A 136,034-nucleotide genomic window follows, 5' to 3' on the forward strand; every position below is an offset into this window, starting at 1 on the left:
CAAAAGTGAATGAAAATAAACAAAAAGAAAACACCAAACCCACGTGAACCTTGTCAAAAGGAGGCCCCACTTGAATCATTTAAATGAAATTTCAGCCCATAATTTCCTGCACGGTTACCGACTCAGTGGACCACTACCAAATATATATATATATAATAAAACAACTATTTATATATATATATATATATATAAATTGACAACCTATAACCCAGTGTCCCAAACACGCTACCAAAACAGTGGGCTGATAAACAACCCACGTGTATTACCCTGCCCCATGTACCAAGCCATCAAACCAGCTAGCATAGGTGGGAATAAAGACCCACGCTGCACACCAACCACTTTCAGGCATCACAGAATAAACCACACGCCAAGTAGAGTGTGTAACTCACCTCAACATGCAGCTCCCATCTCACAAACGCTGGTGACGGAAAGGCCAAACACAAAACAACCGGATAAAATAGCACCGACGTCGTGCTGGAACAAACATCAACAGCATAGTTAGACCACAACCATGGCTGGCAAGACTACCAACCAGACCCAATGTAACCCTCTCCATGTATACCAGCTTGGAACAAAACATTTCTCACTCTAGACCTAGAGAGAGACGAAAACAAAACCCTTTTAAAGGTCAACACAACGCCGGAGAAGAAAAGGCAACCCACGGCAGCAAGATGCAGTAAACGGCGTCGTACCAACTGTGAGTTAAATGGTCAAGTTTAACTAAAACTAACCTCGCATAGCCTCTAAGAAAGAGAATTTGTTTTAGTAATTGTATCATAACGATATTAGTTGAACTTAAGCACCTCATTTAAGGTTTTCAAAATCACCTAAGTGTTTAATTGTTAGGTCTAAAATGATGAATTTGAATTCCCCATGATTTTCTTCCTATTTCTCTTTTTTTTTTTTGGGTAAGTATCCTATTTCTCTTTCTTTTCTCTAACTTCCTCTTTTAGCTCTCAAGAAGAATATTCTTCACAAACTTCCTCTGTCCTTCTCTATTTTGTTGTAGGAACTAATTAGCTTAGGGCACTAATTGCGTCATTAGCTGAAGTGGCCAAGTTTAACTCAAACTAACTTTACTTAGCCTCTAAGAAAGAGAATTTTTTAAGTAATTGTAGCATAACGATATTAGTTTAAAACTTAAGCAAGTCATTTAAGGTTTTCCAAATCACCTAAGCGTTCAATTCTCAAGTCCAAAATGATGAATTTGAATTCCTTTTGATTTTCTTCCTATTTCTCTTTCTTTTCTCAAACTTTCTCTTCTAGATCTTAGAAGAAATGTTCTTCTCTAACTTTATCCGTCATTCTCCTTCCTTCTCTATTCTAGGTTTAACTCAAACTAACCTTGCTTAGCCTCTAAGAAAGAGAATTTTTTGCGTAACTGTAGCTTAATGATATTAGTTTAACTTAAGCACCTCATTTAAGGTTTTCTAAATCACTTAAGTGTTCAATTCATAAATCCAAAAGGATGAATTTGAATTCCCATTGCTTTATTTCCTATTATTGTTTCTTTTCTCTAACTTTTTCTTCTACCTCACAAGAAGAATGTTTCTCTCTACCTTTCTCAGCCCTTCTCCATCCTTGTCAATTTTGCTCAACGAACTAATTGGCTTAGGCCACTAATTGTTTCATTTGCTTAAGTGGCCAAGTTTAACTCAAACTAACCTTGCTTAGCCTCTAAGAAATAGAATTTTCTGAGTAATTGTAGCTTAAGGAAATTAGTTCAACTTAAGCACCTCATTTAAGGTTTCTAAATTACCTAAGTGCTCAATTCTCAAATCCAAAATGATAAACTTGAATTCCTTTTAATTTTCTTCCTATTTCTCTTTCTTTTTTTCAAACTTTCTCTTCTACATCTCAAGAAGGAATGTTCCTCCCTAACTTTCTCCTCCTTCTCCTTCCTTCCCTACTCTGTTCTAGGAACTAGATAGCTTAGGCCGTTAATTGTTTTATTAGCTTAAGTGGCCAAGTTTAACTCAAACTAACCTTGTTTAGCCTCTAAGAAAGAGAATTTTCTGAGTAATTGTAGCATAATGATATTAGTTTAACTTAAGTACCTCATTTAAGTTTTTCTAAATCAGCTAAGTGTTTAATTCTCAAGTCCAAAAGGATGAATTTGAATTCCCTTTGATTTTCTTCCTGTTTCTCTTTCTTTTCTCTAACTTTCTCTTCTACCTCTCAAGAAAAATGTTTCTAACTTTCTCCGTTCTTCTCTATACTTCTCTATTTTGTTCTAGGAACTAAATTGCCTAGACCGCTAATTGTTTGATTAGCTTAACTGGCCAAGTTTAACTCAAACTAACATTGCTTAGCCTCTAAGAAAGAGAATTTTCTAAGCAACTGCAACTTAACGATATTAGTTTAACTTAAGTACATCATTTAAGGTTTTCTAAATCACCTAAGTGTTCAATTCTCAAGTCCAAAATGATGAAGTCGGATTCCCTTTGATTTTCTTCCAATTTCTCTTTCTTTTCTCTAACTTTCTTTTCTAGCTCTCAAGAAGAATGTTTTTTCTCTAACTTTCTCCGTCCTTCTCCATCCTTCTCTAGTTTGTTCTAGAAATAGCTTAGGCCACTAATTGTTTCATTAGCTTAAGTGGCCTAGTTTAACTCAAACTAACCTTGCTTAGCCTCTAAGAAAAAGAATTTACTGACTAATTGTAGTTTAACGATACTAGTTTAACATAAGCACCTCATTTAAGGTTTTCCAAATCACCTAAGTGTTCAATTCTTAAGTCCAGAAAGATGAATTTGAATCCCCTTGATTTCCTTCCTATTACTCTTTCTTTTCACTAACTTTCTCTTCTACCTCTCAGGATGAATGTTTCTCTCTAACTTTCTTTGTCCTTTTCCATTCTTCTCTATTTTGTTGCAGGAACTAATTATTAGCTTAGGCCACTAATTGTTTCCTTAACTTAAGTGGTCAAGTTTAACTCAGACTAACGTTGCTTAGCCTCTAAGAAAGAGAATTTTTTGAGTAATTTTTGCATAACGATATTAGTTTAAAACTTAATCAACTCGTTTAGAAGTTTTTTTTTTTTTTTACGAGAGTACATTTAAGGTTTTCTAAATCACCTAAGTGTTCAATTCCCAAGTCCAAAACGATGAATTTGAATTCCCTTTGAATTCCCTTTGAATTCCCTTTGATTTCCTTTCTATTACTATTTCTTTTATCTAACTTTCTATTCTACCTCTCAACAAGAATGTTTCTCTCTAACTTTCCCCGTCCTTCTCCATTCTTCTCTATTTTGTTCCAGAAGCTATTTAGCTTAGGCCACTAATTGTTTCATTAGCTTAAGTAACCAAGTTTAACTCAAACTAACCTTGCTTAGGCTAAACTTAAAGTTACTGACTGTGATCAACTTGTGGAGAGAATAACAAAGAGAATTAAAAGCTGGACAAATAAGTGTCTCACTTATGCTGGTAGAGCCTAGATGATCCAATCTGTTCTTTTCTCTATGCAAGTGTTCTGGACCTCTTTGTTTATTCTTCTAAAGAAGGTCATTCATTCCATAGAGAGTCTGTTTAGAGCCTTCTTCTGGTCTGGATGCGAGCTGAAAAAGTATGGGGCTAAGGTGTCTTGGGATAGAATGTGTTCTCCTAAAAATGAAGGGAGCTTGGGGTTTAAGTCTCTCATTATGTGGAACAAGGCTGCTGTTGCTAAGCATGTCTGGTTCCTCTTCTCTGGGGGTGAGCAATCTATGTGGTGCCTTTGGATTAAATCTTATATCTTCAAAGGTAGAAGTTTTTGGAGAGTTAGGGTGTCAAATGGCCCCTCCTGGGTTTGGAGGAAAATTCTTTCTCTTAGACCTATCATTTACCCTTTAATCAAACATAGGGTGGGAAATGGTTCTAGGATATTTCTTTTGTTTGATAACTGGCACCCTATGGGATCTGTGTGGTATAGATTTGGGGTCAGAATTGTTTATGATTCTGCTTTGGGTTTAGATGCTAAGTTAGTGAGATTGTGGAGGGGACTACTTGGAGATGGCCTTTCCCTTCTTCATGGGAGCTTATGGACCTCATTTCTAGTACTCCTTATACCTTTCTCCCTACTGGTGGGTCTGATGATGTTAGTTGGAGTCCTGCTGCTAATGGTAAATTTACTATCCAGTCCACATGGCATTCCTTAAGGCAGCATTTTGATCATGTGAACTGGTCTAAGGTTATTTGGGGGCCTCATAATATTCCAAAAGTGAGTTTTGTGGTGTGGATGGCTATCCTTGGTAGATTGAACACTGGAGAAAGATTAAAAATCTTTGGTGTGACTCAATCTACTGAATGTGTTTTCTGCCAGCATCCATGTGAAGACCACAACCACCTTTTCTTTGAGTGTCCTTTCTCTGAAAGAGTTTAGTCCTGCATAAAAGGTAAAATGAATGTTGACTGGCCATCAACAATTCCTTGGAATGATTTGGTCCAGCTTATTGCTAACTTTGTGAGAGGGAAGTCTTTAGGGACTATTATTACCAAGCTTGCCTTTACTTGTACTGTGTACCAGCTATGGATTGCTAGGAATAATAGAGTCTTTGGTAAGGATATGGTTAGATTCAAGGTAATGCATATTACCAATTTGAATTCACACCATACTGATAGATGGTACTTGAGCTCATGGAGACTACCTTATACTTTGCTGAAGCATGCTGTATCTGATGTGAGGGATGTGAGTTCACAAACTGTGGGTTGAGTGAAGGTAAGCATATACACTGTGGGGGTTCCTAATGTTTGTTATTGTTATAGGTATGCAGACCATAAGGAAGGAGAAGCTTGAGTGTATGCCATATTCTATGAAGGTTGAGTATAGTGTGAGGAATAAACTAGCTCCTAACCCAATATCACTAGCCATATTGAGAGGGACTAACATGTTTTTATATATTTCCTGTATTTTTTTTATTTTGCAGGTATATGGAGTAACGTTTCTCGAGTGATGTGAGCATATATATTTGTGGGTTGAGTGTAGTGAGCATCTATATGTGTGGTGTAAAATGCGACTTGTCACTGTTTCTTAATTATTATTGGTTTGTTAATCGGCTAATCTTGTCTCGGTATCTATTGCTGACAGGGTATACTATAATGTTTAAACTCTGTTTGGGATGCATGGGGTGGTAGAACAGTACCTCCCTTGATGGTGCTGTCTGGTTCGGTATTCAGTTTTGGTTCCTTCGTATAGCGACCCCGGTCTTTTCCCATTCGGTTGTTGTATCCGGACTTATGTTCCGTAGACCCCGTTGTTATAGAATAGTTGTTGTTGTCCTTTAATTTCTTATTTTTGAGTTATAGGATATGTTGGGCAGGTTTGAAACAGATTGGTTGTGTTTGGAAACCAAGGGTTGATGTCCATTTAATTCCAACTAGTGTCTATTAAATTTTCATGATGGTTCATTCAATTCCAATTAGTGATCCATTCATATTCCATTAGTGGGATTTTATGACAAACTTGTCCATTCATATTTCTAACTAGTGTTCATTTAATGCTAGTTAGTGTTCATTTAATTTCAATTAGTGTTCATTTAATTTTAACTTGTCTTTTCATTTTCCAATTAATGGGCTTTAATAACAACCTTTCAATATCACTTTTTCATCTCCCTTTTGATTTCAAAACCCTAGAACCATCTTCTCTCTCTCCCTACACACCTTCTCTCTAGGTTTTCATCTCCCTCTAGTGTAAATCTATACTAAGTCCTTTGTAAGAAAGGTAGAGTGGGTTGAGGGCTTCATTTTAATCTGAAAGTTTGGCGATTTGGAGCACTTTGGTTTTTGGCCTTCATCTTCTCCATTCGGGTTATTTACTTCGAGGTAGGGATTTCCTACTCCATATTATAGGTTTTGTCCTAAGTTTTGGTATTTTGATATGTTGGGGGTTGTTTGGTAATTTTGGGAAAAACTCTAATTGTTGTAATAAATTAATTTGTATAATTAATTTAGGGAAAATTGGGGAATTTAGTTGAGTTCATGACATTGAGGAATTTATTAATTAAATGGTGTAGTTGATTTGTTTAATCACTCACCTATGAAAATGTTGGAATTATATTAGTTGATTCATTTATTTCCTGTTTAGAAATAACTGTTTTGGGCTATCGGTGGAGGATAGTCGTGATTGTTGTAGACATTGCATGTGGATTAGGAAAAACTGAAACTAATCACATTGGTTAAGTCGTTGATTTTGACTGTTGAATTAATACAGAAAATACATGTATTGATTGTGTGTTGTATATGCCAAGTGTTTAATACATTGTATATGCATTTTGTTTGGGAGGAGATAGTGGATGTACTCCACGGTTTAGGGGAAGATAGGGGATTAAACCGGATTTTGTTTGGGAGGAGATAGGGGATGGACTCCATTAGCACCACTATATGTGTGCTTATTGATTTATGGAAGTGTTTTTGCATGTTGTTGATACAGCACTAAAATGTGTATCAATCGGGAAGTATGGAAGTGTTTTGGTATGAGCCTTAGTCTCATTTGCTTTGTTGATATTGGAAGAAATGTTAATGTGATATTTAGTTCACTGTTATAGTTTGGCCAGGTTCTGAGCCATATTGATATAAATGGAAAGTTGAACAAATAATGGAAAATGAAACGTGTCATCGACATTAATGTCATGAAACTGTATGTTGGGAAAGTGAATAGTTGTGTTAACCATCTATTGAATACTATTGCTTTATTCAATGCTTATATTTGGTTTAGTATGTTTCTACTGGGCTGTGGCTCACCCTATACGGGAACATCATTTTCAGGTTCAGGTGATATGCTACCTCCAAGGACTTAGCTTGGAAGGAGTTGAAGTTGAAGACTCTGTTTAGTTTAGTTGTTATTTATTTTATTTGATATTACATGTAAACAATCAAGCCAAGGGCTTAATTTGTAGTTGAGTTAGTACTCATATTTTGTGTCCAAGTGTTGGCGTGGAAAGATGTAAGCCGTAGGGCATTTACTTTTGATGTTGCATGTAATGCTTTTCAATAAGAATACTCTGATGAATGGTATAATGGTTGGTTTTCTTTTATTAATGCATGTCAATGTTATATATTATGGGTTTATTTTGAGGGCGTTACAACTTGGTATCAGAGCGTACCGGGTTCGAATACTTTGGGTACGTGGGAAGTGATTAGTATCACAATGGGTTCGTCTCGCTTGATAGAGACTTAGATGTACTGTTATGTGCTTATATGATAACATGTTTATGTGACTATCTGGGTATGGAATGTAGTTTCTAGGATATTGGTTGGACCCTTGAGTTTCTGATAGTCTTGTTGGAAAGGTACTTGATCAATGCTGCTTCCAACCGGAACTATAGTGACGCCTCGAGACTGTTGTTATCCAGGAATGAAATTCATAGGTGCTTATGTGATTATGTGCTTACGTGGAATGAATTATTGTTGTCCAGCATTAGGACGCGAGTGTTATAGCTTCGGCACATTTATTAATGTGCTAACGTCTTTGTTATTTTTTTTTAGGATGTCAGGACGAGGACGAGGACGTGGTAGGCGTGGTAGGCAGGAGGTGCCTATACCGGAGGAGATTCCGGAGTAGCAGGAGGGTGTTGGCCAGGCCAATGTGGCTGAGCCAGTAGGCCAGCAGGCTATGGGCGCTTTGGCCCGAGAGATAGCAGGGGCATTCAGGGAGTCAGTTAGCATTCTTAGGGCTGAGAATCAAGCCCAGGTTGTTGTTGCGGATGCAGGACCTTCTTTTCTGAAGAGGGAGTTCTTCCGGTCTAACCTGGACGAATTTGTGGGTGATCCCAAAGAGCCACTTAAGGCAGATGAATGGCTCGAACAGACAACGAAGACGTTTGAGATGCTTGGCATCGAAGACGAGGGGTTGAAAGTGACCTTGGCATCGTTCCAGCTGAAGGGGGATGCGGGTCAGTGGTGGAAGTTCACAAAGGGTCGTATAGGAGGTACATGGGAGGCTTTTGTAAATGCTTTCCAGGAGAGGTTTTTATCTCCGGCTGTCAGGGAAAAGCTGAGAGACCAGTTTTGTCAACTTAAGCAGTCGAGTTCTTCAATGGCCGAGTTTGAGGCTACATTTACTAGTTTATCCAGGTTTGCACCTGAGTTGGTGGCGTCTGAGGAACGCCATTGTATTGAGTTTGAGAAGAAGTTGAGGCGTGGCCTCAAGCTGAGAGTTGGAGGAACTATGATTCGGGATTATGGGCGTATGGTTGATGCTGCAGCCCATATAGAGATCATGATGCAGGAGGAGGAGGAAGGGCAGAAAGGCTCCAAGAGGAGTCAGGATGGCTAGAGTGATGGCAGGAGACAGAGAGGTTTCACTCCTCAACAGTCTTAGAGTAGCTTTTCTAGATCAACTTTTCCAGTGCCGAGTGCAGGTTCGGGGAAAGGCAGTCAGGGAGACATTACCTGTTTCAAGTGTGGTCAGCTGGGCCACAAGTCTCTGGTTTGCCCGCAGAGGGGAGGAGTACAGAGAGCAGCATCTTCTTCGGCTCGATCTCAGAGCCAGAGTCAAGGTAGAGGCCAGCCACTCTCGTGTTATCAGTGTAGTCAGCCAGGGCACATGAAGAGGTATTGCCCGCAGTTGAGTGGCACATCTGGTGCATCTTGTTTGAGGCAGACTCAGAGTCATCAGCCAGCTCAGTCGGTTCAGGCCTCGAGGGCCAATCAGGGGGCTTCATCGTCCCAGTCTGTGCAGCAGTCTTATGCTCCTAGGGGTGAGCAGGTTGATCAGAGACCATCTGGGCGCGTGTACGCTGTTACCACGCAGGATATTGTACCGGGTCCATCGGTTGTGAGAGGTACCTTCTTGTTTTGCAATTCGGTTGCTAGTGTTTTGATTGATACGGGTGCATCTCATTCCTTTGTGTCTGCTGCATTTGCATCTGTTTTGGAGTTGGAGTTAGCATAGTTAGCATCTCCTATTTGTGTAGTGTCACCTCTTGGGGGTGAATTGATCTTGAAACAAGGTGTTAGAGGTTGTGATATAGAGGTCGCCGATCATAGACTTCCGTTTCCTTTTGTAGTTATGCCCATGAAGGGCTTTGATGTTATTTTGGGTATGGACTGCTTATCGTCATACCGGGCAGTTATCGATTGCTACCGCCAGAGGGTCACACTATGTACCTTGGGCGGGGAGTGTTTTCATTTTCCGGGGGACCAAATTGGTAGTGTTTTGTCATCGGGTTATGATCCGCGAGGGCGGGGTGAGCTTAGTGGTCTACTTGTCAGCTTTGAGAGTGGTGAGTGTGATGAGACCCAGATAGTGTTGCCAAGGGTGGTTTGTGAGTACTCGGACGTCTTTCCCAAGGATCTTGTTAGTTTGCCACCGCATCGAGAGATTGAGTTCTCTATTGATCTAGTGCCCGGCACGGCGCCGATTTCTATGGCACCTTATCATTTTGCCCCAGCCGAGTTAGTTGAGTTGAAGATTCAGCTTCAGGAGTTACTAGATAAAGGTTATATACGTCCTAGTGTTTCACCGTGGGGAGCACCAGCCCTCTTTGCTAAAAAGAAAGGTGGTGCTTTGAGACTTTGTATAGATTACCGGAAGTTGAATCAGGCTACGGTTAAGAATAAGTACCCTATGCCTCGTATAGATGATCTATTCGATCAGTTGAAGGGTTCCCGTTGTTTCTCTAAGATAGACTTAAGATCGGGTTACCACCAGTTGAGAGTCAGGGAGGAGGACATTCCGAAGACGGCATTCCGTACGCGGTATGGCCATTATGAGTTCCTGGTGATGCCTTTTGGGCTCACCAATGCACCGGCAGTCTTTATGGACTTGATGAACCGGATCTTCCGGGAATTCTTGGATCGTTTTGTGGTCGTTTTCGTAGACGACATTCTCATTTATTCACCTTCAGAGGAGGAGCACGAGGAACACTTGAGAGTGGTGCTTGAGTTACTTAGAGCCCATAAGCTTTACGCTAAGTTTGGGAAGTGTGAGTCCTGGCTAGAAGAGGTGAAGTTCTTAGGCCATCTGGTTTCTGGGGAAGGGGTGTCTGTTGATACATCCAAGACGGAGGCAGTGCAAGATTGGGCACAGCCTAAGAGTGTGTTTGAGATCCGCAGTTTTCTGGGATTAGCTGGGTATTATCGTCGGTTTGTGAAGGATTTCTCCAGGTTAGCTTCCCCTTTGACTAGATTGACTCGGAAGGGAGTCAAATTTGTATGGAGTGAGACTTGTGAAACGTCGTTCCAGGAGTTGAAAGTTAGACTGACCACCGCTCCAGTCTTGATTATTCCGGAGAGAGGGTTGGGTTATGCAGTCTATTGTGACGCCTCACGAGAGGGTCTAGGTTGTGTGTTGATGCAAGAGGGGAAAGTGGTTGCCTATGGCTCACGTCAGTTGAAAATACACGAGAAGAATTACCCTATGCATGATCTAGAGTTAGCAGTTGTGATCTTTACCTTGAAGATTTGGAGGCATTATCTTTACGGTGAGAGGTTTGAGGTATTCTCAGATCATAAGAGTCTGAAATATCTATTTACACAGAAAGACTTGAATTTGAGGTAGAGGAGGTGGATGGAGTTCATTGAGGATTATGACTTCGAATTGCACTATTATCCGGGGAAGGCCAATGTAGTAGCCGATGCCCTTAGCAGGAAATCTGTTGGTGACATAGCTAGTATAGCCATCCGAGAGTGGAAGATGTTAGGTGCACTTGGGGAGTTTGATTTGCTTCTGAGCGAATCCGTTGAGGCTGCGGCCTTGTTTTCTGTTGTTGAGCAGCCTACACTTGTGACTCGAGTGTTAGAGGCTCAGAGAGGTGACCTTAAGGTAGAATCTCTCCGAGAGAAGATTTCCAGTGGGAAGAGGGTTTGACGGTGTATCCTGACCTGAGTGTGAGATACCGAGACCGTCTGTTTGTGCCGGAGTCTTGCCGAGAGGAGGTACTCCGAGAGTTCCATCATTCACGCCTTGCGGTGCATCCGGGAGGTACTAAGATGTATCAGGATTTGGGTCGCCAGTTTTGGTGGCGGGGTATGAAGAGAGATGTGGCAGCTTTCGTGTCTAAGTGCCTTACTTGTCAGCAAGTGAAGGCCGAGCATCAGAGGCCAGCGGGTTTGTTGCAACCCTTGCCTATTGCCGTGTGGAAGTGGGAACATGTCACTATGGACTTCGTTGTAGGTCTTCCGAGAACTCAGCGGGGTAGTGATGCTATTTGGGTGGTTGTAGACCGGTTGACTAAGTCGGCGCACTTCATTCCTATGCGCGTGAAAGATTCGGTAGATCATCTTGCCGACTTATATATTCGGGACATAGTGAGGTTGCACGGGGTCCCAGTGACGATCGTCTCAGATAGAGATCCTCGTTTCACTACCAGGTTGTGGCAGAGTTTGCAGAGTGCCTTAGGCACTAAGTTGACTTTTAGCACGGCTTATCATCCTCAGACTGACGGGCAGTCCGAGCGTACTATTCAGATCCTTGAGGATATGCTTCGGGGTTGTGTTCTTGACTTTAGTGGGTCGTGGGAGAGGCACTTGCCTTTGGTGGAGTTTGCCTACAATAATAGTTTCCAGTCTAGTATCGGTATGGCACCGTTTGAGGCCTTGTACGGCCGACCGTGTAGGTCTCCAGTTTCTTGGGCCGAGATGGGTGATGCACCTTTGTTGGGTCCAGAGTTGGTGAGGGAAACGACGAAGAAAGTTAAGCTTATCCGTAGGAGGCTTGTTACAGTCCAGAGTCGTCAGAAATCTTATGCCGACCGTAGGAGGAGACCTTTGGTGTTTGAAGTGGGTGATCATGTCTTTCTGAAAATATCACCTAGGCGGGGATTGATGAGGTTAGGGAAGAGCGGGAAGTTATCCCCTCGGTTTATTGGCCCTTTCGAGATCCTTGAGAGGATTGGTGAGGCTGCCTATCGTTTAGCTTTGCCACCGCAATTATCCGGAGTTCATGACGTGTTTCATGTAAGTATGCTTCGAAAGTATGAGCCGGATCCATCACATGTGTTGGATTGGACCGATTTAGTGGTTGACGAGGATGTCTCATATGAGGAGAGACCGGTTCGGGTCTTGGATAGGCGGGATCAAGTTTTGCGAGGCAAGACCATTCCCTTAGTGAAGGTTCTGTGGAAACATCACGGAGTGGAGGAAGCCACTTGGGAACGTGAGTTGGAAGTCCACGAGAAATATCCGGACATGTTTGTCGATATGTAATCTTGTATTTGGATTTCGTAATATTGTTGAACTTAAGAGCTTTATAGAAATATTTTGAAACTTGCCTCATAATGGAAGTTTAGTGTAACATTGAATATGTTGAATATATTGTGGAATTGGAGTTATATCATGAAATTGAATATGATATGGAAATGGGAATCATGTATATTGAAAACTGTTGAAATTGAAAGGAAATTGCATATTGATAGTGCAGGTTGATATATATATATATATATATTGTGAGATGCCTCTTGATAAGAGATGAAATGATCGGTATTGGGTCAAGTTATTTATTATTGTAATATAATATTGTTGGAAATTGAGAAAAACCTGTTTTTGAAAACTTATGCATAATTTTGGGGACGAAATTCTTTAAGGGGGGGAGGTTATAGCGACCCCTGTCTTTTCCCATTCGGTTGTTGTATCCGGACTTATGTTCCGTAGTCCCCGTTGTTATATAATTGTTGTTGTTGTCGTCCTTTAATTTCTTATTTTTGAGTTATAGGATATGTTGGACAGGTTTGAAACAGGTTGGTTGTGTTTGGAAACCAAGGGTTGATGTCCATTTAATTCCAACTAGTGTCTATTAAATTTTCATGATGGTTTATTCAATTCCAATTAGTGATCCATTCATATTCCATTAGTGGGATTTTATGACAAACTTGTCCATTCATATTTCTAACTAGTGTTCATTTAATGCTAGTTAGTGTTCATTTAATTTCAATTAGTGTTCATTTAATTTTAACTTGTCTTTTCATTTTCCAATTGATGGGCTTTAATAACAACATTTCAATATCACTTTTTCATCTCCCTTTTGATTTCAAAACCCTAGAACCATCTTCTCTCTCTCCCTACACACCTTCTCTCTAGGTTTTCATCTCCCTCTAGTGTAAATCTATACTAAGTCCTTTGTAAGAAAGGTAGAGTGGGTTGAGGGCTTCATTTTAATCTGAAAGTTTGGCGATTTGAAGCACTTTGGTTTTTGGCCTTCATCTTCTCCATTCGGGTTATTTACTTCGAGGTAGGGATTTCCTACTCCATATTATAGGTTTTGTCCTAAGTTTTGGTATTTTGATATGTTAGGGGTTGTTTGGTAATTTTGGGAAAAACTCTAATTGTTGTAATAAATTAATTTGTATAATTAATTTAGGGAAAATTGGGGAATTTAGTTGAGTTCATGACATTGAGGAATTTATTAATTAAATGGTGTAGTTGATTTGCTTAATCACTAACCTATGAAAATGTTAGAATTATATTAGTTGATTCATTTATTTCCTGTTTAGAAATAACTGTTTTGGGCTATCGGTGGAGGATAGTCGTGATTGTTGTAGACATTGCATGTGGATTAGGAAAAACTGAAACTAATCACATTGGTTAAGTCGTTGATTTTGACTGTTGAATTAATACAGAAAATACGTGTATTGATTGTGTGTTGTATATGCCAAGTGTTTAATACATTGTATATGCATTTTGTTTGGGAGGAGATAGGGGATGTACTCCACGGTTTAGGGGAAGATAGGGGATGGACCTCTAAACCGGATTTTGTTTGGGAGGAGATAGGGGATGGACTCCATTAGCACCACTATATGTGTGCTTATTGATTTATGGAAGTGTTTTTGCATGTTGTTGATACAGCACTAAAATGTGTATCAATCGGGAAGTATGGAAGTGTTTTGGTATGAGCCTTAGTCTCATTTGTTTTGTTGATATTGGAAGAAATGTTAATGTGATATTTAGTTCACTGTTATAGTTTGGCCAGGTTCTGAGCCATATTGATATAAATGGAAAGTTGAACAAATAATGGAAAATGAAACGTGTCATCGACATTAATGTCATGAAACTGTATGTTGGGAAAGTGAATAGTTGTGTTAACCATCTATTGAATACTATTGCTTTATTCAATGCTTATATTTGGTTTAGTATGTTTCTACTGGGCTGTGGCTCACCCTATACGGGAACATCATTTTCAGGTTCAGGTGATATGCTACCTCCAAGGACTTAGCTTGGAAGGAGTTGGAGTTGAAGACTCTGTTTAGTTTAGTTGTTATTTATTTTATTTGATATTACATGTAAACAATCAAGCCAAGGGCTTAATTTGTAGTTGAGTTAGTACTCACATTTTGTGTCCAAGTGTTGGCTTGGAAAGATGTAAGCCCGTAGCATTTACTTTTGATGTTGCATGTAATGCTTTTCAATAAGAATACTCTGATGAATGGTATAATGGTTGGTTTTCTTTTATACGCCGTTAATGGGCGCCAATGCTGGCCGTGGCTGTTTTGGCCGTTTTTTGGTTAGAATCAACGGTGAGATCAGCGGCATTGATGTTTTTTTTCTGGTTATATCACCGGTGGGTCTACAAGCTTCAGTGTATGACTTTCTGAGTCTCGTCGGCGATGGGGTTATTTCTTTTCTTGGTCGGACTTTTTTTGAGATGAAGATGACGGTTTTGGTCGAATGGTTTTGAAGCTGCTGTTTACTAAGCAAAATGGCGTGTGTAGTGTGCACTGTGAGTTCACCGTGTTGGGTGGAGAAGATGGTCTGTTGTCCACGCGCAGGGCCTTCACTGTGGTGAGTCACATTGTATGGTAGTATTTTCCATTGTACTTCTTTTGGTTGATATATGTGAGATGATGATGGAAAGTGTGCGTTGGTTAATGGGATCACGTGGGAAACTTTTTAAAAAAGCTTTTATTGGTTTCACAAACCAGAAAGTGTGGCCCACGGTTTTGGTTTTGGTATATATATTATTTATATAATATATTTGTAACTCAGTAGGTGTTTGGTTTGATGTGGACCCGACAAAACCTTACTTCATGGATATTTGATTTGTTTTGTTTTGGTCCACGGCAAATTTGGTTTTGTGAAGAAATTGATGGGGCCCAATTGGATTATATTTTGTTTGGCCACGTGTGGGCTTCTATTTTATGTAGCAGGTTCCAGCTTTAGTGATGGGCCCGCCACAACGTGAAGTTTTGAAGGATATGTGGATTATATGGGTGTGCATATTATATTATATGCGTTGAGCTGCAAAGTGGGGTTTTCTGACCCACGGGTATTTGTTTGGGCCCACTATACTATATAATTTTGGGTTCACTTTCAGTGGGCGGTGGGCTTGGTTTTCCCACTGTGGGCAGTCCGTGGGCCTCCTTTTATGGTGCTCGTGGTCTTGTTGTCATATTGGGTTATTTTGGAAATTTTGTTTAACCTCTTTGCAGCGGATCTTTTATAGTTGATTATTTTATGGTGATTGATCATGTGATCCTCATGTGACTCGATATGAGGGTGGTTTTGAGCCATCTCCGCCAAGAGTGATTGGGGAGTCACTGCTATGGGGAATAGTGGTTCAATAACCAGCCGAGTTAGAGACTGCGAGATGAGCGGGAGGATAGCTACCGATTTTTTGGTCGCTTCTTGTCTTCAGGTGACCTGTCCTAATTGATCGTATTGCCACGCCTGACATGGAGTGCTGGTCACACTGCCGTGGGGTTTGAGGCTTGTGATCTACCAAAGAAGGGACTGGGGGATGTGATGATTGATTTCATGATTTTGTTGGCTGTGGATTGGTTCGTTGCTGAGGGGTTATTGTCTTTTACTTCAACTCTCTAGTCCGTGGCATATGGTTTTTGATCGTGCTAGCTTCATGTGACTTTGTTGGGATTTCTCTTGGGGTATATCTTTTCCTCCGTCTTGGCTTTGGTTAAGTGGCTTGGATGTCACGGCTGTGAGGAGTGGGACGCTTATTGGATTCCATGTTTTTATCCACATGAGAGACTGGGGGCTTGTGGGGTTGATCATCATCTTTGTTTCGGCTTGAGGGTTGTTGTTTTGTCAGTGTGTGTGTTTTGTTTCTTAAACTTTGTGATGTTTTTGTATTTCTTTGCCCATATATCCACCTCAAGTTCCTTTCTATTATCTCTGATGGTAGGGATTACTTGAGGACAAAAAGAATATATGGGCAAAGTTGGGTTATTGTGTTTTTTAGTTTTTAGTTTCTTGTTTACCCCCTTTCTTAGAGGTGTAGTGGTAGTTTTGTTGGTTATATATGTTTTTATTTGTTGTTTGGGCGTGCCTGGGGTATGCCCCTTGTAAACTTGTAAATTTCATTGTTTTTATTTTATGACTTACTTACCCAAAAAAAAAAGGCTTGGGTTGTGTATTAATGCAAAACGGAAGGGTGATTGCCTATGCTTCTAGACAACTTCGACCTCATGAAAAGAATTACCCAACACATGATCTTAAGCTGGCAGTCGTGGTGTTTGCTTTGAAAATCTGGCGTCATTACTTGTATGGGATAACTTGCGAGGTGTACACAGACCATAAGAGCTTGAAATACTTCTTCACCCAAAAGGAATTCAATATGAGACAGAGGCGATGGTTAGAGTTAATCAAGGATTATGATCTACAAATCTTGTATCATCCAGGAAAGCCTAATTCTGTAGCAGATGCCTTGAGCCGAAAATCCGGTGCAAGTTTGTCATGTTTGTTGTCCAACCGAAAAGAATTGCCAAATGACCTAGAACAAGATGGGTTGTTATCTGCTATTTTTGCTCAACCTGCTATTCTTGATGAGATCAAACAAAAACAATGTGAAGATGAACACTTGAAAAAGATTATAGAGGAATTTAATTCGAAGCCAAGGCCAGGATTTGTGTTTGAGAATGGTGTGCTGAAATTTCAAAATCGTCTTTGTGTGCCCGATTGTTGTGATTTGAGGAAACGGGTTATGACCGAAGCTCATATTAGTAAATTTGCTATGCATCCAGGGAACACGAAGATGTATCATAATTTGAAACAGAATTTTTGGTGGCCTGGAATGAAAAAGAGTATTACAGACTTTGTGGCTAGATGTCTACATTGCCAACAGGTTAAAGCTGAGCATCAACGACCTGCTGGTTTGCTACAACCGCTCCCAATACCGGAGTGGAAATGGGAGCACATTACTATGGACTTCATTATGGGATTGCCTCGTTCTTCCCGAGGTATGGACTCTATCTAGGTTATAGTTGACCGTTTAACTAAGTCTGCCCATTTTCTGCCTGTCAAAACTATTTATAATGCTGATAAATTGGCCAATATCTATATGACTGAAATTGTGAGATTGCATGGAGTGCCAGTGTCTATTGTGTCTGACAGGGACTCAAAGTTTGTATCGAGATTTTGGCAGAGTTTGCAACAGGCTTTGGGGACTGAATTGAGACTGAGCAGTGCCTATCACCCACAGACAGATGGCCAAACTGAACGAACAAACCAAACTCTAGAGGATATGCTCAGAATGTGTGTGTTAGACTTCCAAGGGAATTGGGAGACCTACTTGCCATTAGCCGAATTTGTGTACAACAACGGTTACCATTCAAGCATTGGAATGGCACCTTACGAAGCTTTGTATGGAAGACAATGTCGATCTCCGCTATGTTGGGCTGAAGTAGGTGATAGAACTTTGTTGGGACCGAAACTTGTGCAAGAAACAATCAAAAAAGTGAAACTGATCCAGCAACGCCTGAAAACTGCACAGAGCGGCAGAAAAGCTATGCCGATGTCCGAAGAAGAGATAGGGAATATGAAGTTGGGGACCACGTGTTCATAAAGGTGACCCCGATGAAGGGTCAAACTCGGTTTGGTGTTAAGGGAAAATTGGCACCAAGATATGTTGGACCTTATGAAGTCCTCGAAAAGATCAATCCAGTATCATACCGGGTAGCCTTACCTCCAGTAATGGAACATATGCATAACATCTTTCATGTATCGATGCTTCGAGAATGTTTGAGAGATCCACTCCACGTCATTGAGCCAACACATGTGCTTTTGAAAAATGATTTCACCTACGAGGAAAGACCTATCCAGATTGTGAATCGCCGGATCAAAAGACTGAGAAATAAAGGAATACCACTGGTAAAAGTTCATTGGCAAAACCACGGAGAAACCTATGCAACTTGGGAAACCGAGGAAGACATGATGAAGAGATATCCGGAATTGTTTCCATTGGACCCAATGTTGATTCAGAATGAAGGTAATTCGAGTTTGGAGGACCAAACTCTTTTAAGGGGGGAAGACTGTAATGACCCCGACCTCTGATTAATGCTAATTCATGATTAATTATGCTTAATAGTAATTTAGGAAGGATTTGGGATTTATTTGCATATGTATTGCATTATTTATGTGTTTCTATCTGTTTGCGATAAAATAATCTGTTCATGTCTTTGACTTTAAATTGCGAATTGAAAGCCTTATCGGCATCCGAATCAAAAATCGATTTGATTTATATGCTAGTTAGGATTTATAGAATTTTATGGTAGATTTAATTAAAATTTGGTTCGGAGCGATTAAATTAGATTAAATAACGTTAAATTACATTAGCTCAATTATTTACGACATTGCCATTAGTGGGCCACTTAGGTACCATTGCTTGGAACTCAATTGTATACACTCCATAACATTTCCCTCAGCCATTTTGTGACCAAGAAACGTAGGAGAGTGAGAGAGGTGAAAACTTAGCTTCAACAAGAAATTTGGCTTAGAGACTTGAGGAATTGGTAGAAGATTTGCAAAAATTGAGCTTCCTCACCTATAATTCAAGACTTAAGGTAGGAGACTCATCCTCTCACTTATGTATTTGAGTTGTTCTAGCATAGTCCATGGTGATATTAGTGATAGAAGTCTAGTTTGTGGCTTAAAATGTTGAATTTAGAGCTAAATCATGCATACATGTGCATATCTTGAAGTTTAAAGTTGTTTTCATGGAAATTCTTGCATGCATGTTTACATTTTGGTTGAAGTCCATGATTTCATCTTGTTTTTGAAAGAATTGGCTCTTAGGAGCATGAATTGGAAGCCTTGAGGTTGATTAAATTCATACATGTTACATATTCTTCATGTTCTTGAAGGTTATTTGAAAATTGTGTTTAATTGAACTACCTTTGGGCTTTGATTTCTCAAATTGATCTTTGAAACATGTCATATTATGAGTTTACAAGTGTTTTTTTTTTTTGGGTGAATAAGAAATAATATAAAACAGAAAATTTACAAAAATACAAGGGGCATACCCCAGGCCCTAACAACAGAAAACAACACGAGCCTCAGCACACAAAACACCGAAGCCCGAAAATATAACAAAGATCTAGACCAAACCTAGGAACTACATCCGAAGATGGAGAGAGCCAAAAGAAGCTTAGCCAATCAAATTGTACAAAGGCCATATCCTATGATGAATAGGGACCTTGTACAAAAGACAAAACCAGCAACCAACAAGCACCATTACACAGATAGAAAACTCCCTACACAACCCGTAGGGAAGGGCATCATCACACCCACAAAACCTCCCTACACAGCCCGTAGGGATGGGCACCTGTAACAAAACAAAATAATACAAAGAATAGGAGTCCAAACAAAACCGCAGAAAGGAACCAAGAGGGGCCCATCTACCGAATTGCTCAGAAAACCTGTAACCCGAGACACCAAGGTACACATGAAGCCTCCTACACAACCCGTAGGAGTAGGTAAACTGCACACTCCACCTGTGAACAAATAAAATAAAAATAAAAAGAACAACCACTGATTATCTCCCACTTGTAGCATAGCAAGGCGCTTGGAGCAGCCATCACCATGGTACATACACACACTGCCAACTGCCACCCAAATCTGAACAGCAATCAGCCACCACTTCTCCACAGCAAGAGAGAAATAAGCTGTTAACAGCCTCAGGTAACTACGGAGTAAGGAGCTACCATACCGCCGAACCACGCCATAAACCACAACCTGCCATGAATAGGAATTACCACCTCCGTAATGAAGATCATAAAGCAGCAGAAATAACAAACACACAGTATAAGACCTCCCCACACTCGGCCCACAGTAACCAACATTCTTACACTCCATATAGAACCTCACATCACTTGGCCCACATCTCACCAGATTTCTCAATAGAACAAGATAGGTAGTATACTTGAAAGCTCCATAAACCTGCAAAAAACATATATAATATATAATAAATGTTAGAGCAAAACAAGTATACTGTCTCTCTTCACTCAACCCACAGTGGCATAGAGTACTTTGCTTGCTCACATCACTCAACCCTCCAATCAGCCACTTCAATGATATAGAGTTCATCATAACCTGATAAGAAAGAAGAGAACCTACAAAATAACATCCAATTAGTAAAACCCCACAATATATGCTCACCATCACTCAACCCTAATTGTAGGTGAACTCACATCACTCATTCTCCTACCAACTGCAGTAGCATTGGTCGGCTGCATAATCTTGTAGGGAAGGTTCCATTTCTCCAAAAACCAGTGATCACCTGCAGAAAATTTAATGTTATCCAAAGAAAGGAGTCTACCCCTAACCATTTGGATAATAGAGTTAGTAACAACCTCTTCAGGTTTGTGGACCTTACTAAAGATTCTACTATTCCTCTCCATCCAAATGTGGTAGACAGTGCATAGAAAAGACAACCTCAGAACCAGCATTTTCAAAGAATTACCCCTAGTAGATTTAGTAGCAAACTCAACAGTGCCCAGCCAAGACAAAGAAGGCCAGTTAGCATTACATTTGGCCATCATGCCACCCCAAACCCTAGAGGAAAAAATACACCTGAAAAAGAGATGGGAATGATCCTCCTCAGGAGCTTGACAGAAAGGGCAGCAAGGATTAGAGACAAGGCCAAAAGATTGAAGCCTATCACCAGTATTAAGTCTCTCATTAATGGCCAGCCAAACAATAAAACTAACCCTAGGAATAAGAGGGGGGCCCCAGATAAGTTTAGACCAAGGGACTTTAGGCCCTTTTTCCCTCCACCAATCCCAAACAGATTGGATAGAAAACGTACCATCAGCAGTCAAGCTCCAAACCGGAGTGTCAGAAGAGCCCGGAGAAGGTAAGAGAGATGAAGGAGTGGAGGAAATCCACTCTTTAATCTCCCAAGAATTAGAAACAGGCCACTTCCAAGAACAATTAGAGACAATAGAACTAACCTTGGAACTGTCAGGAAGGTTAGTATCATAAAGGATCCTAGGCCCAAACCTCTGCCAAAGAGAACCTAGAGGGTGCCAGTTGTCATGCCAAAGAAACACATTGTCACCATTACCAATCCTAAATTTTATGAGAGGATAAATTAAGTTCCTGAGAGACAAAATTTTCCTCCAAACCCAAGACGGATCACTAGGGGTCTTAACGGACCAGAAACTCCTACCTTTGAGCAAGTAGGACTTGACCCATTGGCACCACATAGAACAATCCCCGCCCGAAAACAGATACCAAACATGTTTGGCAATAGCAGCCTTGTTCCAGACTTCCAGATCCTTAAAGCCAAGGCCACCTTCACTCTTATTTCTGCAGATACACTTCCAAGCAATCTTAGCACTATGCTTTTTCATCTCAACCCCAGACCAAAAAAAGGATCTAAGAATACTCTCAATGTCGCTAACTATCTTCTTAGGAAGGATAAAAAGAGAGGACCAATAAACCTGCATAGAAAACAGGATAGACTTTATGAGTTGGGCTCTACCAGCATAAGAGAGCAATTTATTGGTCCAACTTTTGATCCTCATGGTAATTCTCTCCACCAGAATATGGCAGTCAGACACTTTAAGCTTAGTAGTGATTAAAGGCACACCAAGATATCTGACCGGAAGGGAACCCTCAGTAAATTTTGCAATCTGAAGGATTTCCTCTCTAAGCTGTATGCTACAACCCGAGAAGAAAATGTTACTCTTACTAGGATTAGGAGTGAGGCCCAACAGATCTCTAAATTCCTCCAAACCCTGCATGATAAGATTAACAGTACCAGGGTCCCCTTTGCTAAAGATCATCAGATCATCAGCAAAACATAAATTGACAATTTTGGTTTTTTCACATCTCCAGTGGAATTTGAACAGGGGATTCCTAGACTTTTCAGCCAAAATCCTAGCAAGGACCTCCATAGCCACCACAAATAGATACGGGGACATAGGGTCCCCTTGTCTTAACCCCCGAGCCCCTTTAAAATACCCCTGAAGGCTCCCATTAATACATATCGAAAAAGAAGGGCTCGTGATACAAGCCTTTATCCAAGTAATCATGCAAAGAGGGAAAGCCATAGCTGTAAGAGTATCAATAATAAAATCCCACCTCACAGTATCATATGCCTTCATAATGTCCACTTTCATGGCACACTTAGGCGTAAGGGACTTCCTATGGTAACCTCTCATAAGCTCTTGGGACAGGAAAATATTGTCCGAGATCCTTCTACCTTGGACAAAGGCAGATTGCACAGGATCAATCAGATCAGGAAGAGCCAATTTAAGTCTATTAGCAATGATCTTAGCAATGCATTTGTAGATGGTGTTACAACAAGAAATGGGTCTATAGTCACCAACATGCATAGGGTTGGGAACTTTAGGAATGAGAGCAATGATGGTACTATTGACCTCAGAAAGAAGTTTACCAGTATCAAAAAATGACTTGATGGCTAATGTGACATCCTTACCAACAATATCCCAAGAATTTTTGAAGAACCCAGCGGAATACCCATCAGGACCGGGGGCTTTGTTGGCTTTTAAGGACCAAAAAACCTCCTTGATTTCAGTCTCAGAGACAGGTTTAGACATCAAATCATATTGAGAAGGAGAGACTTTTTTATTCACCAAAGATTGAATTCTCTCGAAGCCATTATACTGGTCCACACAGGGAGTGCCAAATAACTTGGTATAGAAATTGACAAAAGAGGTGTGGATATCAGAACTGTTAGTGGACCTAGTACCATCACCCATGTCAACACTCAAAATTTTCCCTCTGTTGATATTGCTCTTCACAGACCTAAAAAAGAATTTGCTATTTCTGTCCCCAAGCCCAAGCCATTGCACCCTGGATTTTTGAAGGGCAAGACTCTCTTCTAACTTGCTAAGCTCAATGTATTTTTTCAACTCCTCTCTCTCCTGAATTTGCAGCCCATTGTTCACAGGATCTTTATCCAGCTTGTACTGGGTCAGCTCCAAATTAGCCTTAGCATTCTGAACACGGGTAGATATTTCACTAAAATCCTTTTTGTTCAAAAGCTTAAGGCTGATTTTAAGATGCCTAAGTTTTTGACAGACTCTAAACATAGGAACGCCCCGGATATACTGCCCCCAAGTGTTAGAAACCGTACTCAGAAAATCTGGGTGTTGAGACCAGAAATCAAAGTATTTAAAAGGTTTCTTGAAGGAGCTCATAGAAGCATTAATATTGACCACAGCAGGGGAATGGTCAGATATGCCAGACGGAAGAAAGTTGGCAGTAGCCTCAGGAAACTTATCCAGCCAAGCCTCATTAACCAGGACTCTATCAATTTTAGTAGCAATATAAGCCCCTTCACTTCTTTTGTTAGCCCATGTGAATTGGCAACCACCATAAGATAGGTCAGCCAACTCAGATGCAATCACATAAGAATTAAATTCCTCATTTTCGTTTGTCCAGTTAGAAGTCCCCCCAATTTTTTCCTGCTGGTATCTAATAGCATTAAAGTCACCCAGAAAAACACAAGGATTTTTGGATTTAACACGAGAGATATCATACATAGATTCAAAAAAAACCTTTCTCAGAGTGTGCTTATTTTCAGCATAGACAAAAGTTGCATAAAATATTTCATTTGAAGCCAATTCAACAACTTTACACAAAATATGCTGATCAGACATGGAAATCATTTGAACATCACAAAAAACATTGTTCCAGCACACCCAGACTCTACCAGTTTTAGTTGGTTGTGAATTAGAAATCATGGACCATTGACCAAAACATTTAACACAAATACTGCTCTCATTTAACTGTTTTATTTTTGTTTCCAAAACCCCCATGACATGAATATTTTCTTTAAGCACAAAGTTTTTAACTTCTTTATGTTTAGAAGGATCATTCAATCCTCTAACATTCCAGGAAGCAATTTTGACATGCATAGGGACACAAAAAAGAGAGTGACATAACCCACAACCAACTAAAACTGAATTACCTCTTCTTCCTCCTCTGGCTGCTACTACCTTTGCCAGAGGATTTATTCACCTGCTGGGATGGGGTAGCAGAGCTAGCATGCACCTTTCCAGCCTTAGTTTCCTTTATCACTGTGTCCACCACTTCAGCAGGAATTGGAGCCACTATTTTTGCAATCTCAAAAATCCTCTTTTGAAACATATCCACATCACTGCTTTCGGAACTATTCTCTTCCCCGGACAAACTCTTATCACCCGAAGTCTCCTGAGTATCAAGGGATTGATCAGATGAGTCCACCCTTATAGTTATAGGTTCAGTAATTGGAATTTCTTGATTTTCCACCACTGCAGACAAAGGTACAGAAACTGGGTCTGGGATTGCCTCCACTTCTGGAATAGTTTCCAAGTCAGGTTCACCCACCTTTCTCTTCCCCTTAGCTTGAACAGTGGTCCAGCCTTCTTCCTGAACATTGATGTTTTCCTCAGATGTCTTCTGGAGGGATATCAAATGAGCCACTTGTTTAGACACGCACTTTTCAGTGCTATGTCCAAATATTTGACAGTGTTGACACCTGGAAGGCAGTCCCTGATATTCAGCTCGGATTAGAACAGCCTCATCAGCATGCCTAATTTGGAAGTAGGTTGGCAATTTTGAGGTGGCCTCAATTTCCACGCAAACTCTAGCAAATGCCATCCTACTACCCCTTGCCGTAAGCTGGTCCATGAAAAGGGGGTTACCAATAGCACTGGCAATCCTACTCAAACCATCAGGATCCCAATATTCCAGAGGAATATTAAAAAATTTCACCCAGACTGGGATTTTGGTTGATTTATCTTTTGTAAGTTTCATCATCCTTTTCCACTGTTTCAGAATAAGGAGATAACCACCTATATACCACGGGCCTCCTTCAAGAACTTCTCTGCAACAATCAGGAGTGTCAAAAATAAAAAACATAAATCCATCCCCATTAGTTAAAACCTCCTTAAGGCCCTTAGTTTTCCACAGTCCAAATGCACTATTACGCAGATAGTTGTAACCCACCCCCTTGTCAACAAAATAACCCACAAGGCAGGAGTCCCATTTCTCTAGCGGATCTGTACGCGAAGGCATATTCACAACAACACTATCCTCAACAGTAGTAGGAGGGATATACCTGAGCTTAATATTTGAACGGGTTGATGCAGCCGTGATATTTGCCCAAGAGCGTTGTTCTGGGCCCACATGCTCGATGGTCCTGTTCCCAGCGGCACCACCACGACCTCCTCGCCCCCCACGATAACTTCCTCCCCCCCTAACAGCTCCTCCTTGGGAAGAAGAGGAGTCCCTAATCGGAACTTGCACATCAGCAGCGAAAGCCATATCTGGATCTACTGATTCAACACAGATCTTGTTTTCCCCACGATTACGCGCTACAATCACACTATCTGGAAGATTTAGGAAGCTATTATACTCTTCCTCCACAATATCAGACCAATTTGTGCTGATAGCATTTCCAATCGGCGTCGAAGGCTCACAGCTTGTTGCAAGAGGCATCGGCTCTTTCAATTTCTCCACGGTCTCAGGAATACGCACATCCTCTGCTACCAAATCAACCCCCAAACCAGGCCGATCTACTGCAGAAACAACAACCTGCGTTTGGATCTCCACATCGGACGGATTAGCCGTCGGAATCCCCACATCTGCACCATCACTAGGGTTTGATGGAACTTCCATCGCTATTTCGCTCAAAATCGCAAATCTATTCTCGGCTAGATGTGGATCGACAACTCTAGGGATATTACCTCCCACGCCCTCACCAGTAACACCCTTGTTAATCTCACCCAGGTTAGCATTAACTGCAGACATCGGTAATCAATGAGGTATTGAACCCTAGAAAACCAGGTTTTCTAGAGAGATGTCAGAGCTTCTCTCACTAACCCATGATTTTTTCTCGATTGAGTTTACAAGTGTTTTCCAGAAAATTAGCCCAAAAGGATCGAATTTGATGCATTGTAGTTGAGTTTTGAGCTTGAGATTCGAATCTGGAAATTTCAGATTTTGGACTCACGCTCGAGCGGAAAAACTCCACGCTCGAGCGTACATACTAGGTTCATGCAGTACGCTCGAGCGGGTAAAAGGACGCTCGAGCGGGAATTTCGTGTATCTAGTACTTTGCCTGTGTTTACAGTCTGCTCGAGCGGGGTAATGCACGCTCGAGCGAGGACTTGTGTCTCACGCTCGAGTAGATATCGAGCGCCCATCGAGCGTGAATTGCATCCAGCACTTTTACTGTAGCTTGCAGTCCGCTCGAGCGGAGTAATCCACGCTCGAGCGGATTCCTTTTGTCTGCATGTCCGCTCGAGCGTAGAAGGCCACGCTCGAGCGGGACCCCTATTTCAGCAAAATTTTGAAAAGTGTTTTAAAGCTCATCTTTGCATCCTCATTCCATCCTAGGCATTCCTAGGCCATGTTTTAGACTCTATAATGAGGATAAGAGATTAGAAACACACTAAGAGCCAACAAAATAAGTTTTGTACAATTAGAATGTGCGTTTCTAAGTGTGTATCTGTTATGTGTCGTATAGGTCACGTGCCACGTCCTGTCTGATCGATCTGCTCTATCTGTCTGTCTCCAAGCCCACTATGAGTAATAACTCTGTAAAGTTATGCTTAACCTAAGTATCTTCTAACTGGTATGTTATAATCTGTTTTCTGAAATGCTATCTTACTAATGATGAATGAATGTCCAATTTTCTGAAAGTAATTGTGGCACTCTTAGTTCACGTGGCCCTCGCCCGGGGGTAACAATACCGCAGCCAATCTGCATGTGGCCCTCGCCCAGGGGTAACAATACCGCGACCAATCTGCACGTGGCCCTTGCCTGGGGGTAACAATACCATGGCTACTTGCACGCAAGTTATGGACCTTTGTGGTCGTTGGTACCAACTATGTACGTGGGTCTATGGACCAATCTGTTCTGATAGCTAATGGGTGTACCACGTATGATCTTATGCAAAATCTGAATATAAAAGTGTATATGAATCTGTTTCTATTTTGAAGTCAGATTATGCTCTGATTTAAATGCTGAATTCTAACTTGTGTTGGACATCATTCATATAACCGATTTCCTCTGTTATTATTCACTGGGCTTTCGCTCACAGTTTATATTATGTATGTAGGTGAGCCGGCACACGACCAGGGCCAGAGCTGACGCCCTTTTGTACTGTTTTTGGTCAGCCAACCGTTGGGCCTCTCGAGGAGGTTCCGTCCGAAGTCTAACGCTAGGGCTATTTTTATTTTCATGCTAGTCTTTGTGTAAGCACTGTATAGTCAGATCTTGGGATATATATATATATATATATAAGTAAGTTTTGAAATGTTCTGCCCTATGTACGTTATCACAGCTCATTGGACCTTGTCTATTTTGTATTATTGCTTCCGCAACCCCTTATTATTTGTTAATCTGTTCAAAGGCCTTTGGTAGTCCACGGATTACTGGCCGGTTACGGTGCTAAACCCATAGGGGCGGGTTTGGGTCGTGACAAATGACTTGTGCCAAGGCCACTGTTCCTCGTAACCAAAGATGCTTCACTCAGAACCTTAGGTATGAGAGGGGAAGGTTATTAATTAAGCACCCCCGCTCACCTAATTAAAGATCAGCCTCTACTAAACCATTATATGAGTTTTATTAACTTTATATGCTCATATTCTGATTATTAAATAAATCCTAAAAGTTATTATGTGAAGCATACAAGTATAGACTATGCCATTTATTTTGGAACAATATGATTTCATATGTTTTGAAAGAGTTTTGAAGATGTACAACTAAAAAAAATTGAGTTTACAATCATGAAAATCAACATCATTCCAAATTAAGCGACATAATCTCATCCACCGGCATTCATACAATTATATCAAGTAAGAAAGTAGCCATATGGTAAGATGCTTAAACATAGTAAACAAAGCACATACAAATGGGATGTTAAAGCATGAAAAACTTACATATTTACCGACGTCCCGCAAACAGCTACAAAACAACGTTAGAAAACTATGCATGATCTTATATACACAATTCTAATGCAATTCACTCATGAAATGCAACTAAAGATTTGACTTCTAAGATGTGACGTGTGAATCATCTCAAGAATATGAGGTAGCGCACATAATCACATAGGAATTGATTAAAACCAAAAATACAAACTTAGCCGAATCAAGGTGTATAAAAGATGGATGCAAAGCATGAATATGATTAAAAACAAAATATGATGCTTATGCTAAGGAAAGCAAGTAAAAGAATAGGATAGAAAGAAGCGAAGCGAGGAATTATTACAACACTTGAAAAAATAATTACAAACCAAATTAGAGAGGGAGGAGGAAAATATTACAACAAAATAAAAACCTCACAAAACACTTAAATAAAAAAAATAAAATAAAAATAAAAATAACAAAATTGAAGCTTCATGCGCCTTGGAAACCACCGAAAATTGGTCAACATCGGAAGATTATGCCGTTTTACCAAAAAGAAGCTAACCATCCAGCCTAAGCCTAGCAAAACCTGTCTTGTTACAATACCGAGAAAAGAACAAACAAGAAATATGTAGGCGGCTAAACTAACCACTTTCGGTTAGCTTACAACAAAACTAATATACAACTTAAAACAAGAAAATGACTATAAGATTGAAAGTGCAAGAAAATGAAAGAATTGAAAACTAACTGCTTCTAGTTAGATTACAACAAAACAATATGAAACAAGAGCAAGAAAATAAATATGAACTAAACTAACCACTTGGATTACAACAAAACACTATGAAATAAAAAACAAGAAAATAAATATGAGCTAAACTAACCAATTATTTGGATTACAACAAAACACTATAAAATATGAAGTAAGAAAATAAATATGAACTAAACTAACCACTTCCAATTAGATTACAACAAAACACTATGAAATAAAAAATAAGAAAATAATTATGAAATAGAAAATATAAGAAAATGAAAGACTTTTTTTTGGGGGGGGTGAATAAGAAAATGAAAGACTTGAAATTCACCTTCCAAAGAAATATTGGGCTTCTCGATTTCCAAACTTCATCTTGATCACCCTCAATGTTGTGAATTTTGATCTCAATCCTCAATTCAAGAGCTTCGAATTTGAGCTTAGAATAATGTTTTGGACAAGTGTATGATCACAATTTAATCTTCTTCAACTTAGCAAGACTACTCTCACTTTGATCAAAGCTTTAGGACTTGGTTCTTAAGTGGTGTTTGCAAAGAAATATGAGATGTATAAAGACTTTATAACTTCACTAATTTGGAAAGACAATTCTCTTGCTTTCAAGGCTTCTTCTTTTTTCCTCTCAAATTCTAACTCAAATTTAGTATTCTCTCTACACTTCTCTTCTAATTCATCTCTTCAAACTCAAGACTAGAGCTCTCATTATATAGGCAATGCTAGTGGAGCAATAGTGGAATACAAAGTGGATCATTTAGGGAAGATAATGGAGCTAATGAGGCACTAAAATGGAGCATTATCCTCATTGGCTCAAGCACTAGTCAATGGAGGATGCGTAAGCATGCATTTGGTGCAAAAATAGGTAAGAAATAATATCACAAAGTGCCCCCACACAGTAAAAAAAATCTCGCCCAATGTGAATAGGTCGCGATCGCGGTAAGGCAAGTTGCCCCTGCAGTCACACTCTTTGTGCCCGCGATGGTGCTACCGATCTACCGACTAGGGTGGATTTTGTCCGTTTTTGCTCCAGTTCGGTCTTGTTTCGCTCTGGTTTGGTCCCACTTCACTCCGGGGAACGGGGCTTAAACACTTGGCTGATATAAGCTTAGGGTTAGGAATAAAGCTCAAATTCCAAGCTCTCTTAATGATAATTTTGTGAGAAACATATTATGATTGTCATCATCGGATAATCAAAAGTGCCCAAGTATAGCGATCCCGATTTTTCCCTTTCTTTTTTTTTTATTATTCCGGACTCGGTTCCATGGTTGATGGTTGTTGTCTGTGTTGCATTTCCATCCTTTAACTCTTAGTAAGTGAGTTTAGAAATGTTTTGGGCGTGTTTTGAACAGGTTGGTTGAGCTTTGTTCTCAAGTGTTGTTGCCCAGGTTTTAGGTGATCTGCTCGAGCGGGTCCCTTTGCGCTCGAGCGAGGTCCGCACACTTGCAGTATCTTGTGCGCCTGCAAAACTTCTGTAGATGTGTTTTTCACGCTCGAGCGGATTTTCTAACGCTCGAGCAGGTCACGCTCAAGCGGGCCTCTTTGCGCTCGAGTGGGTGTTCTGTGTCTGTGAAAGTATTGGAGGTGGTGAATCTACGCTCGAGCGGACCTTCTTTCGAGCTCAAGCGGGTGTGTTTTGCAGTTGTGTCTTGGAGCTCGAGCGGGTATTCTTGCGCTCGAGCGGGTCCAGTTTTTTTGTGCTTAACGCTCGAGCGTCCTATTTTCCGCTCGAGCGGACCTGTTTGTACATCACTTCGGGACTTCACCTTTTGGATCACTTTTTGATTTCCTTCTCTCTCTTACTTTTTCAGAACTCCATTAGAGAGTTTCTCTCTCTATAATACCAACTTCTCTCTAGGGTTTGATCTAGTATGAGTGAACCCCTATCCTTGGGCCTTTGTAGAAAGTGTTGATCTCGTTATGGGCTACGTTTTGATCCGAAAATCTTGAAGTTTGGAGCATTTCGAAATTCTTCATCTTCTCCATTTGAGCTGCGAGTTTGAGGTAGGGATTTCCTTGTTCTTTTACAATGCTTCTTCTATAGATAGACATGTGGTATTTTTGTATTGCATGAAAATCATATCCATGTTGGGTTTGTTTGAAAATCATGAGGGTGAACCTAGGGTTGGTTGATTAAAAGTAGGTTTGTTGTCATGTATGGTGATTTGGACTAATTGGGGTGTAAATTAGTATATTATTGTTGAAAGGAGAAAAAGCTCTAATTTATATTTGATTTGATAAATTAAAAGAGGGGTTTTGTACTTGGGCCAATACGCATGTATTTTGGGTCTCTATGAAATTATTATTGTTGTTTGTTGTTGGTATTTGAGCCCTTTTGGGTCAATGTTGGGAAAGAGGGAGAAAGCCCTAATTTACCATTATGAATTAATTTGCATAATTGATTTGGAAATTTATGAGAAGAACAGTATTGGTTTTTATGAAATGAAAATGGGGTTTTGGAAATTGGAAAATCCTGGAAGTCGATCTTGGAAATGGGAAGTGAAGTGTCAACTCTATGTGAGTTTTAGAAAATGAATATGAGAATTGAATTTACGCACATTTGGGGAAAATTGTTGTTGGATTAAGATCTTATGAGAAGTTGAGTCTTTATAATAGATGTACTAAAATCATGCATCTAGAGGTTTTGTCCTTGGTCATCGGTGGAGGGTGACATGGTTGTGTTGAATTGTCATGTATGCATTACACCTGTGTTGATTGATCATTGTATGTAATGAAGTGCTTTTGTACATTATATATATATAAATTGTCAATGAGGGAAAAGGTGATGTACTTTTTTTTGGGTGAATAAGAGAAAGGTGATGTACTCCAGTGTGTGGGAGGAGATAGGGGATGTACTCCACACACCTATGTGTTCATATATTTTTAACACATTGATTATGTATCTTGATAGTTCACGTGCATGTATTGCACTCATTGGTTATACCTTAATATGTTGAGTTGGTTAATGTTATATACCACACTTATAATGAGGGGTACCATTACCTTTCAACTAGCGCCTGGAGAATGTGGACGGGGTACCATTACCTTCCAGCTTGTGCCTGGAGAATGTGGCTAGTCATTTGTTGGGAGACGTATCCTTGGCTTACTGTGCTTATAGCCGGTAGAGCAGAGTTTTATTGTTAATACCTCAGTGTATCTGAGTAGTTTCGGTTGTGATGGTTACAGTTTTGAAAGGCCGAGTTGCCTCATTTGATAATTATATACATGTTGATGATTTGTTGTCTCCTTTTATTAAAGGCATGCATGTATAGATATGAATGTTTCGGGAATAAACCAAAATGCCATTTTGAGATTTTGGAAAGTGTGAAGGAAACCAAGTATTTTGAAGATATGTGTTGAGAAAAAGCACATCTGTTGTGAAATTGTTTTTCCTAAGAAGTTGTTATTGTTATGAAAATTTGGGAACCGAGGGTAATGAAAAGAAAAGAAAGATGTATCGCTTATAGCGTCGAATGAAATGGCTGTTTTCGAGAAAAGCTCATACTTATGTATATTTTGTATAAATTGTCACATTACTATTGTAGTATGATATCGAGCATTCATGATCATAGCTATCTGTAAGTTGTTATTGTTGAGGATCATGTTGAGATCCCTACTGGGCTATATGTTTATCCCACGTTGTTGAATCTTTTTCAGGTAATAAGCAGGATGTGCTACAAGATTTCGAATCTTCTTAATTGTTGGCCACGGAGCCTCTTTCTTGTTGGCGGAATGCCACATATGAAAAAGGGTTACACCCTTCTTTTGATTCTTTAATGATGTAAGCCCTCGGGCATTTTATTCAGTATGCTCATGTTGTATTTACTGTGCATTCGGACGAGAGAATTGTTATTTATTTCTACCCATGGGACTAAAGAGTTTATTTCTGCACATTATCTCTGAACTTGAAATTAAACTAATGAATTTGGTAATGACTTTGAGTAATAAAAAGTGGGGCGTGGCAACTTGGTATCAGAGCGAGCCGGGTTTGAATACTTTGGGCTCGTGGGAAGTGATTTTTACCACAGTGGGTGTACTATGTATGGTGAGGACGTTGCATATAGTTAACATGAATGTTAGGACTTTTATGTCGTATTTATGTGAGCATGGGATTGAGTTTCCTGGATAGTATTCATGGCCGGTGAACTTGCTTTGAGGTCCTCTTGGAAACACGCCTGATCAACGTGGTTTCTGATAGGAATTCCTTGAGAGTTCCGGGATAAGTGGCTATCCTTGTGGACTTAATTCGGTTATGTATTTAAATGTTTAGATGTTTATATGCAATCGTAACTTATGTTTTGAGACTAAGTGTGTCTTGTGACTTGAGTGTAGTAAGTGTGTGCCTTGGGGAAGGCTATTGTGTTGAGCACTAAGTGTGGTTTTTTTTTTGGGTTTTATAGGATGTCTACACGAGGGAGTAGAGGACAGATGAGTAGTAGGAGTGTCGGTAGAGGCACAGCAGTTCCTTTAGCACCTGTCGTTGTAGCGTCGGCTGTTGGCGAGGACGTTGCACGTGAGATTGTAAGAGCAGTGCAGGATGCTTTAGCTCGCATTGAGGGTGGCAAAGGGTGTGCCCTCAAGCTTACTAATGAGTTTTTCCGCTCCGGTCTACCAGAATTTGAAGGGGAGGCCAAACCGTTGGAGGCAGAGAGTTGGTTAGAGCAGATTACTTAGACTCTTGATATGCTCAGAGTCAAAGATGAGGAGTTGAGGGTTTCTTTGGCGACCTTTCAACTGAAGGGTAACGCGAGTTATTGGTGGAAGTATGCGAAGAATACTGTTGGTAGCACGTGGGTTGCTTTTACCGAGGCCTTTTGGGCCAAGTATTTCCCTCCTTCTGCTCGGGAAAGGTTGAGGGAACAGTTTATTGAGTTGCGTCAAGATGATACTCCTGTGGCACAGTTTGAGATGCGGTTTACTAGTTTGTCGAGGTTCGCTCCAGAGTTGGTGGCAACAGAAGAGCGCCATTGTTATGAGTTTGAAAGCCGGTTGTGATTCGATATCTGGGAGAAAGTAGCTGGATCCTTTTGGAAGGATTATTATACCCTAGTCGAGGCAGCGGCCCATATGGAGGCCATGGTTGTGAGTGCTGGTTGGGTTAGGGAGGAGGCCATCTCGGTAACTCCTACGGTTTGTAAGTACTCTAGACCCAGTAAGAGGTGGAGGCGAAAGCTTGCTCAATCCCAGGCTATATTTTCTTTTTCGTCAGAAGTTTCGGACTCTTCAATTGGGAGGCCCAGTGAGGTTCAGGTTCTAGGCCAGTCTTAAAGTGGAGGGCCTGCTGGTTGTTTTGGTTGTGGTCAGCTAGGCCATGTTAGGCGTTTATACCCTTTGCGTGCGAATTTTGCAAGTGTTTCAGAACCTAGTCAGACTCAGTCGTACTCGTCCAGTCAGGGACGTTATCGGTACCAGAAACGTGCAGGCCAGGCTTTGAGAGCCTCGCGAGGGGCGACTTATTAGCTAGCCCTATAGTATTACCCTGGAAGGGGACTTTTGTATTGTTGACCGGTAATGTCATATGTAAATCATTTTGTTGTTAACCGGTGTGTTGTTGGATGTTGAGGCACCATGTTTATGTATCGCATATGTATGCATATTGTGTTTGCTTAATCCTTATGTATTGGGGGCATGCATAGAATTTCGAACCCTCTTTTAAATATTGGGAAGTTGTTAATGGGATCGATGAATCCTAGTGTTGTTATATTTTGGTAGTGAATCATGAGGTGGTTATGCGGTGGCCTGTGAGCCTTGTTTAGTTTGTAAGTTGTTTGTTGAGAACGGGGGATCTGCTGGTGAATGTGTTTGGCTTGGAGGTTTCGAGAGTTGTGTGGTCTTGGCACGGTTATGTGAGTTTTGTATCTCGGGTTAACGGGAAATGGTACTAGGGTGTTGTTTGGTGTTTTGAGTTTTTGTTTGTTATTGAATCTGTTGTGATTCCATCAGTTATATATATGGGTAGTGTCCATATTGTGACTTGCTACCGGTTGGTGACCATATAGATAAGACGAGTTCGTGGTGTTATTGGTTATTGGGTGTAGTTTGTGAGGAGAAGGAGAATTTCTTGAGCGGATGCTAGCGGCATTCTTTGAAAGGAAGAACAGCTTATGTTCTCAAGCAACAAGAGTAGCGTTGGTTAAAATTACCCTTCGTATTTGGGGCTGTGTGATTGAGGTCGACCATGTCGGTCTTGAGTTGAGGAGATGGGCAGGCTCGCCATGTAGGCGCGGGCGTGATGATTCCAAAATTTTGGGGTTTGTATAGGGAACTCCGTGTTTGGGGTTAGTGGTTTGAGTGGCACATCAGTGTGTGGTTTACTGAGTATAGAGGTTTGTTGAGTTGATTAGTCAGCTTGTTGGTGTCGGGTCTTGGGTTGACATTGGCCACCTTGAGGATAGCCTTGATCGCTATAGGCATTGTATATTGATTAGGGAAAACTGAAACTAATCATCCGGAATGTGTCATTGAATTTGACGGTTAGAATAATACAGCAAATTTGTGTATTGGTTAGTCATTGTATATGATAAGTATTTGAATACATGGGTGCCGGATCCCGTGGATGAAATTTTCGTAAAATGGCCATAAGAAAATAATTGCACATGGGTGCCGAATCCCGTGGACGCAATTTCCGTAAAATGGTAGTTTGGAGTGTTGTTCGGCCAGGTTCTGAGCCATGTTTATGATTTTAAATTGATTAAGTAAAGGAAGGTGGAATGAAATTGCACAATCATGAATTTCTTATGCCTTATGTGTTGATAGCAAAGTGTTTATTTCTATTAACTATCATCATAGAAATGTTATGCTATGTGTTGGTTGTTGCTAGTGTTATCTTGAAAAGGAGTGGACAATAAATTCGTCCTGGATGTTTTGGCCTTTTAAGGGCATGGTCAAAAGGAAATGTTGAGGATTTGATTTAATTTGAATGTTATGAAAATTTCCAAACGAGTAGTTTTGAGCAAATAAACGGGAGATGTTTTTGGGTAACACTGTGTTTATGAAAAATGTTTATAAAACTTTTGAGTTTCATTTGGAAAATACAAAATTCGATTCGGAATGTTAACGTTGAAAATTTGATTATCTTTGAGAAATGTTTTTTTTTGGGTAAGTAAGAAATAAATAAAACAAGAAAATTTACACGATTACAAGGGGCATACCCCAGGCCCTACCCCAAACTACAACGACAACGACCAAACAAACAACTGGCACCAGAAAGGCAAGCCAACCACAAAAAACAAGGAACTCTAAACAGCCAGAGCAACTAAGCACAAAAGACTTGTTCAAGAACCATATCCCACAGCAGATAGGGAGCTTGCACAAGATCTACACCGTTACAAAGAAGCACCGAACTGAGATAATACAAAGATCATCGTGAATACCAAAAAAAAACAGCCCTTATCTTAGGCTTAAACACATCCAGATCTTTTTTTTTTTTTGGGTGGATAAGTCATAAAATAAAAGACAAAAAACTTACACCACGACAAGGGGCATACCCCAGGCCCTAACCAAGCACTATACAAGAACCAAAAGAACACATCCAGATCTAGTAAACAAAGAACCCAAAAAAAAGGGACAACGTTACAATACACAATAATAAAAGTCCCACCATACAGATATATATACAAGCAGAATTTAAAACAGCTTATGAACCCACTGAAGTGCCAAGGTAAGGCGCACCGTGCTGCCATCACCGAAAAGCATCTCCACACAGCATAAAGCTTCCCCGAGGGGCGCAGGTTGCAGCCACCTCCACACCACCAGTCAACACTAAATTCGATAGCAGGCACATCTTGTTGCCAACGCCCAAGAGCCTTCCCCAACATCATCCAACTTGCAACCGGAGTCCAATAACAGTCCCAATAGCAGTACAAAGCGCCAGTAATAAACCCACCAGACAGTTTTATATTTCACCTGCCCAAAGAGAACTAGCTAGTAAGTGCCAATATTACATGAGACATCATAGAGAAGGAGGAAAATAAATCTGGGAATATGAGACCTCCCATCACTCGGCCCACATCTAATAACAACACTCCACACAGTATATGTCCTCTCTTCACTAGGCCCACATCTCTCAAACTCACTCATTATCTCAACTGATTTGCTGTATAAGGGCGCTTCCTCAACCTGTACATAAAAGTTAGTATACAGAATAACAGTTAGAAATATGATGGTGAGTAGCCTCACATCTCTCAACCCACAAGATAAAATGACATTATTCTGGCTTACTCCACTCGGCCCACATATGACTTTAGCCGAACATGTTAGAGAGTATGAAGACATCATCAAATTGGAACAAGCATCCATGACATAAATCTGCAAAAGAGTAACCAATTAGAAATCCCTCAATATATGCTCCCCTCACTCAACCCTCAATATAGGTAAACTGTCCCCGCTCAGTACACTCCCAGCATTGTTGTCCTGGGGCTGCTTCATAATTGTTGCAGGTAGATTCCATTGAGATAGATACCAATCATCACCTGCAGAGTTAGCCAGATTATACATAGAAAGCATCCTACCTCTAACCATCTGGACAATAAGGTTAGTCACAATTTTTTCAGGTTTAAACTCCTTGCTAAAAATCCTTCTATTCCTTTTAATCCAGATCTGATAGACAGTGCATAGGAAGGAGAGTTTAGTAAGAGAAGACTTCAGGGCTTTGCCTCTGGTGGACTTAGTAGCATAGACCACGTACTCCAGCCAGGTTAATTGGGGCCAACTAATGTTACACTTAACCTGAATGGCACCCCAGATCCTAGAAGAATACACACACCTGAAGAACAGATGGGAGTGATTCTCCTCAAGACCATGACAGAGGGGGCAGATGGAATTAGGGACAAGGCCGAATAGATGCAACCTATCCCCCGTGTTTAATCTCTCGTGAATAGCCATCCAGACTACAAAGCTGACCCTAGGAATGGACGGATGCCCCCAAACAAGATTAGTCCAAGGCACTTTAGTACCCTTTTCCCTCCAACAATTCCACGCGGATTGTATGGTAAAATCCCCATCCACAGTCAAGTTCCAGACAGGACAATCCTGGATATCCTTATTTGGTTTAAGCTCAAGAGGAGTGGAAGAGATCCACTCCTTGATCTCCCAAGAGTTGTCAATAGGCCATCTCCAATCATTATTAGATATGACAGCACTAACTTTAGACTCGACAGAAAGACCCGTGTCGTACATAATCCTATGCCCAAATCTGTCCCATAAAGAACCCAAAGGATGCCAATTGTCAAACCACAGAAACACCTTCTCCCCATTACCAATTTTAAACTTGATAAGAGGGAAGATATTTTTCCTAATAGACAGAATTTTCCTCCAAACCCATGAGGGGTCACTAGGCATCTTAACATGCCAAAAGCTCTTACCCTTAAGTAAGTAAGACTTAACCCATTGGCACCACATAGATCCTTCCCCTCCAGAAAACAAGAACCAAACATGCTTGGTGATAGCCGCCCTATTCCAGACCCCCATCTCCTTAAACCCTAAGCCCCCTTCACCTTTAGGCTTACATACATTATTCCAAGCAATTTTAGCACTATGCATCTTCAAATCAACACCCGACCAAAGAAAAGCTCTCAAAATGCTATCAATCTTTCTAATCACCTTCTTAGGGAGGATAAAAAGTGAGGACCAATAGACTTGCATGGAGAAAAGGATAGTTTGGATAAGTTGAGCTCTACCCGCATAGGAAAGAAGTCTATTGGTCCAGCTCTTAATCCTCTTAATGATTCTCTCAACCAGGATCTTACAATCAGTAGCCTTAAGCTTCGTAGTGATCAAGGGCACACCCAAGTATTTCACCGGAAGAGTGCCCTCAGTAAACTTAGAAATGCGAAGAATGTCATTTTTAAGCTCCCTATTGCACCCCGAGAAGAATATATTACTCTTACTAGGACTAGGGGTGAGACCAGACAATTGTCTAAACTCCTCAAGGCCTTGCTGATAAGGTTGACAGTGGCAGTATCACCTTTACTGAAAATCATAAGATCATCAGCAAAGCAAAGATTGACGATTTTGGTCTTATCACACCTCCAATGGAACTTGAAGAGGGGATCACAAGCTTTTTCAGCCAAAATTCTAGCTAAGATTTCCATAGCCAAAACAAACAAGTAGGGTGACATTGGATCACCTTGTCTAAGCCCCCTAGCCCCTTTGAAATACCCATGGAGACTCCCATTAATGCAGATTGAGAAAGAAGGACTCGTCATGCAAGCCTTGATCCACATAATCATACAAGGGGGAAAGTTCATAGCTGACAAGATGTCAAGAATGAACTCCCACCTGACATTATCATAGGCTTTCATAATGTCCACTTTCATAGCACACTTGGGAATTTTAGAATTTCTATGATAACCCCTCATTATCTCCTGAGACAAGAAGATGTTATCCGAGATCCGTCTACCCTGGACAAAAGCTGATTGCACAGGATCTACCAGATCCGGAAGAACAATCTTAACTCTAATGGCAATGATCTTGGCTATGCACTTATAGATTGTGTTGCAACAGAAGATAGGCCTATAGTCCCCAACCTTCGTGGGGTTAGGGACTTTAGGAATGAGAGCTATAATCGTACTGTTAACCTCCGAGAGAAGTTTACCAGTTTCAAAAAAGGATCTTATAGCAAGGGTGACCTCCTTGCCCACAATATCCCAAGAGCTCTTGAAAAAACCCGCCGAATACCCATCAGGTCCCGGGGCCTTGTTAGGCTTAAGGGACCAAAAAACATCCTTAATCTCAGCATCAGAGATAGGCATAGCAAGCATAGCATACTGAGACACAGAAACTCTAGTTTTCACCAAAGAATTGATCCTATCAATGCCATTATACTGGTCCGCAAAGGAAGAGCCAAAGAGGTTGGTATAAAACTGAACAAAAGCAGTGTGAATGCCACTGATCTCCGTAATCCTATCACCATTCCCCAACTCAACACTCAAGATTTTACCCCTATTAGTATTACTCCTCACCGACCTAAAGAAGAAGCTGCTATTCCTGTCCCCCAAATTAAGCCATTGAATCCTGGATTTTTGAAGAGCAAGACTCTCCTCCACCTTGCTAAGGCCCAGATACTTCTTATACTCCTCCCTCTCCTGAATCTGGAGGCCACAATTCAGAGGATCTTTATCAAGCTTGATCTGGATTGATTCCAGAATAGCTTTCGAAACTTGAACTCTAACAGAAATGTCACTGTAATCCTTTTTATTCAACAGCTTGAGGGCTGTTTTAAGCTGTTTCAGCTTTTGACAGACCCTAAACATCGGAACACCTCTAATAAATTGATCCCAGGTAGTAGACACACAATTCAGAAAATCAGGATGCTTAGACCAGAAATCAAAAAATTTGAAAGGTTTTTTAAAAGATGTTTTGGTCTCATTTATATTAACAACAGCAGGTGAGTGGTCAGAAATACCAGATGGAAGAAAAGAAGCACTGGATTCAGGGTATTTGACCAGCCAGTCCTCATTAACTAACACCCTATCAATTTTAGTAGCAATATAGTCACCATCAGCTCTTTTATTAGCCCAAGTAAATTGACAACCACCATACGAGAGATCAGTCAAATCAACTGAGTTAATACATGTGTTAAATTCTTCATTGTTATTAGACCAAACCGAAGAGCCCCCTATTTTTTCCTGGCGATATCTTATGGCATTGAAATCACCCAGGAAAATACAAGGGGAATTGGACTTGACATGGGAGATGTGAACCATTCTTTCAAAAAATGTTTTCCTCACAGTATAAACAAATGTTGCAAAAATACTGGCTTTAGTGACACGAAGCAGAACTTCACAAAAGATGTGTTGGTTAGACATCGAGCACAGTTTGACATCACAAGTTTCACTGTTCCAACACACCCACACCCTACCAGATTCAGTTGGTTGGGAGTTAGACAAAAAGGACCAATTTTCAAAACAGTTATTAAAAATCTTATTTTCATTATATTTGCTAATTTTGGTCTCCAAAACACCAATGACTTGGATATCTTCATTAAGCACAAATTTTTTAAGATCTTTATGTTTAGAAGGATCATTCAACCCTCTAACATTCCAAGAAGCAATTTTAAAAGTCATTGGAAACAAAAACAAAAAGTACATCCCACAACCAACTGAAACAGCAGTTACTTCTTCTTTTTCCTCTGACTGCTATTACCTTTGCCAGAGGATTTGCTACCTTGAACATGCTGAGTTTTTGGGACTTGAGTAGCCCCTGATGAACGCACCGTAGCTGGCATGGTATCAGCAATCACTGCCTCCAAGAGTTCTGCAGCCTGTGGGAGCACCGTTTTAGTCAATTCCATAACACTATTATGAAACATTTTAGCTTCCTTCACTGGCGTCTCTAACTCCTCCTCTGATGAACTCACTGCCACTGTTGGGATAGGATTTTCCACTACTGGAATGGTTGTTGTTGGAACATCAGGCACCAGACTGGGAGTATCCACACTTTCAGGATTCGGATCCCCCACTTTCCTCTTCCCTTTGGCTTGGACAGTAGTCCATTCCTCTTCCGGCACCTCAACAGCTTCCTCAGAGTTCTTTTGGAGAGCAATTAGGTGCGCCACCTGTTTAGATACACACTTCTGAGTATCGTGACCAAAAATTTGGCAGTGTTGGCAGATGGAAGGCAAGCCTTGGTATGCAACACGGATCAGGACTGCTTCATCATCACAGCGAATCTGGAAATAGGTAGGAAGTTTGGCGGTAGCCTCTATCTCAATGCACACCCTTGCAAAAGCCACCATGGACCCTCTAGCTGTGAGTTGATCCATACAAAGAGGACTGCCAATAGCACTAGCAATCCTACTAAGCCCATCCGGGTCCCAGTACTCCAGTGGGATGTTAAAAAACTTAACCCAAATCGGAATCTTTGTGGATTTTTCCTTGGCTAACTTCATCATCCTTTTCCATTGTTTTAGAATGAGTAAATAACCACCAATATACCACGGCCCCTCTTCAAGCACCTCCCTGCAACAGTCCGGGGAATCAAAAATAAAGAACATAAAACCATCCCCGTTGGTTAAAACTTCCTTAAGGCCTTTGTTTTTCCATAACCCAAAGGCACTGTTACGAAGGTAGTTGTAACCTACACCCTTATCTATGAAATAGCCTACCAAACATGAGTCCCATTTCTCCAGAGGATCTGATCTCCGAGGCATATTAACCACAACAGCATCATCAATCTGAGTAGGGGGAATATACCTTAGTTTGATATTAGATCGAGTTGGTGCCGCAGCCACGTTGGCTCACGATCTCTGCTGAGGCTGATTAGGCCCCACAACATCAGAGGAGCTCCTGCCTCCATTACCCCCTCTCGCCCCTCTCGCCCCTCGGTAACTTCCTCCGCCCCTTCCTCGACCACCAGACTGGTTGGGAACATTCACAGCAAGATTTTCCGAATCATTACCCACAGGCAAGACATCGAGAGTTGGACGACTCCTCCCTTCTCCTCTGATTCTAGTAACATCAAGGCTATCAGGAAGATTTTGAAATCTGTAGTCTTCGTTGTCAACACTTTCTGACCATCTAGGGTTAGAGGTCTGACCCATCGGAGTCGAAGCTTTCCTGAACAAGAGAATGATTTCCTTTACATTTATACAAAAGGTTTGGCTTTGTTGAAGCTTTTTATGCCTTAGTGTTGTTTTTGGAACGTGTTTCCCTGGAAAACCTTGCTTTGGTGGGAGCTAACTGGAGGCTTGTTGCGAGAGTAGTTTCTTTCCTAGTACTCGAGTGCTGGGTGCTGTGTGATCAGTTGGCCTTGTGTTTTGGCGTTTCCTTAATTTCGGGGACGAAATTGTCTAAGGGGGGGAGGTTATAGCAATCCCGGTTTTCCCCTTTCTTTTTTTTTATTATTCCGGACTCAGTTTCGTGGTTGATGGTTGTTGTCTGTGTTGTATTTCTATCCTTTAACTCTTAGTAAGTGAGTTTAGAAATGTTTTGGGTGTGTTTTGAACAGGTTGGTTGAGCTTTGGTCTCAAGTGTTGTTGCCCAGGTTTTAGGTGATCCGCTCGAGCGAGTCCCTTTGCGCTCGAGCGGGGTCCGCATACTTGCAGTATCTTGTGCGTCTGCAAAACTTCTGCAGATGTGTTTTTCATGCTCGAGCGGATTTTCTTACGCTCGAGCGGATTTTCTTACGCTCGAGCGGGCCTCTTTGCGCTCGAGCGAGTGTTCTGTGTCTGTGAAAGTACTGGAGGTGGTGAATCTACGCTTGAGCTGACCTTCTTTCGCGCTCGAGCGGGTGTGTTTTGCAGTTGTGTCTTGGAGCTCGAGCGGGTATTCTTGCGCTCGAGCGGGTCCAGTTTTTTTGTGCTTGACGCTCGAGCGTCCTATTTTGTCACGCCCCACTTTTTATTACTCGAAGTCGTTACCAAGTTCATTAACTTAATTCAATTTCAGAGATAACATGCGTAAATAAACTCAAGTGTTCAACTAAAAGGAGTGAACAACAACTCTCTCTTTCGAATGCTAATTAAATACAACATGAATACTTTGAATACGTTGCCCTCAGGCTTACAACATTAAATAATCAAATGAAGAGTACAACCCTTTTTCATATATGGCATTCCGCCTACAACAAAGAGGCCCCGTGGCCAACAAATAAGAAAATCCAAATCTTGTAGCACATCCTGCTAAACACCTGAAAAGATTCAACAACGTGGGATGAACATATAGTCCAGTAGGGATCTCAACACGGCCCTCAACAATAACAACATACAGATAGCTATGATCATGAATGCTCAATCTCATACTAGAATAGTAATGTGACAGTTTACACAAAATATACATAATTTTGCACTTTTCTCGAAAACAACCATTTCAATCAATGCCATAGGCGATTCATCTTTCCTTTTTCCTTTCATTAGTCCCTGTTCCCAATCTTTCATAGCATTAACAATTACTTAGGAAATAAATTCACTAAGACCACTACTCTCTCCCATCTCCCAAATATACAACATGTGTACCTTTTTCAAAGCATCTTTTCAAAATGTTCGATTTCCTTCAATTCCCAAAAGACACGAAGACACTTTGGTTTCTTTAAAACACAATCATATCTATACATGCAAGCCCTAAATAAAAAGGGAGATAACAATGTATAAAATCAACAAATGAGGCAACCCGGCCTTCCAAAACCGTAACGAACACACTCCATGATGTTCCTAGATATGCAGAAACAACAACTACAAAACTTCGCTCTACTAGCTATGTGCGTAGTAAGCCGAAGATACACCTTTCACAATAAGAAGCCAGTTTACCAGGCGCTAGCTGGAAAGGTATGGTGCCTCCGATTTTTAGCGCAGCCAATTCTGCAGGCGCTAGCTGGAAGGTAGCGGTACCTTTGATTTTAAGCGCGGGGTATAACACCAACAATCACAGCACAACAGGGCATAACCAACATATATATTGCATACACATAAACTATCAAGATACCAGCAATGTGTTAAAGTAGATGAACACATAGGCATGATGCACACACGACAATTCAACACGACCACGTCATCCTCCACCGATGACCAAGGACAAAACCTCTAGATGCATGTATACTGTACATTTATTAACAAACTCAATTATCATGAGATCACAAACCTATCAACAACCCAAGCATGGTAGTTACAAATTTATTCCCCAAATATGTGCACTCGACATGCATGATACAACGGTCCAATTCCCATATTTATTTTCTATGACTCACATAGAGTTAATGTTTCATTCTTCATTTTCAAAATCAACTTTCATAATTTTCCAAATCAACATGTTCCACCACTTATTCCAAAAACACTTTTCTCATTTTCCCAAAATCAATTCCATTCCTTTCCTAACCTTCCAAATCAATTATGCAACTTAAGTCATAATTATTAAATTAGGGTTTTTCTCCCTCTTTCTCAATATTGACCAAAAGGCTCAATCAACAACAATAAACAACAAAGACCTCATTTGAGACCCACAATACACAAGTATTTGCCTAAAGAACAAAACCCCTCTTTTAATTTATCATGACAAATATGAATTAGGGCTTTTCTATATTTCAACAACAACATGTTATTTTACACCACAAATAGGCCAATGAACAACCAAAGACAATAAATCTTTTTTTTTTTTCAATCAACCAACCCTAGGTTCCCTCATGATTTTCAAACAAACCCAACATAGGTATGGTTTTCATGCAATACAAAATTACCACATGTCTATCTATAGACGAAGTATTGAAAAAGAACAAGGAAATCCCTACCTCAAATGTAGAACCCAAGGAGAAGAAGAGCTAAACTCGGAAGTGCTCCAAACACCAAATTTCTCGGATCAAAACGTAGCCCTCAATGATCAACACACTTTTTGTAAAGGCCAAAGGTGAGGAAAACACTCCTACTAGATCAAACCCTAGAGAGAAGTTAGGTTTTAGAATGAGGAGCTCTCAAAAATTAGTTTTGGGAAAGTAAGAGAGAGAAAGGAAATGTAAAAAGTGATTTAAAATAGCCTAGCTGTCAACTGATATACGACTCTCCCGCTCGAGCGGAGAACACAACGCTCGAGCGTCAAGGACAAAAAGCTAGGTACGCTCAAGCGCAAGAATGCCCGCTCGAGCGCTAAGACACAAGAATAAAGTACATCCGCTCAAGCGCGAAAACCAGTCCGCTCGAGCATAGATTTCCCCCTCCCAGAACTTACACCAAAAAGTACTACCCGCTCGAGCGCTAACAATCCCGCTCGAGCGCGACCCGCTCGAGCACAAGAAACCAGCTCGAGCGTAGAAAACACATCTGCAAAAGTTTTACAGAGACACGAAATACTGGAAATGTGTAAACCCCGCTCGAGCGCAATAAGACCCGCTCGAGCGGACCGTTTAAAAAAAAAAAAACTGAGCAACAACAATGGGAGCTAAAGCTCTACCAACCTGCAACAACCAAGCCCAACACATTCTAAAACTCAAACAAAAGAGTTTAAAGGTTGACAATGCGATAGGTACAACTACCAACTCCACGGGACCGCGTCCGGAAAACAACAGAACAGTAAAAGGATAACCGGGATCGCTATATATTTTTCGCTCGAGCGGACCTGTTTGTATATCACTTCGGGACTTCACTTTTTGGATCACTTTTTGATTTCCCTTCTCTCTCTTACTTTTTCAAAACTTCATTGGAGAGTCTCTCTCTCTCTCTATAATACCAACTTCTCTCTAGGGTTTGATCTAGTAGGAGTGAACCCCTATCCTTGGGCCTTTGTAAAAAGTGTTGATCTCGTTATGGGCTACGTTTTGATCCGAAAATCTTGAGATTTGGAGCATTTCGAAATTCTTCATCTTCTCCATTTGAGCTGCGAGTTTGAGGTAGGGATTTCCTTGTTCTTTTACAATGCTTCGTCTATGGATAGACATGCGGTATTTTTGTATTGCATGAAAATCATATCCATGTTGGGTTTGTTTGAAAATCATGAAGGTGAACCTAGGGTTGGTTGCTTAAAAGTGGGTTTGTTGTCATATATGGTGATTTGGACTAATTGGGGTGTAAATTAGTATATTATTGTTGAAAGGAGAAAAAGCCCTAATTTATATTTGATTTGATAAATTAAAAGAGGGGTTTTGTACTTCGGCCAATACGCATGTATTTTGGGTCTCTATGAAATTAATATTGTTGTTTGTTGTTGGTATTTGAGCCCTTTTGGGTTAATGTTGGGAAAGAGAGAGAAAGCCCTAATTTACCATTATGAATTAATTTGCATAATTGATTTGGAAATTTATGAGAATAACGGTATTGGTTTTTATGAAATGAAAATGGGGTTTTGGAAATTGGAAAATCCTGGAAGTCGATCTTGGAAATGGGAAGTGATGTGTCAACTCTATGTGAGTTTTAGAAAATGAATATGAGAATTGAATTATTGTATCTTGAGTGTTGAATACGCACATTTGGGGAAAATTGTTGTTGGATTAAGATCTCATGAGAAGTTGAGTCTTTATAATAGATGTACTAAAATCATGCGTCTAGAGGTTTTGTCCTTGGTCATCGGTGGAGGATGACATGGTTGTGTTGAATTGTCATATATGCATTACACCTGTGTTGATTGATCATTGTATGTAATGAAGTGCTTTTGTACATTATATATATATATATATATATATATATATTGTCAAGGAGGAGAAAGGTGATGTACTCCAGTGTGTGGGAGGAGATAGGGGATGTAATCCACACACCTATGTGTTCATATATTTTTAACACATTGATTATGTATCTTGATAGTTCATGTGCATATATTGCACTCATTGGTTATACCTTAATATGTTGAGTTGGTTGATGTTATATACCGCGCTTATAATGAGGGGTACCATTACCTTCCAGCTAGTGCTTGGAGAATGTGGACGGGGTACCATTACCTTCCAGCTTGTGCCTGGAGAATGTGGCTAGTCATTTGTCAGGAGACGTATCCTTGGCTTACTGTGCTTATAGCCGGTAGAGCAAAGTTTTATTGTTAATACCTCAGTGTATCTGAGTAGTTTCGGTTGTGATGGTTACAGTTTTGAAAGGCCGAGTTGCCTCATTTGATAATTATATACATGTTGATGATTTGTTGTCTCCTTTTATTAAAGGCATGCATGTATAGATATGAATGTTTTGGGAACAAACCAAAATGCCATTTTGAGATTTAGGAAAATGTGAAGGAAACCGAGTATTTTGAAAATATGTGTTGAGAAAAAGCACATCTGTTGTGAAATTGTTTTTCCTAAGAAGTTGTTATTGTTATGAAAATTTGGGAACCGAGGGTAATGAAAGGAAAAGAAAAATGCATCACTTATAGCGTCGAATGAAATGGTTGTTTTCTAGAAAAGCTCATACTTATGTATATTTTGTATAAACTGTCACATTACTATTGTAGTATGATATCGAGCATTCATGATCATAGCTATCTATAAGTTGTTATTGTTGAGGATCATGTTAAGATCCCTACTGGACTATATGTTCATCCCACATTGTTGAATCTTTTTCAGGTAATAAGTAGGATGGATGAATAAGGGGAGGGGAAGAAAGTAGAGCCTCTCTCTCTAGAATCTAGAGAGAGAAAGCTCCCCCCAGTAGTGGTGTAGATCTGGTGCTGTTTTGGCCAGTTGGTTAGCTCCTATACTCAAATCTGAGTATTCGGGAGCATGATTGTTCAGGTCTGTTTTTCCCAGATGTGAAGTGGTGGTTTTTGCTCTGCATCTTTGTATTTCATGGTGTTTTCAGCGTGTCTAATTTGCCCCATCTGGCTATTTATCATGGCTGGTCTGGGGGGTTTCTCGAGTGACTATGTGGGTGTTCATGCCGGTGTACCGTGCTTCTGGGTTGAGAGATCACCACGAGGGTGGTCGTTGTTTTCTTCGACCTTGGCTTTCAGTGAGTTGGTTCTCAGTTCAACAATGGTGGGTCTTTGGTTGGGCTCTACTTTGTTGTTAACCTCTTCCTAGTTCTAAAGAGAGGTGTTGTGAACGAGTGTGTAATCTAGGTTGATGAACTTTGGTTGTGGGTGGCACCATGGCCATTTTTTGTGCTAGAATTTCCATTCTTGTGTTCAAGTTAGAGGAAAAACAGGGCATAGAGGAAGGATGATAACGGGTTAAAGTGGCCTAAGTGTTTTTGTAACATCCATTGCAGTCTTTTCAGGTCTGTGGCTGCCGGTGGGTTTCAGTGGGTGTTCTGCCATGTTTCTCGATTGGTTTGTACTGGAATTGCTTGGTAACGTTTTGCGACGAGGGAACTGGATTGTTGCTTGCTCTTTGGCAGCATCCGGTGTGTTTTTCTTGGTTTCGTCGGTCGACGTTACAGGTCTCTGGCGTGGTTTCGGGGTGGTTTTAAATTTTTAAGTGTTGTGGATGAAGCTTCTGAAATGGGTCTGGTTTTTGGTGCTGGTCGGAAATTTTGGAGATGGAGCGTGGCTGTACGCGTATTCCGTCGCGTGGCTTAGAACACAGTGATCAGTGCGTAGTTGGTCTGAGTGTATATCACTGATGGATCTCCCACGTTGGGTTGAGTGTATATCACTCATATCTGGTGTAAGCTTTCTGCTTTGACTGTTGTGCACACATGGGTTGGCTTATTGGAGGGAAAACCCAAATTTTTCTACAGGTTGGAGGTAAACTGAATTTGGGAAAAGGTCAGTGCCCATGTGATTGCTTTGTGTTTATTGGTTTCAATATAAATATTTTTATATATATTTGGTGTGCCAAGTTCCTATGGCCGTGGTTTTGAGTTGGTGTGTGTGGGCCCACGGTGGATATTTTTTAATTGATTTTGAGGAAGTGGGTGGGCCCACGATGGAATTTCTTTGTGGGTTTGTTTGGTGGGCCCGTGTTATTAGATTTAGTGGGTCTTTGGGTTTCAAATTAGTGGGCTCTTTGGGGCTTCTGCTGAAATTGGTTAGTAAAGGTTTTGATGCGGGCCCAGATTTATTTTTTAGGCGGGATTTTCTTGGGGGCTTAGTTGGTGAAGATTTGATTATATTAATGGCCTTTTTGAATTTAATGGAGATATTATCAAATGAGCCCACTGTTGTTAGTGGGCTGGTGATTTATTTTTTGGGGTGGCTCAATGTGGGATTACTAAATTTGTTTAGTCCATGGATTCTACTGTCTACTATATTTGGTTTTTCGTTATTTGGTTAATGATCCGTACATATTCATGTGATTCGGCTTGGTGCAGTTCTCTGACCTCTTCTGGTGTGGAGTGAGGGGGACACTGCCATGGGGAATTGAGGTGTGGAATTTGCCATTGCTGGAACTGAGAGATGTGTAGTGAGTTAATTGGATTTTGATTGGCTCTTTTGTGTGGACAACATTTTGCATGGGCTATGCTTCTATGTTGTTGATCAATCCAAGTGGGTACGTGGTCTTTGTTTTGGAAATATGTGGGCCTTTAATTTTTTGATTAGCCACAATGCAGCAGACCTTTTGTAGTTGGTTATTTCATGATGACTGATCGTGTGATCCTCATGTGACTCGATACGAGGGTAGTTTTGAGCCATCTCCACCAAGAGTGATTGGGGAGTCACTGCTTTGGGGAATTGTGGTTCGAAAACTAGCCAAGTTAGAGACTGGGAGATGAGCGGGAGGATAGTTACCGGTTTTCTAGTCGCTTCTTGTCTTCGTGTGACCCATCCTAATTGATTATATTGCCACACCTGACATGGAGTGAATGGGACACTACCGTGGGGTTTGAGGCTTGTGATCACGGTAGGGACAGGGGATGTGATGATTGCTCTCGTGTTTTGTTGGCTATGTATTGGTTTGTTGAAGCGGGGCTATTGTTTTTTTTTCACTAAACTTCTCAAGACCGTTGATTATGGTGATTGACTATGCAGGCTTCATATGACTCAGCCAAGATATTTCACGAGATAGATATTTTCCTTCGTCATAGCTTTGGTTGAATGGCTAGGATGTCACGGCTCTGAGAAGCGAGGTGCTTATTGGATTCTATGCTTTCATCCGAGGTAGAGACTGGGAGCAAAAGGGGGCAGTTATCATTTTCGATTGGTCTTGTTGGGTGTTTAGTTAGTTACATTTGTTTGTGTGTTTGTCTGTTATGTTCTTAAGTTTGTGGTGTGTTTTTGTTTACTTGCCCATATATCTACCCCAAGTTTCCATCTATTATCTCTGATGGTAAGGGTTACTTGGGGACAAAAAGGATATATGGGCAAAGTGGGGTTCTGTTTTTATTCTGTTGTTCTTTCGCTTTTGCGAGTGTGGTTTTATGTTGTATGATGTCCAGTGGTAGTTTTGTGGAGTTTTTTGTTCGTCTATTATTTGTTGTGGGGCACACCTGGGTTATGCCCCTTGTAAACTTGTACATTTTACTGTCTTACTTACCCAAAAAAATAAGCAGGATGTACTACAAGATTTCGGATCTTCTTAATTGTTGGCCAAGGGGCCTCTTTCTTGTTGGTAGAATGCCATATATGAAAAAGGGTTACACCCTTCTTTCGATTCTTTAATGATGTAAGCCTTCGGGCACTTTATTCAGTATGCTCGTGTTGTCTTCACTGTGCATTTGGACGAGAGAATTGTTATTTATTTCTACCCATTGGACTAAAGAGTTTATTTCCGCACGTTATCTCTGAACTTGAAATTAAACTAATGAATTTGGTAATGACTTCGAGTAATAAAAAGTGGGGCGTGACACCAAGTCTAAGGGCCGGTCAAAATGGGGTGTCTACAATATTATGTGAATTCTTTTTTCTTTTTTTCTTTTTTCCTGTGACTAATTTTTACTATTTTTATAACTATTTATAAAATTGAAATATATTGTGCGATTAATTTTTATAAAACTAATTTTTGTAACTATTTTTAAGTTTGAAACATAAACTATTAGGTTGAATTTTTAAATTTTGTCTTTTATTTTTTTAAAAAAAAAAAATTAAAAATAGCTTGATTTTTAAATATCATTTTCATTTTCATATGATTCTATTTTTGTTTTTAAGGAAAATAATATTTGTATGATTGAATATTATTTTTATATTAATTGTATAATTTGATTTAATATTTTTACTAGTCTCTACATTTTTTCTTAACAAATAAAATAATATTTTTGTTTAAAAATTAATTTTAAAAAAATAATATAAAATGTTAGAAATACTTTTGTAATATCTTTTTCATTTATAAATAACTCAGATATATATATTTTTTAAAGTACTTTGTAGGGTGCAAGTCTATTATGTGTGGGGGTACATGTTCATTATGTGTAGGTGCAAGTTTAGTATGTGTGGTGTACAAGTCAAATCTATGTAGTGGTGCAAGTCTAGTCTGTGTTAGCATGCAAGTCGAATCTGTGTGAGGGTGCAAGTTTAGTCTATGTGGTGTGCAAGTCAAATCTTTGTAGTTGTGCAAGTCTAGTCTGTGTTGGCGTGCAAGTCAAATCTGCGTGGGAGTGCAAGTTTAGTTTGTGTGGGGTGCAATTAAATCTATGAAGGGTGCAAGTTGAATTTGTGTAAGGGTGCAAATCTAATCTGTGTGGGATGCATGTTTAGTCTGTGTAGGGGTGCATATTTAGTATGTATAGGGTGTACGTCTATTCTGTATGGTGTGCAAGTCAAATCTGTGTAGTAGTGCAAGTCTAGTCTGTGTTGGCGTGTATGTTGAATTTGTGTGGAGGTGAAAGTTTAGTCAGTGTAGAGTGCAAGTTTAATTTGTGAGGGGTGCAAGTTTAATTTGTGTAGGGATGCAAGTCTAATATATGTGGGACACAAGTTTAATCTGCGTAGGGTGTGGGGTGAAAGTCTAATATGTGTAGCGATACAAGTCTAGTATGTATGAAGTGTAAGTTTAGTTTGTATGGGTGCAAGTCTTACTTTGTGTGTAGGATCAAACATAACCATTATTTTTATTATTATTTTGGTTTGAGTTATTATTTGCATGGTTTGAATTAATATGTTTTTTATTTACATTAGTATTATTCTAAACATTTTCTCCTGTCAATATATCTATATATATATATTAATTAGAAAAGTAATTTTATTATTTATATTAACTTAAATCATACAAATTATTTTAATTCTATAAATTTTTATATATTTTAGATTATTAATTTAAATTTTTATTAAATATGTGAAATATTAGTTGCATTTTAAAATTTTAAATATATTTTTAGAACAATATCAATTCTATAAAAATAGAATTTGTATATTAAATATTAAATATATTTTAATAAAATAAAATAAATTTAAAAATATAAAGATAAATTTTATTTTATTTTTGTTTTTTTTATTAAAAGAATGAGGTGAGTGTGTGATGGATAGAACTAGGAGAAGATTATGAGGGGTCATGACCTCTCTGTCACTGTGAAAATTTTATTTGCCATAGTGCTTCTAAATATATATATATATTTTTTTGATCGGCAAAATATATATATATATTATTTTATAAATAAAATGGTATCTTAGTATAAAAGATATATACCCCATTATTTTCTCATCTTTTATTCTTTGTTATTTTTCTAGAAAAAAATTTATTCATTCTATTAGAGATTATTTATATGATATTTAAATTTTTTTTATGTGTATATATATATAATTTATATATCATACTATACATATATGTGTATTTGTCTATACGGTAAATTTTTTTTTTTATCTTTTAACCCCTGTAGTAATAAAATTTTAATTTCATCTCTGTATGTGAGAGAGAGAGAGAGAGAGAGAGAGAGAGAGAGAGAAGGTGTGAGTATGTGCAAGGTGTATTAGTGAGTGTAAGAGTTAAGGGTAAAATCTGTTTAGTTTAGTTTAATTTTATAATTATGATTTAAATGTGAAATTGTGATTTTAAGTGTGGAGTTATGAGTTGAGTTTTGAAAAAATAAAAATTTGTTTGGTTATGAGTTTTGAAAATATTTTTAAGTTTTTGAATTTTAAATTTTGAAAAGAATTTTGAGTTTTGAAAAGAGTTTTAAATTGTATTTTGAGTTTTAAGTTTTGAATTTTGAGTCGTATTTTGAAATGTTTTGGATTTATTTCTTTTAAATATTTAAAAACGTTTAAGAAAATTTTATTTTTTATTTTAAATATTTTATTTCATTTTTGTAAATATTTTAAATTCAGAACATAACTCCACACTCAAATCAGAAGCAAACACATAATTCAAAAACTATTTTTAAAACTCATAACCAAACACATAATTCAAAATTCAATTAAAAAACTTTTTAATCAAAATATTGTTTTTATTTTTTTATTTTTTTTTTGAAAAATAATTTTTGTTATTTTTTTAAGTATTGGCCAAATAATTTGTTATGGTTTAGATATATATATGGCGAAAAATTATATATTTAAAAAAATAATTTTTAAAATTTTTAAATATTTTAAAAAAATACAGTGCACAATTGTATGAAATACAGTGCACATTAAAAACATACAACTCAAAACTCTTTTCAAAATTCATAATCAAACAAATTTTTCTCTTTTTAAACTCAACTCAAAATTCATAATTAAAAATACAACTTTACACTCAAATCATGATTTTAAAAAATAAAATAAAAAAATATCTTTTAAAATTTTTCTTTAAATAAAATTTTGAAAAGAGTTTGGTTGTGAGTTTTGAAAAGAATTTTGAATTAAAGTTTGATTGTATGTTTGATTACACATTTGGAAAAGAATTTTGAATTTTTTTTTGTTCGGTAGTATTACATGTACCAATTAGTGTACTAACTAGTAAACCAATACTAATTATGATATTATTATTGACCCCCCCCACTCATTAATAACATTACAAATACTAAAAATATCTTAAATTATGTCACATCATCAATTGGTACATTAATTAATACATATAATATTATTCTTATTTATTAGAATCACAATTCCAAAAGTAAACCACATGCAACCGAAATCAATACAAAAAATATCATTTTCTTGTATAATTTTTGAACTATTTACTGTTGCTAAAAAAAAATCATTGACTGTTAATAACTTTTCTCAAAGTCCACGATTAAGTAATTCTCCCTTATTTTATTGGGTTGTAGTCAACATTGTTGCCAGTGAGTACGAACATGTAGGAGGCGCCTAATTGTCTATCAGGATCCTCTAGAGTGGGGTTCTCTGAAGTAAGTGATCCAACGGTTCAAAATAAAACTAATTAAAATGACGTCGTTTAAAAATAATAATAATAACAATAACAACAACAACAACAACAACAACAACAACAAACAGAAATCAATTTTATAGGTTCGCTTTCACTAGTTCGTAGGAGAGTTTGAGAGAGAAAGAGAAGGGACCAGAGCAAGGGAAGGGACAGAGCTTTGATTATGAGTTGAGACTCTACTTCATTTTAGAAATCTTTTTGATTCAAGTGGATAGTGAGTGGTTCTTGTTCTTGATCTATACACTAGTGCTTCATAAATTAGCCCTTGATGATGATGATGAACATCCCTTGTTCAAGTCAGCCATGGAAGACCTTCTGTCACCGATTTCCTTCGCCGATCTCCATGTCCGTTGATCGGATCCGCTGATTTTGTTGCCCACTTTGATTTTGATAATGATGATGATGATGATACAGATCTAAATCAATCTTTGGTACTCGCACTATGGAGTCTGTAAATATACATATATGCATATAGAAATACATATCTGAATCAATCTTTTGATGATGATGATAAAGATCTAAATCAATTTTATTATCAAATCGATTTAATCTTCTTCGCAGAGTCTGTATATGTATATACTCCCTCCGTCCCAAAATAATGATCCATTTTGGGAAATCCAACTTTTTTTGGTAGTACAATTATTGTACTTTAAAAAAAATTGATTTTCCAAAATTACCCTTTGATAGTACATTTTTTAGAAAATATCAATGTCATAATTGTATTTTTTATATTGTTTATGAATTTAAAAGAAGGGCAAAATAGGAAATTTATATTATTTTTGTACTTGATTTTTGAAGAGGGACTAATATTTTGGGACAATGAAAAATGGAATAAGGGACTAATATTTTGGGACGGAGGGAGTATATATATATATATATATATATATGTATATAGAAATACATATCTAGATCAATCTTTTGATGATGATGATGATCTGAAACAATCTTATTATTGAATCGATTTAATCTTCTTTTTTATTTATTTAGATCTCATATATCAAAATCTATGATGATGATACAGTTTGAAGCTTCTTTCTCATTTTGTTCATGGTTTTTCTTTTTTCATTATTGTTTTTTTTTTTTTTATAATTTCTCCTACCAATTAATCTCAACATTTCATTCCATTAGTGGACACGTATCGGAACAACCTCATTCACTCTAAGGTATCACTCTAGAGGATCCCGACCCTAACGCCCAAATTGTTATTCACCCCAAAAAAAAACGCCCTAATTGTTATCGTTTTGTATCCTCCCCACCCAACAACGGCTATGTTCACCCCCGCCCCCGCCCCCGCCCCCGCCCAACGGTACATTTCTCTCACAAAATTGCAACGGAGACAAAATGTTCCTCTTACATCTTTCTATTCTCCTCTCTCATCATTACGATTAAGCTCACATCCGCTTTCTGCCTATCGCTCTCTGAAAAGTTTTGGTTAGGGTTTCTCTATCTCTCGCTAGAATGGACTGTGGGAGTGAAGGCTTCATCAGATGAACTGCTAAGGAAATTTGCGGAAGTGGGTTCGGGATCCAAAGAAGAAAGAGCTTTCGCAGTTGGCAAAACGACGCCGCTACCACCGGAAAAAAATCACCGGAGAAAATGACGATGATGATGAGCAGTACTGTGAGAGCCCCTCCACCTCCTCCTTAAGCCGCCGGGCCAGTTTGGTTGAGAGGAAATCGCTTCTTCCTGCTGTGGCGGCATCCACCCCACCCGGATGTCGTCTGCGCTGATTGGGAGGTCATGGCTCAGGTCGAGGGATTTCAAGAACATGTCCATTTTCGCCACAATTGACAAGGTTAGTAATTTTACATACATAATAGGTGCTATATATTTACATATATACATATTAATTGTGCCAAATTTAGTTGTTTGAATTCTCAACTTATATCTGTAGAATTTGATTCTCTTTGTGTTATATATTCATTTTTGTGTTCAATTTGGCTTCTAAATTAGACTATTCCAAGGATGAGAATGTTCGAGATGGGTTAGTCAGAGGAATGTGAATTCTTAAGTTTTTGCCCTGGAAATTGAATACACGTCCCGAGAGTGCCCTGGAAATTTTTTATTCTTCTGATAAAAATAATATTAACTTCCATCTAAAGAAGATTGATTCTGATGCCATTGTTATTGTTGTTTTGCAAGGTATTAGTATAACTTACTTTCATAAGGCAATTACATCAAATTTGAAACTTATCGAATAAGTAGATGCATGTATGTATGTCTGACAACATAATGTGATTGATCAAAATAATAATAAAAAATAAAAAAAACCCACAAATTAATTAATTTGAAGTTCATTTTATTTTAATATTTGAAACGCGGGAAATGGGCTATACCGCAGGAAATGGTGGCTGAAATGGAGTCATCCTCCTTTGAGTCCAAGGAGGAAGAGACTTTCCCATGCTGTTTCTTCAGCGCACTTTTAACCTCCATGAGAATCTCCATTTGTTTTTTCAATGACTCTCCTCTCTCGAGGAACTCTCTCTCTTGTCTGGTAAAATTGGTTCATTTAGAGGTCCAAACACGAGAAAAATTGGTTCACTTTGACAGGGCTTCAAAGGTCTTCCTAGAGATGCATTACAACCGGCACAAGCGCTTGATAAATGATATTGCTTAGACCAAGCTATTTCACACTCTGGAAATTTTTATCTGACCTGGGGTGTTGGGAAGGAAAGTTTGGCCCTTGTGCACTACTAGCGTCTAACTTATATTTACTTATTATTGTATATGTATTTTATCACCACAGCAAAATAATTTAGTTGTTTGAATTCTCAACTTATATCTGTAGAATTTGATTCTCTTGGATTAGAAAACTTAGGCTGTCATTGATTTACTAGTACTGGAGGGCCAACATCAATCATTATATTCTCCTATGTGTTGGAGGGCTAACAAGAATTTGAATCAAATGGAAATTGATTGGATGGGATTTTGGTCTGCTGAGAAGTTGATGTACAAATGCCTAGGACTAGCTCCAACCTTCAAAATCACAATTGAAGAAATAATACGTATTGGGAGCAAATATCAATCATTTTATTCCTCATTTGTGGCTGCTTAGCAAAATCATAGAAGAAATAATAATACATATTTTTTTTGGGTGAATAGTAATAATAATAATAATACATATTGGGAGCAACTAGAATGGAAAGAACCCTCCTTGTGTGACTGCTTAGCAAATTGGGAGCAACTGTGAGTATCTGTGAGTATCTTCCTTCTTGTTGGTAATGCTTTTCTTGATATTGTTATGGACTGAAAAGTTTATTTTAACCTCTAAAATGATGATGACATCTGTTTGGGTAGTTTGTCGTAAGGGACATCAAATCAAGTTTGGGGAACCTGGAGCGGATGCTTGCCGGAATTGATTGGAACTTTAATAGCTATGGAGGTTAGGCTGTAGAATATGTATTTATAATTTCTACTATGTTAAATTATTTAATATTCCCTTAGAACTTTCTGAAAGTGCCCGACAGTTGGGTCTTTGGTGAGAACTAATGAATCGTATAACTTGTAACTACTCTTTTTTAGCAATCCATTTATTCAGCAATTTATCGAGTGTATGCAAACATGATTCAACCATTGCTTCCTTGCTGGAATATTGATAACTGATGCATATTTGTAAATAATGATGCTTTTGAACAATAATCAATTGTAAGATTCCAAAGCTTTTTCTTGTCCAGTAGTTGGGTTACCCTTGCGCTGGAACCACAAAATACTGCTAATCATTGTCCTGATTAAGTGTTGCTTGATACTTGATATCATCGCCTATACTTTGGTTCAGTTACTAACAAATAGCATCAGTTTCCATCTATTATTGCTGTATAGTTTTTTGCTTTGAGAAAAGTAAAATTCTGTTCTATTGATCTGTCTAAATAAAAGTAATTGCACTTTGATTGGTTTGAAATTTCTAGGCATCAATGAAGGTTGTTACAAAGACTGGAGTCTTGATATTCATGCGGCAAGGAAGGTTGGAAAGTTGTTCGTTTCAATTTTTTACATGTTTTTTTTGTGTGTGTGCCCGCACGCGCGGGCGCGCGTGTGTGTGCATGCGCGCGTGTGTGGAGAGTATACTCCTTTTTATATTCTCTCAAACTTTTTTCTTTTACTGTTAGATCCTAGGTTTCCTCATCTATGATTCTTGAAGGTGGAGCCATTCATGTAGATGGAGAAGGTATCGTGTTTTACATTACCAGGAAATTATACATGGCCATGTTTGGCCTCTTTTAATTGATGCATTTATATTTGAAGAACATTTGGTTGTTTCTCTCGCCAATTCATTCATTCGTACATATATGATAACATGCCCATGTATAGTTGGCGAAGAGATTGCTTAAATTTTTTATACTGGAGGCTAGTACAAAGTTGATCCCCCTTTCTTTATTCAAGATATTCAAGATGTTACAAGTGCATAAAATAGTTTTTAACAAACTCCATTTCTTACCACCTCAGCTGTAATTTGTTAAGTGTTCATAAGCCACTATGAACAAAATGATACGTATGCAGAGAAATAGAAGAAGATAATTACCTGCCTTTTGGTTACTTAGAATTGCACCAGAATTGTGTAATATAGCTTTTAATAGGCCTTGGTCTTAAAATTCATTTCTTATGAATGAAAAGCTAAGAATCTTTTGTAGTAGCATTATTGGACAAACAATTGACGTTGGGCAGGGAGGGATGGAGCAGGAAGGGGTTACATTAGCCGAGTAATGTAGTGCCTTATTCCAGCTGCTTATTAAAATCACTTTCATTGTCCACGAAGAAATGATATCTCTGTCACTACCGTCATAGGTGAATCTGATTTGGAAAAAACACCATGGATAGTTCTTGATACCCTTGGAATTCCTTCAATGTAAGTTGTACTGACACTTCATGTTAGTACAGTCTAGATGTTGGGACTATAGGGCAACATTGAACTAAAAAAAAGGGATTATTTGGTGATTCATAGATCAGGCTTGAACTTTTTTGGAAACCAATTTTGATTACAATTTTTCTCATTATATTTATGTGAAAAAATACATTTTATTTTTTTTTAAAGAAAAAAGTTTAGGAATAAATACATTTTATGGATCACTTTAGATCATTAAATTTTATGTTTTGGAATGAAGTGTGACATATTTCAAAGCACATGTTCCCAATCTCCAAACCGAAATCTCTAGAATAGTAATATATTATAATCTAATAACACAAGGAATATAAAATCTATTAGGGTGATGCTTGATGATAGCTCACTATTTTTATTATTGAAGGGGCCATAGGAGTTCCTTTCCTTTTTCTCTTCCAATAATGAAACCTTCATCAATCCTCTGCTTATTGTTCTTCTTTCTGTAATGATTCTTTAGGTCATATTCTATTTGTGACCATCAACTAATGCATCACTGTATAATTTGTTTGCACAAAACACATTTCAAAACTAGATTTCTAGCTGTACCCTTATGGTTTCGAATATTGCATATTTCAGATTTGTTCATAAATTGTTTCCTTCCTTCAGGGACTTGTCTTACTACCGAGGAGTGCCTCTTGAATAAAAACAGGAACCCTCATTTGACTAAAGAGCAAGTTGAGGATGAACTTAAAGCATATCTTGGAGTCAAGAAGATTATTTGGTTGCCTCATGGATTATTTGGTACCCATTCACCTTGAATATTAAGCACACATGTATAAATATTTTGCATTGAAATTTGAGATGCCGTTCTTGTATATTTCATCCATATTTTTTGGTCTACCTGGCAATCTAGATATTTCTTTAATTTGGTTGGTCTATGTGGCTATTTTTCTCATCAGGATGATGATGAAGCATTCTCATGCTTAAAAATGATGCGTTGGTGTGCAATTATGCATACGAACATGAAATTAATGTTGTATAGAGAGTTTAGGCCGAAACCATAGTTCTAGGATTTGAACTTCAAATAAGAGTTTAACTCTACAATTTTTGGTATCTGTTGCAATTTTTGCATTCTTTAATTTGGTTGGTCTATGTGGCTATTTTTCTCATCAGGATGATGATGAAGCATTCTCATGCTTAAAAATGATGCGTTGGTGTGCAATTTAGCATACAAACATGAAATTAATGTTGTATAGAGAGTTTCTGCTGAAATCGTAGTTCTAGGATCTGAACTTCAAATAAGAGTTTAACTCTGCAATTTTTGGTATCTGCTGCAATTTTTGCATTCTTTGGGTAGGTGTTGTGATGATCAGTAACTTGAATTGCAACCTAGTCGTTTCGAGCAATGGGCTCATGCCAAGTGCTTGACTTTTTGCATATCGAGAGAGATATAAATCATAGGGCTTTATTTTATTGGAAATTTCAAGCCCAGGCTGTTGCTTATGTTATATGGTATGAAAGTTGTGTGTTTTGATGTTGATACCTAGAACTTAGAAGGGATACAAAATTCTGAAGTTAAATATAGACAAACCTGATATTTTCGTTTCCCTTGTATCTTGCGATATATGATACTTGTTGTTCATATCTTGCCATTTAGCAAGTTAATATTTTTGAGGTATGTATAATGAATATGTCAATACCTTAGGCATTTTTCTGGTGTTAACTTGACTTTTGTTTATCTATAAGCTGTCTTCAAATTTCCAAAGGTATATAATGTACATAATTTTGCCTTTAAATATGTTTTAATATATAAATTTTTTTTTTTTCTGTATTTTGTGCATTTATTGTATATAAGATTTATGCTTTGCGTTTAGAAGGAAAAATATTGACAAAAAAATGATGGTTATTTATATATTTTGCAAAGGAAATGCAGTAAGGAACGAGAGGAATTGTTATATGGACACTGCAGTCTTGAGAGATTTTGGACTTGCTGGAAAACTCCTCCATTCTAAAAATCCTTAGAACAAATATAACAAAATCTAGCACTGTTTTAGTGGGAGAATGACTTAACTCCTTTGTGATTTTGGTTTTGAAAGTTTTGAAATTAGTTAGGGGTTGTGGACAACAGTGAGAGGCGAAGGAATAGAGTTGGTAAGACGGGTGTGACTACATATTTAGGATGGACCATCATACCGATACTTTATGAATCCTGCTAATATATGTTTCCTAGTTGCAATTCAGAAATAGATGAAACAAAAAGATGTGATTCTGGTACCCCATTATTTGACCCTTGGTCTATGCAGGATAGCATGCTTTGAGAGTAAAAACTTTATGCAAGGAAATGAAGTTTCCCTATCTATTGCGACTACATATTTATCTTCATCCTGTGCCTTCTGAATCCTCATCATCTTATCTATTTTCCTATGAGGATATGGGATCAATAATCTTGATTTTGACATTAATGTGTACTAATTTGGCATCGTTTTTAATAAAAGTTTGTACATAGAAGTTGCTAGAGTTACTTTCTCCAACATGTTTGTGCTTTTTGCTGCCTCATCGTTGAAGCTTTTCCTATTGATTACTAAGAGGAAAAAATAAAAAAGACCAAAGTTTAAACAGTATATTTTTAGTGAACCAAGGCCCTTAACATGGTGTTTTGTAGGTGATGATGATACTAATGGTCATATCGACAACTTGTGCTGTTTTGTGAAGCCTGGTGCGGTTTTGTTGTCCTGGACTAATGATGAATCAGATCCTCAGTATGAGCGATCTGTGGAAGCCTTTTCTGTTCTCTCTCATGTTACCGACGCTAAAGGTAGAAAATTAGAAATTATTAAACTCCATGTACTTGGGCCACTTTACATGACAGATGAAGAGGCAACAGGACTAATTCAGGTAAACATGATTCTTAGAATTTTACTGTCACAACTCTGTATCCATTCTGACTACTCTTTATCCACTAACTGAAAAGTAAATTTACATTTTTTGAGATGTTATGCTCATGTTTACTGAACAATACTGATGGAGATCAAAATTTACTAGTTTTAGGACTGTCAATTTGCAGAACTTGAGGTCAATTTTCCTCCAACAAGAGGGGAATAACGTAATCTAGTCGATGTGAGACCCACGAGAAGATGATAAATTGATTACTAGTGTTAAGTACTTTGTCTTTGATTTAATATTTTTATATTTTCTTTCTTTTAGGACTTTTAATGGCTTTAGTGCTAAGACTTGAGTCTTTTTAGGTATCTATGTTGGGTAGGAATTAGGATTGGTTTGTAAAAGTTTCCACACATTTTCATGATTATCTACAGACTACACAACCTATAAATAGGCTCTATTGTTGTAAAACGAATTTGGCATCACTTGCATAAATAAAATTAGATTTGATTGATGGATCTCTCTCCCTCTCTGTGTTGCTGTTGCTTTTTCATCCTTAATCTCTCTCTCTTCTCAGGTGGTGGCTCTCCTCTCTCATCTTTACCTCCCTCTCTCTTCTTCACTCTTCATTTTCCCCTTTTCTCTTATATCTCCACTGTAAATATATATTTATATTCTGTCTTATTCATTGTCCTTGACTTTCTTGCTATCTTTTCTCTCTTCATTATATCCTTCTTCTATTTTATCTCATTGTTCTTCTCGTCTCCTGGCTTATCTTATTCTTCTACTCTCTTTCATCTTTCTCATCTCCATCTTGTAATATGAAAAAACAAAAAACATCATATTATTTTGCCAATCACGTGTTCGAAGAAATTCTCATGAAGGCCATGCTACTTTATGTGTGTCTGTATGTATATGTATGTGCACACATACTCATGCAAGTAAATATCAAGAATTAAGGTGTCTGCATGAGTTTTTGTCTCCTTTACAATATATATACTCTTTCACGTAAGCCGATATGTTGACTCCTGACAAAAAAGGAGACATTGTAAATTTTGTAAATTTAGTACCTCTCTGAGAATGCGTGTATGCGATTATCTCCTGTTGTCCTGATGTTTATTTCCTGTTTTATTTTATGTGTTCTATTAATCATGTGAGACGTAAATCAAATACATTCGGGTTCCCGATTTGGGAGTCAAAGCCAGATTTCACTCTAGGCAAACTAGTTCCTTAAAAAACTTGAATTTGAGGTGTTGACGCCCCAAAATCACCAAACGAGGTCGGATTAGCACGAAACTTGGCACACACGACCGCCTAGGCATGAGAGACTTGTGGGAGAAGACAGGGCTCGAATCAGGTTTCCGGTTTGGGAGTTAGAGCTGGAATTTCAATCTAGGCAAACTAGTTCCTTAAGAAATTTGAATTCGAGGTGTTGATGCCCCAAAATCACCAAACGACGTCGGTTTGGAATTGCTGCAAATGCCACAAAAACAAGATGAGGTATTTTATGTTGTTTATACGGGACTCCCAATTTGAAAACTAAGTCCAAAAAGGTACTTTTCTCATACTTAATCTTGAAAATAGGCCATCGGAGGCCAAAATCGTGTAACAGTCACAAGAAGTCCCGGGAAAAACATCAAACACCTCCGGCGGGTCCAATGTAAGTTGTGGAAACTTACGGAACTTGCACAGGACTTCCGGTTTGAAAACTTAGTCGAAAAGGGCACTTTTGTCACACTTAAGTTTGAAAATAGGCCGTTGGGAGCCAAAATCATGTAACAATCACGAGAAAGCCTGGGGAACACCTCAAACATCTCGAGAAGGACTAATTCAAGTTGTGGAAACTTACGGAACTACCACGGGACTCGCGATTTGAAAACTAAATAAAAAAATGTACTTTTTGAATACATAAAATTGAAAATAGGCCATCGGAGGCCAAAGTCGTGTAACAGTCACGAGAAGGCCCGGGGAACACCTCCAACACCTCGGGAGGGACCAATGTAAGTTATGTACACTTATGGAACTAGCAAGGGGCTCCCGATTTGAAAATTATGTCAAAAAAATGCACTTTTTTAACACTTAAGCTTGAAAATAGGCCATTGGGGGCCAAAATCGTGTAACAGTCTCGAGAAGGCCCGGGGAACACCTCCAACATTTCGGGAGAGACTAACGTAAGTTGTGGAAACGTACGGAACTGAGACAGGACTTCCGGTTTGAAAGTTAAGTCGAAAAAGGCACTTCATTCACCCTTAAGCTTGAAAATAGGCCATCGGGGCGCCAAAAATGTCAAACAGTCACAAGAAGGCTGGGGGAACGACTCAAAAACCTCGGGAGGGTCCAATGTATGTTGTGGAAACTTGCGGAACTAGCACGGGACTTCCAGTTTGAAAACTAAGTCAAAAAATGCAATTTTTCTACATTTAAGCTTGAAACTAGGCCATTAGGGGCCAAAATCGTGTAACAGTCACGAGAAGGCCCGGGGAACACCTCAAATCCCTCGGGGGGGACCAATGTAAGTTTTGAAAACTTACGGAACTAGCATGGGACTCCCGGTTTGAAAACTAAGTCCAAAAAGGCACTTTTTCACACTTAAGCTTGAAAATAGGCCATCGGGGGCCAAAATCGTGTAACAGTCACGAGAACTTCCAGGGAACACATCAAACACCTTTGTATGGACCAATGTAAGTTGTGGAAAATTACGAAACTAGCACGGGACTTCCGGTTTGAAAACTAAGTCGAAAAATGCACTTTTTTCACACTTAAACTTGAAAAAAAGCCATCCGAGGCCAGAATCATGTAACAGTAACGAGAAGGACCGGAGAACACCTCAAACACCTCGGGAGGTACCAATGTAAGTTGTGGAAACTTACGAAACTAGTACGGGACTCCCGATTTGAAAACTATGTCAAAAAATGCACTTTTCTAACACTTATGCTTGGAAATATAGGCCTTCGGGGGGGCCAAGATCGTGTAACAATCCCGAGAAGATCCGGGGAACACCTCTTACACCTCCGGAGGGACCAACGTAAGTTTTGGAAACGTACGGAACTAGCATGGGACTTCTGGTTTGAAAACTAAGTCGAAAAAGATACTTTATTCACACTTAAGCTTGAAAATAGGCCATCGGGGGCCAAAAACGTCTAACGGTCACGAGAAGGCCGGGAAAACACCTTGGGGGGGACCAATGTAAGTTGTGGAAACGTACGGAACTATCGTGGGACTTCTGGTTTTAAAACTAAGTCGAAAAAGGCACTTTTTGAACACTTAAACTTGAAAATAGGACATTGCGGGCCAAAATCATGTAACATTTACGAGAATGCCCGAAGAACACCTCCAACACCTCGGTAGGGACCAACGTAAGTTTTCAAAACTTGCGGAATTAGCACGGGACTTCCGGTTTGAATACAAAGTTGAAAAAGGCACTTTTTTCACACTTAAGGTTGAAAATAGGCCATCGGGGGCCAAAGTCGTGTAACAGTCACGAGAAGGCCCGAGGAAAACATCAAACACCTCAGGAAGGAAAAATGTAAGTTGTGGAAACTTACGGAAGTCGCACGGGACTCTCGATTTGAAAACTAAGTCAAAAAATGCACTTTTCAAACATTTAAGCTTAAAAATATGTCATCGGGGGCCAAAATTGTGTAACAGTTACGAGAAGGCCTAGGGAACACGTCCAACACCTCGAGAGGGACCAACGTAAGTTATGGAAACTTATGGAACTAGCACGGGAATTCTGCTATGAAAACTAAGTCGAAAAAGCACTTTTTTCGCGCTTAAGCTTGAAAATAGGCCATTGGGAGACAAAATCGTGTAAAAGTCATGAGAAGGCCCGGGGAATGTCTCAAACACCTTGGGAGGGACCAATGTAAATTGTGAAAACTTACGGAAGTAGCACGGGACTCCCAGTTTGAAAATTAAGTCAAAAAATGCACTTTTTTCAGACTTAAGCTTGAAAATAGGCTATCGGGTGCCAAAATCGTGTAACAGTCATGGGATGGCCCGGGAAACACCTCAAACACCTCAGGAGGGACCAATGTAAGTTTTGGAAACACAGAACTAGCACGAGACTCTCAGTTTGAAAACTAAGTCGAAAAAGGTACTTTTTTCTCACACTTAGGCCTCGTTTGGGGAGTGGCTATTTTAGCCAAAAAGCCAAAAAGCCAACTAAGTTGGCCATCGCGGCCTTAATCTTTTCGTAAAAAGCCAAAAAATTACTAAAATAGCCTGTTCCCAAACGAGGCCTTAATCTTGAAAATAGGCCATCGCGGGCCAAAATCGTTTACAGTCATGAGAAGGCCCGGGGACCACATCAAACACCTCTAGAGGGTCCAATGTAAGTTGTGGAAACTTACGAAGCTTGCACGAGGCTTCCGGTTTGAAAACTTAGTCGAAAAAGGCACTTTTATCATACTTAAGCTTGAAAATAGGCCGTTGGGGGGCCAAAATCGTGTGACAGTCACGAGAAGGCTCGGGGAACACCTCAAACATCTCGGGATGGACCAATTCAAGTTGTGGAAACTTACTGAACTATCACGGGACTCACGGTTTGAAAACTAAGTCAAAAAATGCACTTTTCGAACTAAAAATAGGCCATCGGGGGCCAAAATCGTGTAACAGTCACAAGAAAGCCTGGGGAACACCTCGAACAACTCGGGAGGGACCAACATAATTTATAAAAACTTAAGGAACTAGCACGGAACTCTCGGTTTGAAAATAAAGTTCAAAAAGGCACTTTTCTCACACGTAAGTTTGAAAATCGGCCATCGGGAGCCAAAATCGTAACAGTCACGAGAAGGCCCGGGGAACACATCAAACACCTCAGAAGGGACCAATGTCAGTTATGGGATCTTATGGAACTAGCACAGGACTTCCGGTTTGAAAATTAAGTCGAAAAAGACACTTTCTTCACATTTAACCTTGAAAATAGGCCGTCGGGGGGCCAAAATCGTATAACAGTCACGAGAAGTCCCGGGGAACACCTCAAACATCTCGATAGAGACCAATTTAAGTTGAAGAAACTTACGGAACTAGCACGGGACTCCTGGTTTGAAAACTACGTAAAAAAATGCACTTCTAAAAAACTTAAGCTTGAAAATAGGCCATCGAGGCCCAAAATCGTGTAACAGTCACAAGAAGAGCTGGGAAACACCTTAAACACCTCGGGAGGGAAATGTGTAAGTTGTGGAAACTTATGGAATTAGCACGGGACTTGTAATTTGAAAACTAAGTCGAAAAAGACACTTTTTTCACACTTAAGCTTAAAAATAGGCCATCGGGGGGCCAAAATCGTGTAACAGTCATGAGAAGGACCGGGGAACGCCTTAAATACCTAGGGAGGATCCAATGTAAGTTGTGGAAACTTACGAAACTAGCGCGGGACCCCCGGTTTGAAAACTAAGACAAGAAATGCACTTTTTTCACATTTAAGCTTGAAAATAGGTCATCGGGGGCCAAAATCGTGTAACAGTCACGAACAGGCCCGAGGAACACCTCCAGCACCTCGGGGGGGACCAATGTAAGTTGTGAAAACTTACGGAACGATCACAGGACTTCTAGTTTGAAAACTAAGTCGAAAAATGCACTTTTCGAACACTTAAGCTTGAAAATAGGCCATCGGGGGACAAAATCGTGTAACAGTCACGAGAAGGAGCAGGGAACACATCAAACACCTTGGGAGGGACCAATGTAAGTTTTCAAAACTTAAAGAACTAGCCCGGGACTTCCGGTTTGAATACTAAGTTGAAAAAGGCATTTTTTTCACACTTAAGCTTGAAAATAGGCTATCGGTGGCCAAAATCGTGTAACAGTCACGAGAAGGCCCGAGCAAAACATCAAACACCTCAGGAAGGACAAATTTAAGCTGTGGAAACTTACGGAACTAGCACAGAACTCCCGGTTTGAAAATTAAGTCAAAACATACACTTTTCTAACACTTAAGCTTGAAAATAGGTCATCGGGGGCTAAAATCGTGTAACAGTCACGAGAAGACCCGGGAAAAACCTCCAACACCTCTTGAGGGACCAACATAAGTTGTGGAAACTTACGGAACTAGTACGGGAATTCTGGTATGAAAACTAAGTTGAAAAAGGTACATTTTTCACACTTTCGCTTGAAAATCGGCCATCGGGTGCCAAGTTCGTGTAACAGTCATAAGATGGCCTGGGGAAACTTACGGAACTAGTACGCGACTTCCGGTTTGAAAACTTAGTCGAAAAATGCACTTTTGTCACACTTAAGCTTGAAAATAGACCGTTGGGAGCCAAAATCGTGTAACAATGACGAGAAGGCCCGGGGAACACCTCAAACATCTCGGGAGCGACCAATTCAAGTTGTGGAAACTTACGGAACTAGCACGCGAGTCGCAGTTTGAAAACTAAGTCAAAAAATGCACTTTTCGAACACTTAAGCTTGAAAATAGGTCATCGGGGGCCAAAATCATGTAACAGTCACGAGAAGGCTTGGGCAACACCTCTAACACCTCGGGAGGGACCAACGTAATTTTTGAAAACTTAAGGAACTAGCACGGAACTCCCGGTTTGAAAACTAAGTCAAAAAAGGCACTTTTTTCACACTTAAGTTTGAAAATAGGCCATCGGCGGCCAAAATCATGTAACAGTCACGAGAAGGGCTGGGGAACACCTCAAACACCTTGGGAGGGACCAATGTAAGTTGTGGAAACTTATGGAATGAGCACGGAACTCTCGGTTTGAAAACTTAGTTTAAAAAGGCACTTTTTTCACATATAAGCTTGAAAATAGGCCATTGGGGCCAAAATAGTGTAACAGTCAAGAGAAGGCCCGGGGAAGACCTTAAACACCTCGGGAGAGACCAATGTAAGCTGTAGAAACTTACAGAACTAGCACGGAACTTCTGGTTTGAAAACTAAGTCCAAAAAGGCACTTTTTCCACACTTAAGCTTGAAAATAGGCCATTGGGGGCAAAAATCATGTAACAGTCACGAGAGGGGCTAGGGAACACTTCAAACACCTCGGGAGGAACTGATGTAAGTTGTGGAAACATATGGAACTAACACGGGACTCCCAGTTTGAAAACTAAGTCGAAAATGCACCTTTGTCACACTTTAACTTGAAAATAGGCCATCGGGGGCCAAAATTGTGTAAGAGTCAAGAGAAGGGCCGGGAAACACCTCAAATACCTCGGGAGGGACCAACGTAAGTTGTGAAAACTTATGGAACTAGCATGGGACTCCCGGTTTGAAAACTAAGTCAAAAAATGTACTTTCCAAACACTTAAGTTTGAAAATTGGCCTTTGGGAGCCAAAATCATGTAACAGCCATGTGAAGGCCCGTGGAACACTTCCAACACATCGGGAGGAATCAATGTAAGTTGTGAAAACCTACGAAAATAGCACGGGACTTCCGGTTTCAATACTAAGTCGAAAAATGAAATTTTTTCACACTAAAGCTAGAAAATAGTCAATCGGCGGCCAAAATCGTGTAACCGTCATGAGAATTCCTGGGGAACACCTCAAACACCTCAGGATGGACCAGTGTAGGTTGTGGAAACTTACAGAGCTAGCACGGGACTCCCGGTTTGAAAACTATGTCAAAAAATGAACTTTTCAAGCACTTAAGCTTGAAAATAGGCCATCGGGGGCCAAAATCGTGTAACAATCACGAGAAGGCCCGGGTAACACCTCCAACACCACGGTAGGAACCAACGTAAGTTGTGAAAACATACAGAAGTAGCACGAGACTTTCGGTTTGAAAACTAAAGTGAAAAAGACACTTTTTTCACACTTAAGCTTGTGAATAGGCCATCGGGGTCCAAAATTGTATAACAGTCACGAGAAGGCCCGGGGAACACCTCAGAAACTTCGGGAGGGACCAATTTAAGTTTTGGAAACTTATAGAACTAACACGGGACTCCCGGTTTGAAAACCAAGTCAAAAAATGTACTTTTTTTCACACTTATGCTTGAAAATAGGCCATCGGGGGCCAAAATCGTGTATCCGTCACGAGAAGGCCCAGGGAACAACTGAAACACCTCGAGAGGGACCAGTGTAAATTGTGGAAACTTACAAAACTAGCACGGGACTTCCGGTTTGAAAATTAAGTCAAAAAATGCATTTTTTCACGCATAAACTTGAAAATAGGCCATCGACGGCCAAAATTTTGTAACAGTCACGAGAAGGACTGGGGAACATCTCGGGAGGGACTAATGTAAATTGTGAAAACTTATGGAACTAGCACGAGACTCCTTATTTGAAAACTAAGTCGAAAAAGTTATTTTTTTCACACTTAGGCTTGAAAATAGGCCATCGGGGATCAAAATCGTGTAACAGTCAAGAGAATGCTCGGGGAACACCTCAAAGACCTCGGGAGTGACCAATGTAAGTTGTGGAAACTTACAGAACTAGCACGGAACTTCCAGTTTGAAAACTAAGTCTAAAAAGGCACTTTTTCACACTTAAGCTTGGAAATAGGCCATCGAGGGCCAAAACCGTGTAAAAATCACTAGAAGGGATTGGGAACACCTCCAACACTTCGGGAGGGACCAATGTAAGTTGTGAAAACTTATGGAACTAACACGGGACTCCCGTTTGAAAACTAAGTCGAAAAATGCACTTTTTTCACACTTAAACTTGAAAATAGGCCTTCGGGGGCCAATCGTGTAACAGTCAAGAGAAGACCCAGGGAACAATTTAAACACTTGGGGAGGGACCAACGTAAGTTGTGGAAACTTACGGAACTTGCATGGGAAAAACTAAGTCAAAAAATACACTTTCCAAACACTGAAGCTTGAAAATATCGGGGGCCAAAATTGTGTAAAAGTCAAGAAAAGCCCTGTGGAACACCTCCAACACCTCGGGAGGGACCAACGTAAGTTATGGAAACTTACGGAACTAGCACGGGACTTCCGGTTTGAAAACTAAGTCGAAAACGGCACTTTTTTCACACTTATGCTTGAAAATAGGGTATCGGGGGCCAAAATCATGTAACAGTCACGAGAAGGCCCGGGTAACACCTCCAACACCACGGGAGGGACCAACGTAAGTTGTGAAAACATACAAAAGTAGCACGGGACTTTCGGTTTGAAACCTAAGGCGAAAAAAGCACTTTTTTCAAGCTTGTAAATAGGCCATCGGGGGCCAAAATTGTGTAACAGTCACGACAAGGCCCGGCAACATCTCAACCACCTCGGGAGCGACCAATGTACGTTTTGGAACCTTACGAAACTAACACGAGACTCCCGGTTTGAAAACTAAGTCAAAAAATGTACTTTTTTCACACTTATGCTGGAAAATAGGCCTTCGGGGGCCAAAATCGTGTATCCGTCACGAGAAGGCCCGGCGAATACCTAAAACACCTTGAGAGGGACCAATGTAAGTTGTGGAAACTTACAGAACTAGCACGGGACTTCCGGTTTGAAAACTAAGTCGAAAAAGACATTTTTTTTCACACCTAAGCTTGAAAATAGGCCATCGGCAGCCAAAATCATGTAACAATCACGAGAAGGGTTGGGGAACAGCTCAAACACCTCGGGAGGGACCAATGTAAATTGTGGAAACTTACGGAACTAGCACGGAACTTTCAGTTTGAAAACTAAGTTCAAAAAGGCACTTTTTTCACACTTAAGATTGAAAATAGGCCATCGGGAGTCAAAATCGTGTAACAGTCACGAGAAGGGCTGGGGAACAGCTCCAACACCTCGGGAGGTACCAATGTAAGTTGTGGAAACTTATGGAATTGGCACTGGACTCCCGGTTTGAAAACTAAGTCGAAAAAGATACTTTTTTCACACTTAAGCTTGAAAATAGACCATCAGGGGCCAAAATAGTGTAACAGTCGAGAGAAGGCTTGGGGAACACCTCAAACACTTAGGGAGGGACCAACATAAGTTGTGGAAACTGACGGAACTTGCATGGTACTCCCGGTTTGAAAACTAAGTCAAAAAATACACTTTCCAAACACTTAACTTTGAAAATATGCCATCGGGTGCCAAAATCGTGTAACAGTCACGAGAAGGCCCGGGAAACACCTCAAACACTTAGAGAGGGACCAATGTAAGTTGTGAAAACTTACACAACAGGCACGGGACACCCGGTTTGAAAACTAAGTTAAAAAATACACTTTTCTAACACTTAACCTTGAAAATAGTCCATGGGGGCCCAAATCGTGTAACAGTTACGAGAAGTCCCGGGTAACACCTCTAACTCCTCGGGAGCAAGCAACGTGAGTTGTGAAAACTTATGGAACCAGCGCGGGACTTCCGGTTTCAAAACTAAGTCGAAAAAGTCACTTTTTCACATTTAAGCTTAAAAATAGGCAATCGGGGTCTAAAATCGTGTAATAGTCACGAGAAGGCATGGGGATTGCCTCAAACCCTTGGGAGGGACCAATGTAAGTTGTGGAAATTTACGGAAGTAGCACGGGGACTTCTGGTTTGAAAACTAAATCAAAAAATGCATTTTTTTCACACTTACGCTTGAAAATAGGCCATCGGGCACCAAAATTGTGTAACAGTCACGAGAAGGCCCGGGGAATACGTCAAACACCTCGGGAGGGACCAGTGTAAGTTGTGGAAACTTACGGAACTAGTACGGGACTTCTGGTTTAAAAACTAAGTCAAAAAATGCACTTTTCTAACACTTAAGCTTGAAAATAGACCATCGGAGGCCAAAATTGGGTAACAGTCATGAGAAGGCCTGGGCAACACATCAAACACCTCGGGAGGGTCCAATGTAAGTTTTCTAAGCTTACGGAACTAGGACGGGACTCCCGGTTTGAAAACTAAGTCCAAAAATGCACTTTTTTCACACTTAAGCTTGAATATAGGCCATCGGGGGCAAAATCATGTAACAGTCACGAGAAGGCCTGGGGAACAGCTCAGACACCTCGGGAGGGACCAATGTAAGTTGTGGAAACTTACGGAACAAGAACGGGACTTCCGCTTTGAATACTAAGTCGAAAAAGACACTTTTTTCACAATTAAGCTTGAAAATAGGCCATCGGTGGCCACAATTGTGTAACAGTCACGAGAAGGACCGTGAAATACCTCAAACACCTTGGGAGGGACCAATGTAAGTTGTGGAAACTTCCGGAACAAGCACGGGACTCGCGGTTTGAAAATTATGTCAAAAAATACACTTTTCTAACACTTAACCTTGAAAAGAGGCCATCGGGCACCAAAATCGTGTAACATGTAAGATAAATTGATAGAGAGAGAATAAATTATATGTATTATGATAAATTATATGTATTATGATTGATGTATTGAATGTGTTTTACAACACTCTCATTTATAGAGAGTAAATAGGGTACATTGGATGCTAACCCACCGAAAGCATAAAGATACAACATCATTAGTATAACAGCTATATATTACACTATATTACACTAACACTATAATACAGTAACAGCCCCCCTCAAACTCAAGGAGGATAAGCACAAATCAACTTGAGTTTGGAGAGAGTAACAAAACAGGCAAATAAATTGAAAAATAAAATAGGATAGGAGACACTGTATGGTCGTGTCAGAACCGTTGGTGAAGACACTGTATGGTCGTGTTAGACCGTTGTAGGAGCTAACCGGAATCAATGTCGGGACAGTTTACGGGGTCATGCCAGACCGATGTAGAAGCTAACCGGAATCAATGTCGGGACAGTTTATGGGGTCATGCCGGACCATTGTAGAAGCTAACCGGAATCAATGTTGGGACAGTTTATGGGATCATGTCGGACCATTGTAAAAGTTGACCGGAATCAATGTCAGGACAGTTTACGGGGTCATGCCGGACCGTTGTAGAAGAATTTGGTGGTGCACCAAGGTGACGACTTAAGGAGTGCGCCATGGGGTGGCTTGGGTGGTTCCCATGGTGTATAACCATGCGCACCAGCTTTGGTGGTTCACATGGTGTGTAACCATGTTCACCATGATATATGTAGAATACCCCCCCTCAAACTCAAATAGGTGTGAAGATAAAAACCTATTTGAGGTTGAAACAAAGGGATTGATAAAGTGGAGCAAAACAGCTCAACACAGAGTGAAGATGTTTAAAAAAAAAAAAAAAATGGTAGAAAGGTTGTGTTATTTATTTTTATTTTTTTTGTGTGTGTGTGTGTGTGTATAGTGTTGGGGTAAGAGATGATAATTAAATATATAGATATATATATATATAATAAAAGAAAGGTGAGGCCGTGCTTGACTGAGTGGGGTATGTGAGAACATAGGATAATAAAATATATATATATAGAGAGAGAGAAAAATAAATAAATAAATAAATAAATAAATAAATAAATAATAACGTAATGGAAATAACAAAAAAAAAAAAAAAAAAAGAGCGAGAGAGAGAGTGGAGTGTTGTGTGGGTAGAGAATAAAGAAAAGAAAAGAAAGGTGAGTATTTGGTGGAAGAAAAAGGAGATGTGGGGAACATGGGGTGATTAAAAAAAAAAAAAAGGAAGTGTTGTGTGATCAGACTGTTAGTTTTTTTTAAAGTGGAGCAAAACAGCTCAACACAGAGCGAAGATGTTAAAAAAATAATAAAAATAATAATAATAATAATAGGAGAAAGGTTTTGTTTTGTTTTGTTTTGTTTTTTTTTTTTTAGAATGTGAAACTGAAAAATAAAAAAAAAAGTGATTGGGGGTGCAAAAAACAACACCATAGCAAAGTTTTTTTTTTTTTTTTTTCACATGGGAGAAGAATACCCATGTAGCCCACTATCCAAGGCATGGACAGCATCATTATCTCACACTTATCAGCCAATGACGTGTGGCAAACCCACTTCTCCATTACCAATTTAAAAACCCTCCAATTCTCCACTTGATGACCAAAGAAAAACACAGCTGAAAGCAACACTAACGGCACTGGCTATAGAGAAAGATGTTTTCTCTTTTGTCTGTTTCTGTCCCCACCATCATCATAAAAGAAACCGAGAATAGTGCAGGTCGTAGCTGGTGCGAGCCGTGGCTGGAAGCAGCGGCAGGGCCGCAAGTGGGAGATGCACACACCTAGGGTCGGCGCGAAAGTCCCATTCCGAGGACGTGGAGCTCGGTGACGCGGCCGGAGTCGCAGATGACGCCAGGCCACGAGCATGGGGTGGGCCACGACCCCATCAAAGCAACACCACTCACCCATCTGTCGGTTTGTATGGATGGAGCTATGGTGGATATCTCTCAGCCATGACATTAGCCCGGTCCAGGTAAGTCCAAGGTGGGGTTAAGCCGGAGATATGTCGTCCGAGGTGACGAGGAGTTGCCGGAGTCTGGTGATTGGAGGACCAAAGGTGCTGTTGCTCCGAGTAAAGATCAAGGGGATTGTGGGAGTTGCTGGGCGTTCTCGACGGTGGCGGCGGTGGAAGGCCTGGACAAGATCAAAACTGACAAACCGATCGAGCTCTCTGAGCAAGAACTCGTCGACTCCGATCGAGCATACGACGCTGGTTGCAATGGCGGCCTCATGATCAACCCAGGGGGGTAGCGTGACCAGCTGCAAGCTGTTTGGTGTGTTGCTATCACCCACGGTGGGCAGGGGGTCCAATTGCAAAGCTGTCTGCTGGGTGCAAAATGAATCCTGTGTGCGTGAAACCCATTGTTGGGGACGATGATTGGAGGTGAAGAGTGAGGCAATTGGTGAGTGGGTCTGTTTGTTGTATTGAGAAGACTATCTTTGTTGGAGTGTTGTATTCGAGCTATGAAGTGTTGTTGAAGAATCTGCCACGAAAGAAGAAATTAAGGAAATTTGGGTTTGTCCGGCGGGCGGCCAAGGCGAGATTGCCGCCCGCCGTTGAAACGAAATTACTAGGTTCTTAACCTAGCTCTGATACCATGTAAGATAAATTGATAGAGAGAGAATAAATTATATGTATTATGATTGACGTATTGAATGTGTTTTACAGCACTCTCATTTATAGAGAGTAAATAGGGTACATTGGATGCTAACCCACCGAAAGCATAAAGATACAACATCATTAGTATGATAGCTATATATTACACTATATTACACTAACACTATAATACACTAACATAACAGTCACGAGAAGGCCTTGGGAACACCTCAAACAGCTTGGGCGGGACTAATGTGAGTTGTGAAAACTTACGGTACTAGCACGGGATTTCCAGTTTGAAAACTAAGTCGAAAAAAACATATTTTTCACACTTAAGTTTAAAAATAGTCCATTGGGTGCCAAATCATGTAACAGTCACGAGAAGGATCGGGAATGCCTCAAACACCGCAGGAGTGGCAATGTGCGTTGTGCAAACTTCCGGAACTAGCACGGGACTCACGGTTTGAAAACTAACTCAAAAAATGCATTTTTTACACTTAACCTTGAAAATGGGACATCGGGGACCAAAATCGTGTAACAGTCACGAGAAGGCCCGGGAAACGCCTCAAACACCTCGGGAGGGACCAATATAAGTTGTGAAAACTTACGGAAGTAGCACGGGACTCCTGGTTCGAAAACTAAGTAAAAAATTACATTTTTTTTACACTTAAGCTTCAAAATTAGCCATCGGGTGCCAAGTTCGTGTAACAGTCACGAGATGGCTTGAGGAACCCCTCAAACACCTTAGAAGGGACCAATTTAAATTGTGAAAACTTACAGAACTATCACGGGACTCCCGGTTTGAAAACTAAGTCCAAAAAGACACTTTTCTCACAATTAAGAATGAAAATAGGCTAAAATCGGGTAATAGTCACGAGAAGGCCTGGGCAACACATCAAACACCTCGGGAGGGTCCAATGTAAGTTTTCTAAACCTACGGAACTAGCACGGGACTCTCGGTTTGAAAACTAAGTCCAAAAATGCACTTTTTTCACACTTAAGCTTGAATATAGGCCATCGGGGGCCAAAATCGTGTAACAGTCACGAGAAGGTCCAGGGAACAGCTCAGACACCTCGGGAGGGACCAATGTAAGTTGTGAAAACTTACGGAACTAGAACGGGACTTCCGCTTTGAATACTAAGTCGAAAAGACACTTTTTTAACAATTAACCTTGAAAATAGGCCATCGGTGGCCAAAATTGTGTAACAGTCATGAGAAGAACCGTGGAATACCTCAAACACTTTGGGAAGGACTAATGTAAGTTGTGGAAACTTCCGGAACAAGCACGAGACTCGCGGTTTGAAAACTATGTCAAAAAATACACTTTTCTAACACTTAAGCTTGAAAAGAGGCCATCGGGCACCAAAATCGTGTAATAGTCACGAGAAGGCCCTGGGAACACCTCAAACACCTTAGGCGGGACAAACGTGAGTTGTGAAAACTTACGGTACTAGCACGGGACTTCCGGTTTGAAAACTAAGTTGAAAAAAATACTTTTTTCACACTTAAGTTTAAAAATAGTCCATCGAGTGCCAAAATCATGTAACAGTCACGAGAAGAATCGGGAATGCCTCAAACACCGCAGGAGTGGCCAATGTACGTTGTGCAAACTTCCGGAACTGGCACGGGACTCACGGTTTGAAAACTAACTCAAAAAATGCATTTTTTATACTTAACCTTGAAAATGGGTCATCGGGGATCAAAATTGTGTAACAGTTACGAGAAGGCCCAGGGAACACCTCAAACACTTCAGGAGGGACCAATATAAGTTGTGAAAACTTACGAAAGTAGCACGGGACTCCTGGTTCGAAAACTAAGTAAAAAATTGCACTTTTTTTACACTTAAGCTTGAAAATTAGCCATCGGGTGCCAAGTTCGTGTAACAGTCACGAGATGGGTTGGGGAACCCCTCAAACACCTTAGAAGAGACCAATTTAAGTTGTGGAAACTTACAGAACTATCACGGGACTCCCGGTTTGAAAACTAAGTCCAAAAAGACACTTTTCTCACACTTAAGAATGAAAATAGGCCAAAATTGGGTAATAGTCACGAGAAGGCCTGGGCAACACATCAAACACCTTGGGAGGGTCCAATGTAAGTTTTCTAAACTTACGGAACTAGCACGGGACTCCTGGTTTGAAAACGAAGTCCAAAAGTACACTTTTTTCACACTTAAGCTTGAATATAGGCCATCGGGAGCCAAAATCATGTAACAGTTACGAGAAGGCCTGGGGAACAGCTCAGACACCTCGGGAGGGACCAATGTAAGTTGTGGAAACTTACGGAACTAGAACGAGACTTCCGCTTTGAATACTAAGTCGAAAAGACACTTTTTTCACAATTAAGCTTGAAAATAGGCCATCGGTGGCCAAAATTGTGTAACAGTCACGAGAAGGACCGTGGAATACCTCAAACACCTTGGGAGGGACCAATGTAAGTTGTGGAAACTTACGGAATAAACACGGGACTCACGGTTTGAAAATTATGTCAAAAAATGCACTTTTCTAACACTTAAGCTTGAAAAGAGGCCATCGGGCACCAAAATCATGTAACAGTCACGAGAAGGCCCTGGGAACACCTCAAACAGCTTGGGCGGGACCAACGTGAGTTGTGAAAACTTACGGTACTAGCATGGGACTTCTGGTTTGAAAATTAAGTCGAAAAAAACACTTTTTTCACACTTAAGTTTAAAAATAGTCCATCGGGTGCCAAAATCATGTAACAGTCACGAGAAGGATCGGGAATGCCTCAAACACCGTAGGAGTGGCCAATGTACGTTGTGCAAACTTCCGGAACTGGCACGGGACTCACGGTTTGAAAACTAACTCAAAAAATGCATTTTTTTCACTTAACCTTGAAAATGGGCCATTGGGGACCAAAATCGTATAACAGTCACGAGAAGGCCCGGGGAACGCCTCAAACACCTCGGGAGGGACGAATATAAGTTGTGAAAACTTACGGAAGTAGCACGGGACTCCTGGTTCGAAAACTAAGTAAAAAATTGCACTTTTTTTACACTTAAGATGACTCCCTTTCTTCACTTACTCCCTGCAAGCTTGAAAATTAGCCATTGGGTGCCAAGTTCGTGTAACAGTCACGAGATGGCTTGGGGAACCCCTCAAACACCTTATTTAAGTTGTGAAAACTTACGGAACTATCACGGGACTCCCGGTTTGAAAACTAAGTCCAAAAAGACACTTTTCTCACACTTAAGAATGAAAATAGGCCAAAATCGGGTGACAGTCACGAGAAGGCCTGGGCAACACATCAAACACCTCGGGAGGGTCCAATGTAAGTTTTCTAAACTTACGGAACTAGCACAGGACTCTCGGTTTGAAAACTAAGTCCAAAAGTGCACTTTTTTCACACTTAAGCTTGAATATAGGCCATCGGGAGCCAAAATTGTGTAACAGTCACGAGAAGGCCCGGGGAACAGCTCAGACACCTCGGGAGGGACCAATGCAAGTTATGAAAACTTACGGAACTAGAACGCGACTTCCGCTTTGAATACTAAGTCGAAAAGACACTTTTTTCACAATTAAGCTTGAAAATAGGCCATCGGTGGCCACAATTGTGTAACAGTTACAAGAAGGACTGTGGAATACCTCAAACACCTTGGGAGGGACCAATGTAAGTTGTGAAAACTTCCGAAACAAGCACGGGACTCGCGGTTTGAAAACTAAGTCAAAAAATGCACTTTTCTAACACTTAAGTTTGAAAAGAGGCCATCGGGCACCAAAATCGTGTAACAGTCACGAGAACGCCCTGGGAACACCTCAAACACCGTAGGCGGGACCAACGTGAGTTGTGAAAACTTACGGTACTAGCACGGGACTTCCGGTTTGAAAACTAAGTCGAAAAAGACACCTTTTTCACACTTAAGTTTAAAAATAGTCCGTCGGGTGCCAAAATCGTGTAACAGTCACGAGAAGGATCGGGAATGCCTCAAACACCGCAAGAGTGGCCAGTGTACGTTGTGCAAACTTTTGAAACTAGCATGGGACTCACGGTTTGAAAACTAACTCAAAAAATACACTTTTTCACACTTAAGCTTGAAAATAGGCATTCGCGGACCAAAATTGTATAACAGTCATGAGAAGGCCTGGGGAACGCCTCAAACACCTCGGGAGGGACCAATGTAAGTTGTGGAAACTTACGGAAGTAGCATGGGACTTCTGGTTCGAAAACTAAGTCAAAAATTGCACTTTTTTTACACTTAAGCTTGAAAATTAGCCATTGGGTGCCAAGTTCGTGTAACAGTCACGAGATGGCTAGGGGAACCCCTCAAACACCTTAGAAGGGACCAATTTAAGTTGTGGAAACTTACGGAACTATCACGGGACTCCCGGTTTAAAAACTAAGTTCAAAAAGACACTTTTCTCACACTTAAGAATGAAAATAGGCCAAAATCGGGGGCCAAAATCGGGTAACAGTCACGAGAAGGCCTGGGCAACACATCAAACACCTCGGGAGGGTCCAATGTAAGTTGTTTAAACTTATGGAACTAGCACGGGACTCCCGGTTTGAAAACTAAGTCCAAATAGGCACTTTTCTCACACTTAATCTTGAAAATAAGCCATCGGGGGCCAAAATCATGTAACAGTCACGAGAAGCCTAGGGAAAAACATCAAACACCTCCGGCGGGTCCAATGTAAGTTGTGGAAACTTACGGAACTTGCACAGGACTTCCGGTTTGAAAACTTAGTCGAAAAGGGCACTTTTGTCACACTTAAGCTTGAAAATAGGCTGTTGGGGGCCAAAATCATGTAACAATCACGAGAAAGCCTGGGGAACACCTCAAACATCTCGGGAAGGACCAATTCAAGTTGTGGAAACTTACGGAACTACCACGGGACTCGCGATTTGAAAACTAAGTCAAAAAATGCACTTTTTGAATACATAAAATTGAAAATAGGCCATCGGAGGCCAAAGTCGTGTAACAGTCACGAGAAGGCCCGGGGAACACCTCCAACACCTCAGGAGGGACCAATGTAAGTTGTGTACACTTACAGAACTAGCACGGGACTCCCGGTTTGAAAACTATGTCAAAAATTGCACTTTTCTAACACTTAAGCTTGAAAATAGGCCATCTGGGACCAAAAATCGTGTAACAGTCCCGAGAAGGCCCGGGGAACGCCTCCAGCACCTCGGGAGGACTAACGTAAGTTGTGGAAACATACGAAACTAGGACAGGACTTCCGGTTTGAAAACTAAGTCGAAAATGGCACTTCATTCACTCTTAAGCTTGAAATAGGCCATCGGGGTGCCAAAAATGTCAAATAGTCACGAGAAGGTTGGGAGAACGACTCAAAAACCTCAGGAGGGTCCAATGTATGTTGTGGAAACTTACGGAACTAGCATGGGACTTCCAGTTTGAAAACTAAGTCAAAAAATGCATTTTTGAAGCTTGGGTAACCAGCTTAGGGAATGATAGAATATCACCCCTTATTTATAGATGAAGATTAGGGTTTACAAGGAAGGCAATTTACAAGATGATCCCTGAGTGCTATCCCTGAGTGCAAAAAATGATTACAGACAAACCCTAGTGTACCTTTCGGCTAATATAATATGCTAACACTCCCCCTCAAGCTGGTGCGAAGATATCTCTCATGCCCAGCTTGCCTAATATGTCATGAAATGGTTTATTCCCAATCCCCTTGGTGAGAATGTCAGCAAGTTGTTCACCAGACTGGACAAAGGGAGTACAAATGATACCACTAGTGAGTTTCTCCTTAATGAAGTGGCGATCAATCTCAACATGTTTTGTCCTGTCATGTTGAACTGGATTGTGAGCGATGTTGATGGCGGCCTTATTATCACAGTATAACCGCATGGAGTCTGTCTGAGCAATACCTAGATCATGCAACAATAATTTGATCCATAAAAGTTCACACACACCTTGTGCCATAGCTCTAAACTCAGCTTCTGCGCTTGACTTGGCAACCACATTCTGTTTCTTACTCCTCCAAGTAACTAGGTTGCCGCCAACAAATGTGCAATACCCTGAAGTTGATCTCCTATCAGTTACTGACCCAGCCCAGTCAGCATCTGTATAGGCTTCTACACGAAGATGATCATACTTTGAAAAATACAGACCCTTACCAGGAGCAGACTTCAAATACCTCAAGATTCTCATGACAGCTTCAAGGTGAATCTGATGAGGAGCATGCATAAACTGACTAACTATACTGACAGCAACAGCAATATCAGGACGGGAGTGAGATAGGTAAATGAGCTTACCCACTAATCGTTGATAGCTCCCCTTATCCACAACTTCTCCTCCTTCATCATCTCCTAATTTCTGATTGGGTTCCAGGGGGGTGGCACATGCCTTGCAGCCAAGCATCCCAGTTTCCTTCAATAGGTCAAGCACATATTTTCTCTGTGAGATAAATATCCCATCCTTAGAGCGAGCAACTTCAATTCCCAGAAAATACTTCAAGCTGCCCAAGTCTTTGATTTCAAACTCTTTAGCTAAATATTTCTTCAACAGAGGTATTTCCCCACTATCATTGCCTGTAAGAACTATGTCATCTACATAAACAATAAGTGCTGTAGTTTTACCATGTGAGGAATGTTTCACAAATAATGTGTGATCTGCCTGACTTTGTTTGAAGCCATATTTAAACATAGCCTGAGTGAATCTCTCAAACCAAGCCCTTGGAGACTGTTTGAGACCATATAATGACTTCCGAAGTTTGCATACTTTGCCTTCTGTTTGATGATCCGCAAAACCCGGAGGAATGTCCATATATACTTCTTCTTCGAGGTCACCATGGAGAAAAGCATTCTTGACATCAAACTGATAAAGCGGCCAATCTAGATTAGCTGCTAGAGAGAGAAGTACTCTGACTGAATTCATTTTAGCCACGGGTGCGAAGGTCTCCTGATAATCAATGCCATATGTCTGAGTAAACCCTTTTGCCACAAGTCTTGCCTTGTAACGCTCAATAGACCCATCTGCTTTGTGTTTCACAGTATATACCCATTTACATCCCACAGGTCGTTTGCCCGGAGGTAATGCAGTCAATTCCCAAGTGCCATTCTTCCTAAGTGCTTTCATTTCCTCAATCATGGCTAGTTTCCATTCAGAGGTAGCAAGGGCATCCTGAAAATGGTTAGGAATGCTAACAGAGGAAATATTGGACACAAACGCTCTATATGAGGATGACAAATGAGAGTATGATACAAACTGTGAGATAGGATGTTGAGTACAAGATCTCACACCCTTCCTCTTGGCAATAGGAACATCAAGATCAATGGACTCGAGAGATTCAAAGTTACCTCGACTCTCATCAGAAGCAGGAGATGGCAGTGGGGTAGCAGAAACGGTCCCGTGTATCCAGTTAACTTGTTTTCTGTCTATGTCCCGGACATAAACATGCCCGTCCGTATTCTTGGTGACAGTGGGTTCTATAGTCCCAGTAGAAGAGGGGGGTTCAAGAACAACTGGTTCCACCATAGGAGGCACAGAGGGTGGTGCAAGAATAACTGGTTCCACCATAGGAGGCACAGGACTCACTTCACACCAAGGCTCCCCCGGAAATGAGGACGGTGACACCGGAGAGGACAAGAAAAAAGACTGGGATTCAAAGAAAGTTACATCCATGGACACAAACCACTTACGAGAAGAAGGGTGGTAACATTTATACCCCTTTTGAGTAGGAGAGTAACCAAGGAAAACACACTTAAGGGAGCGAGGGTCCAACTTACCACGAGAGGGGGAGTGATTATGGACAAAACAGACACAACCAAATATTTTGGGAGGAATAGAAAACAAAGACGGAGAACCGAGGAGGACATGAAGCGGAGCCTGTTTGTCCAAGACCTGGGTAGGGAGACGATTAATAAGATGGGCAGCGGTGAGAACAGCGTCGCCCCAATAGGGCCGAGGCACATTCATAAAAAAACACATGCACCGAGCCATGTCAAGAAGGTGCCGATTCTTGCGTTCGGCCACCCCATTTTGTTGAGGGGTATTGGTGCAAGAGGTCTGATGGATAATGCCATGAGTAGAGAAATATTGCCCTAACCCTGAATCGATGTATTCCCCGCCATTATCAGAACGAAATATTTTGATAGTGGCCCCAAACTGAGTACAAATCATCTTATGAAAAGTGCGAAACACAGAGAAAACCTCACTCTTATCTTTCATGAGATACACCCAAGTAGCACGAGAAAAATCATCAATAAATGTAACAAACCAGCGATGACCTTTTACAGACAGAACACGAGAGGGACCCCAAACATCAGAATGTATTAATGAAAAAGGAACGGAGCTTTTATTCAAACTGGGAGCAAAAGAAGCTCTATGTTGTTTTCCAAGTTGACAAGACTCACAAAGAAAGTCAGACACATGATGATTTGCGAAACTAGAAGGAAATAAATGCTTAAGTAAATGAAATGAGGGGTGCCCAAGACGCCGATGCCACAGCCATAAATCAGCGGGGGTAGTAGAAGATGTGGTGGAAGAATAAGCAAGTTTGTCCGGTTGATCTAGGAAGTAGAGACCATTTTCGGCACTACCACTGCCAATCGTCCTCCCCGTGACAAGGTCCTGAAAAAGACAATGATCAGGAAAAAATGTCACACTACAATTCAAATCTTGGGTAAGACGACTTAAGGATAACAGATTAACAGAAAACTTGGGAACATGGAGAACAGAAGATAGATGTATGGTAGGAGTGACTTGGACTAAACCTTTTCCAGAAATGGAAGAAACAGTACCATCGGCAATCCTAACTTTGTCCTGACCTGAAGAGGGCTTATAGACAGAGAAAAGATCAGAGGAGCCAGACATATGATCTGAGGCACCAGAATCAATAATCCAAGGCAAGGATGTATGACACAGGAAAGCACAAGGAGAAGATGCTAAGTTACCTGAGCGGGCAAAGGACGAGGAAGCGGTACTGAGAGCAGTAGAAGATCGGCGTTCCAACAATTGGCGCAATGCATCCTCCAGCTCAGTATCAGAAGTTTGGGTAACAGAAGTAGAAGTAGAATCAAGGGTATCGACGGCACTAGACTGATGAGCCCGGGAATAGGAACCACGTCCTCTAGATTGGCCTGACCGACCTCCTCGAGAACCAGACCGATCACCTCGACCCCCGGATGGAGTCCCATGAAGCTTCCAACACGTCTCACGAGTATGCCGCGGCTTTTTGCAATAATCACAGAATACAGATTCCTTATGAGCAGACGGAGGAGGCAGGCTGAGGCTATCTCGAGGAGTAGACAGTAATGCGGAACGGTCAGTAGAGACAGGGGACATCATGGCAGACCGGCGACTCTCCTCATTTTGTACATAGGCAAATGCCTCCTGAAGTGAAGGAAGAGTATCCATACTCAGAACTCGACCCCTAACTGGATCATACTCCACATTTAGGCCGGCCAAAAATTTAAAGACCCGTTCCCGTGCGATGAACTTTTTGTACCCGATAGAATCAGTAGGGCAAACGGGCTTATAATCTTCCAGGTGGTCAAGGCGTTTCCAGCCGTTGGTGAGGAAAGTGAAGTACTGAAGAACAGTTTGCTCCCCCTGAAGTGAGCTCTCAATAGAGCGGCGCAACTCAAATGCCTGTGAAAAATTTCCTTTGCGGGAATAGGTAACAGCCACAGCCTCCCAAACGTCCTGGGCAGTCTCCATAGACAAGTATCCCTCACCAAGTTCTGGAACCATTGAATGGATAAGCCAACTCATAATCAAAGAGTTGGTAATCTCCCATTGGTCATAACCTGAGTCAGTGGTACTGGGTGCCTGTATCCTGCCATCAACATACCCCATCTTTCCTCTGCTTTTCAAAAACAAAGTCAAACTTTGAGACCATGCTAGGTAGTTTTGACCATTAAATAGAGAGGTGGTGATTTTCAGACTAGGATTGGGGTTCTCAGTCATGGTAGTAGGTAGAATGGGACTCTCACTCTTTGGTGTTTGAGAAGAAGGGGAGACACTGGTGGAATCTGTCATGGATACAATACTACCGAACCCGCAACAAAACTAGTGACAATCACAAACCCGGAAGGTGGTAGTGAGATAACAGGTACAATGACTACTATAAAGACATAACAAAAACTTAAGAAACCATTTTGTTTGTTTTTTTTTTTTTTTTTTTTTTGTTTTTTTGTTTTTTTTTTTTTGTTTTTTTGTTTTTGTTTTTTTTTTTTTTTTTGTTTTTTTTTTTGTTTTTGTTTTTTTTTTTGTTTTTGTTTTTTTGTTTTTGTTTTTTTTTATATATATATATATATATATATTGAGTTATTTATATATACATATATTTATATATATATAAATATATATATCAGGTTATATTTATATATATGTCAGCATATATATCTATATATATTTATATATTAAGTGTGTGAGATACCAGAGTGACGGGCTGAGGCGAAGCAGGGCGATGTCGACAGAGAGAGGCGAAGACGACAAGGGCGATGGCGGCTGGAGGAGATCGACGGGCTGAGGAGATCGACGGGCTGAGGCAGGCAGACGAAGCAGACGAAGCAGACGACCAGACGAAGACGAAGCAGACGAGCTGAGGGACGAAGACGAAGCAGACGAAGACGATCCAGACGAAGATGAAGACGACAGAGGATGGCTGGAGGAGATCGACCTAGCAGATGATCCAACTAGGTACGTTTTGAACCCTAACCCTAGAGGTGTAGCTCTGATACCATGAAGCTTGGGTAACCAGCTTAGGGAATGATAGAATATCACCCCTTATTTATAGATGAAGATTAGGGTTTACAAGGAAGGCAATTTACAAGATGATCCCTGAGTGCTATCCCTGAGTGCAAAAAATGATTACAGACAAACCCTAGTGTACCTTTCGGCTAATATAATATGCTAACAATTTTTTCCACATTTAAGCTTGAAAATAGGCCATTGGGGTCCAAAATCGTGTAACAGTCATGAGAAGGCCTAGGGAACACCTCAAATACCTCAGGGGGGACTAATGTAAGTTTTCAAAACTTACGAAAATAGCATGGGACTAAGTCCAAAAAGGCACTTTCTCACACTTAAGATTGAAAATAGGCCATCGGGGGCTAAAATCGTGTAGCAGTCACAAGAACTCCTGGGGAACACATCAAACACCTCTGGATGGACCAATGTAAGTTGTGGAAAATTACGGAACTAGCACGGGACTTTCGGTTTGAAAACTAAGTGGAAAAAAGCACTTTTAGTCACGAGAAGAACCGGAGAACACCTCAAACACATCGGGGGGGACCAATGTAAGTTGTGGAAACTTACGAAACTAGCACAGGACTCCCGGTTTGAGGTGTTCCCGGCCCTTCTTGCGACTTTTACATGATTTTGACCCCCCGATGGCCTACTTCCAAGCTTAAGTGTTAGAAAAGTGTATTTTCTGACCTAGTTTTCAAATCGGGAGTCCCGCGCCTGTTCGTTAAGTTTTCACAACTCAAATTGGTCTCTCCTGAGATGTTCGAGGTGTTCCCCGGGCCTTCTCGTGATTGTTACACAATTTCGGCCCGCCGAGGCCTATTCTCAAGCTTAAGTGTGAAAAAAGTACCTTTTCCGACCTAGTTTTCAAACCGAAAGTCTCGCGTTAGTTCCGTAAGTTTTCACAACTTGCATTGGTTTCTCCCGAGGTATTAGAGGTGTTCCACGGGCCTTCTCGGAACTGTTACAGGATTTTGGGGGGGGGCCCTGATGGCCTATTTTCAAACTTAAGTGTTTAAGAAGTGCATTTTTTGACTTAGTTTTCAAACGGGGAGTCTCATGCGAGTTTCGTAAGTTTCCACAGCTGACGTTGGTCCCTCCCTAGGTGTTTGAGGTGTTCCCAAACCTTCTCTTGACTGTCACACGATTTTGGCCCCCCGATGGACTATTTTCAAGCTTAGGTGCGAGAAAAGTGTCGTTTCGGACCTAGTTTTCAAACCGGGAGTCCCGTGCTAGTTTCGTAAGTTTTCACAACTTACATTGGTCCCTCCCAGGGTGTTTGACGTGTTCCCCGGGCCTTCTCATGCCTGTTACACGATTTTGGCCCCCGACGGCTTATTTTCGAGCTTAAGTGTGAAAAAAGTGCATTTTTTGATTTAGTTTTCACACCGAGAGTCCCGTGCTAGTTCTGTAAGTCTTCGCAACTTACCTTGGTCCCTCCCGAGGTGTTTGTGGCATTTTCCGGTCCCTCTCGTGACTGTTACACGGTTTTGGCCCCCCCCGGGTGTCCTATTTCCAAGCTTAAGTGTGGAAAAAGTGTCTCTTTCCAACTTAGTTTTCAAACCGGGAGTCTCGTGCTAGTTCCGTAAGTTTTCACAACTTACATTGGTCCCTTCCAGGGTGTTTGACGTGTTCGTCGGGCCTTCTCGTGACTGTTACACGATTTTGGCCCCCGACGGCTTATTTTCGAGCTTAAGTGTGTAAAAAGTGCATTTTTTGATTTAGTTCTCAGACCGAGAGTCCCGTGCTAGTTCCGTAAGTCTCCGCAACTTACCTTGGACCCTGTGTTTGGGGCATTTCCCGATCCTTCTTGTGACTGTTACACGGTTTTGCCCCCCCGGTGTCCTATTTCCAAGCTTAAGTGTGGAAAAAGTGTCTCTTTCCAACTTAGTTTTTAAACCGGGAGTCTCGTGCTAGTTCCGTAAGCTTTCACAGCTCGCGTTGGTCACTCACTAGGTGTTTGAGGTGTTCCCTGCCTTTCTTGCGACTGTTACATGATTTTGGCCCCCCGATGGCCTACTTCCAAGCTTAAGTGTTAGAAAAGTGTATTTTTCGACCTAGTTTTCAAATCGGGAGTCCCGCGCCTGATCGTTTAGTTTTCACAACTCAAATTGGTCGCTCCTTAGATGTTCGAGGTGTTCCCCGGGCCTTCTCGTGATTGTTACACGATTTCGGCCCGCCGAGGCCTATTCTCAAGCTTAAGTATGAATAAAGTAGCTTTTCCGAACTAGTTTTCAAACCGAAAGTCCCGCGCTAGTTCCGTAAGTTTTCACAACTTGCATTGGTTTCTCCCGAGGTGTTGGAGGTGTTCCACGGGCCTTTTCGAGACTATTACAGGATTTTGGAGGGGCCCCGATGGCCTATTTTCAAACTTAAGTGTTTAGGAAGTGCATTTTTTTACTTAGTTTTCAAACCGGGAGTCCCATGCATGTTCCGTAAGTTTTCACAGCTCACATTGGTCCCTCCCTAGGTGTTTGAGGTGTTCCCAAAACCTGCTTATTTCAAGCTTAGGTGCGAGAAAAGTGTCGTTTCGGACTTAGTTTTCAAACCGGGAGTCCCGTGCTAGTTCCGTAAGTTTTCACAACTTACGTTGGTCCCTCCCGGGGTGTTTGACGTGTTCCTCGGGCCTTCTCGTGACTGTTACACGATTTTGGCCCCCGACGGCTTATTTTCGAGCTTAAGTGTGAAAAAAGTGCATTTTTTGATTTAGTTTTCAAACCAAGAGTCCCGTGCTAGTTCCGTAAGTCTCCACAACTTACTTTGCGCCCTCCCGAGGTGTTTGGGGCATTTCCCGGTCCTTCTCGTGACTGTTACACGGTTTTGGCACCCCTGGTGTCCTATTTCCAAGCTTATGTGTGGAAAAAGTATCTCTTTCCAGCTTAGTTTTCAAATCGGGAGTCCTGTGCTAGTTTCGTAAGTTTTCACAGCTCGCGTTGGTCACTCCCGAGGTGTTTGAGGTGTTCCCGGCTCTTCTTGCGACTGTTATATGATTTTGGCCTCCCGATGGCCTACTTCCAAGCTTAAGTGTTAGAAAAGTGTATTTTCCGACCTAGTTTTCAAATCGGGAGTCCCATGCCTGTTCGTTAAGTTTTCACAACTCAAATTGGTCCCTCTTGAGATGTTCGAGGTGTTCTCCCGGCCTTGTCGTGATTGTTACACGATTTCGGCCCATCGAGACCTATCTTTAAGCTTAAGTGTGAAAAAAAGTACGCTTTCCGACCTAGTTTTCAAACCGGAAGTCTCGCGCTAGTTCCATAAGTTTCCACAACTTACATTGGGTTCTCCCGAGGTGTTGGAGGTGTTACACGGGCCTTCTCGGGACTGTTACATGATTTTGGGGGCCCCCGATGGCCTATTATCAAACTGAAGTGTTTAGGAAGTGCATTTTTTGACTTAGTTTTCAAACCGGGAGTCCCATGCGAGTTTCGTAAGTTTCCACGACTCACGTTGGTCCCTTCTTAAGTGTTTAAGGTGTTCCCCGGACCTTCTCTTGATTGTCACACAATTTTGGCCCCCCGATGGACTATTTTCAAGCTTAGGTTCGAGAAAAGTGCCGTTTCAGAGTTAGTTTTCAAACCGGGAGTCCCGTGCTAGATTCGTAAGTTTTCACAACTTACATTGGTCCCCACCGGGGTGTTTGACATGTTCCCCCGGCCTTCTCGTGACTGTTACACGATTTTGGCCAACGACGGCTTATTTTCGAGCTTAAGTGTGGAAAAAGTGCATTTTTTGATTTAGTTCTCAGACCGAGAGTCCTGTGCTAGTTCCGTAAGTCTCCGCAACTTACCTTGGACCCTCCCGAGGTGTTTGTTGAATTTCCCGGTCTTTCTCGTGACTGTTACACGGTTTTGGCCCCTCCGGTGTCCAATTTCCAAGCTTAAGTGTGGAAAAAGTGTCTCTTTCCAACTTAGTTTTCAAACCGGGAGTCCCGTGTTAGTTCCGTAAGTTTTCATAGCCCGCGTTGGTCACTCCCGAGGTGTTTGAGGTGTTCCCGGCCCTTCTTGCGACTGTTACATGATTTTAGCTACCCGATGGCCTACTTCCAAACTTAAGTGTTACAAAAATGTATTTTCCGACCTAGTTTTCAAATCGGGAGTCCCGCGCCTAATCGTTAAGTTTTCACAACTCAAATTGGTCCCTCCTGAGATGTTCGAGGTGTTCCTCGGGCCTTCTCGTAATTGTTACACGATTTCAGCCCGCCGAGACCTATTCTCAAGCTTAAGTGTGAAAAAAGTTGCTTTTCCGACCTAGTTTTCAAACCGGAAGTCCCGCGTTAGTTCCGTAACTTTCCACAACTTACATTGGTTTCTCCCGAGGAGTTGGAGTTGTTACACGGGCCTTCTCGGGACTGTTGCAGGATTTTGGAGGGGCCCTCGATGGCCTATTATCAAACTTAAGTGTTTAGGAAGTGCATTTTTTGACTTCGTTTTCAAACCAGGAGTCCCATGCGAGTTCCGTAAGTTTCCACGACTCACGTTGGTCCCTCCCTAGGTGTTTGAGGTGTTCCCTGGACCTTTTCTTGACTGTCACACGATTTTGGCTCCTGGATGGACTATTTTCAAGCTTAGGTGCGAGAAAAGTGCCGTTTCGGACTTAGTTTTCAAACCGGGAGTCCCGTGCTAGTTCCTTAAGTTTTCACAACTTACATTGGTCTCTCTCGGGGTGTTTGACGTGTTGCCCGGGCCTTCTCGTGACTATTAGATGATTTTGGCCCCCGACGGCTTATTTTCGAGCTTAAGTGTGAAAAAAGTGCATTTTTTGATTTAGTTCTCAGACTGGGAGTCCCGTGCTAGTTCCGTAAGTCTCCCCAACTTACCTTGGACCCACCCGAGGTGTTTGGGGCATTTTCCGATCTTTCTCATGACTGTTACATGGTTTTGCCCCCCCCAGTGTCCTATTTCCAAGCTTAAGTGTGGAAAAGGTGTCTCTTTCCAACTTAGTTTTCAAACCGGGAGTCCTGTGCTAGTTCCGTAAGTTTTCACAGCTCGAGTTGGTCACTCTCGAGGTGTTTGAGGTGTTCCCGGCCCTTCTTGCGACTGTTACATGATTTTGGCCCTCCGGGGGGCCTACTTCCAAGCTTAAATGTTAGAAAAGTGTATTTTTTGACCTAGTTTTCAAATCGGGAGTTCCGCGCCTGTTCGTTAAGTTTTCACAACTCAAATTGGTCCCTTCTAAGATGTTCGAGGTGTTCCCCAGGCCTTCTCGTGATTGTTACACAATTTCGGCCCGCCGAGGCCTATTCTCAAGCTTGAGTCTGAAAAAAGTAGCTTTTTCGACTTAGTTTTCAAACCGGAAGTCCCGCGCTAATTCTGTAAGTTTCCACAACTTGCATTGGTTTCTCCCGAGATGTTGGAGGTGTTCCACGGGCCTTCTTGGGACTGTTACAGGATTTTTTGGCCCCCGGTGGCCTATTTTCAAACTTAAGTGTTTAGGAAGTGCATTTCTTGAGTTAGTTTTCAAACCGGGAGTCCCATGCGAGTTCTGTGAGTTTACACGACTCACGTTGGTCCCTCCGTAGGTGTTTGAGGTGTTCCCTGGACCTTCTCTTGACTGTCACACGATTTTGGCCCCCTGACGGACGATTTTCAAGCTTAGGTGCGAGAAAAGTGCCGTTTCGGGCTTAATTTTCAAACCAGGAGTCCCGTGCTAGTTCCATGAGTTTTCACAACATACATTGGTCCCTCCCGGGGTGTTTGACGTGTTCCCCGGACCTTCTCGTGACTGTTACACGATTTCGGCCCCCGACAGCTTATTTTCGAGCTTAAGTGTGAAAAAAGTGCATTTTTTGATTTAGTTCTCAGACCAAGAGTCCCGTGCTAGTTCCGTAAGTCTCCACAACTTACCTTGCACCCTCTCGAGGTGTTTGGGGCATTTTTCGGTCCTTCTCGTGACTCTTACACGGTTTTGGCCCCCCCCGGTGTCCTATTTCCAAGCTTAAGTGTGGAAAAAGTCTCTTTCCAACTTAGTTTTCAAATCGGGAGTCCTGTGTTAGTTCCGTAAGTTTTCACAGCTCGCGTTGTTTACTCTCGAGGTGTTTGAGGTGTTCCCGGCCCTTCTTGCGACTGTTACATGATTTTGGCCCCCCGATGGCCTACTTCCAAGCTTGAGTGTTAGAAAAGTGTATTTTCCGACCTAGTTTTCAAATTGAGAGTCCCGTGCCTGTTCGTTAAGTTTTCACAACTCAAATTGGTCCCTCCTGAGATGTTCGAGGTGTTCCTCGGGCCTTCTCGTGATTGTTACACGATTTCGGCCCACCGAGGCCTATTCTCAAGCTTAAGTGGGAATAAAGTAACTTTTCCGACCTAGTTTTCAAACCGGAAGTCCCGCGCTACTTCCGTAACTTTCCACAACTTACATTGGGTTCTCCCGAGGTGTTGGAAGTGTTACACGGGCCTTCTCAGGACTGTTACATGATTTTGGGGGCCCCTGATGGCCTATTATTAAACTTAAGTGTTTAGGAAGTGTATTTTTTGACTTAGTTTTCAAACCGGGAGTCCCATGCGAGTTCCGTAAGTTTCCACGACTCACGTTGGTCCCTCCTTAGGTGTTTGAGGTGTTCCCCGAACCTTCTCTTGACAGTCACACAATTTTGGCCCCCCGATGGACTATTTTCAAGCTTAGGTTCGAGAAAAGTGCCGTTTCGGACTTAGTTTTCAAACCGGGAGTCCCGTGCTAGTTTCGTAAGTTTTCACAACTTACATTGGTCCCTACCGGGGTGTTTAACATGTTCCCCTGGCCTTCTCGTGACTGTTACACGATTTTGGCCAACGACGGCTTATTTTCGAGCTTAAGTGTGGAAAAAGTGCATTTTTTGATTTAGTTCTCAGACCGAGAATCCCGTGCTAATTCCGTAAGTCTCCGCAACTTACCTTGGACCCTCCCGAGGTGTTTGTTGAATTTTCCGGTCTTTCTTGTGACTGTTACACGGTTTTGGCCCCCCTGGTGACCAATTTCCATGCTTAAGTGTGGAAAAAGTTTCTCTTTCCAACTTAGTTTTCAAACCGGGAGTCCCGTGCTAGTTCCGTAAGTTTTCATAGCCCGCGTTGGTCCCAAGGTGTTTGAGGTGTTCCCGGCCCTTCTTGCGACTGTTACATGATTTTGGCCACCCGATGGCCTACTTCCAAGCTTAAGTGTTAGAAAAGTGTATTTTCCGACCTAGTTTTCAAATCGGGAGTCCCGCGCCTGATCGTTAAGTTTTCACAACTCAAATTGGTCCCTCCTGAGATGTTCGAGGTGTTCCTCAGGCCTTCTCGTAATTGTTACACGATTTCAGCCCGCCGAGACCTATCCTCAAGCTTAAGTGTGAAAAAAGTTGCTTTTCCGACCTAGTTTTCAAACCGGAAGTCCCGCGCTAGTTCTGTAACTTTCCACAACTTACATTGGTTTCTCCCGAGGAGTTGGAGTTGTTACATGGGCCTTCTCGGAACTGTTGCAGGATTTTGGGAGGCCCCCGATGGCCTATTATCAAACTTAAGTGTTTAGGAAGTGCATTTTTTGACTTCGTTTTCAAATCAGGAGTCCCATGCGAGTTCCGTAAGTTTCCATGACTCACGTTGGTCCCTCCCTAGGTGTTTGAGGTGTTCTCCGGACCTTTTCTTGACTGTCACACGATTTTGGCTCCCGGATGGACTATTTTCAAGCTTAGGTGCGAGAAAAGTGTCGTTTCGGATTTAGTTTTCAAACCGGGAGTCCCGTGCTAGTTCCTTAAGTTTTCACAACTTACATTGGTCTCTTCCGGGGTGTTTGACGTGTTGCCCGGGCCTTCTTGTGGCTGTTAGATGATTTTAGCCCCCGGCGGCTTATTTTCGAGCTTAAGTGTGAAAAAAGTGCATTTTTTGATTTAGTTCTCAGACAGGGAGTCCTTTGCTAGTTCCGTAAGTCTCCCCAACTTACCTTGGACCCTCCCGAGGTGTTTGGGGCATTTTTCGGTCCTTCTCATGACTGCTACATGGTTTTGGCCCCCCTGGTGTCCTATTTCCAAGCATAAGTGTGGAAAAGGTGTCTCTTTCCAACTTAGTTTTCAAACCGGGAGTCCTGTGCTAGTTCCGTAAGTATTCACAGCTCACGTTGGTCACTCCCGAGGTGTTTGAGGTGTTCCCGGCCTTTCTTGCGACTGTTACATGATTTTGGCCCCCCGGGGGGCCTACTTCCAAGCTTAAATGTTAGAAAAATGTATTTTTCGACCTAGTTTTCAAATCGGGAGTCCCGTGCCTATTCGTTAAGTTTTCACAACTCAAATTGGTGCCTCCTAAGATGTTCGAGGTGTTTCCCGGGCCTTCTCGTGATTGTTACACGATTTCGGCTCGCCGAGGCCTATTCTCAATCTTAAGTCTGAAAAAAGTAGCTTTTTCGACCTAGTTTTCAAACCGGAAGTCCCGCGCTAATTCTGTAAGTCTCCACAACTTGTATTGGTTCCTCCCGAGATGTTGGAGGTGTTCCACGGGCCTTCTCGGGACTGTTACAGGATTTTTTGGTCCCCGGTGGCCTATTTTCAAACTTAAGTGTTTAGGAAGTACATTTCTTGAGTTAGTTTTCAAATTGGGAGTCCTGCGCTTGTTCGTTATGTTTTCACAACTCAAATTGGTCCATCCTAAGATGTTCGCGGTGTTCCTCGGGCCTTTTCGTGATTGTTACACGATTTCGGCCCGCCAAGGCCTATTCTAAAGCTTAATTGTGAAAAAAGTAGCTTTTCCGTCCTAGTTTTCAAACCGGAAGTCCCGCGCTAGTTCCGTAAGTTTGCACAACTTGCATTGGTTTCTTCCGAGGTGTTGGAGGTGTTCCAGGGGCCTTGTTGGGACTGTTATAGGATTTTTGGGGCCTCCGATGGCCTATTTTCAAACTTAAGTGTTTAGGAAGTGCATTTTTTGACTTAGTTTTAAAACCGGGAGTCCCATGCGAGTTCCGTAAGTTTCCACACCTCACGTTGGTCCCTCCCTAGGTGTTTGAGGTGTTCCCGGACCTTCTCTTGACTGTCACACGATTTTGGCCCCCCGATGTACTTATTTTCAAGCTTAGGTGCGAGAAAAGTGCAGTTTCGGACATAGTTTTCAAATCGGGAGTCCCGTGCTAGTTCCGTAAGTTTTCACCACTTACATTGGTCCCTCCCGAGGTGTTTGACGTGTTCCCCGGGCCTTCTCGTGACTATTGCACGATTTTGGCCCCCGACGGCTTATTTTCAAGCTTAAGTGTGAAAAAACTGTATTTTTGGATTTAGTTCTCACACCGAGAGTCCCGTGCTAGTTCTGTAAGTCTCCACAACTTACCTTGGCCCTTCTCGAGGTGTTTGGTGCTTTTTCCGGTCCTTCTCGTGACTGTTACACAGTTTTGGCCCCCCCGGGTGTCCTATTTCCAAGCTTAGGTTTGGAAAAAGTGCCTCTTTCCAACTTAGTTTTCAAACCGGGAGTCCCGTGCTATTTTCGTAAGTTTTCACAGCTCGCGTTGGTCACTCCCGTGGTGTTTGAGGTGTTTCCGGCCATTCTTGCGACTGTTACATGATTTTGGCCCCCCGATGGCCTACTTCTAAGCTTAAGTGTTAGAAAAGTGTATTTTCCGACCTAGTTTTCAAATCGGGAGTCCTGCGCCTGTTCGTTAAGTTTTCACAACTCAAATTGGTCCCTCCTGAGATGTTCGAGGGGTTTCCCGGGCCTTCTTGTGATTGTTACACGATTTCGGCCTGCCGAGGCCTATTCTCAAGCTTAAGTGTGAAAAAAGTAGCTTTTTCGACCTAGTTTTCAAACCGGAAGTCTCGCGCTAGTTCCGTAAGTTTTCATAGCTTGCATTGGTTTCTCCCGTGGTGTTGGAGGTGTTCCACGGGCCTTCTTGGGACTGTTATAGGATTTTGAGGGGCCCCTGATGGCTTATTTTCAAACTTAAGTGTTTAGGAAGTGCATTTTTTTACTTAGTTTTCGAATCGGGAGTCTTATGCGAGTTCCGTAAGTTTCCACAGCTCACGTTGGTCCCTCTCTAGGTGTTTAAGGTGTTCCCCGGACCTTCTCTTGACTGTCACACGATTTTGGCCCCCCGATAGACTATTTTCAAGCTTAGATACGAGAAAAGTGCCGTTTCGGACTTAGTTTTCAAACCGGGAGTCCTGTGCTAATTCCGTAAGATTTCACAACTTGCATTGGTCCCTCCTGGGGTGTTTGACGTGTTCCCCGGCCTTCTCGTGACTGTTACACGGTTTTGGCCACCGATGGCTTATTTTTGAGTTTAAGTGTGAAAAAAGTGCATTTTTTGATTTAGTTCTCAGACCGAGAGTCCCATGCTACTTCCTCAAGTCTCCGCAACTTACCTTGGACCCTCCCGAGATGTTTGGGGCATTTCCCGGTACTTCTCGTGACTGTTACACGGTTTTGCCCACCCCGGTGTCCTATTTCCAAGCTTAAGTGTGGAAAAAGTGTCTCTTTCTAACTTAGTTTTCAACCGGGAGTCCCGTGCTAGTTCCGTAAGTTTTCACAGCTGACGATGGTCACTCCCGAGGTGTTTGAGGTGTTCCCGGCCCTTCTTGCGACTGTTACATGATTTTTGCCCCCTAATGGCCTATTTCCAAGCTTTAAGTGTTAGAAAAGTGTATTTTCCGACCTAGTTTTCAAATCAGGAGTCCCACGCCTGTTCGTTAAGTTTTCACAACTCAAATTGGTCCCTCCTGAGATGTTCGAGGTGTTCCTCGGGCCTTCTCGTGATTGTTACACGATTTCGGCCCACCGAGGCCTATTCTCAAGCTTAAAGTGGGAATAAAGTAGCTTTTCCGACCTAGTTTTCAAACCGGAAGTCCCGCGTTAGTTCCGTAAGTTTCCACAACTTACATTGATTTCTCCCAAGGTGTTGGAGGTGTTCCACGGGTCTTCTCGGGACTGTTACAGGATTTTGGCGGCCCCCCGATGGCCTATTTTCAAACTTAAGTGTTAGGGAAGTGCATTTTTTGACTTAGTTTTCAAACTGGGAGTCCCATGCGAGTTTCGTAAGTTTCCACAACTCACGTTGGTCCCTCCCTAGGTGTTTGAGGTATTCCCCGGACCTTCTCTTGATTGTTACACAATTTTGGTGTTCCCGGCCCTTCTTGCGACTTTTACATGATTTTGACCCCCCCGATGGCCTACTTCCAAGCTTAAGTGTTAGAAAAGTGTATTTTCCGACCTAGTTTTCAAATCGGAAGTCCCGCGCCTGTTCATTAAGTTTTCACAACTCAAATTGGTCCCTCCTGAGATGTTCGAGGTGTTCCCCCGGCCTTCTCGTGATTGTTACACGATTTCGGCCTGCCGAGGCCTATTCTCAAGCTTAAGTGTGAAAAAAGTAGCTTTTCCGACCTAGTTTTCAAATCGGAAGTCCCGCGCTCGTTCCGTAAGTTTTCACAACTTGCATTGGTTTCTCCCGAGGGGTTAGAGGTGTTCCACGGGCCTTCTCGGGACTGTTACAGGATTTTGGGCGGCCCCCAATGGCCTATTTTCAAACTTAAGTGTTTAGGAAGTGCATTTTTTGACTTAGTTTTCAAACCGGGAGTCCCATGCGAGTTCCGTAAGTTTCCACAGCTCAACGTCCCTCCCTAGGTGTTTGAGGTGTTCCCCGGACCTTCTCTTGACTGTCACACAATTTTGGCTCCCCGATGGACTATTTTCAAGCTTAGGTGCGAGAAAAGTGCCGTTTCGGACTTAGTTTTCAAACCGGGTGTCCCGTGCTAGTTCCGTAAGTTTTCTAGTGGATCTTAGCGATGAACTGCCATCTTTTGTTCTAAAAAGCCCAATCTCAACTCTGATATCTCAAAACCCACCACGTGTTTTAGATGGGCTCTTGTCTTTAGCCTTAAAGCATCTAAAACTCAAAAGAAAAGGGGCTGAAGACAAGGACCTAGCTCTGCGGCACTCGAAGTGTTAAAGTATTGAAAGACCAAGCCTTCCTATTCAGAGTTCTTCCCAGAGCTTGTTTCTCCCTCCTAGTGCTAGTAGCATGAAGAAGTAAGCAACTCGGGAAAATCCAAGATTGAGAAAAGGAGAATTTCTAGAGAGAGAAGAGCAACCAAGCCGGAACGAGGTCTAGTGGATGTGGAAATTTCAAAGGCTATGGAAATCATTGATGTAGCGTCTTCCTTCCCTGATGAGTGTAAATTCAGTTTGCCTTGATTTTGATGAGAATGTATCTCAAGTTTCTAGTACTTGTCCGAATTTGGAATTAGGTGTTCATGCACGGGCTATGGTGGCTGGCCCTAAAAGCCTCATGAATCATGCTGATTTTGAGTTGGAATTGTCAGGGGTTGGGGCGACCCCTAACATTCCAGATGTTACAAGGGTTATGTATGACCCATCGTCCCTCAATAATTTTCTTTATGGAAACCAAAAATAAGCAATTAGTTCTAATGAGGATTCTCCGAAAAATCCACTTTCTAAATAAAAGCTATGTCGACCCTGTTGGGTTGTCAGGAGGTCTTGCTCTGTGATGGAAGGAAGAGGTGGACATGAATGTGAGCTTCAAGTCCCCAAATATTTTTAAATGCACACTATCCATGGGAATGACGGCTTCTAGTTGGCTTGCCACCTTTGTGTACACTCCTCCCCGCTTGGCTGATAGAAGAGCATTTTGGCAATATCTAAAAAAATTTGGCTTCTTAAAATGTGTATTCTTGGGTCCGTATGGGGGATTTAAATGAGGTGGGCTAGTCATGGGAGTCATGGGAGAAACAGGGTTCTGCAAGATATAATAATGCTAGAATGCAGCAGTTTCAAGACCTACTATCTGAGTGTGAGTTAATGGACCTTGAGTTTAAAAGTGCACCATATACATGGATTAACAACCAATTGAGTGTCAACAACGTGAGGGAAAGACTAGACAAAGCTTTGGCAATAGTAAGTTGGAGACCATTGTACCCCATGCGCAAGTGCATCATGAAGCAATGGTGGGGTCTGATCACTGCCCCTTCTTCTACACTGTCACATACCTCCCAAGAAGATACCACGCCTGTTCAAATTCAAATCCATGTGGACTACTAGCCTGGAATGCTTTGAAGCTCTGTTATCAGAATCTTACGATTTGATTCGCAATTTTTGCAAAATCGATACGAATCTATGGGTGAATCTATTTTGAAAGTGAATCTCTTGTGAATCGCATGATTCACAATCGATTCACGATTCGCATGATTCACAATCGATTTACGATTCGATTCACTTTTTACGATTCATACAATTTTTAAAATTGTTGTGTCTGACATATTTTCAATTTTTTCTCTCTCTATCTTTTTAGTAAAAATGACATAATACAACTTTTAATAGTGTTGAATAACCAACATATATACATGATTTGTTGTTATTTTAGTGATCATAGAGTTTTTAATAGGATCCAATTAGATTCAGTCAGACTCAACATATTTTTAACCTTTCTTCTCATTTTTTTTTCCTTTAAAAAATCATAATATATCTTCTAAAGATGTTTAAGATTAAAGTTACACTATGAATTATCTATTGCTATTTTATTAGATTGAATATTAAATGTGTGAGATAAGTTAGACATTTTAAAATGTTTTAGGCTTTAAAATAAAAGATTATAAATAATTCTTTCTTGTTATTTACTCATTGTTACTTACAAAAGTATGTGTGCTTATTGTCCAAATATCAATATTGTTGTTAATTATTATTACTTTGGAAATTGATAGTTTGTCTATTTGGTTATTATCTTTGTTAAGAATGGTTTATAAGAAATATCTATAAAAAAAAAAAAAGTAAGATGGTTATCTTACCTAGGAACCTTTGTTAACTTCTTACCTATTAGACTACACGATTATCATTCAAAATAACATTTTCATTGATTTAAGTTTAAATATTGCATATTCTTAATATATATTTAACATCTAAATGTGTAGATATATGTTTTTAAGTAATTTAGAAAAAGTGACCGAATCTTTACGATTCACAATTCGATTCGATTTGCAATTCGGTACGAGGCCATTTCGATCCATGATACGAATCTCGATTTGACAACTATGCTCTGAAGTGATCCAATCGTCCTGGCTATAGCTAACGTAGGGTCCCCAATGTATCGCTTCACAAAAAAGCTTAAGAAATGCAGAAGAGAGTAGTCCAGTTGGAGCAAGGAAAAATTTGGGGATAACTGAATAAAAATAGGTGTTTTGAAAAAAGCATTGCTGAAGATTCAAGCTCAACCATACACATATGATAACTTCGTTTAGATTCATAATATTCAAAGTGAGTTAGAAGTGGTGCTGGGAAGGGAAGAGATGTATCAACATCAGTGGTCTAGAGTCAATTGGCTGAGGTATGGAGACAAAAACACAACATTCTTTCATGCCACTGTCATCCAAAGGAGGCAAAGAAATCAGATGGTTAAGCTCAAGACTGAATTTGGGGAATGGTGTGATATGGATGAAGCCATAAACAACCAGCTATTCTCTTACTTCCAAAAGCTTTTTAAGGCTTCGGAAGCTAGAGACATGACAGAAGCTTTATCGGTTGTTGATTGTGAGGTTACTGAAGCCATGAATGCAGACCTTACCAAGCCTCTCACTGATGCTGAGATAAAATTGGCAGCCTTCCAATTGGGCCCCCTTAAAGCCCCATGTCCAGATAGCTTTTCAGGTATTTTCTACCAAAAGCATTGGGAAGTGGTTGGTCCAGAAGTTTGTTTAGCAGTCTGGAGTTTTTTCAATCAAGGGTTTGTGTCAAGAGAATGGAATCACACTAATCTTATCTTCATTCCAAAAGTGGCGGCTCCAGAGACACTTAACCATTATTGCCCTATTAGCTTTTGCAACTTCAATATGAAAATCATCACAAAGGTTTTGGCTAATAGGCACGAGAATTCTCAAACAGCTTGTCACACCTAATCTGTCAGCCTTTGTACCTGGCCGTTTGATTCAGGACAATATTCTGATAGCGCATGAAGCATCCCATTTCTTGAGAAATCAGAATCGGGGGGAGAGGTTGGATTTAGCCTTGAAATTGGACTTCAACAAGGCTTATGATCAAATCCAATGGGATTTTCTTTAAGTGGTTCTCAGTAAGTTGGGGTAATGGGTGAAGTGGGTGATGGAGTGTGTCATGACGGTAAGTTTCTCAATCTTTGCCAGTGGGGAGAAAAGAGCTGTTTTCACTCCTTGTGGACTTAGGCAAGGGGACCCTCTATCCCCTTACCTCTTTCTACTTGTGGCCGATGTCTTGTCCAAATTGATAGCTCGTGGTATTCATTCTAAGGCAAATCTTGGGACTAAAGATGAGAAGAACTTGTCCAATCTTATCTCATTTGTTTTTGGCCGATGTCCTATCCTCTTCTTCAAGGCTAACACTGTTGGATGTCAGAATATGCTCCATATTCTTCAAGTGTACAGCAGGGCTTCGGGCCAGCTTCTCAACCTGGACAAGTCTGAAATTGTCTTTTCGGCCAATGCTTCAGAGGTGCTTAAAGAGGGGATTTGTGGAACAATGGGTATCAACAGGGCCGGACCAAACATCAAATATCTGGGTTTACCTACGATGTGGGGGTGATCGAAAGCAGATGCTTACGGTTTTTTGATTGAAAGAATGGTTTCTAAGATGCAAGGGTGGGAAAACAACTTGCTCTCTCATGCCGGCAGAGAAGTTCTTATTTAAGCAGTGGTGCAAGCTATTCCGTCCTACGATATGGCTTGCTTCTATCTCCCCCAGAGCTTTTGCCACAAGTTGGATGTTGCTATTCAAAATTATTGGTGGAAAGGAGATCCGGGAAACAGAGCCAAGTGGGAATCTATGTGCTTACCAAAATTGGAAGGGGGTATGGGATTCCAGAATTTTTTCACAATTCAATCCAGCTTTGCTTGCAAAGCAAGGTTGAAGGTTAATTAAACACCCCAATTCTTATTGGGCAAGAATCTTTAAAGGGCTGTATTACCTGAATTCAGACTTCTTGCATGCGTCTAGAGGGGCCAGAACATCATGGGCATGGGCAAGTTTGTTGAAAGGCAGAGAACTATTGCTAAAAGGGTCTCAGTGGCAGATTCACAATGGAAACTCAGTAAGGTTTTGGGCTGATTGTTGGATTCCTACAACCAGCAAACTCAGTAAGGTTTTGGGATGATTGTTGGATTCCTACCACCAGTAATTTCAAGATATCTTCCAATAAACCCTCTGATTGTGATATTTTTCTGGTTTCAGATGTTATAGACCAAGTCCACAACCAATGAAAGTTGGAATCAATTCAATCCATCATTTCTGCAACTGATCTAGAGGCCATTAAATCCGTTCAATTATCCTTTGAAGGTTGTGACGATGCTTGTTTTGGCATCCAAACAAATCCAGAGTTTATACAGTGAAATCAGGGTACCAGTTGGCCAAAGTTTTATCATCTAGTCCTCCCCCTGACCAACCTTCTTCCTCCTTTCTCCTCCCCCCTAATTTCTGGAAACACATTTGGACTCTTCAGGTACCACCAAAAATCCTCCATTTTTGGTGGAGATTTTGCAAGAACTTGCTAGCAACTAAGGTAAACCTATCTAAATGTAGATGTACTGCATCTAACATGTGCCCTGTGTGTCTGAAAGAAGAAGAATCAGTAGAACACTTATTGTTTGATTGTGGTTGGACAAAGGCGGTGTGGTTTGGGAGCATGTTAAAATTGGACCAAATTGAAAATTTTGAGAGTGAAATTAACATAATTAAAACTTAAAGGACCAAAGTAACAAGAAATGAATGCTTTAATCACCAAAAATGTCTTTTATCCTAAATCTAATATAAAAATTGAAATGCTATACAAATATAGATCCAACAGGTATTGAGACACAAGTGGAATTATCTATTATACTTCAATTTTATATATAAAATATACATTTCATTTGATGTGATTTTTATTTTTTTATTTTTTCAGTAATGCCTTTTAATTGTCCTATGTAATGACTATTTAAAACAATTAAATTTTTTCATCATTCATCACATTGCTCTCAATCATTAAACCATCTAATAGTGTAAAAACAAAATTGCACCCATCACAAGTAAGTACATGTATCCCAATACTCATAATTTTTTTTCTCAAATTGCCAAAAGATAGATTGTTGAAGATGCCCATTTTATTTCTGACAGTTGCACGATCAATTGCTTCCAACATTAATGGTGTTATCACCTAGAGTCGAGACTTCCCAAGTAGTGGAACATCAAAACAAACAAAAAAAATCAATCAAAGAGAAAGTAGGAGTAGTTACCATAAATCTTGATTGTCACGGATTTAGATGGCGCAGGCATGATAATCTTTGAGGAATTCATTCACTATGATGGATTTGTAGACAACAGTATATGAAGTAGTCTGACATGAAACAAAATTGGTAATGGACTATCAATGTTCCAAACGCAATGATAAATGTTCTGGTTATAAATGATTTGGTTATTTGAATTTTCCTTTTGTTCCAAGCGTTAGGAGGGGCAATTGAGAAAAGACACAATCATTCGAATCGACATATGGAAAATTGGTTATGTAATTCTTTTTCCTTATTATGGGCATTTGTGGAATATGAAAATGTAGAAAACACTCAGATTCCTTCCACTTTTTAAAGTAGTAGATATATATATCTATATCAGATATGTTGTAGATTGTGATTAAGTGGCATTTTTAGCTATAACATATTTAATGGATAACAAAATCCTTTTTCAAGTTCACTGAAAATTAGTGGTTGTCTGCAGCCTATATGGAATGCAATAATAGACTTTGATCCTCAAATTTTTATCTGGCTGGGTGACAACATCTATGGGGACATTGGCGCCCTTTGAAGTTATTTGGAAAGGAAAGGACGATTGGGCCGTGGAAGAATGTTCCAAGATTCATTCCTTCCTCTGAGCATGAAATGCAGGCCAGATATGATAAGGCTAAGAGCAATGATGGATACAGTCGTCTTCGAGAGAATGTGAATCACTCAAACTTATGCTTTACTATATTATTATACCTGCCAATTTTTTGAATGATACCTTTATGGAGAGTCTGGTAAGCATTTATTGATTGTAGCAATCGTACATTCTCTTCACAGTTTTAGTTAAAATCTCCTGACCTAGTTATGTATGAAGGATGTAGGTAATTGGCACATGGGATGACCATGACTATGGATTAAATGATGCAGGAAAAGAATTTGATCGGAAAATTACCAACCAAAGGCTTATGCTGGATTTCTTGGATGAACCTCAAGATAGCCCACGGTGAGGGAAAAATCACAATTCAGAGTTATTGCTGTCTATGCTTTTATATTTTTAATGTTTTATTTTTTATAAACAATCTGCTTAAGGGTATTGCATATTATTTTCAAATTATGCAAGTTTGTAAGCAGGGAGAAACTAATTTTCTTGACCTGCTAACACTAACGGTTGCCGTGCAAAAAGAAGTAGCAAGAGTTGATTTCTTTGCATGGGTGCAGTGCAGCTGCTGAATTTCTCTCATGTCTGTTGTTGCAGGCGCAAGCAGGCTGGTGTTTATGCATCCTACACATTTGGCCCTGCAGGAAGACAAGTCAAGGTTGAATCTGAATAATTTTCAGCAACTTTTGCTGTTACTTCTTCTCATTTGAAGTTGAATTGTTCTAGAGATGCATCCTGTTCATTATAATTGTTGATATGTTTTGTATCCTAATTATAATCAGTGCGTTGCTCTTGGAAAATCCATTTTTGTGTTCCGTGCCCACCTCAATTAGAAAACTGCAGTATGTGCATATAGGTGAGACCTAAAGGCATACCTTGTTCTAATTATGGGTTATAAACTTCTTCAGGTTACTCTCCTGGATACCAGATACCACAGAGACCCTTTGTTTAGTGATGGAAATATTTTGGGGAATTCGCAATGGACATGGGTAGAGAAAGAGTTGAATGGTCCTGCATCAGCCATCACTATTATTGGATCTTCTATTCAGGTATGTAAAATGTTTTGTCCCTAGTTGTTACAAAAGTATTAGGTTACTCTCCAAGGGCTAGAAGACATGCATTTATCACTGTAAAGTCTATTAATTGCTTTAAGGTGTACCTTGGCATATGTAATTAATGTGCATTAGCTTGATCTTACATATATTTATTTTGGCATTTAATGTTATGGCAAATTTATGACTAATTTTTTTGTAGCATTCATGCAGTCCGCTGTTTTGATTTGGATTGAACTTTTCTGTAAGAATTGTATCCATAATAACTTCATTCCCCATCAAGTTTAATGCCTTCTCCCTGTTACACGTTATTGGGTAGAACTCACCCCAAAGCTCTTAAGGTGAGAGTGCCCTCACGCTTATATGCTTAATATTATTTTAGTATTCAGGCGATGTGGGGCTTCACTTCACACCCTCCATCATGTCTAGTGTGCTCACTCGACAGCACATGCAGCGTGCAGGCCAGGGACATGCACTCTACCCATCCCTGAATATTTCGGCTCTGATACCATGTTACATGGTCTTGGGTAGAACGCACCCCAAAAGCTAGCTCTAAGCTCTTAAGATGAGGGTGGCCTCATGCTTATATGCTTAATATTAGGGACTTCGCTTCACACTCCCAACTAATTTCATCATAGCCGGGCCCTTTCCACTTAACCATAAATTCCTTGAATATCCTCATTGTAGAGGTGGTCATTAGATCGGCTAAGATTGCTTCCACACTACTATTTTGTGCTTTGGGCATGACAGTCTCCCATGTTGACACATTGCATGAGGGGTTTTCCATGTTGGGGTGATGGGGTATGTGAAAGGCTAGATGCTTTGTATTCAAGTGGCAACCCTATTGGTGCCTGTCACGGTCCTGTAACCCAAGTCCATGAACTGGAAATAAGGAATGATATAGGTTAAGAGAATGGCTTAAGATGACCCAATAGAAGGACAATAAGGTCAAAGAGGCTATCCAAGTACAAAGGTTGGTCCCAAACAGGAGTGAATAGGCTATCCAATTAAAAATTTCAATTTTATGTTCAATTTAATCAATTTAACCAATTAACACATGAATAATCAATCACACATGAACACAAGATTTAACGTGAAAAACCCAAAAGGGTAAAAAACCATGGTCCCAACACTCATTGAAATTCACTAGAAGATCCAAGAATATAAAGACAAAGTCGAGAGGACTTACAACCTTCACTTAGGTTTACCTAACACAATGACTTGTAATAACTCTATGAGCAGAGTCTGACCCAATCAGGCTTCTTGATCTTCAAGACACCACAAAGCTTTAGCTCCGATTGCCCAACCAGCCTTGAGTGTAGAATGAACAATGCAAAGATATGCAAAGGTTTTGAGGGTTTTTGACAAATTATCTCAAAAAAATTTCTCTCATAAATATAGGAATTGAAGTTCAGAATTATTCTAGAGATCTCACAAGTTTTGGCTATGTGTAAAATATTTGAGATACTGTAAAACAAATTATGGAGGCATTTATATCGAAAAACAGTTATTCAAAACCAATTCAGGATAGGTTTTTGTATTCCTTTTAGAACCAATTTAGGATAGGTTTTTATATACTTGTAAAACTCTTTTTGTGAAAAACTTTTTCCAATGCAACTGAAACATATGTGCAAACCTTACCTGATTGAGTAATGGAGCAAAGCTTGATTCCTTGTGTGATAGGATAGATGAGTACGAGACTTTTACGAAAATATCCTCACACTTAACACTCCAAAACAATTAAATTTGTCACCAAAAATAGCCAACCAAACATATTCTGTTACACAAATATTGTGCATTGTTGTGGCTTCTTGTTGCTTACTTTACTTAGCTAGTTGATTGTTATATTGTGGCACATCTCCAACTTGTCGCTCACCTACTAACTTCTTGTGTTTGCTTGCCTTTGTAAACACCCTTGTGCGAGCTTGGCGGGATAGTTAAAGAGAGTAAACTAGCACCACACACGTCTGCAGCCCTTTGGCAAGGCTTTCGCTTGGCTGGCGTGTAACACTAGGCTAGGGTGATAATTAGAAAAGAGTTTATAATTTCACCAATATGAGTTATATCAGTTAGATTGATCACATATGATTGAGTTGGGGGTTCGACAATTTTTTATATCCTATTGGCTTGTTCAGGACATTATATGAAGGAATTATGAGAGTTAATAGGACCTTACCTTAATTAAAGGTTTAATTGTGATAAAGTTTATTTCTTGTAGGACAAGACAGACTAATTTTATGGAACAATTTTATCTAGTTGTATAAATAAGAGTCTTCATAAGAGCTAGCACTCCTACACTCGTAAACTTGTGAAGTTTGAGAGTACCTTTGTATTCAAGTTTTGCTTTGTGTGGATACTTTTAGAGGCTAGACAATTGAATGGTTTTGGATTCGAGTGGACTTCAAGGATCAAGCGTGGAATTGGATTTTGTGCTTGAGGTATTTATTCTAACTATCTCTATGGATGGTTGAGTTTGAGTGTTGTATACATCACAAACATGATCATGGGTTTTAAGAATCGAAAGAATTTTTTTAAAATTTCGCCATGCATATGCTTCCTTTCACTCTTGATGTGGCTTGCTTCAGCTCGTCAAAGGCTTTGTGGCACTCGTCCATCCAAGCCCAACCCTTATTCTTTTTAAGAAATATGTCAAGTGGGTGGAATCCTTGAGTGGCCCTCCATGGACCATTGATAGCAGTTGGTCAACCCCAAGAGCAATCTCAATTTTAAAACACTAATTGGTGGCTGCCATTCTTGATTGCTTCAATTTTGTCCTATTCCATCCAATCTGAATACTCTCATGCTCAACTATATGCCCTCAGATAGTTGTACAGAAAAGAAGGTGACTTCTTTTCTTTGGTGACCAAAAAGAGTTTGGAATAGGCATTTTAAATTTCACAACAGCATTTGATCTGATATTAACCAATGCTTTCTTTAGAAGAGAGAGAGACACTTGTAACTGGTTCAATAAGAGTCAAATAAATTTTTTAGTAAGAAAAAAGGACCGCCAAACTTGTCAAGGTTGTTCCCAGAGAGACTTCGATTACAAAATAGACTAACAATACTAGATATATACATTACAGGGTGATATCGAACTAGAAAGACCCTGTTTGGTGCAACTTATGGGGCTGCTTATTGCCTTTTTTTTATTTTATTTTATTTTGGAGTGCAACTTATGTGCACAGCTTATGAGGCATAAATAGCATAAAAAGCTTAAATAAGCTGATTATTGAGAAGAAGGGGAAGGGGTGCTTTTAGGTTATGATTATGATTATCAACTTTTAACTTGCAAGAAGCTGCACCAAACAGACTCTAAAACCCACGAACTGTTGGTGGAATCCAAAAGGTGAGAAATTAGAAATGTTTGGATAAAATATTTAAAAAATGTGGAATTTAAAATATGATACTAATAACATATGGAATACAATAATGGAATGCATTATGAAATATTGAAAGAGTTGTCAGGGACAAAGAGTTATGATCCTGCGAGGATGAGCTAACTCATTAAAGGAATCCCTTCTTGTTGTTGGCTGCTTGTCTCCTAAATAGCTGCAACATGATTAAACCAGTTAACAAAAATTGGATTAGTTGGGTTGACCCAAAACAGGTTAAATTTTGGTCGGTTGGTTGGAATTTGGGCCATATAATCTTGTTTCAATCTGGTATGGAACATTCTGTATGGAGCAGGCTGGAAGCAGGATATTTCATTTGGTTTTAATATGGTGTGCAATATGCTTGGATCTAATGACTCATTAGATCCAAGCATATTAATGAGAATACTGATAATTATTTGTCTTGCATTTATTTGTTAGTGTTGAAGCTCTAGCTAAGTACATGACAAGAACCTTAGCTTTGGTTTCTAGCCTAAATTTTTTTGATCCTCCCTGTTAATGCCCTTTTTCATAATGAATTAATAGCATTACTTGCAGCCAAGTTGGCAGCTTTTATGAGTCCTACCAGTACTCATTGCATGTTTTTCTTTTAATGTTTGCCCAAAGGATGGATTGGTCAGTACGTGGCAAACAAACTCTAATTGCAATCATGTGGTAATTTTAAGTGATGAGTAGACATGTCTCATGATGCCAATTTTATATTCATAAGCTTTGTAGTTTTCTGCTTCATTTATTGCTTGAAATTTTGCAGCTTTTTCAGTCAATTTTATTTGCACAATGTGCACATCTATTTCTTCTTTCAGGTTATATCAAATCTCTCTGCAATAACTGGCCCTTTGTTTTATATGGAGTCATGGGGACGTTTCCCAAAGGAGAGGATTTTAAGTTGATTGATGATAGTAAGGTGAATTATCTTCTGCTTATTCTGTAACTTAAATGGACTACTTCAAGTTTAATTTATTTGAACTGAACCGCTTTCACTCATGATCTACTTGCCATATGTTTTTCACACTAGCACTGGGACTCTAGGGAAGATTAAGAAGAAGTACGCCCAGTTTAGTCCCATTTGATGGGGTCTGGGAGGAGTAGATTGGGTACAGACCTACCCTTTGGCATAATCTGCACAAAGTGGCTGCCCAATTTATATTTTCTTCTTTTCTTTTCTTCATTCTGCTCCAAAATAGGATATAAGCTACCTGCTATGCTATACATTTGAATCGCTTTAGTCCAATAACTCATGTGCATTTTTCTTTTCTTGCATAGAGGGATGGAGTCTTCTTCATAAGCGGAGATGTCATTTTGGAGAAATTACACGATATGACTGTGCTAGTGGATATCCCTTGTATGACATAACCTCAAGTGGGCTTACCCAAGCTGTCAAGAAAGCAGTCCTGCCACTGTTACATTTCCTAGTGAGGTTCCTGGCGTGGTTGACACCAAGTACCTTGAGAGTTATGGACAAAAGCTGTAGATCCAGCTCATGCACATATGGTATGCTTTTCCCCACAATTTTTTCAACTTGGACCTTCAAATTTTGACCTTCTAAAATGTAAACATATTTTAAGGCAACCAAATTTTGGAGCGATAGAGATAAATTGGGATGCTACTCCAGTGAGTTTGAAAATTGAAGTTGGGGATGCAAATGGATTCCCAGTTATGAGCGTGAATACCACATTACTAGAACTCCAAGCGAGAAACTCTAAAATCACCGTGGAAGCAGGAGAATATCAGAAATATTGCTCTCTTGAAGTTAATCTACCTTGGATTGTCAGATATCGCTTGGTTATTTTCTTCTTTTGTGCTTTAGCTGGTATGCGATCTTGAGTTTGCAGCATTTTTCAATATCTATAATTGCGTTCTGTTTGATATGATGGCTTGCTGAGATTTATTTGCTCTATATGAAATTTTGGTTGTCCTACAAACCGAGAAAAACTGAGTTTGGACTAACAGACTAATAGCCCAAAACAAAGTCTAAGTGTCCCATGATCATCAAGAAGCCTTTTTGGTCCAAAGAGAAGTGTCCATGGTAGTGTTTAGTAGTTAAGGGTATTATGCTAATTTCAATAATTGTTGGACATGGGTTGTAGGGGTCGCCCATGGTTTTATTTTGGATCAAGTTATTAAATGGGTCATTATATATAGGTTTTATTATATCTAGAATAATCGTAGTGGTCAAAAAGGTCCAAGTTTCTTATTTTGAAGTTGGAGTAGAATTAGAAGTTATCAAAGTTTTCAATTGTAAATTATAATTGAAATGGAATTGGATGTCATAGTCATAGGAATATTTGTACCTAGTTTCCAAATTTGAGTCAATAGTCTTTATAGAAGTAGGAAAGTCTTTAGCCTATAAAAGTATGTGTAATCTCAATGATTCAATAGAAGAGTTGATATTATGAAAATCTGAGATTGTGTTTGTATGTGATTGGCCTAATCATTGCAAGGGTGAAGCTACTCTTTCTCTCTTCTTCTTCTACTTCTTCTCTGTCTTCTTCTTTACGTACATACGCAAGTTATTATTCTTGGGTTACTATTCACAGCTCTAAAAAAGTGCACTTTTTAGCCTCTAAACCACATTCAATTATCCTCAAATCAACCTTAATTCCTTCTCCTACATATTAGCTTTCAATTTAACCATCAAAACCCTAAATTACATATTGTTTGGGTTCTTAAATTGCCTTTGTTTAAAAAATCTAGCAAGCTATCCTACAGCACCATGATTACTCCTCAATTTGTCAAAATAACCCACAATCGTCTTTCTTCTTCTTCCTCTTCTTCTTCTTCTTCTTCTCTCTCTCTCTCTCTCTCTCTCTCTCTCTCACAATTTTACCCCTTGATGTAGTCACCTCGCCACCTATTGATTGGGGAGGAGGATGAGTAAGCAAAGGTGGAAGGTGAATGGGGTATTGAAAGTGTTGGTGGTAGCGTGTTCAACATCAATAGGGTGGCTCAGGTAGGTGATTGATGCTATCATGTCTATGGAATAGGGCTATTCACGGGTTGGATTGGCTCGGTTTTTTGGGCGACCGCCAACTGAACCGATAGCATCGGTTTGAAGAACAAAGCAACCAAACTTGTCTGGTGTGACCATTGCTTCGAAACCGGCGTCTTCGGGTTGTAGAAATACCGGTCGGGCTTCAGTGCAACTCCAGCATCTTCCTCAATTCAACAGCATCGTAGGAAAAGGAGGAGGGGAGTGAGAGTTCTTGGGAAGAAGATCAAAGAGGGTAGAGTAGAGGGAAGGAAATGAGGTTTCAAGTGAGGATGATAAAAAATGGAGGGAGGAGACGGTTTAGGGAGGGGGCGATCAGAGGAGATAAAGGGTTGAGGGGGAGATAGAGGAGAAAGTCAGATACAGAAAATGTACAACCATTTCCGTTGCTGCGATATCTCTACCGCAAGCTCAACCAACCACCACCATCTTTTACAAAATATCTATATATTTTTTTTCCGTATAGAATATACACATAAAGGAGAGATGAGAGAGAGAGTTTCGCTCTTGACTGAAGTAGTGAGAGAGAGAGAGAGAGAGAGAGAGAGCTAATGATAAGAGTGAGAGGAGAGGAAAAGTCGGAAGGAAATAATTAGAGAGAGAGAGAGAGAGAGAGAGTAACGTAAATAATGAGAGAGATGAAAAAGAGGAGTTATTGATAAGAGAAAAAAGAGAGGAAAATCTAACAGAAATAAGAGAAGAGAGAGAGAGATAGGAGATGAAAGGACTCTTGAATGATGGAATGGAGGAATGCTGCTGTATGTTGAAACTTTCTAATCGAAAGAGATGCATTAAATGTGAGAAGAGACATGACCTTGGAAACTTTCAAAGCTATTCAATTTTGTTAATTAAAACATCTTCTCGAGTCGGTAGGGTTTTAATCGGATTAAAGGTTTTAAATCCAATGCCCGAACTGAGACTTGATTTCCTGACTGATTAACACCACTTTCTGACCAAAGCAGGCATTGAAATTGACCGCAGCGTGACGGGTCGGTCTGGGTTGGTCACTTTTATGAACAGCCCAACTATGGAAATGTAGGCAAATTTGGTCTCTGTAGTAGTATATATCTATGTATATATATATATATATATCAATTGCTAGTTGCTATTGGTCTCATTCTTCGGTATACTGTATACAACAACTATATAGTGTACGCAACTATATAGAGGGGAAGAAAGTATAAATATAAGTGTAAACCAAATGTGGTTTATTTTGCTTATGTGTCATCAATTCTTAGTATTTTTTTTTTTAACTTTTAGGGCATGTTTGATTGGGTGGATTAGAGGATGGGATTGGGATTATTAATCCGTGGGCCCAATTATCCTATGTTTGTTTTAACATTTTGGTTTAGGATTATTAATCCAATGGATAATTAATCCAACAAATTTGTAGGATTATTAGTAATGGGGTAGGGGTGGGATTATTTATCCAATGGATATTAATCCAATTGGATAGTGAATACCACACTAATTTAATAGGATTATTAATACTTCACTATTAGTCTTGTGAATCAAACATGACCTTAGTTCACAATTTTTAAGTGACACGTGTCATGGGTAAAATGGATATTTAAACAATTATTACATGATGTCATCCAAACCATTATTCTTACAAACGACAAACGAAGGGGTGGGGGAAGTTGTATATGATTCCTAAAATAGAAAAGAGATCTCTACCATTTCCAAAACCACATGGGGCGCATTGTATTAATGAAAATCTTAAGGGAGGTTAGTCTAATCTACTTTTTTTTCGTCCCCCTCATGTCTATGGATTATTTGCGTACTCATCTTTTGTTTACGAATTTCTATATTGTTGCCCCCTAAGTAGCACATAGATAGAGACCCACGACCAAGGTTCTGAAAAGCGGTTGCGGTCGCTGTAACGGTGGCGGTGGCGCGGTTGCGGTTGCGGGGTGTACAGGCCGTAGCATAACAGTTGTGGTAACCAAAATCGTGAATTTTTTTATTTTTCGCACAATTTGAAAAAAACTTACAAATACGCATATTTTTTTTCTATGATTAAAATAAATATTGATCAATTTTTATATGATCCAATATATTTCATATTTTTAAATCACTATAAATTGAGTTTTTTACATTTTATTTTAATAATTAATGACTTTATATTATACAAAAAATCAATCACTAACTATTATATATAAGATAACCAATGACAAAAGTAAGAAAATAAATAAGAGCCTAAATATATATATATACATATTTTAACCAAGCCAAATAGATAATGACCACAATTATTATTATTATTATTAAACAATATATAGATAGACACACAAACAAAATGGTTGAGTGATAGCAGCTGAATAGAATAGCATAGGTCTTACAGCTTCAACTAATCAATAATATGTTCATCTTCCCTCTTCTCTCTTTATCTCTTGCTCCTTCATCTTCCCTCTTCTCTCTATCCCTCTTACCCCATTTTCAGCCTTTTTTTTTGTGTTTTTTCGAAAGAAGCAGTCCAAAACCGTTATGTAACGGTGCGTAACAGGTCGTTACGGTTGTTACGGCACCGTTATGACCGCTACGGTAGCCGCTACGGCCGACACACCTGTGAATCTCAATCACACTGCAAAAGCGGCCGTAACAGGTGGCCGTAACCACCACAACCGTCACTAACGGCGTTACGTAACGGTTGCAGCCGCTTTTTAAAACGTTGCCCACGACATGACATTGACATTTTGACACATCAATTATAAAAAAATACAGGACATGAGGGGTTCTTGGAACTTTACCTAGATTCTTGGAGAGAAATGTAGAGACTTGTAAATAATTCTACACTTGTAGATAATTGTCTTGTACATTCTAGAATGGTCAATTTGAGGATTTAATTGAAGTATTTGATTGCTCTCTATTCTTAAGATCTAGATTATTCATTTTAAGCTTGTAAAGAGCGCCGGGGGGGGGGGGGGGGGGGGGGTGGTGGTGGGGGCTCATTTGCCCAAGCCACCTAACTTCCAGGGAATACAAGCTCTCTTGGAATCTTCTTCAAAATTCTCTCTAGTGAAAGTTCTTCCTCAAACTCTCTTGGTGTGTTAGCTTCTCTTAAGCTCCCTTCCAAAGTTAGGATAACTTAAGTGCATGCAAGCAGGTGACAAGCATCTAAGGCCGCACTGTAGGCTCGAATATTAAGGTTTTGACAGTCGGTACCCATTTAAATAAGTACCACCTCCTCGACCACACCTTCACTACTACCATCTCCATCTCCACTTCCACTGCCACTGCCACTACCACCACCTCCACCTTTACCTGTATTTTCACCATCACCACTTCCACAACTCCACCACTATCACTCCACCACCCTACCACCATCACCACCACCCCCACCCCCACCACCCTACCACCATCACCATCACCCCCACCACCCCCACCACCACCACCATCTATTGGGAAAAAAAATCAGTGAAGCAAACAAGATGGTTAGGTTCATTTGTCCAACTCAGCTAATTCAACACTCAACCTGCTTAAACCGTTTATTACACGGATGTGTAGGCCTGTGCAAAATACCGCCCAATTCACACCAAGCCGCCCACTAACTGCCTGTTAGTTTGAACCGTAGTTTGAAATTTATAATTCGCCTTCAAAACCGCTCCACTCTGCCATAGTTAATACATATATTTTTTTTTTTACCTCTAATGAAATATCAAAGTAAAAATAAATGTGAGAGAGATTAATATGTGAAATTTGTTGTAAATTCGAGTTACACATATGAAAAATATTATGTAAAATTAGTTAGTGTTATATATATAAAAAAATATTATACAAATTAGTGTTAAATATTATGCAAATGCTTGATAATTGTTTAAGATTATTCTTTAACCAACTAGCAAATTGAAACAACTCAAACCGTCCAAATCGCAGTTTGGTTATTTGCCAATCCGCCATTCATGGGTTGGTTTATAATTTTACCCACAAACCACACCGAACTGCACTGTGCACACCCCTATGTATGGGTTTAGATGGAGTGTTTTTAAATGCATAACCTGTTTTGACTCGTCAAAAACCCACCCAAACCCATCTGTTTGCCACCTCTAGACTAATAGCATAGTTATGGCATTTATGAAAAATTGTGTAGTGTGTATAAATTTCTTTTCGAGTGTCTTTAAATGCACCCCACTCTAAAATTTGAATTTTGTTTTTTTTCTCTTTGAACACTCCAATTAATCCCAACCCTACCACCAACCACCTTCGTTGTTGGGCTTCCCTTCCCCCTTCCCTTCTCTCCTTCCTACTGTCCACCATCCCTTCTTTTCTTTCCTCGTCAACCGCCCCCTCTTACCTTCCCCACTAAACCCTCCCCTTCCCTTCCCTTCCCTTCCCAACGTCCCCTGCTCCCTTTCCTTCCTTGCCTTATGCCCCCCACCTCTCACCTTTCTCCTTTTCAAACCCTAACTCTAACCCACCACCCTGTTGAGAGAGAGAGAGAGTCACAGATGGGTCAAGGGAAGAAGAATGGGGTGGCAAGGGATTGTAGTAGAAGAAGAAGAAGAAAGGGGAGGAGGTGGCGGCAATTGAAACGGGGGTGCTAGCGGAGTTGAGAGCCTGGGAAGCATTGGTCGGAGCTAGGGAGGGCTGGCTGTAGCTAGGGTTTGTGTTTGTTCCTTTTGGTAATTTGATTTAGAGGTAAATGGTATTATTTATTTATTTATTTATTTATTTATTTATTTAGTTTTTGAAAAATAGGGTCTCCAACAATTTTTTTTGCATTTACAGACTCCTTTATTTTCTATTCTTGGGAGATGATGCTTAGTATGCTTTGACTTAGTATTTGCTCATTTTTTATTTTCTATATTAATGCACACTATCTTGTTGTTTGGACATTTTATAAGTTGACATCTTTTGTGTAAATTTTGTGTGGTCTTGTCTTGTTGAAGTCAAGTACTTTTAGATTGCTTAATTCAATGGTAAATAAATAAAAATAATAAAATGATATGCCGAATAGTGGGGAAAAAGGATAAGAAAGACAATTTTATGGTATTGTGAAGATCTTGGCATTCCTTATTTTTGAAGTACAAGATATTCATTAAATAAAATAAGGGATCATGCACTTGAGAAGAGAAAAAGGTACCATATTATACTCGATTTATGTATGACATGGTCACAGGAGGGATTCTGGGGTTATTACAACCTGGGAAAGGGTAAAAACTTGTGAAGTTAAAGGTTTTGTGTTTAATAGAAACATGATGCATGTGGCAGCGAATGTGGTATCTCAGAGTTGAGATTGATTACACAAAAAGAATCTGGACACCCCAGTGCCAAAAGAAAAAAAGAAGAAGAAGAGATTATACAAAAAGAATGAAAACCTAAATTTATATTTGTAACAATGCCAAAGCACAGGGTTACCAACTCAAAATCCCTATGTTTTGTTATAGTTGTTTAGCAATTTCTTAAGTTAAGCAATTAACATCTTCTGAGAAAAGTAAACTTGCTTCAAGTCATCGTCTTCTTCTTTCCTTTTTTCCCATTTGACTTGTGAAGAATGGCTCTGCTCTTATCTTGTGTGCATAAGATCATTTCAAAATAATGAGGCTAAGTGGACACTGTATAGCCTTCTTGCTTTATGACTGATAAAAGACATAGCCTTCTTATCAGCTCAACGAGATGTTTTTAACTGGATGAAGAGGAACATTAACAATCAGCAAGACCCTGCATCATATTTTTGTGTATTTGCTACTTCCTTTTTATGTTTATGTTCCTTATTATGCTGTTTCCAATCCAATGTGGCAGTGTTGCTGCTTGCGCTGATATTTTTCATCTATACGGTTACATCAGTCTGCATGCAATGTCTCCACAAATGCAAGCTTGATTGACCAAGTGAGTTATCTTGATTTTACAACTTAGTGTACATAATTTAATCATTGTGGAATCAATTAACAACTAGAGATGTTACTGGTTACTAAGGTCTTGTAAATTTTGTTTTATTGGATATATATATATATATTTTTAAATTGCGGTAGCAGTATCAGAGTTCTAGATTATGTATGTCACCTTGTTCATACAAGCTATAAGAATAAATGTTCGTTTTCTTAACTTTTTCCTTCTGGAAGACGACTAGACAAGCTAGATTGCAATCCAGGATCTTAATAACATATTATGAGCAACTGCAACAAATTTTGAGTTTTGTACAGGCAATACATATATACTTCCAATGGATTCTGAACACGTTTGGAGAATTGATTTAAATAATGACCAAGTTTAGTGAGAAATTACAAATGTTCTCATGCCCGTTTGATGCTCATGTATCTGGTCTCTGTATTGACACTTGACAAAATGGTTATCCAAATAAAATGTAAGGAGCAAACCAAATCAAAACCAAGTATTGTGTTCCATTTAATTGGATTTAGCTACATGAATCTTTTTTTGCCATTCTTCTATTTCAATGGCAATATGAATCTTTTTTTTGCCATTCTTCTAATTCAATGGTAATATGCTCAGTTAGATTTAGTAAGTTCATGCCTTTTTATACAACTTTGCATGCCAGTTTAAGTCTTTTCTCTCTTATCATTTTCCTTTATAGTGATCATATCACTTTTCCTTATCGTGGCATCTATTGGTATCCGACCATTTTAATCTATTATCATTATACGTTATAGTGATCATGTCACTTTTCCTTATTGTGGCATCTATTGGTATTCGACCATTTTAATCTGTTCTTTGTATTGGCACTTGACTTGATAGAATGGTTATCCAAATAAAATGTAAGGAGCAAACCAAATCAAAGCCAAGCATTGTGTTCCATTCAATTGGATTTAGCTACATGAATCATTTTTTTGCCATTCTTCTATTTCAATGGCAATATGAATCTTTTTTTGCCATTCTTCTATTTCAATGGTAATATGCTCAGTTAAATTTAGTAAGTTCATGTCTTTTTATACAACCTTGCATGTCAATTTAAGTCTTTCCTCTCTTTTCATTACCTTTATAGTGATCATATCACTTTTCCTTATCGTGGCATCTACTGGTATTCGACCATTTTAATCTATTCTCATTATACTAAATCTTCAATTAGTATTACTCCTATCATTTCACGAATTTTAATTCTATCTTTCATGGACTTACCTTATATGTCTTATCATCCTTATCTCAAGCACTAACTTCTTGTTTCTTATTTGTCCTGTAAAGCATCGTTGGTTTTATAATTTTTTTTCTTCAACTTTGTTAGTGTATGTCGATTGTATGATATGCCACAAACACTCATCTACTTTAGCCAATGTACTTTAATTTATTAAGTCACATCATCTTCAATATCTTTATTGATAATGAAATCTAGTTAACGAAATTGTTCACTTTTGTATCTCTTGGTTTTTAATCTTTGTTTTCTACAATTTATATTAAAGTTAATTATTTAAAAGTCCTATTTACAAATGTTATAGTAGTTTAGGTCCTATCTAAGATTTTTTAAACTAATAAGTCTTATTTAGTAAAATTGAGAATATTATCAACATTATCAATTTTGCATAATAACGTTTTAAATAATTATTTCACTAACTGATGGAAAAAAAAAAGAACATGAGAGATTAAACAATTTTGCTCTTTTACTTATTGGTTTGATTTAACTATCTAATAAAATTGAGAACATTATCAGTTTTTTAATTTGTAATTTTTTTTTTAGTTTTGCATATTAATGTTCCATCACCATACTCCTTTATAGACACAAAATTTTCAATTTTATACAAAAATAATTTAGTTTTTTCAACAAAAAAAAAGTTTGTTTTTTTATTTTTATTTTTTTCACACACACACACACACACACATATATATATATATATATATATTAGTTTTTTCAATTTAAAAATTGATGTTTTAAAATTTTGAAAATCAAAAGAAATGTCAAATCATCATGTTGTTTTATAAATAATCATAAATAATGAACAATCATTATTTGAAGGGCAATTTCGACTATTTAAAATATAATGGAACTTGAAAGTTTAAAAAAGTCTTAGTTAAGACTTAATGAAATATAAGTTTATAAATTAAAACTTGTATATAAATACCCTTTTATATTATTATTGCTACTATTAAATTTAGTTATGTTCAATATATTTTGTTTTAGTCCTAATTGTTTTAAACATTTTTTACTCAAGTGTTTCTCTTCAAATTACGCTTTAAATTGCATCCACTATGATAAAATTATCTACAAACAATATACATGATGGGACATCATCTTGTACATATATCAATGACTAAGGTAAATGGGCAAGGATTCAAGGTTTTTGAAAACGTGCCCAATGCTAGTAAAAATCGTGTCATCAAAGCACATTTTGTAGCAACGGGAAAGGAGATGCGGGAGGGAGAGGAAGGGGTTGGCGTGGTTGCAAGATTCCGTTGAAGATATGTATATGTAGAGAAAGAAGATGGGGAGCGTTTTAAAGATGTTGAAAGGAGTGAGAAGAAGAGGAAGTGACAGGTGGCACGATGGCGGGGAGGATGAGTGTCGGGTAGCGGAGCAGTAGCGCCGACAAAGGTGACTGGGAATGGTGAGAGTATAGGGTTGGAATTATTTGGGGTGTTAAAAGGAAAAAAAAAATTGAATTTGGTAATGGAGTGCCTTGAGCAATGGAGTGTTCAACCTAATTTTTATGATGCATTTGGAGTTATCCTTACCAATGTAATTTGTCTTCTTTTTTTTATTATTTTTATTGTAAGTATTTTTTCGAGATCAATCCATCCAAAATTGTCGAAGGCGGTTTCGAGAACTTTTACAAAAAAAAAAATAAATCAGCTTGTTTGGTTTCGTTTTTCTGAAAACCGTTTTTAAAAAATTCTACTTTCTTATTTTTCGTATTTTTTTGTTTTTAATGAATTTTTTAAATATTTTAAGCAATTTTTTTAATTTTTAGATATACCTAACATAAATATACCTAAAAAGTAAAAAATTTGTGAAAAAAACCTTTTAAAAATTCACTAAATACCAAAAATATTAAAAAAAAATACGAGAATTCAGTACATTTTTTGTATTTTTATGTATTTATTAATTTTTTAAATATTTTTTCACAAATTTTTTACTTTTTAGATACATCTAAGTAAGGTGCAACCAAAAAATTAAAAAAAATGTTTAAAATTTTAAAAATATTCACTAAAAAGAAAAAAACACGAAAAATAAAAAACTCAGTTTTTAAAAAACTTAATCCAAAAAACTCAAACCAAACACACTGAATAGTTTTTTTACTGTTTTGATTTGATTTGATTAAAAATTTAATCTATTCATTTTTTTAAAATTTTATGTTCAATATTGATCTTATTTGAAAGAATTTTGAAAAGATGAATCCATAAATATTAATTTTGTTAAAAATGGATTTATAAAACTAAAGTTATGAGATTTAAAAAACATTTAACACAAAAATAAATACAATGGTAAATTTATCTAAAAAAATGCGCGTCTTTATATGACCTTAGCGGTTTTGCGCATAATGTAATTGCCAAATAATTTAAAACATTAAATTCATGGCTAGTCTCTTGACTTTTATCACAAAAAAATATAATTTGATTATTTATAATTGTAAGAATGCACATCCTAACTTGGTCATTTATTGATTTATTACTTTTAAAAAAACGTAATTTTCTTCACAAAAATTATGATCTTGTTTGGTTTGATTTTTAAAAAAAAAAAATTGAATTTTTTTTGAAAAAATAAAATTAGTTTAAACTATAATAAATATTAAAAAATTATTTTGAAATTTTAAAAAATTATTTGAATCCACTTAAGAACTGAACCTATTTATATATATATATATATATTTTATTTATATTGACATATCTTCACCTAATTGGTATATTATAATAGACTTGATTGTATTTAATAATTTTTCATATACAAGAATTATTAGGTGACTGAACAAAGTACTAGAAATTTGAGTTGGATTTTATAATAATTTGTATTGATTATTGTGGAAGGTGAAATTATTTCCATACGGAAAGGGAGATGATGTGCTCAATCTTTTGTACTCTGTAAAGAGAAACCAAACGTCAGTGATCACTCTTGACTAAGGTAGGTCGGGAGGACCCTCCGACACTCAAATTAGTACATTGATCGGCCATAACACAAATATTTAAAAGGGAAATAGTTATGAAGTAGAAACTAATCTAGACTGAAGTAGAATTGGATTTGTTACCACTCATGCCTTTATGCTTTGCTTACTTATAGGGACGGAACAATGTGTAGACAATGAGGGGCCATGGCCCCCTATTGAAGTGATGAATTGTGCTTATATAATATTTGTTTCAAGAAATAATACACTCTTTACTCCAAATGACCACCATATAATGAGATGGCCCCTTTGCATTACAATTTACAACTAATTCCGGAACATCACGGGGCATTATTTATGTAATATTTTAAATCAATTATGTGGTAAATTTTTTTTATAAGTGAGACTTGTTGATTCACTTTTTAAGGATAAAATTATAAACTTGATTAATTCAATGAGTTAATCTTAACTAACTCAGTAATAATTTTCTATCAAAAATCCTAACAACATTATCAATGGGATTGAATTGACACAAAATAAAAAATTAATGATTAAAATTGAGGCAATTGAAAGTGGAATGACCAAAATAACACAAGGATAAAATGTAAATACTACCACTATATTTTGCCTTATTTTCTATTAAATGTCTTGCCCCCCATAGATAAATTCCTGCTTTCGTCCCTACCTGCTTACCCATTTATAGTTATTCTGGCTCGAATCTCATCCGTTGGATCTTAGTTTAATCGAAAGGTTCTGCCCATATCTAGCTTTGGTCGGGCAACTTGCCGAGTTGCCTTTGTCCTTGATCGTTGGATCTTTGTCGCATGGATGATGTCAGATGTTATTGGCCAGCTTGCTTAGCGTCACGTCCATAGGATCAATTTGATCGGATAACTCCGTCTCTTGCTAAGCCCAGCCCATGCCTTAGTCTTGTCTGTTGTACGCTTGTCACCGTTGGATGATACCTAATCGGACGACTTTCCTTTATTTTATCTTTTATATTTGCTTATACCTTCATGCGCCTTGATTGGATTCCAAGTTGTTGCCAGCTGTCTTTCGTGGGCTTTAAGGGATGAGTTTGGACTTTCTACTTTCTATTATTTGCTAGCGTAATTGGGTTTGGGCTTGGCCTCATGGATTTTCCCTCCACAATTATGTTTAAACTTCAGTTTGACTTAATTTGTATTGGCTTGCATTAAACAATATTTTATTTTTATTTGTTTTATGTTTTATGTTTAAATGTTATAGACTTGTTTATTTTAATTATTTATTATTGATTGACTTACTTATTTTTAATATAGTAGAATTGTTACTCTAAACTAAGCTACATCGGGTTGGGTTAGGTTGAATTGATTCTAGTGTATGATTGATTTCATTTTGGGTTAAAAAACTTAAGGCTCATCATGATTGGATTGATTCTAATCTTAAAGTTGTTTTGAGAAGTGACTATTTTAATTCACTTTTTAAGTTTTTACGAAAATGACGTACAAAAAAGTAGGTAGCGTTTGATTTAGTTTTAAAATCATGATTTAAGATTGGAGTTGTATTTTGAGTTTGTGAGTTGTTGAATCATGATTTGAGAAGAAAAAATTTGTTTGGTTATGAGTTTTGAATTTTTGAAAGGGAAAATTACCAGGAAGTCTTGTTTGAAAAACGTCTAGTCTGTTTAGTCCCATAACTTTATACTTATACCCAAAAGTCCTATAACGTTATTATTCTTCTTCTCTGCCTTTCTTCTTCTTTGTCTCTTTTGCTCTTTGTGTTTTCCGGCGATCTTGCTTCTTCTCTTTCTCTTTCCGATATATAGTCACCGGCAACCGACGACTACCATCGATTAGGATTCACCGACAACCACCGACCGCCGACTACTTACTTCACTCTTACCAACAATAAAGAAGATATGTTTTCGATGAAGGAGATGAGTACATTTACATCAGATCTAATGTAGATCTACATCAGATCTACATTAGATCCGGTTAGATCTAAACAAAAAATAGTTGCCGGAGTACAATCCTCTCTCTATATTCGCCTCTCTCCTTATATCTCTTATTTTTTTTACATTTTCTCTGTTATATACTTCTCTTTTTTTTGTTCTAATGGATAAAATTTTTAAGTTTTAAACAAGTTGTTTTCGAGTTTTAGTTACAGGTGATGAAAACTGTAAAATTTTGTAGTTTCAAATTTTTTTGGTGCTGTGTAGATTTACATCAGATCTGAGTAGATCTACATCAGATCCGGCTAGATTTAAACAAAAAATAGTTGCCGGAGTACAATCCTCTCTCTATATTCACCTCTCTCCTTCGATCTCTTTTTTTTTTTTTAAACATTTTCTTTGTTATACACTTCTCTTTTTCTGTTCTAATGGGAAAAAAAAATTAAGTTCTGAACAAGTTATTTTCGAGTTTTAGTTGCAGGCGCTGAAAACTGTAAAATTTTGCAGTTTCAAATTTTTTTGATGCTAGAATGAATCATGGTATAAAATTGTAAAATTTTACAGTTTCATAACAGTTTTTAGAACTGTAAAATTTTACAGTTTCGTAACATGTTTTTCAGTTTGATTAATAAGAATAAATACTTAATAGGTTTTTACTTTGAAACTGTAATATTTTACAGTTTCAAAACTTACTTTTCAGTTTGATCAATATTAGAGATTATTTGCTTAAACCTTACAAAAATTAAAAAATAGCATATGTTTTTCCCATTGTTGCTGTTTTTTGTCGTTCTATTTTTTTTCTTTTAGTTTATCAATATTTAGCACATTTTGCTATATTTTTTCACTCTAATTTCTCCATTTATTTTTTTTTTCCGGCGGTATTCTGGATATTCCGGTGAATCTCCAATGATGTTCTTAATGTTCCGTGAACGTTCTAAACATTCCGGCGACTTCCATTAACGTTCTTAACACTCCGGTAAACTTCTGGCGTTACTCCGGCGACTTTCCAATGATGTTAAATATTCCGACGACTCTTCGGTGACTGTTTGATGGAAGTTTGACGGTAGTAGAATGTAACAGCATCTGTAAATTGAAAAAAAAAATAGAATTTTTTGGTAACAATTAAAAATATATATAACTAATTGGTGTAAGTGCTTTGTTTGGGGATTAGATAGATTTTGAACTTTGTATATGGGACTTATTGGTAAGTTCCCCTTTTTGAAATGAGTTTTGAAATAAGAAAAGTTGTTTGATTATGAGTTTTGAAAAGAGTTTTTAAAATTTAATTCAAAATTATAACGCATAAGCAAACATACAACTCAAAATTTTATTCAAAGCTCATAACCAAACTTTTTTTAAAATTCAATTCAAAAAAAATAATTATTGAAAAAAATAAATTTTTTATTTAAAAAATTCAAAAAATTCTGAAAATATTTTTTTTATTTAAAATATTAAATACATATATGTATATATTATTTTTTTGTTAAAAAATATTTAGGTAGTGCTTTAAAATTACTTTTGATTGTATATTTGATTAGAATTTTTTTAATTGTTTTGTTTAAAAATATTTTTTTTTTAAATTGCTGTGACAAATTAATTTTTAGTTAAATTTTTTTTTTAATTTTAAATAAATGGCCAAATAATTTGTCATTTTGGTCTAAAAAAATAGGCTAGGTTTGGTAAGGCTCTGAAAAATTGATTCCACCCCTTGGTTTGAGTGTAGTATTTGGTTAGCGCTGTCAAAAATTGATTTCACACCCACTCAAAACACGTCTACCCAGATGTTCGACTAGTTGATCGGAATAGTGTTCATTTTTTTTTTTGCACCTGTTATTTTTATATTTTAAATAAAAAATATTTTCAATTTTTTTAAAATTTTTTTTATGAGCTTTGAATAGAATTTTGGATTGTGTTATGAGTTGTAAGTTTTTGAATCAAATATCATATGCCACATCATTCATTTCAAACTCAATTCAAAACTTTTTTCAAAATTCATAACCAAACAAATTTTTCACACTCAAATAATAATTTCAAAATTCACAAACTCAAAATACAATTATATTCTTAAATCATAATTCTGAAACTCTACCAAACGCTACCATAATTTCTATATTTTAAACATATCAAAAACAAATATAATTTTTTTTTTCAAATAATAGATGGCAATTGCCAAAAAAAAAAAAAAAAAAGAGCACAGACGTCCGGGAGGATGTTCGGGCCGATGACTGAGTAGACCAAAAACTTCAAAAATTGTCGGGGAGGATGTCCAGGCAGACGATTAGGTAGACCCAATTTCAAAATTCGAAATTCAAAAACTCAATCTGCCAAACATATTCTGAAAAGAATTTTCAAACGCGGGGTATGGAATCAATTTTGAAAACTATATCCAAACACGGTAATGAAATAGGAGGGTGAAATTATGATTCCACCCTTAAACCAAACACAACCGTAATTTTTAATAGTTGCTTTTTGATAAAAATAATCTATTGTCAAAACATCCCTTACCTTAGTATCAAAACGAACCAAACCGACCCATCAATACCTCTAATAAGTGCACATCATATCTTTTATTACTATATATATGGGAAAATTATTGGGGATTTTTTTTAGGGTCCTTGGTATTAAGATTTTATAGCATAAAGGACATCTAATATTTTCATAATGTCTAAGGTCTCTCAACATCGATCTAGAGAAAATTTGATTTAGATCTGGGAAGGCTAGAGAATTTCTCCAGTTTTTGTAAGAATTTCTCTAGGTTCAAACCACAAAATTTCTTTACCTTCTCAATCATAATGTGCAATACACAAATCAATCACCTAAATAAACAACAACAACCAATATACATATATATATAGAGAGAGAGACTCATTGAGAGGAGAATTTCTCTGGGTTCAAACTAGAGAAATCCAAAGAAAATTGCAATTTCTCTAGCTTTGTTCACAACGAATTGAAATTTTTCTAACTTTGTTCACAAATTTCTTTGTGTTTGTTCACAATTTTAAACTAGAGAAAATTGTTTTAACCAAACTAGAGAATTTTTAGCATAATGATTTTCATTGCCCAGACTAGAACTTCATCACAAATATGAGTGTGTAAAGGGTCAGAAAATAAGCTCTAAATTAAGTATGGGCCTAAGTGCTAAGGTCGCATCTTTGTGAAAAAGGAGCATGGGCTAAAGCCTAAAGGAAGTGGGCCAACAAAAGGTCGAAGCAGGTCCGACTCGCCAAGGGTCCAAACGGACTCCATGAAGGAAAATGTCCAAGTCAAGTTGCAGAAGCAGCACATGCAGCGGTTAAATTTCAGAGGGAACACTTGCGGCGGTCAAGTTGCGGAAGGAACACTTACGGCATCAAATTGGTGAGACACTTTGCCTCAGTGCCGCCATTACCTAATAATGTCGGTTCAGCCGTTAGCTGAAGTTGCTAAGGGAAAGAGAAAGTCAAAGCAACTAAGTTGTGAGGCAACAATTGCAACGACCAAGTTGCGGAGATACTTTGTCCTAAGGCCGCTATCTAGAGTTGCTGAGGGAAGGAAAGGATCGAAGCAACTAAGTTGCAAAGGCATTACTTGCAGCGCTCAAGTTGCAAAGGTACTTTGTCGGCGCCACCATCTCCAATATTGTCAGTTTTGCCATTTGAACTTGTCACGGAAATGGCTGCCACAACAACTACAGCCGCCGCAACCAACTTGCGAAGGGAACATCCCGCCAAGGTGATAGCAGTTTTTGGGAAAAGCTTCCCCTTTGCAAGTAAAGGCTAATGCTTAGCGCTGATAGCAGGCCCCAAGGCATTACTGACCTAAGGCTGATAGCAGGCCCCAAAGTTCCTTCCCTTGGCGCTAATAGTAGGCTCTAAGACTTACTGGTTGGAGCTGATAGCAGGCCCAGAGATACCAGTCTACCGCGGCAACCCCGCGAAGATGGGAGTAGGGCAGCCTGAGCACAAGGGACTCCCTTTATATTTACCCAGGTCACGACCTACCTTAGTCGCACAGGCAGGACCAAGGAAGCCCTCTTGAGCTTGGTACTAAGGCATAGCATGGCTAATAGCAGGCTTGGCTGTGGCCTTCGCTTTGAAAAGTTGGGGAGTTTGTGGTTAGGTGGCTAAGGGTGGAGGCTTCACTGAGGTGAGCATGAACATAGTCGATAGTAGACTAATGAAGCCTTGAGAATGCATGTACTGGTCAAGTAGAACTGAGAAGGTAAGTGCTGTAGCAAGGCTTACCACTGTAAGTGCACTTGCTGAGGTTCGAGCTGAGAAGGCAAGTGCAGCGGCAAACGTTCCCACTGCAACTGCACTTGCTGAGGCTTAAAAGGGAGTTATAATGCCAAACACTCTCGTCACAACTACACTCGCTAAGATTCGAAAGGGTAGTTGCAGAGGCAAACGGATAGTACACAGTACATGCAAAGGGACACGTGGCACGTTTAGCCTGGTGGCTCAAGGCAGAATATTCTGTGTGATCCTTAGGGACACCCGTCTTCTCACTATTTGGTCACTCGGTGTCCTCTTGGTACCACGGAAAAGCTTACAAATAGGACCCATTTCCCAAGGTTCAAGGGAAGAAATTTTGGAAATTTGGGAGAGATGCTGCCCATTTGTGCACTGTCATACATTTCTTCTTGAGCTACCTACTTTACCCTCACCCAGCTAAACACTCTCAAACTCCCAGCAAGTTATTGCTGCTCATTCTCCAGTCATTCCACCATTCTTGGACCATTAGCATAGTTTTGCCTCTCTAATAATCTTCCTAACCTCGAACCCCTCCTTACATTTCTGGCGACTCTACTGGGGAGGCTGCTTTGTTGATGGTTCACACCCGTAGTGGCTGTAACGCCCTCAAAATAAACCCATAAATCATCCAACAATAGTGTGCTAAGACATAAGAGAATAAAGCATAAATATATTCCATCAGAGTAATCATTACAAAATGTATTACATGTTGACAACAAAAGTAAATGCCCTATGGGCTTACAACTTTCCAAGTCAACACTTGGTTACAAAAAAAAAGTGCTAACTCTATACAAAGAAAGTCCTTGGCTTGATACACATGTAATACAACAAAATAACAAAAGTAATCCCAGCCACTAAGCCTCCCAAGCTACGTCATTGGAGGTGGCATGCTACATGTACCTGAAAATGATGTCCCATATAGGGTGAGCCACAGCCCAGAAGAAATATACTAAACCAACTATAAACAATGACTAAAATAATAGCATTCAACAGATGGTCCATACTTATATTCCAACTCATATCATATTACAGTTTCATGACAATCATGCCCAAGTTACATTTCAGTTTCCACTTCTTATTCAACTTTCAGTTTGAAAACAAGGCTCAGAACCTGGCCCAAATAACGTGATGAGATTATAACTCATCACTCAATTACTTTCAAAATTCATGACAGATACACATTTTGGTGTTGTATCAATATCGCATAAAATCACTTTTACACTTCACAAACGATACACATTGTAGTGCTGTATCAATATAACAAAACATTTCCATACTTCACAACTGATACACATTGTACTGCTGTATCAATGTAAAACAATCTACGGTTTAGAGGTCCATCCCCTATCTTCCCCTAAACTGTGGAGTACATCCCCTATCTCCTCCCACATAACACAATGTATATAAACAATTATCATATACATGTTCAATCATTCAATACACAATTTTGGTGTATTATATCAACCGCTATACTTGATAGCCTACTCAATTGATTAGTTTTAGTTTGCCTAATCATCATGCATTGTCTACAACAATCAAGACTATCCTCCACCGATAGCCCAAAGCAGTTATTTCTAAACAGAAAATAAATGCACCAAATGGATAAATTATCAACATCTAGGTGAGCGATAAATTAATCCAACTACACCCTTTAATCCCATACCATTCTAATTTGAATATTTCCTATTCAATTTCTCATTTCCCAAATTTAATTATACAAATTAATTTGTCATAACAATTGGGGCTTTTTTCCATAATCTCAATACCAACCCTAAGGTTCCATTTTCATTAACAATCCCACACCAAGTCCATTTTCCAATGTATTACATACATTAAGGTTTTAAACGTTGAAAACCCCCTCTTTTGAAAATTACACAATGGCCCCAAACTTTCTCAAAATTACCCAACAACCCCCAACATATCGAAATACCAAAATTTAAATACAAAGCTCATAAGATGGAGTAGGATATCCCTACCTTGAAGTTAGAGCTCAAACGGAGAAGATGAAAAAATTTGAAGTGCTCCAAATCAACAATTTCTCAGATCAAAACGAAGCCCTCGACGATTAACACACTTTTTACAAAGGCCGAAGGATAGAGAGACTCTCTAACTAGATCAAACCCTAGAGAGAAGGGAGATTCTAGAGAGAGAGGCTCTCAAAAAGTGTTTTTAGAAAGTAAGAGAGAGAGAAAGAAGTTGAAAAGTGTTTCAAAAATGCCCAGCTGCCAACTGATATCCGCATGACCCGCTCGAGCGGAGAATAAAACGCTCGAGCGCAAGAAGGCCCGCTCAAGCGCTAAGACACAAGAATAAAATACATCCGCTCGAGCGCGAAAAACCAGTACACTCGAGCGTAGATTTTCATCTCCCAGAACTTTACAGAAAAAGAACTACCCGCTCGAGCGCCAAAAATCCCGTTCGAGCGCTACCGCTCGAGCTTGAAAAACACTCCTGCAAAAGTTTTTGCAGAGGCACGAAATATTGGGAGTGTGTAAACCCCGCTCGAGCGCAAGAAGGCTCGTTCGAGCGGACAACCAAAAACCAAACTCCGCTCGAGCACAGAATGATCTGCTTGAGCATAACACCAAAAACCTGGGCAACAACATTTGAGACCAAAACTCAACTTACCTGTTCGAAACACGCCCAACACATCCTAAAACTCAAACATATGGAATTAAAGGATGACAACAAGATAAACAACCACCAACTCCACGGAACCAAAGTCCGGAATACAACAATTACAGAAAGGAAAAACCGGGATCGCTATAGTGGCTTACACACTTCGCTGGGAAAGATAGCAGAGGATGATGTTCAGTAACCCCCACGGCAACAAGGCTCTTCCAATGGTGGGGCAGCACATGCGGAGGACTGTGACCACAGTGTTGTAGTTGAGGCAGTCCAGCCACTCCAAGACACGTAGAGGGAGATCCTGGCAGCTTTGCAAACTCTCACTGAGGCTATTATGGCCATGGCGTCCAGACCAGCCCCAACGCAAGCACCTCCGCATGTAGCAGTCCCAAACCTAGTGTCTAACCTGTTTCTTGAGGTTTGGGCTCTGATCCAGGTGCCTCCGGTGGTATCTCAAGCGAACGGTATGGCCACTGGTTCAACTACCCAAGAGCAAACTGGACCATTCCAGCCCACTCACTTTGTTACTCTAGTGAAAAATCTGAAAATGCCTTTTTGTTTACAATTTGAATGACAATGCAAACTTGGAAATTTACATTCTTGTGTGATAGTATTCCCTTAACTTCATGAATATGCCTAGAACTACTTGTGCATATTTTGATATGTTAATCTCATGTGTTTTAACTTTATCACCTTCCATTTCTGCTATGAAGTTGTTCATACTTATGCAATAAATGTTGTTTCAAAGCATGTTCTAACTCTAACTTAAATTATCAAACAAGAAATTTACTGGGTGGTAATGGGTTCGCAAAATTTTGTACAAGTTACTAAGTTATTAATTGGTTGATGCAATGTGTTCCCTTTTGAAAGCTAAAGTCTTGCGCAAGTGATTGTTTCGAAACCCTTGAACGAAACGGTTTTATTCGGACCCTAGGTGGTTTCGGTGTGAGGAGAGAATGGGTAAGGCCCTTATTTTACCATCTCTTTGGAGGTCCTTGGTTGGCGCTACGCAGTATGTAACCGTTGGTAGGCATTTGGGGTAAGATCTGCAAAAGATGGGGCATACCGAATAATCCGTGGCCAATTTTTGTGGTCGGGAGGATGAAATCTCTTTGGGGAATTTCCAGACTACTAACAACTAATCTTGTAACCCTTGTTATTTACTTGAATATCATATTTCTTTCCTTTATTGTTGTAATTGCTATTGTGTATTAGATTAGAAAAAAAGGGCGGGGTGTGTGTGCATTTACCGTGCATTCAAAGCTCATGACGTTTCATACCAGGTATCGAAGAAACATACGTGGCCGACAAAGAGCCAGAGACATTTGAAGATTTGTATTTGTTTTAGAGAAAGTTAGAAGCCATTTTGCTTATAAGTCTATTAGTGCATTTATTTTTATTTTTATTTTTTGAATTGTAATAGTAATGGAACTCATTTTAAAATTTAAGATTTAAAACACTGTAATTATTATTATTTTTGTAATCTTATGCCTATCTTCACGTTGCTTATGAGACCATGTGACCTTTTAAGATCTGTCAAAAAGATAGCTTACTATCTAAGGTGGTTGGACTTAGAAGGGAGGCTATATTGACTCCTCCTACCTTCCTAGGATCTTACTTGGCTATTGACCAAAGGACTCTTTAGTGCGTTATCCTAACCCTTAGATTAGAAATTGGGTTGTCACAGTAAGCATATTGGGTAACAAAAGCCTTAGCCAATTCTTCCCAACATTATTTCACTGAATCTTCTAATTTAGCATACCAAATGACAACTACACTAGATAAAGTTCTTCCAAACAAGGAAATTTTTTGTGGTCGAGTCAGGCCCATGGGTTTTAGGACATCCGAGCAGAGGCGAATGTGGACCATAGGGTCACCAGCTCCATCAAACCTGTCAATGTGTGGCATTTTAAATCGTTCTGGAAATTTGATACATGTTTCTATATACCCATTTTCAATGTCTAAGATAGAGTTAATTCTCTGCGACCTTTTAAACATTTTCTCTAACTTGGCCAGTTTCAACATAGTCGGATCAAACTCATTTTTTCTAGGGAAAAAAGCTCTCCCGTTGGTTGTGGAAGGGGAAAAAGTAGTCTTGATGATTGCGCAGGAACCCTCAAGTCTATTGGTAAGTTGGGTTTAGGAAATTTCTCAACTAGTGAAGGTGGGATTGGATGAGCCACCGGAGGTGGTTGAGTAGAGGATGTCGTAGATGGCAGTCGCAATTAGATAGAGCATCACTGTGGGTGGCCACTATATTGGCCATAACATCCAAACTTCATTGAAAGCCAACAACATATGTCCACTATATTTTCCAGAACCTGAGCTATCAATGATGTCGATAAACTAAGTGGGAATGATCTAGCTGGTGAAGAAAGGGTACTCTAAACAATTGATACGGCTTTTGTTCTTCCGCTTCGTGTGATCGGTGGCAAAGAAACTAACACTAGTTGTCTTTGAACCAAATATGTAGTCTTACAAAGTCTACCAACACGAGTCCATAGAACTTGGGGGATATTTGACTGTTCTGAAGCTATGGTGCCCAACTACCTTGCAACAATAAAACGGAACCCCCAATCAAATTTTAGCAGCATGCCGGCTCAATTGATTACTGCTAAATCACACTGAAAAATTGAACTCAAACCCCACAAATTAAAATGCTTGAACCATTCATCTGAATCTAAGAATCCCCATACATTGCACATAACACATAGCAGAAAAGAGAACAAACACCACTATGGGTGTCACGACCCGAACCTGCCCCTATGGGTTAAGGCCATAACCGGCCAGTAATCACGAGATTACCTATGGCCTCAAACCAAATAAAAGAAAACTCATTAGAGTAAAGGGGCCAAACGGAAGCAAATTTAAACTTTGTCCATAGAGCTGTGCTTATATGCACACCATAACATTCCAAACATTTATGTGTTAATAACTCACATCAAAATATGTACTAATACAGAACACTGTATGTACAGGATCATACAAGTTTAAGTCAGTTGAACCCAAGACTTATATACAAAAGTAGTCCAATGCTTTTGCCAACTTAACAAAACTATGAATAACAGGGCAAAGGCGAAGACAGTCTCATGCGTAAGACGTTTGGGTTGACTCTTCAAAACTTTGACTGTTTCTCACAATTTCACCAAGGCTGGTTCTGGACGTCCCTTGGCTCATCTACATGTACATGAATGAGCGTGAGCGAAAGCCCAGCGAATAATATCGAATAAGGAAGATACATAAGCAATCTTTGAAACAGTTATAGCAAACGGCCTTTGGCCCAATCACTTATACCAATCGGCCTTCGGCCTAATCATTTATGTCAATCAGCCTTCGGCCCAATCATTTATGTCAATCGACCTTCGGCCCAATCGTTCATGTCAATCGGCCTTCGGCCCAATCCTTTATGTCAATCGGCCTTCGGCCAAATCGTTCATGTCAATCGGCCTTCGGCCAAATCGTTCATGTCAATCGGCCTTCGGCCCAATCGTTCATGTCAATCGGCCTTTGGCCCAATCATTTATGTCAATCGGCCTTCGGCCCAATCGTTTATGTCAATCGTTGTCCACTATTCAAATTAATGAACTTACAAAACTTACATAGAAGTAAACAATTGGACAACAACATATTTCAAATATTTTGTTAAGATATTACTCATAGTGATCGGTTGGTTGGTTTTCCCTGGAGCTCGACCTTACACATTCCATGAACACAAAAGGGTCACAAATAATTCAATCCGTTCTAAATTCACATTTTCCTCTTTAGGCTTCATTCTTATCTCTTTAACTCAATTACAATGCTCAATGCATGCCTAAGAGTACTTAGAAGTGAAAGAGGACGGAAAACGAAATACAGAATGCATAAACAAAATTTTAGAAAATAGGGTCCCCGCTCGAGCGTGGGCTTCCCCGCACGAGTGGACCCATGAGGTTTGCAAAAGTGCTGGATGCATCAAAATTACGCTCAAGCGTGAAGTCTGGCACTCGAGCTGAAGGTCTGTCTACATAGCTCCCTGCTCGAGCGTAAACTTCTCCGCTCGAGCGGACATCCAAGTTTGCAAAAATACTGGGAGCACGAAATTCACACTCGAGCGGCGGTTTCCCTGCTCGAGCGGACACCAAATTTTCTGGGTTTTCCAGAACATGTTCTTGGGCTCAAATCCAGCATTCAAACCAATCCAACTTACATTTTATGGCTCAAACTTCAAATATATTCATGCTATCATGGTACAAACACCCATTAACATCAATATGGAGCTCAATTTCATAAATCAAACACATGCATGTCCCAAATTGACACCAACTCACTTCCATCATAACACATTCATGCATTCAAGGCTCCTATTCTCATAATTTGTACATGCATGTGATGTATTACTCTCATTCTCGACTTAGATGATGCAAATGGTGATTACAACACAAGCTTTAACTAAAACTCTACATGAATCATGTATTTCAAGCTCAAACATGCAAATTCAAAACAATTTCTTACATGCATGCACCTATTGGCCCTTAATTCAACAAAACCAATTCAATTACATCTCAACTCTTACTCTTGATCATTAATCAATAATAAATTTACAAAATTACAACTAGAACTCATGGATTACTTGCCAAGGAGCTTTACTCTTCACAATTTATGGCCAACTCTTGCACCTAGCCTTCACAATTCACAATTCATAAGCAAAATATACCAAGATGCTTCTTCTCTCTCTCAAGGTCGGCTTTCTCTCTTTTCTTGAGTTCAAGATCAGCCAAAATGTAACAAAATGGGAGAATTGAGGGTGTAGTGCCCTTTATCAACAATTCCCACTAACTTAATATAATAAGAATAAATAATTGGGCACCAATTCAATAATTAAATCAATTTAATCTGGTCCAAATCAATTTTTCAATTAAACTTCGCTGTAGGCTCTAAAAATTATGTCAATCACAATGGCGCGACCAATTTCGGGTTCTGTGGCCGATAAAGCCTTCAATTTGAATTCCAAAGCAAATAATTAAACATATATTCCTACGGTGAACAGATAGAAATTCAAAACTACATATTTTCACATAATGGCACACAAAATCATATTAAACACATAATCATGCTCATATTAAGGACTAATTAACATATTGCGGAACAGGGATATCACAATGAGGGCTAGGGTTACTCTCTCCTAGCTTTGAATTGATCTAAGGCTTCACTATTCAAACAGGCAGTATCATAAATCCTAGAAATAGGAGAGCATCCTATCCTAATTTTGGAATGTACCATAGCTCACTATATGCACAAGGTTGGCTCTACTCTAGGGGTTAATGTCAAGGTGACGTTACGAAAAAGTCCTTTGGGTAATAACCAGTGAAGATCTCAAGAAATCAGAAGAGTCAATATAGCCTCTCTTCGAAGTCTGAGAACCTTAGATAGCAGAGTTACCTTTTTGACAGATCTCAAAAAGTTATAACACAAGGCCTCTAAAATAACGTAGAGATAGGTATAGTGTCACGAAAAGTTTGCCTGCACTCCCATCAAAATCTGG

General features: G+C 39.6%; 4 protein-coding genes across 4 annotated transcripts; 2 read left to right on the plus strand and 2 right to left on the minus strand.

Moving 5' to 3' along the window:
* The first annotated feature begins 3,589 nt into the window (after positions 1-3,589).
* LOC145805762 (uncharacterized) lies at positions 3,590-4,356 on the plus strand. The gene is made up of 2 exons (XM_082900961.1): positions 3,590-3,737; positions 3,956-4,356. The coding sequence occupies exons 1-2, from the start codon at positions 3,590-3,592 to the stop codon at positions 4,354-4,356; spliced, it is 549 nt and encodes a 182-aa protein (XP_082757087.1).
* Positions 4,357-19,436: 15,080 nt separating this feature from the next.
* LOC145805763 (uncharacterized) lies at positions 19,437-25,901 on the minus strand. The gene is made up of 6 exons (XM_082900962.1): positions 24,079-25,901; positions 20,327-23,993; positions 20,178-20,228; positions 19,726-20,075; positions 19,556-19,630; positions 19,437-19,461 (listed from the first exon to the last, which is right to left on the minus strand). Exons 1-6 carry the CDS (start codon positions 25,899-25,901, stop codon positions 19,437-19,439), a joined length of 5,991 nt encoding a protein of 1,996 aa, XP_082757088.1.
* A 10,620-nt stretch (positions 25,902-36,521) lies between these two features.
* Positions 36,522-42,300, minus strand: LOC145805764 (uncharacterized). Its single transcript, XM_082900963.1, has 7 exons — positions 42,002-42,300; positions 40,877-41,719; positions 38,666-40,793; positions 37,155-38,579; positions 36,981-37,067; positions 36,792-36,878; positions 36,522-36,665 (listed from the first exon to the last, which is right to left on the minus strand). The coding sequence occupies exons 1-7, from the start codon at positions 42,298-42,300 to the stop codon at positions 36,522-36,524; spliced, it is 5,013 nt and encodes a 1,670-aa protein (XP_082757089.1).
* Positions 42,301-55,986: 13,686 nt separating this feature from the next.
* On the plus strand, positions 55,987-117,782 carry LOC114318164 (uncharacterized). The gene is given in 13 exon segments (XM_082903691.1): positions 55,987-56,127; positions 58,238-58,293; positions 58,439-58,497; positions 104,143-104,215; positions 104,218-104,363; positions 104,528-104,649; positions 104,902-104,962; positions 105,213-105,353; positions 109,552-109,624; positions 109,627-109,652; positions 110,012-110,039; positions 110,042-110,239; positions 117,480-117,782. Coding segments are annotated over 11 exon segments (960 nt in total). The 5' UTR covers positions 55,987-56,127; positions 58,238-58,293; positions 58,439-58,488; the 3' UTR covers positions 117,563-117,782.
* Positions 117,783-136,034: the final 18,252 nt, after the last annotated feature.

Source organism: Camellia sinensis, chromosome 13 (genome assembly GCF_055761805.1).
Source record: "Camellia sinensis isolate YWXY chromosome 13, ASM5576180v1, whole genome shotgun sequence".
Lineage (NCBI taxonomy): Eukaryota > Viridiplantae > Streptophyta > Magnoliopsida > Ericales > Theaceae > Camellia > Camellia sinensis.

Coding starts and splice junctions, on each gene's coding strand:
- LOC145805762 (XM_082900961.1), top strand. CDS start 3,590: ATGTGTTCTCCTAAAAATGAAGGGAGCTTGGGGTTTAAGTCTCTCATT. Junction 3,738..3,955: donor TAAATCTTATATCTTCAAAG/GTAGAAGTTTTT, acceptor TTAGATGCTAAG/TTAGTGAGATTGTGGAGGGG.
- LOC145805763 (XM_082900962.1), bottom strand. CDS start 25,901: ATGTCTGCAGTTAATGCTAACCTGGGTGAGATTAACAAGGGTGTTACT. Junction 20,229..20,326: donor TTGGTAGGAGAATGAGTGAT/GTGAGTTCACCT, acceptor CTTTCTTATCAG/GTTATGATGAACTCTATATC. Junction 20,076..20,177: donor TGATTGGAGGGTTGAGTGAT/GTGAGCAAGCAA, acceptor TGTTTTTTGCAG/GTTTATGGAGCTTTCAAGTA.
- LOC145805764 (XM_082900963.1), bottom strand. CDS start 42,300: ATGGGTCAGACCTCTAACCCTAGATGGTCAGAAAGTGTTGACAACGAA. Junction 38,580..38,665: donor GGAGTTTAGACAATTGTCTG/GTCTCACCCCTA, acceptor CGCATTTCTAAG/TTTACTGAGGGCACTCTTCC. Junction 37,068..37,154: donor AGGACAACAATGCTGGGAGT/GTACTGAGCGGG, acceptor ACTCTTTTGCAG/ATTTATGTCATGGATGCTTG.